The sequence below is a fragment of the Poecilia mexicana genome, unplaced genomic scaffold (genome assembly GCF_051168715.1).
Source record: "Poecilia mexicana isolate PSO_F unplaced genomic scaffold, ASM5116871v1 scaffold_2, whole genome shotgun sequence".
Classification (NCBI taxonomy): Eukaryota; Metazoa; Chordata; class Actinopteri; order Cyprinodontiformes; family Poeciliidae; genus Poecilia; species Poecilia mexicana.
Genome location: NW_028263371.1, coordinates 39199929 through 39322060, shown reverse-complemented (window position 1 = coordinate 39322060; position 122132 = coordinate 39199929). Strand labels below are relative to the sequence as shown.

The 122132-nt window shown below is 37.3% G+C and overlaps 9 protein-coding genes across 13 annotated transcripts; 6 read left to right on the top strand and 3 right to left on the bottom strand.

Moving 5' to 3' along the window:
- Positions 1 to 504: 504 nt before the first annotated feature.
- LOC148160867 (cell surface glycoprotein CD200 receptor 1-B-like) lies at positions 505 to 4090 on the top strand. Its single transcript, XM_088016226.1, has 6 exons — positions 505 to 709; positions 1598 to 1903; positions 2632 to 2904; positions 3019 to 3103; positions 3190 to 3232; positions 3401 to 4090. Exons 1-6 carry the CDS (start codon positions 631 to 633, stop codon positions 3452 to 3454), a joined length of 840 nt encoding a protein of 279 aa, XP_087872352.1. The 5' UTR covers positions 505 to 630; the 3' UTR covers positions 3455 to 4090.
- Positions 4091 to 6976: 2886 nt separating this feature from the next.
- On the top strand, positions 6977 to 11109 carry LOC106927580 (cell surface glycoprotein CD200 receptor 1-like). The gene is made up of 6 exons (XM_088016221.1): positions 6977 to 7086; positions 8088 to 8144; positions 8421 to 8723; positions 8920 to 9186; positions 9362 to 9446; positions 9528 to 11109. Exons 1-6 carry the CDS (start codon positions 7023 to 7025, stop codon positions 9541 to 9543), a joined length of 792 nt encoding a protein of 263 aa, XP_087872347.1. The 5' UTR covers positions 6977 to 7022; the 3' UTR covers positions 9544 to 11109.
- Positions 11110 to 20740: 9631 nt separating this feature from the next.
- On the top strand, positions 20741 to 25122 carry LOC106927579 (cell surface glycoprotein CD200 receptor 1-like). Of its 3 annotated transcripts, none has more exons than XM_015003238.2 (7): positions 20741 to 21089; positions 22002 to 22058; positions 22363 to 22665; positions 23045 to 23314; positions 24127 to 24223; positions 24301 to 24337; positions 24437 to 25122. In XM_015003238.2, the coding sequence occupies exons 1-7, from the start codon at positions 20999 to 21001 to the stop codon at positions 24503 to 24505; spliced, it is 924 nt and encodes a 307-aa protein (XP_014858724.2). In that variant the 5' UTR covers positions 20741 to 20998; the 3' UTR covers positions 24506 to 25122. The 3 variants fall into 3 exon arrangements, with proteins under 3 accessions (XP_014858724.2, XP_014858722.2, XP_014858725.2); XM_015003236.2 differs by having other exon boundaries at positions 24434 to 25122; XM_015003239.2 differs by lacking the exon at positions 22002 to 22058 and having other exon boundaries at positions 24434 to 25122.
- Positions 25123 to 27292: 2170 nt separating this feature from the next.
- On the bottom strand, positions 27293 to 31941 carry LOC148160866 (uncharacterized). The gene is made up of 4 exons (XM_088016214.1): positions 31129 to 31941; positions 29485 to 29504; positions 29361 to 29404; positions 27293 to 29078 (listed from the first exon to the last, which is right to left on the bottom strand). The coding sequence occupies exons 1-4, from the start codon at positions 31146 to 31148 to the stop codon at positions 28881 to 28883; spliced, it is 282 nt and encodes a 93-aa protein (XP_087872340.1). The 5' UTR covers positions 31149 to 31941; the 3' UTR covers positions 27293 to 28880.
- A 4319-nt stretch (positions 31942 to 36260) lies between these two features.
- LOC106927566 (uncharacterized) lies at positions 36261 to 40387 on the top strand. Of its 2 annotated transcripts, XM_088016199.1 has the most exons (6): positions 36261 to 36710; positions 37210 to 37533; positions 37617 to 37655; positions 37732 to 37845; positions 37916 to 37947; positions 39487 to 40387. In XM_088016199.1, the coding sequence occupies exons 1-6, from the start codon at positions 36644 to 36646 to the stop codon at positions 39670 to 39672; spliced, it is 762 nt and encodes a 253-aa protein (XP_087872325.1). In that variant the 5' UTR covers positions 36261 to 36643; the 3' UTR covers positions 39673 to 40387. The 2 variants fall into 2 exon arrangements, with proteins under 2 accessions (XP_087872325.1, XP_087872326.1); XM_088016200.1 differs by lacking the exon at positions 37916 to 37947 and having other exon boundaries at positions 39487 to 39609.
- A 1423-nt stretch (positions 40388 to 41810) lies between these two features.
- On the top strand, positions 41811 to 46991 carry LOC106927564 (uncharacterized). Of its 2 annotated transcripts, none has more exons than XM_015003223.2 (6): positions 41811 to 42224; positions 43299 to 43619; positions 43711 to 43773; positions 43841 to 43963; positions 44047 to 44078; positions 45604 to 46991. In XM_015003223.2, the coding sequence occupies exons 1-6, from the start codon at positions 42167 to 42169 to the stop codon at positions 45910 to 45912; spliced, it is 906 nt and encodes a 301-aa protein (XP_014858709.2). In that variant the 5' UTR covers positions 41811 to 42166; the 3' UTR covers positions 45913 to 46991. The 2 variants fall into 2 exon arrangements, with proteins under 2 accessions (XP_014858709.2, XP_014858708.2); XM_015003222.2 differs by having other exon boundaries at positions 41816 to 42224; positions 45601 to 46991.
- Positions 46992 to 49305: 2314 nt separating this feature from the next.
- On the bottom strand, positions 49306 to 60067 carry LOC106911161 (OX-2 membrane glycoprotein). Its single transcript, XM_014977914.2, has 7 exons — positions 59927 to 60067; positions 58893 to 58973; positions 58479 to 58799; positions 56956 to 57285; positions 53133 to 53417; positions 51750 to 51851; positions 49306 to 50819 (listed from the first exon to the last, which is right to left on the bottom strand). Exons 2-7 carry the CDS (start codon positions 58963 to 58965, stop codon positions 50812 to 50814), a joined length of 1119 nt encoding a protein of 372 aa, XP_014833400.1. The 5' UTR covers positions 58966 to 58973; positions 59927 to 60067; the 3' UTR covers positions 49306 to 50811.
- A 901-nt stretch (positions 60068 to 60968) lies between these two features.
- Positions 60969 to 66692, top strand: gphra (golgi pH regulator A). The gene is made up of 14 exons (XM_014977917.2): positions 60969 to 61219; positions 61605 to 61664; positions 61846 to 61949; positions 62034 to 62140; positions 62225 to 62326; positions 63313 to 63433; positions 63518 to 63598; positions 63690 to 63799; positions 63901 to 63989; positions 64713 to 64805; positions 65019 to 65114; positions 65506 to 65595; positions 65818 to 65883; positions 65977 to 66692. Exons 1-14 carry the CDS (start codon positions 61178 to 61180, stop codon positions 66181 to 66183), a joined length of 1368 nt encoding a protein of 455 aa, XP_014833403.1. The 5' UTR covers positions 60969 to 61177; the 3' UTR covers positions 66184 to 66692.
- On the bottom strand, positions 66616 to 72242 carry pdzk1 (PDZ domain containing 1). Its single transcript, XM_088016184.1, is given in 6 exon segments — positions 66616 to 67483; positions 67949 to 68290; positions 68366 to 68590; positions 68677 to 69287; positions 70719 to 70932; positions 71047 to 72242. Coding segments are annotated over 6 exon segments (1653 nt in total). The 5' UTR covers positions 71254 to 72242; the 3' UTR covers positions 66616 to 67429.
- Between the last annotated feature and the right edge of the window lie 49890 nt (positions 72243 to 122132).

The following is a 122132-nucleotide window of genomic DNA, read 5'->3' as shown; positions in this document are numbered from 1 at the left end:
TCCTGATGGGAACAAACATCCATAATTTTGAAGTAACATTCTTATAGGTGTCATCAAAAGAAACTATAATATATAAATATAGAGTATTTTAAATCTTTTTAACACTTGTGGACTTTGCAGTGTCTACCATCTGGTAAATTCAGAACAAGTTCACTTGATGGAAAGTAAAAAAAAAAAAAAAAAACCCACGTCTGACACTCTGCTTTACATGGTATAGAAAACCACTATAAAGATGTTGGGGTTGCAAACACTAACTCACTTTTTCCTCATCTACATTTATAGATTTTTTTCAACCTTTTCTATAAATGATTAATACACTGGGCCTTACTGACTCAAAAACTTCTTACAAAGGTTTTCAAATTTTGATGTAAAATAATTATTTAAAAAAATCTTTTATATTATTAATTTAAGAAATAAACTTTACAACACTGGCTAGACTAATGTGTTCTTGCATATTTCTGGAAAATGGAAGGTCACGTCTTCAGCCGTGACACGTCATCCTGTGTGGGAGTGCACCCGGTGGCTTCAACGCTCAGGAAATGCAAGCAGCTCGGTGTTATGTGGCCATTTAGAGACTACCTTTAAAGTTTTGAGGTTTGGCAGCCATACCTAAGACAAAGATACACAAAAATGCGAACAAAGAGGGTGTACAGGACATGGATTTATACTGTGGTCATCTCCATGTTTGAAGCATGGACTCAAGATGCAGGTTTGGATTGTTGACACCTTAAACTTGTGACTGTAATGTTTCATGTTCTTGAACGGGTACATTTCAGGAAATCAGAATTTGCGCTCCGGTGAAGCTCGAAGTATTTAATTCTGACATAGTTATAGAACTTCATTATTTCATAATTTTGTAAAATAAAAAATAATAAAAATTAAAAAAAAGTCTGCTATTATATTTCTTTTAAAAATTCAACGACACAGTCCACACAGTGTTCTTTGTATCTTATATTCCACATTACATTTCTGGGTTGAGAGAATGCATTGCACTTTTATTCAACATTAGGAATGTTATCAATTAATACATTTTTATTTAAATAGACATGGAGCTGTTGTGTCAAGAATCTTGTCGTACTGAGATCTTGTGACTGTGGAGGCCAGTGGAGAACCATAAACTCATGACAAAGTTCAAGAAGTCATGCTGGAAATAGCCCATAGAGGTTCACACTGTGGTCTTAAAGAAATAGACATGGTCAGACACCACACACACACACACATATATATAACGTTGAATTTTGAGGTTGTGAGGTGACTGCAAGAAGATAAGCTTAAAAAAATCTATTAACAATGGAAAATGTGTCAGCGAAAAACGGGGAATTGTGATTTTTATATGAACACAACATTCAGACATGAGACCCAGAAATGCTGGTAAAGACAAACTTATGTCTTTTATCCAGCAATGATGGGATTCTTCCTGTGGATAGCTTGATGGCTCTTGCCAGAGCATGCATGGCTTCTCTTTATGCTATTTTGCTTTCTCCCAGCACAATGGTTTGTGTGTTTGTTTATGCATGAGTAACTTATGTTTAATAAATTAATTTAAATTGCAATATTAAGCAATTAACCATTTAATCACCAATTTTTTTCCCCTCAGTCAACAGAGATGTTGCTTTCAATCTTGGGACCAACATTAACCTGACCTGCACTAACAAGACAAGGGCTGACATCGTATTTATAATCTGGGAGATTCACTTGAAAAACAAAAACTGTAAGATCTCCTTTGTAAATGACAACTCAGGTATTGACTCTTGCAAAGATGGAAAATCTATCCAAAAGACTTCCACCGGTCAGTTGTATCTGCACGTCCCAAACCTTTCAGCTGACGATGTTGGACTCTACAAGTGTGAGTCGGTTTACAATGGAGGAAATGAAAACTACAACATCAAAGTGGCTGTGACAGGTAGGTCATTTAGGGTGAGAAGTGACTTTTAACCCTTTCATGCATGAATTATGATCCTTTGTGTCAGGATTTTTTCAATTTTTTTTTATTTTCTTAAGGCATAAAAAAGTAGGAAAATTTTTTTAAAAATTGGGTGATCAATTGAAATTTTCTCCAAATACAAAGTTGTTATTTGAAAAAAATACATCAGTACTATTGTTCTTTAGGGGGTATCTGATGTCACAATATTCTTTTTACCTGCAAGAGTCGTCTACAGTAGAAGGAGGGACCGGGTCGGTTGGCATGCTTTTTTGTCTGTCGGCCATATTGGATTTAACAAAAATAATTTATTGCATTTGCAGCTGATGGCCAGTAGTTGATAGTTTATTTTATGATGCATTAGTGTCCACTTCAGTGGTCTGTGTGCATTTATAACATAAAAATCCACAAGAAGCACAAGAAAATGGCTTGTAGATAGCTGTCCACTGTAGTGACCACTATGCATGAAAGGGTTAATTACCTTTTTAGTTAAATCAGTTTTCAAGATAAAAACCTTGAAGAACGTTAACACAGACAAAAACATGTAGATACACAATGTTGACTTTTTACCTTCTGCAATAAAATAATGCTTGCATGATTTACTGACCTCAGAAAGAACAGTCCAAAAATTTGGCTTAGTCACCTTGAAAGTTTTCTTAAATCGATGCGTAAGGTTTTACTTAATTATGGTTTTGTCTTCCATGGTTCAGCTCCTCCTGTTTTATCTGCCTGGTTGGAGCGGAAGGGGAACAAAATGGTGGCGCTGTGCAGAGCTGAAAGAGGAACACCAGTTGCCAACATAAGCTGGAGTTATGGAGGCAACTCAGAGCCTGCAGTGAAAACTCAGCTGGACCCAGATGGATTTGTAACAGTAGAGAGTCATCTGGAGCTCCTGGAAGACGTCTGCCCAGAAGAACTGACCTGCATTGTCCAGCACCGTTTCTGGGATCAGGAAAAAATTCTGGTACCGGAACTCAGAGAAGGTCAGAGTATTGCAGACTGAAGTGAACTGTTTACTTACATTTCTGTATTTCTTAGTTAGAACTTTCATTGTCATTAACATAGTCAGTGTTAATTATTCTTTGTGTCTCCTACAGAAAATTCGACTCTATTGTGGATGCGTGTCACTTTGGTGATCATCTTAACTTTAGCAGGCGTCTTTCTTTTAGCACTAAAGAAATGGTGAGCGATTTATTAAATTATCTTTCCTTACCCAGTATCTAAAATAAAACATGCTCTCATTTATGGTCTCTTTCTTTCTCTACCAGCCGCTGTTCTCCTCATAACACTTCACAACCCAAAATACCAGCGGTAGGCTGTTTTCTGCTTTAACAAGCCATGAAAGTTATTTTGAGGGAATGAATTACCTTACAAAACAAGCAGAAATTTATGTTGTCCAACTTCAGCCAGGACCTTTGGAATAATATTTTCATTTTTCATTTTTGTCTTTGTGTTTCTTACTTACTTTTTTTTTGTCAGCTGGACCTGGACAACAACCAAAATGGGAGAAAGACTGATGATGCTAATCATTAGGGTTTTTATTAAAAATCTTGGAACAATCATCAGATGGCAAGTCAGCCTTTGTAGAAGAATATAATTATACTAAAAGGCATGTTGTTGGTTGATTCACATTAAGATATGTTTTGACTGAAAAGAAATGTACTGTGTCAAATGTACTGGGTCAATCTGACCTAGAAGTCAGAAAGGAACTCAGAATGGAGGAATATGGAATAAGCAATCACCAAAGAGGGAAAGGTTAAGTTGTGCAAGAAACTTCTGGCAAACGTCTTTTCCTGCTTGCGTGCGAGGAAGTCGGCCAGGACTGGGGAAGAATATTTGTTTGGACAGATAAGAAACCAACAACTTGACTAATAGTTCTTCTGATGGAGCACATTTAATTTCCAGGAGGTCAACCCCTAATTCTCTGAACTTCCAACACACAGACGGAGCCAGAAGTGCTACGCATGCGAGGTCCAGTAATGCCATTGGTCAAAGATTCCCAATACACAACAGTAGAGCTGGAACTGTATAAAAACTTGATGTCAGAAGTAAGAGACAAGACATTTTGGATTCTGAGACGATGAAATTGAGATGATGAAAATGTAATGTGTGAATCCGCAGATGTGCATTAAATGTCTTCCTGGTTGTCTGTGAGCCGGAGAGAATGGAGTTTGTGTACCGTTTCTTATTTCATGAGTTTGGCACCTTTTAATTCCTCAATACCTTCCCTGACCCCAAGCACTACATGTTTTTTGGAAAGTACTTTTTGTTCTCCTTCTATGTGTATCTTCTGCTTAATTTCCCACGCATAAAAAAATTGTCCCACCAAAGAACAGAGCAATGATTGCATAGTGAGATTCATAAAGTGAGAATGAAAATATAATATCGAACTACATGGACCTTACCAAGCCCCGCCCAGAAACGCCCCTCGACAGTCCCACGTGGCTCCACGTCTCACAAACAAAGCCTCGCGGAGCTTAGTTTCTATGTGTAAACATGGCGTCTTTCGTTTCAACTGACTTTCTACAAAGTATTTCTGAGTCGATTAGTGTAGCATTTCTGCCGGATTTTCAAAAAAAAAAAAAAAAATCAGCCACGACAATGTACAGGGGAACAAACAAGTTCATGTCATCTTTTTTTGGACGACATCAAGATGTTTGAACCACGCGATGCCTCCAACATTGTGCGCGTCACAACTAAAAGCTACCGACAGATGAGGAAAACAGCAGATCCTCACACCCTCAGCATAAATATGGCTGTGGACAAGATCACTGATGCCTATTGTTCTTGCAAGGCTGGGTAAGTCGGGCATTCATGGTTTTGAGGGTTACTTTTGGAATCAGTGATTTCTGTTGTTGGCAAATGTTTGAGTGTGCCGTGATACACGGTACTCGGTGCTAGCGTGGCTAACACGATTACAGTTTCGTAAAAAGCCTTTTCAGGTAAAATAAAATCTTTAATGTATGTCAGATACGGTACACATTGCATATTGATCTGTTCAGCTAACGCAAGACTGTAACAGACAGGCTTCAGGGTGTAGAAGTTGTATCGGTACTGCCATTATGCTGTACTTAGCTAAAAGGTTTTCATAATGAATGTGTTTATTATTGACTTTTTTTCAGACTTGGGGGTCATTGTTAACACATTATAGGCTTCCTTAAGACCTTACAATATTTAATATATTTACATTTTATATAGGTGCTGGTGCCTATCTAGCTAACGTTCCGGGCGAGAGGTGGGGTACACCCTGGACAGGTCGCCAGTGTGTCGCAGGGCCGCTCAAAATATCCCCATTCACTAAACACAAAGAAAGCAAAGTAATAATACTTACACCAGCACACACTCCTTTGTTTTTATTGATCTTAGACGGTTGAGCTGCAAATGCGGTCGTGCACAAGCTTTGATCCAAGCTAGGCATTCCGTTTCAGATTTGGGAAATCTGTGAATTTTATTTCCACAGGATACCTGACATCGCCTGTACAGATTCCCCCACTGACAGTGGAGAACCATTCTTATTTGAGTTCTGTCACAAAAAACTTTGATTGTGTAGATTGTGGTCTGCTAGTCCACAATCTACATTAGCATGTGTATACTACTTTAGCTTTTGTTTGTGAGACGGTCAAGCACGTGGTAGCTGCGCAGTGACGTCAAATGGGCATTAGCCAATGAAACGCGGACCCTGTGGTAAGGTCCATTAAAGTGAAGGTATGTTGCAAATCAGAGTCCAGGTTCGTAGAATTCACCTGCATCAGCTGAAACAAGGACTCTGTTAGCAATATGACCAACACTCTGAAAAATACATAGTTTTAGAACATTTTTCAAACACTCATAAACCAAAATCTACAAGGTCAGGGGTCAGCTGACACTAATCAGTTATGTGATAGAGGCTGGTGAGGAAATAATTTTTTTGCAGAACTTTTTACCTTTTTTATTTCTTCACTTGCCAACTGAAAGCATTCTGAGCTGTTTGATTTTTGTCTACATCTGTAAAACACATCTGTGGCTCTACTGAGCAGAAGGATTTGTTTTTTTGAGCGCTCTACTGCACGATTTTCTTTATTAAAGTCTTTTAAACTTTGATCTTGATTCTTGGGATTTTTGTTTTGTTTGCAAAGTTCCTCTTTATCATACCAAGTAAGAAAACCCAGACAGATTTGCTGACTTGGATTACAGAGAAATTGACTTTTCACAACAACTTTGTAGGGTTTTTAACATAATCACGTAAGTATTTGCCACCTGTCTTGAAAGCTGCTAAGAATTACTTGTGGTGATGTACTGTGTTGGGTTTTCCCCCAAACATAGCACTTTGCATTTTGGTCATTCATTTCTTGTTTTGTCAGAAAAAATGAGACATAACCGTTGTGGTTCATTTTTTGTTGTTCATATAAATTTGAGAAGTTGCACTTGATACTAAGCAGAAGCAGGCTATTCATCAACACACATTATGTAGAAAAAAATACAGAGTAGTGAACAGGAAATCTGAGTCAATTTACTGTACTTTCTCTTCTCTGGTGCAATGCACAGATGTCTCATTGCAACATGTACTCACCACAAAGTCTGGAAAAAAAGCTCAGATAATAACCACACTGCTCCTTTTATCAGTTAACTCTGTGATCGCTAAAGGTTTATTACAGCGAGTAATAATTACACTTATGGAAACTGCAAATCGCCCATTCACTTTGACAGCAAACAGTTGTTAAGCAGTGTCTTTTTACACTGGAACTTTTAATGGGGATGCAGGTAAGAACGTGACATCTCATAATGAGCCAAATAAACTTTCACTGCAAGGGACTTTTTGCTTGTCACCTTCAGACAGAAAGTCGATGATGTCTTCAAGGGTCTCAGGTGGAAGATGAGATTTAAAGAGAGGTAGCTTGCTTGTCTTATTTTATTGTCAGTTGTCACACTGCTGAAAAATAAGATAATGCAATAAGCTGGAAATGAAACTACTGTTTTCAGACATGAGATTCATCCTGTGTAGGTATACGATGAGTGACGTGACAACACAGGAAGTGTAGGCGGTAGTTTAAAGGCTGCACTTGACGTGTGGGAACCACTATCGCAACAGTCCCACAAAGGAACTTAATGACAATCGAAGAAGATGCACAAATTGTGGATTTATGCTGTGATATTTTTTTTGTCTGAGGAATGGTTTCTAACTCAAGGTTTGAAATCTCAAAATTTTTTACTTATCCGATTATTTAGTTTCTTGGGAAAATTCAGTGCATTGCAAATTGTACTTGTAGTCTACATCCCATATATTTTCTACCAACGCAGAGAGTCGAAAACATGCTTAGAGACATGTCACATTAAAAGAATGTAGCAAAGATAGCATCAGTGGAGGTAGAATAAAATGGGGAAAGCAGGGAGTGGGCAACTACGAAAATTGTTTTTATCATATTCTTATGCAATTTTAAAGAAACTGCATGAGCTGAACTTCTTAGGACTTTCTTCTGACAATGGTTTTCTTCTTGACATTCGTTTGTAATGCCAGATTTATGGAGTGCAGAACAAATAGTTGTCTGGCTGAAAAATTCTCCAACCTGAGTTGTGGATCTTTGCATCTCATCCAGAGTTACGGCATGATTCTTGGCTGTTTCTCTATTCAGTGTTCTCCTTGCCAACTCTGTCGGATTTGGCAGACAACCTTCCTATGGTAATTTGCAGTTGTGCTGCAGTTCAGATGAACAGTTCTGAACAATTCTCAGTGAGATTTTTGAAACTTGGGTGAAATGTTTTTTTGTTTGTTTGTTTTAACCTGAGTCTGATTTATTCCTTCATCTTCATGGTGCTATTTGTTAAAAAGTGTTCTATAACAAACCTATGAGACCATTACAGAACAGCTGGGTTTAAACTAAGATTAAATTACATGAAAGTGGGCTCTATTTAATATCAATGTCCATTCTGATATCAATTGCTAGCACTGGATTTTATTTTGAGGTATCAGAGTAAAACGTTCTGAATCCATACTAATACCCTATCTACATTTTAAATTTATGTTTTAAAATTGTTTTTAATCTTGTCTCACTATTCTTTCATACCACAGTTATTCAAAATTATTTTGTATTGACATTCTTGACTGCAAAGTCACACAAAGTGAAAGAAATTCAAGAAATATGAATTCAATTTATTTTATTTCAATAACATGCATCTCTGTCTCTCTCAGGAACTACTAACTCAAATGTCATTGTGAACACAACTACTTCACCTCTGAAAGTTTATGGTAAATTGATATTTTTATGATTTTCTCTGCTCATCTGCATTTGGTAAAACATTTTAGAAAAAAAAACAACAGACATATGTAAAAACATGTGTTTTGATCCTTTTTTCAATTTATTTTCAAATACAGTATTTATGATCTGTTAAGAATCTTTTTTCAGAGAAATCTAGCATTTTGTAGCATTTTCTGTAAAAGTTTTGTTTTCTATAGCAATAGTAAAAAAAAGGAGAACATTTAGTTGTTGCAATCACAAAAACTAATCTGAGTTATTTTTTGCAGTTAACAGAAAGGAAGCCTTCAATCTTGGGAGCGATGCTAGACTCATCTGCAGCAGTAAGACTTTGACTAAGGCAGTGTTTGTTATCTGGAACATTGAACTGAAACACAAAACCTGTAAGATCTCCTTTAACCATGAGGGTCAAAGCTCCAACTCCTGCAATGATGGAAAATCGTTACAAAACTCAACTGATCAGTCATTCCTACACATCCCAAACTTTTCAGTCAATGATGTTGGAGTTTATAAGTGTGACACAGCTTACAAAGGAGGAAATGAAAATTATAACATCACAGTGGGTGTCACAGGTAAGAACTTAATTAACTCCTTAAAAGTGTGTTTTGGATACTAATATTATCACTATATCAATGTCATTACTATCTCACCATATGCAGTTTTTGCTGGCATCTCAATGTCTCAAAAGTGCCAGATAGCATTTTCACATACAGTATTGCTATATGTTGTAGAGGTACAATATTAATTTGTTCTTGTTTCTTGGTTCAGTGCCTCCTATTGTATCTGCCTGGTTAGAGCGAAGGGGCAACAAGATGGTGGCTGTGTGCAGAGCTGAAAGAGGGATTCCTGCTGCCTACATCAGCTGGAGTGTCACAGGAAATCAATCTGTGACGCAGCAGAATAATCCTGATGGATTTATAACAGTAGAGAGTCAGCTGGAGGTCCCTGAAGACACTGATCACGCAAACTTGACCTGCATTGTCCGGCACCAGTTGTGGGAGCGGGAGAGGACTGAAACGCCAAAATTCAGAGAAGGTCAGGTTTGTTTTGATGCACTGAATGACAATACAGTGTAAAGTTTTCTTTTGATACAAGTGTTAAGTGATCAATAGACAATTATTATTTATTATAGTGATATTTATTCTTTGTAAGTTGTAAGAGGTGATGGGTATGAAAATATTGTTACAAAACTTTCATTCTTTGTCAACAGCCAACTCTTTAATGATGGGGATGCGTATTGCTGTGGTTTTCATCGTAATCATTTTAGGATTATTGATTTTTGCTCTAAGAAAATGGTGAGTGGTCTACTTAAATACTGTACTGTACTCGCATGCAATGAAATACTTTGTTGACATTTTCTTATAACATTTTGGCAGGAGATGTCAACAGTGATTCATAAACCAATTCATCACCAGGAACCATGTCATGGCAGCCATTTTTGTTCCAGAAGGTGTGTTTGTAAATAACTGGGGTCAGGTGTTGTTGGTCAGAAGGAGCCAACAGGGATCACTGCATTATTTTTGATTCATGTTGGATGATGCTGGATATGAAGAGGATCTGTGGAACAGAAAATGCAATGAGTGGAGAGCAATGAATGTTCATGGTGACAGAATTGGCCAAACTGGAGTTTTTGGACTTCATCAGTACCACAGGTTCTCATTCATAACAGCCTCGTCGCATCACACATGCCCATCAAGCTTTGGCTTTAAGTATAGGCTCAGCCTCTTCTTCACCTGGTTTCTACATTAATTTTAAAAGTGATTTATTTGATGAAGGACAAAGCTGTTTTATCCCCCTGCTCTTCTTTGTGTCAATTACAGCCATTGCAGTTCAGATGCATGTTAATAAAATCTTTATTGTCTCAATATCTATGATGATATTTTCATCTGTTTACATTCTTGTGCAACATATTTTGTTCAATTGGTATATAAACCAATGACTAAAATGTGTCACTCTAACTGTGACTAACTCTCATCAGTTTTGTAAATGTTACTCTGTATGTAGTTTATAATTTTTTATCCTTGAAACAAAATAGCAAGAGGAAGTAAGTAATCCAAGAAATTGTTTCTCTTCCTGTTCCAGCAAGGAAGATCTGTCAACCAAAAATGTATGAGATTTTTTTCTATTTTTTTGCTTAGTCCTTCTACTGAAAGTTAATTTTTAGCTTTTGTGTTATATTAAAGCATTAGATCATAGAGATTTTCAGAATCTTTTTTTCCAATTATTTTTAAGCTAATTTATCACTGGCAACTTCATTATTCAATGATATGGTCAATAATTCTAGCTTATTGTTTTAAAACAAATGATTCTAAGCTTTTTTCACTCAACTTTATTGTGCAGAAATGACAAATGTCAAGGGAAAAAATATGTTTAATCAGTTAACCAAAGGGATGTGTTAAATGAAAATTACCAGAAGGGGGCAGTATAGCTGCAGGGTTTATTTTATTTATTTATTTTTTTTATTTGAGTTCATCCGGTCTTGAATAGACTATAGCTTTAAGTTTTACACAGTTTTTGCTGGCAACAAATTATTATCCTATGGTTTGTAGATAAATGTGCTGCATTTTATTTGTTTTATCTGAAACAATTTGTCACATGACTGCGTTATTATTGGAATCAGCTGATTTAGAAACACTTCCTAAAGCTGAATGTAGGGGGTTTGCTGGATGATCTGTTTTTTTGTAAAATAGGAATAATAAAGATGATGTAAGAAGGCAAAGATGACTGACACAGAGGAAGAAGCAGCTCGAGAGACTTATGATTTCTACAAAATGTTTTTATTATTTGGAGCAGGATTTTCACAGAGGTGTCGGTATTCCTGTAGTTAGGCCTGCACTTTCTTAACCTAATGAAACCTAAATTGTATCTTGCAATGAGTTTGAAAGTCATTACCAATCTAATGACTTTCTAGCTCAAGTTTAAAAAAATAAATTAATAAAAATGAAGTGTTCTGAACCACATTGATTTTTTTCATTTATGTTTGGAAATCTGTTCATAAAGAGAACTGCTATCTATATAAGCATAATGAAGGAACATAAGTAAGAGTAATTTGAGTAATTTTTAACTAAAACCATCCAGGACAACCACTGACTCATATTACAAAGCATCATGAACAAACACAATCTGGGAATGCTTTTTAAAGGTCCAATCAAAGTACAACACTACAGCAATTTCTTGAAATCATCAGTTTTTTCTCCCATCTTTTCCAAAGCTTTATAATATTATGAACACTGACAGGAAATTATTCATCACTGGAAACAGAAATTAAATGGGTGGTAAAGAGTCAGGGAAAAAAAATCATCCTGAACAATTTACTAACTTTTAAAGGAAAAATGCATAAGTTTAATTTAGTTAAAGTAAGGGTGTCTTTCTGTGTGTTCATCCACAGCCTCTTCATTTCAGTGACAAATATAGTCAGTAACACCAATGAGTTTAAACCTTCAGAAGTAAGACCAAGAAAATCTGTCTAACCAGACAGCTGGATGTCAGCAGCCATCTTCCACACCTTAATTTATAAACATTATGAATATGTCCATCAATAACAGCATCACTTATTAGTGTTTAATGTTTCCTGTTTGTACAAATGTTGCAGTCTGGTTTTAGTTATAGGGCTATCTGTGTCTTTTAGATTTCTGCTCCTTTTTGCTGTTACTGTCCAGCAGAATATTCAGTTTTGGGTTTTGCTTGTAATCAAACTGCCTGCATCTATTTGCCTCCCACCTCATCTTGTAAAGAAATGTGCCTAACACTTCTGTTTCACTTTCGACAGAAAATGGTTGGGTGGACAGGATATTGTTTGAAAAACAAATTGAGTCCCCCACAACAGTATACTCCTTTTAACCTCATGGTAAACCTGTATGAAGATAACCTGTACAGTATCTGAATTGCCCACGGTAGTTACCGTAAAGTTATGGGCTGGAAAGTTTTAAAAGCCAGAAACCCTCAGATGTCTCATCTGTGGAGCCACAACAGTTTCTGTCTCCTCCGGTCTTTGGTACTCGCACCGATAAAAGTAGAAGTCTGTTGTGAAAAGTGAGTGACAGAGGTTTACTTAGGTTGTGTTTTGTCTCATTTAAGTAAAAGGCAGCTAGTAAATACAGTCTGCTGGTGTTTCTATGGAAACTTCTAACGGTGACATTTTGACTAACTGTCAACAGTTTGATTTGTTGGCTGCTGGCATATGTTTCACACCCAGGCTTTGTCATCTGTAGACTATAAAATCACCCCGCTGTCATATTTTGTCACTTGAACCGTTGATTGTGTTAAGGGTGTATGAAGAGTCAATATCTTAAATACAGTAGGTACCTCTCTGAGCTACTTCAGTAGACTTGCAAGCGGGAAAATTAATTTTAATACCAAACAGCCAAGTCAGGCCAAGTCAGTCTTGTCATGGCAACAACTCTCGAAGATCAGATTTCTGAAAGGAGGGAGTAATTAGAAAGAGAAAAATTCTCGAGTTATGGATTTAATTTACATTATATGCCACAAACAAACATTTGTAGGTCAACAAATTAGAATAGCAATCGAAGAATAATTGTTTTTAATAGCAGCATTGGTTGGACTGTCACTCCTGGGAAGGTTTAACATAGATAAATGTTTTCTGCACTTGTGGATAATGGCTCTGACCGATGTTTTCTGCATTACTGAAGCCTTGGAAACAGGGGGCAGAGGTTTGAGGTTGTCCACCCAGGGCTCCAAACAGACTAGGACCGCCTCTTCTTAGGACACTGATGAATGTCAATGGATTTGCTTATGTGTTGAATTTTGGTCATGGGATGGTATACTGCTTATTGAGAACTCTTAGACTTTTTCAAGAAGTTCTCCAGGTTCAGGTAAATTAATTTATTGACTCTACTGGTCAATTCGTTAATCTAACAAATGAGATCATCAATTGACAGCTGCTTTTGAATTTACTCAGGTTATCTTTTTTTCGAAATACAGTGACAAATTCAATGATATTAAACCAAACACAGAAGAAACCTGTAATGGTACCAACAGTATTCACCAGAACCCTCTGTTCTATTTCACATTTTGTTCTACTGTCAGGTAACTAAACTTTTACTCAATGCAAGTATTCATCAGATGTGGTCAGTTTTGAACTGTTAAACTCTTCATTTAAAATAATTATAATGGAGGATGTAATATTTCCTTGTAATGCACCTGTCAATACTACTTGCAGCCAAAGCCTTAGGCAGTTATTTATTCAGCAGAAAACCCCAGAGACAAAGTTTTCATCTTTATAGATTGTTTTCAGTAGCTAAAAAAAACAAAAAACTATTTTTTTTAAGAAGCAGAAACATAAACTAACAAGTTCTAAGCTGTAACACTGTTACAAAGACGCTTAGAGAAAGTACTTAACAACTCCACCCAAATCTCTAGTTGTTCCTTTGGTTATCTGCCAAAGGAAGTTAAAAATGTTTGATTAAAACCGATACTATCTAATAATGACGAGAGACTGATTGACATACAAGCAAGTCCTTGACTTCCTGCGAAGTCAATGACGTGAAGCATGCCGCTGAGTTTCCTGAGATTGAAAATCTTTGAACAGATTTGAATAATAACGTGAACTTGACTTCACTGTTTAATAATAAGTATCTGCTAGGAATAATTGACTTGGAGTCTGTCTGTGTGATTGGACCGAGTTGCAGTTTTTCTCTTTTGCAAAGTGCCTTGAGATGACGTACTGTGAATCGCCATTATACCATTAAACTTAGCTGAATTTTATCATTGTGTTGTTTAGTGAGGCAGAACCATTTTGAGAGATAATCAATGAACGTAAATTATCTCTGTAGCTTTTCCTGAGTTGCTCAGAATGTTGTTTGATTATGCTTGTCTAGAAATGACTTAAATATACCGATGCACCATAGTAACCAGATATGTATTTTCTTTTACTGCAGTTTTTATAAGGTATGTATATTTACGACTAGGAAAATATGTTACTTTTTGAAGTAATCTTACATTTAATAATAAATAGTAAACCTAAAGATTGTCATGTTGATCTGAATTACGACTGTTGATTTATCCTTTACACTCACTGTTGATATCAATTCCTAAAATGAGTCTTTTAAAAACCTATTTAACATTTAGTAACATGTTTCCATGGAATGAGCTAAAGGTTATATCAGGCACCTACATAGACTATCAAAAACTAAATTAAACCTTTCTCCTTACTTTCTAGCAACAAATAAGACTAAACCTGGCGTGTTTCAGACTCAGGTATTACCAAATTGTTTAACCTTTTAAACATTTTATACAAGAATAATTAATGAAGGAATTATTTAGAGAATTTAAAATTTTCTGTTCTAATGTTTACTTACACTAAGAGTATCTTGCCTTTAAACAGCTAGAAAAAGCCCACAATATGATGTCATGGGTTTGTAAGCTTCTGATTAAAAATTAAATATAAGATTTGAGATAGCAAAACCAATTAATTTTAAAGCAATAGTTCTGGTTTTTTTTGAAGCAAATGTTATGTGAAGTTATTAGTAATTTTTTCCTTACCTATAGTAAGAAGTCACATCACAGTGAGATGGTTGGAAATAAAATAGGTCATCGTAGTACTATAAGCTTACATATAATCAGACTTAATTGCATGTTTTAGCTGATTTTAGAGATTCAACTTAAACTGAAAGTGTTAATATCAGTGGGACTGACGGTTGTACTCAGACATATTAACTGTCTATAATTTTACGAGAAGCTTTAGTGTTTGTTTTCTTTTTTGTCTAGGAGAATAACATCCATGTTTTCATGTGAAACTAAGTTGGTACAGTCAGCTCATCAAGATAAGCTGAAACTCATTAATCTGGTCCACCTTCATCAAGAATAAATTAACTTCAGGGTTTTGTTGCAGTTGTGTAGGTGGTATGTTAATGAGTTCACAGTGATATGTCGTCCTACTACACCTACTGTAAATACTACAGATAATACTTTAACAAAACCTTAAACACAAACTCACTCTTTAGCAGAACAACACGGGGAAGTCGAATGATAATAGTCAAGATAATTGTTGAATTGAAATATAATTGAAAAATAATAATTGTTTACCTTCACAAGCCTGATAAATCCTTGCATACAACTTTCATGAGGTGGAACTTTTACTTATTCAAACAAGTGCGTATAAACACTAAAGGAATGTCAAGGCAGGCATTTCATCAAGGGGAAGAGTTTTGTGTCTCTGAGAGATTAGTGTTTTGGTGTAAAATGTGTGACTCAACCCCAAGAACTAAAGCTAAAGATCTTGTGGAGATGCAGACTGAAGCTCGTAAGACACTGCATTATTCACAGTGAAACCAGTCTTATTTGCTGGTTTAGTGATGTCATATCACTAAAGATGGGGTTAACTTGGAAGTCTGAGAACATCTTTCCAACTATGGTGTATGGCGATGGCAGCATCATGTTGCGGTGGGGGTTGCTGGAGAATAGAGTGATGCAATTCACAAAACAGTTGTTATAAAATAATCAGTTTTACTGAGAAATGGTTTGTAGGATGAGCTTAGTAAATGCAGAGTTCCAGCAGGTGTTTGCTAATTCCTGCTGCCACTAGTCTGGGGGAGCTGAGTTCGGCAGATGTGGGGAGGGGTGCTCTGTGAGGCGGAAGCTCAGCTGGAGACTGCAGCTCCAAGGAGGAGCCTTGTGGGAAAAATGCTTTGTACACTTTATGAGAGCAAGCTTTCATTGGCACCCTGAATGCCTGTCACAGGAGATTAAAGCACTTCTCAAACATGCATTAAAGAATCAAAACAGCACTCAAGGTATGTTTTTATAACATTATAAAATGATGTAAAGCTAAAACAAAAAGTTAATTTTAGAACTTACTGCCCCTTTAGAGCTTTATAACAAAACGACCAAGCTTTTAAAGGGAAAATGACTCTACCATCTTGTCCATTACAAATTGGCATAACTTGGGTGTTTACACACCTGATAATCTGGTAGACTCAGTTCTACCAGACTGGGGACTAGAGTTACAACATTTGTTACATTTTCAGCTGCGGTTCGCATTCACATTGCACTGTGTGAAACTAAACTAATGGAAAAACCTGTTCCCGCCCTCACCTGTGGTGGCGCTGCACCACATACTACTGAAGGAATCGACACAAATCCTCTGAAGAAGACCAGCGCAGCTTCCTTCTTCACAAAATGTAAACACAAATGGAGCGGTATCAGATTTTAGCGGTTGTAGGATTTCTCCATTGATATGCATTACTGGTTTGGACATCGCCTGTTAGCCGCTAAAGCTAGCGACGCTGCTGGAGGCGCCATTACTACGCAGGGAGTTATTTCCACAAACGTGTTCCAATGAGGGATGAGCAGGAAACTGCCACACAAATGGTTGTAGAGCCCTTATTTCGTATCCGATTTTTACAAAATATGGCTTAAGATAAACCTGAGAAAATTGCAGACGGTTTGATATGTAAAATATGTGTTTTTTTAAATGTTAAGATGCAAGTGAGAACTAGTCAAATTTTATATTGCTCAGTAATTTAATATTTCATAATTTCCGCTGTTAAAATTAGTTTGTTAAAATGTAAAAAAAAAACAAAAAAACAAAAACATGGCTCCTATATGAAATGTTTCGTCCTATTTGATGATTGTTACGAATGTTGCCACGTTCTACAAACAAACGCGACATTTATTTAAGATTTAAAAATTATAGCGGCTGTAGTGCACCACAGCAAAGGCAAAATAAACCGATGAACAGGTGTAAAATATCTTTAAACCATTTCTATTCTGCTTTTCCTCGCTTTACCGGCCTCAGTCGACACGCAGACACGCTGCCATGGCAACCTATGCAACACCTACGCTACACAGAGAGGAGAGAATAGTATGTTGACCAGAATGCCCTGCAATCTAGTTAATTTTCTGCTTTTGGAGCGGTCTCCGATTCACACTTCAAACCTCGTCAGAGTTCATGTGAACCGAACCGAGACCGAGGTTTTTAGGCGGATCAGGGTTGGCTTTTTTAGTATTAGAGTTCGATTCACATCTACCCAAACAAACCGGGTTTTCTATACAAACGAACTTAAAGTGGACTAACAGGGCTGATGTGAATGCACCATAAAAGTAAGAAGTAGTTTTGGAGTGGCAATCAAAAAGCTCGTTCTCTGTCATATAGAAAACTCGAGGGCAGAGTAGAAAACGGTTGTGAAAGGCAATCTATACAAACGTGACACACTTTCATCAGTTCTCTCTGAAGGAATGGGCCGAAACTACAGCAGAAGTTCTTGGAAGGATATGACCAAGCATTTCACCCAAGTCATATTTACAAAATATGTACAAACTTTTTAATTTGAAAAGTAAAAAAAAAAATTCTCTTATGTCTCTTATTATTTTGACATTCAGCAAACAACTGCAACTAACGTTTGAGTAATTTACTGGCAAGCAGAGACTGTAAAAAGTGTACACACTGTTTCATTTGGTGTAGCTTTTTGATATCCTCGCTCTTAAGAGCAGGCAGTTATTTTGGGTATATAAAAACGCTTGATTTGTGCTTCAACAGGAAGTTGCTCTTATCAAAGGGAAATGGTCCACGGAGCACATATTTAGGCACATACAATGTGAGCAAAGAGAACATTTATTTGTCATGTTTTTAGAGTTTATATATCAGCTTTTTAGATGGTTTTCTTCCGTTTTTATGTTTGGATGTTTGGATAGCACAGCTGACTAAAGCGATGTGACTCGCTTGGTTTTGCAATTCTGTGGAGGAGCTAGTTCCCTTTTTGTGAAGCATGATAACTCACAGTCAGCTGAATTTGAAATGCTCATGTGTAAAATAAACAGTCTAATATTAGACCTTCTATAAAGAGCGACTTCTCGTGGATCCTCATAGCCAAAATTTCCACAAATGCCACTTCACCACATTGCTGTTAAGGCTGTAAAGCGTAAAGCTCTAATAGGTTTGCTTAAGTGATTCACAGCAGTCCATTTTTTAGCACAGCAATCCACTTTTGCAAAAAAAAAAGTGCATCTAATTTCCATGCTGGCTTTCAGCTTTTGAAAATAAGCGCCTTCAAATGGAGACGAAAAGGGAAAGCCTAACTCATGTTCCATTTCCGTCTTAAATAGGACAGCTAATACCATAACATTACATTGCCGAATGCACTCATGAACCACAAAGTCCGCATGCTGCTTGCAGACCCTAACCGCTCACACACAAAATGACTACCGCGTCTGTTTTTGACAGTTATTAATCTGTGATCTGCGTCTGCACCCACATTAACATTGCATGCTTGCAGCTGAGTGTGACTCCTAAACAGCAAAATGTTCTGACACCAGCAGATATGAGACCACAACCAGCTCAGCATTGCATCGACTCAGCAAAAACGATTTCTCTGCTGAAATACTTTCTGATTGCTGAGTAAAATATTTTTTTTGTTTCTTGAGTACTTCATTATTTTATCAAATGAATCATAAAGTTTTTGAATCGCTGGATATAACACATTAGTTGGATGAACACTATAATTTAAAAAGTGGATGTGCTGGGGCCTTGTCAATTAAAAAACATAAAGTTACATTAATAAAATTATGTTTGGTAAGACTGGTAAAATGTGTTGAAAACATCTTTTTTTTGCCCTTATAGGAGTTATCAAAATTCAACCTACATAAGAAGATATGGGAAGTTATGATGTTTTAACCCAATATGATCAAACTCAACCACAGTTCATAAGCATCTGACTCTCGGTTTCGTATTGCTTATATCGATTGACATAATTTTTTCCTCATCTATCCAATAAGACAATATCCATCTGCAGCAATATAGAATGGGATTAAGTCCATATTAACCCAAACATAACACATTTCTGATGAATACGTTTGACATTCGGTAATTTGTTTATTGAGGAAAATGGTCTAATCCATAATGTTTGCGACATGGAAAAGAAAGCATTTGCTTTCAGTATTTTGTGTGTCCTATTATGACCTTATCTGAGCTAAGTTTCTGCTTCCTTCTTTGTCACTGTGGATCTTAGAAGAGCTTTCAGCCCTTCCCCCCACATGCAGATCGGACTGAAATTTGGGTTGTTTGTGGGTTTCCTCCCTCGGGTCTTTCCACAAGCTTTGTCTTGGAATAAGGTCAGGACTATCAATCAATCATTTGCAAAAAGGCAATAACTCGAGCGGCACCATTTTGGAATCGGCCAATCAGCTCTGATCCATCAAACACTGAAAAATGTTTGTCTTATTCATTCACAGCAACTTAAAACATCCGCTTCTAACACATTCACATCATGAGGTGATTGTGACTAATTGGGTAGACTCTTTCAATCTAATAGCTGTTGATTTGATTCTGGCTTTCTGCTGTTAAATAGCGTTGTACCTGGCAAAGCACTTACCCCAAAATGTGTAAGTGCGATTGATTGACTGTAGCTCCATTATAAAGCATTTTGAGTGATTAGTACGACTATAAAGGCACTATATAGAATCTCTCCTTTTACAACCACATGTATTTGAACCCAGCTTCTTTTAAGTTTAATCTAAGTCAGATAAAGTTCTAAGATTCCATTCATTTTCTGCCTTATCCTTGTCAGGTAATCTGAATACAGTTTATTCTAATTTCTAGTCATAGTACTTAGGAAAACATTCAAAGGTCAAAAATTCAGACTTCTAAGAAAACTGGAAACTGTTCTTGGCCAGAAAAAAAAAAATCATTTGTTTCTGTTGAGATTAAGTTCACAAGTAGGAGACATGATTACACACAATTTGCGAGTGAAATTGAATCATCCGTTCTGAGTGTAGGCCAATCAAGGCCAAAGCGTGACAGAACCACCACTATTTTAAAACTGGGGCATAGTTAAAATTGTGAAACTGAAGGTTTTAGTTCATTTTTGTTTATTATTTCTATCAATAAATTGACATTCACATCCATAAAAATCATCAAGGTCCAGCTGCTATATTGTATTTTGAGTGAATTGACTTTCTTCTTATAGAGAAAACGCCAGTTCTTAGTTCTCGCTTACATAAGTTGATAAGGTGAATCCTTTCAGCTCTTCTGTGACGTGTTTTTTTTTTTTTTTTAAGATAACTTCCCCCCCACCATTCTTGAGGGTTAGACAATCTTCAAGTCTCTAAATATTAAACCAGTTGCACTGGTCTAAATTAATTTCAAACCTCTGAATCATCTGTCATTAAACCCTTAGACATAAATCTATGTTTGACTTTTAAATGATTTACCTTTCTTTAATAAATATAATGTGTTCCTTTTACGTCAGATTACTGTCTAACTCAACAAGAACATCCTGTCTCGGGTATGATTCAGATTTATCTGACAATCTTCAACATTCTCATTTTTTCGCCACTCAGATGTATTTATTTTTGCAAATGATTATCTAATGCACTCTGTTAATCTATTTTATATTTAGTTCTTATCAAGAACTTTCTTACTTTAACAAATTAAAAAAAATATGTGAAAATTTAAAAAAGCATGTAAATGTTTTTGGAACCTTATTACAAAATAAAATAAAATAATAGCTTTAACTTGCTTTTGCCTTCCTCCATATGTTTCACAAACTCCTTTGAAAAAACACAATCATGTGACTAACAAGAAAGGAAACTGGTGTCTTAACTTCTCAGACGTCACTCTGTGTGGGAGAAAAAAGGCAGATGGTTGAGTGGAAAGCAGTTTTGGAGAGGGGGAAGAAAAAGAAGAGGGGAGGGATTAGCTTAGTCACACATCTTATATATATATACACGTCTCATTTTCTTGAGGCATGTGAAGGATTCTTGGTTTGTGTGGATGAAGTAGTGGAGCGTCTTCAGTCAAACCTCAGAGCAAAGGTCGAAGGAAAGTGAGATAGCGTGAGAGCTAGCTTGGCTTGATGCAATGGTTTGAAGAATTGGCACTTTTACTGCGACGATGTTTGCTGAAAAAAGAAATCGGAGATCAGACATGATGTGGATTTATATCTTGATCTTCTTCTTGACCGGATCAAGGGGCATGGCACAAGGTTTGATTTTAAATCATCTTATTTAGTTGTGATTATCTTTTTACACCATATTCTGCGTGCTTTAATTAACACAAAAATAGAGTTTAGTCCACAGGGCGCTTGTTTGTAAACTGACTTTATGACTAATTTCTTTGCTCCTAAATATGTTGTCACAAGACTGTTCTACTGCTGATGTACTAACTTGTTTCTTTTTTGGGAGAATAATGCTGAGATTTATTGTAAATGAGTCACAGTGTAGACAGAAAGCCCCTGGAAAGTAAACATGCATGGTGATGGGACAAAAATCTGACAAGAGAAAAAAACAAATGGTTCCATAACAGAAGTAGGAAAATGTTTGCCTGTGTTTTCTGAATGAGCAAGCGGCGTGCTGCCTGTTGCTTCTGCAGTGGAAACTGAGTCCTCAGATCAGGGTGACAGTGATGCAGCTTCTCTCCATTGAGAGGGTCTCTACGTTGTGGTTTTACCACCCCACCATGTACTCCACTGTTTAGCTGTCAGACGTAAACAAACATCAGAGCCTTTATGTCTACGCAGCAGATGTGTATGTAGTGAGCTCTGACTTTTCCATTACATTTTCTTTGGTTTGTAGTAATGCCACAGACTTTCTAAAGTGCAGATTCCAATCGTAACCACAACTGATTAAAATAATAACTCATGTCTGTTTTTACAGTCTTGTTGGTTAATTTGATTCTGGTTCTCTTAAGGAGTTGCATTTCCTAGACAACTTTTTCTCTCACCACTTCTAACATTTGTGCTGTGTTTTTACAAGCCGGAAATATGATCAAATGAATTAACCAGCATTTTTTTCTGTTCATTTTCTGCCTGAACATTTCAGAACTAATCATTAATACTGACCTAAAATCCCTCTGTGTCACCAATCGTTCCCCTAACATCTGTCTTCATCTCTCTCAGGAACTACTAACTCAAATATCATTGTGAACACAACTACTTCACCTCTGAAAGTTTATGGTAAATTTATTTTTTTATGATTTTCTTTGCTCGTCTGCATTCTGTAAAACATTTTAAGAAAAGAACAACTGACAAACGTGAAAACAACATGTGTTTTGATCTTTTTTTTTTCAACTTTATGCAGTATTAATGTTCTGCTAAGATAATAACCGTTTTTTCGGAGAAATCTAGCATTTCTCTGTAAAAGTAAATCTGTTTTCTAAAGGAATAGAAAACAAAACTAAACATTTAGTTTAAAAAAAATAAAAAAATAAAACATTTTAGTTGCTGCACACAAAAACTAATCTGGGTTATTTTTTTGCAGTTAACAGAAAGGAAGCCTTCAATCTTGGGAGCGATGCTAGACTCATCTGCAGCAGTAAGACTTTGACTAAGGCAGTGTTTGTTATCTGGAACATTGAACTGAAACACAAAACCTGTAAGATCTCCTTTAACCATGAGGGTCAAAGCTCCAACTCCTGCAATGATGGAAAATCGATACAAAACTCAACTGATCAGTCATTCCTACACATCCCAAACTTTTCAGTCAATGATGTTGGAGTTTATAAGTGTGAATCCGCTTACACAGGAGGAAATGAAAATTATAACATCACAGTGGGTGTCACAGGTAAGAACTTAATTAACTCCTTAAAAGTATGTTTTGATTAAACATATATGCTAATATTTTTATCACATAAGTCTCATGGGTAAAGTGTGCAAATACAGTTTCTTTCTATTTATATATTTTACCATATCACTCTGTAGCAAGCATATATCAGGACAGAACACAGTACAAGTTCACATTGTAGCACCTGAATGGCACAAATATGCTATATAGTATTTTCATTCGCAGTATTACTGTCAATGATACAACATAAATATTTAATTATTAACTTTTTAATATATTCTGAAGTAGTAAAGAGTAATACATTTGTATTTTTGTAATGAACTGAAGCAATATGTTGTAGAGGTACAATATTAATCTGTTCTTGTCTTTCTTGGTTCAGTGCCTCCTGTTGTATCTGCCTGGTTAGAGCGAAGGGGCAACAAGATGGTGGCTGTGTGCAGAGCCGAAAGAGGGATTCCTGCTGCCAACATCAGCTGGAGTGTCACAGGAAATCACTCGGTGACACAGCAGAATAATCCTGATGGAGTTGTAACAGTAGAGAGTCAGCTGGAGGTCCCTGAAGACATTGATCGAGAAAACTTGACCTGCATTGTCCGGCACCAGTTGTGGGAGCGGGAGAAGACTTTGGTACCAGATTTCCTACCAGAAGGTAGGCTTAATAAGGGAACAAAATAGGTTAAGATTTGATAGAAATTATTTTTGATAAAATGTGTTATTTATTCATGTTTTTTGTTTCTTTATTTTAGTGGTATCTAACTTTTGCTAAATCTGCTGTCGCACTTTTAATGTCATGCAATGCAACCGGGTAGAACACGCGATACATGGGTCCAAACAGAAGTGAAGCTCATTTTCTTCAAGTCGTCACTTTAATGCGAGTCGTTCATGATGCACTACCGTCTTGAATGGCATAGACTGTATTTAAATGAATAGTGTAGAACAGTCTGTTAATGTCTTAGAGCTATGTCACTTTTTCTGTTTCCTTTACTTTTCACTTGACCATCTTGTGATGAAACTTCCGTGCTCAAAACAAAATCTATGAAAATACCACGAGGTGAAATAGAATTTACTGTTGTTTTGCTGGTCTCTCTGATCAGTTGCATATAATCAGGCCTTTGTTGCAACATTTGAGTTGCACTTTTGAAAGCAGCCTTTTATGTGTATGGTACATGTTGATTTTAACCTGTGATGTTCATGACATGTCCAATCAATCCGTGGCAGCCTGTCTTAGCTGAAGATCATAGTACATTGCATAGAAAACGAATCCTGGATTGTTGCTATACACATTGACAAAATGCAGTGTCTGTTACTGGTTTTCACAATTGTTGGCTATATGATGTATTTTCATGATGTAAAGCACTTTGAACTGTCTTGTTACTGATATGTGGCACAGGGTGTAGGGGCCAAAATGTTATTGAGAATTTCTTCTGGCATTATTAACTCATGTTTGATCTCTCACTACAGGTATTTCAATTTTTTACTTCATCCCTGTTTTTGGGATAATCTTCATTCTTGTGGCAGGTTTTTCTATCTATGCACTAAAGAAAGTAATATTATTGAGGTAAGAAGTTTTACTTAATTTGAATTAAGTCAACATTCTTCTTATTTTTTTTCTCATGATGTGATTTCTTTTTTCAGACAGTGTCAACAGACAGACTCACCCAAATCACCTCCGGTAAGTACTCTATCTCCACTAATCAGTGTTACAGTTAATGTGTTTTTTCTGTACTTTGCTCAGCTTTTCATATGTATATACTGTTTCCTTTTGAAGCAGACAGAAGATGTGGAGGAAGTGGAGCCTTATGCTAGCTACGTTCAACGTGTGAACTCAATATACAACTGATTTGCAGATGTGTCTGCATAAAATTCCTGTAGATGCAACACGGTCGCACACTGAAATGCACATCTTGGGACTTTGTGAAAAAGCGAGGGCAGTGAAACTGAGAAATGGTAAAATAGTAAGAAGAAGAAGTGAGCAAAGTGAGATCAAAGGTTTCCGGTAAGAGAGGGAAGCCTCTTGGTTTAAAGCCGCCTCAATAAGCAGCGCCGACTGATGGAACAGGGGATGTACCTGGTCCCAAACACAGACTCCCATTCACCACTTCTGCTGCCCACTGCTCTCTGTGAGTAGGTATCATGGGGAACTTTAATAATTACTACAGATGCGATGAAGCGAGGAGCTGGAAAGAATGGCTGTGCAAGCCGGATGGAGGATACTTTGACTACTAACGACTTTGGATGTTGGATGTAATTATGTAAAATAAGATAATTATTTATCAACTGATAGGATATGTAATATTTTGGGAGATTTACTGGGGGCAACCCAGTGAACGCACTGAACTTGTGTATTTTTGAGACACATTTGGCTTGGTTTACATGTGTACAATACTATGTCAACTATTAATTATATGTATTCGTATGTAATCCTGTCTGTATATTAAAATATACTGAATGAACTAATTTGTGTGTAAAAATAATTATTTGTGGATGCAAACACAGACAAAAGAGTCAAAGGATGTAAAACACAAATCCCAAACAAACAGATGTTAGTTGTTCTTTATTCTGCACAGTAAGCTGTGGTTTGGTATTTAATCTGTCAAAATGACTTTTACATCCTGTAGAGAGAAGAACCAAAATGAGCTATTTTTGTTTTGTTTTTTTCATTTTGTCAGTCATTTTGTAATTGGCATCAAAAATAACTTTTAAATAAGGGCACAGGTGTGACTTTGGTATAAAACTGTAGCCTTACCAAGGTCAAGACTCTGCTTTCCTGCCACTTCATACAAAATGTTTAGCCATTAGAACAATTATACTAATTTGACACAGTAATGATCTATTTCAGACTTTCTAAATTGTTTTTGTAGCCTTTGTTTGCATAAAGCCGCCTGCATTTACCATGGGACTTTGCTATAAGAGACGCATTAGAGGGTCATTAAAGTTGAACCCCTTTTCTTCCTTTATTTAGAATAATCCATAATCATTCATCTTCTGATTAAGTACTACAAATGGCTTTAAAGAGCAAGCTATGTTTCAGCTATACAGAGCTGCCCCAAGATTATTTGGGGCCCTCAGTGGAATATGATTATACATGATTTGAGGGCCCTTTTCCTGTTGAGACCACCCTCGCCAGTCATCAACCCTAACCTTGATATTGCTAACACATAAACTAACCCACCCACCTTTCCAAACATTTTCAAATTTGCTACCAATAACTTTTAAAGTGAGCTCAAAACGAGGATTAATCTTTGATTAAACCAATGACATATTTGAGTTTCTGAAATTTGTAGTTTGAGAGAAAAAACAACTCTTGGAGCCTCTTGCTTATGAAGGGAAGTGAGACAGCAGTTGATGCTTATGCCTATAATAGGACATGACACCTAATGAAAAGTTATTGTCAGCTTTTCATTAGTTGATCAGGCCTCTCTGACAAAGTGTGAGCAGAAGTGCAAGCCTCAAAGAGATCAGAGAAGAGGAGCCTTGTGTCTGTGCAGAGAAAGCTGTGGACCCACACATTAGAGGAGGCAGCAGGGTCCGTATCTGCTTTGCTCTGAACAGAAGCTCAAATGAATGTAATGTAATGTAAGGTCAAACATTGCCCTCCATTTCCACCTTCCCAAGTCATCAGTTCTAATCCTCCGAATCAGGGTGTCAGAGCTTATCTTCACCACATTTTTTTCTTTAATAATAAGTGGACACTGTATTCTATTCACTGCAATATTTTTTTCCTTCTAATTTTTGGAAAACTTAGTTTAGATTTTCTGTTTACTTGGTGTATATGAAAGAAATGTCCTTTTTAAAAGTGCAATTGTTAAAAAAGAAAAAAAAATGGAGAATTATTAATTCTTAATTAATTCTTAATTCTAATTAATGGAGAGTTATTAATTCATGAGATTTTAGACTTATTTGACTGATAACCAGGGAAATTGGTTGAGTTGTTTACAATAAAAGTCATGTGATAGTGACTGAGTTTGAATCCTATGAAGATTTCTGGTGAAAAGGAGGCTGCTCTGCCCTCTGCTGGTGGATTGCAGAACAACACTCTTAATGCAGTGAAGCAGAAAGAGCTGCAGAATCACGGGGGAGACCACTGACTTCACAGCTACCCCACAGTGACTGACATCAAAGCCACAAATGATCATTACTGAAATACTAACTGTTCACAGAGTTCTATAAGCAAGATATTAATAGAAGGTTAAGTGGAAGGAAAGGCATAGTGAGAAAAGACCGAGGAGCAACAGACATATTTGCAGCCTTGAGAAGATTATAAAGTAATTCACTCAAAATCTTGGGCAGAATCTCATGGACTGTAGCTCATCACTCCAAGTGGCACAACACACAAACCTGTCCTTTTTGTATACAGGTTTGTATACAAAAAGGACAAACCTGTATACATCTAGATTCAGTGTATTATCCATAAAATTAAAAGGTCAACAAATGTGACAAAACCTAGTTCAATGACCACAGGATCACTAAGCCTTGGCCACCAAACATTCCAGGATATCAGATATAATACATGTACGATTTTCAGGGTTTTTTTTTTTCATCTGAATTACCTAAATAAATGTACTTCTTGGAGACAATTTTAAATGTTACTACTAATTTGTATATAAAAAAAAATTGACCGAGCCTCTTACTCTGAAAACTTTTAATTAATAGAAAATATAAGGAATAAACCAAAAAAATGTAAAACCACAAGAAAGTCAGCCAAATTCATTTCATACACTCCCAGTCAAACATAAATAAAGATGCATGCACCACACAGGATGCATACAGATAAAAAAAAAAATCTAATATGTATGTACAAATACATATGTATCTGTTAGTAGAACATTAAGGAGATGAATAGAAGTTCTCAGGGGCATGCAGCTGTAAAAAGATGATAAATTAAGATACGTCCATGTGTTAATTTTATTCACTTCTATTTGTCATTACGTTAACCTGGCAGCTAACTTGAAGAGTAAAATTGGGCCATATTGATATCAGTGAGTGAAGGTTGGTCGTTGCAGCTCAGCATGGAGGTATACAGGTGATGAAACTTTGGTTAGAAGTGGAGCAAAGCATGAGCGTTCTGTTTCATAAGCATGAACAGAGAAAGAGATAAGATCAAGCCTCCATCTGCAGCAGAATAATTATAGATTGACAGCAGATGTACACCCGGAAAACACAACAAATATGCACTTGCTATGCTTTAAAAACGTATATGTTGTTTACACGTTTTGTTTGTGTGTGGTAGGGAAACCATAAACCATTTCCTATCTTTTTTGGGGGTTTTTTACAGTAGCAAAAGCTAAAAGCGATTCGACCATTTTAGCATATCAGGCACACTCCAATGAAACACGCAAACAGTGATAGACTTTTGCATCTCCACATGTAGTGGTAGTGAGATTCTCAGTCTGCTTTAGTTGCATTTGATTTCCTTAGAGACACACTTTAAGGAACGCTTGGATTCATTTCCGGAAGAATCGTGCTGATCTAGTTTTCCTAGAACAAAACCTAATATTAAACTCACAATAACATTCATCGTGTCGAGGCTTTCAAAAGTCATTCATTCAGAATGAAATGGCTAAGAGAAGACAGCAAAAGAACTAGCCATTGGCCGTTTACATGATTGTTAAAACCACTCAAATTTTCCGTCATACTGTTAAATTTTAAAGTCACTTATTGTGAGTTTTAGCCAAGTTGTTGGGCTGACTGGGCGGAGCAAGTGGTAAGGCAGTGTGGTCTACCCTCACTCTTGTAATTGGGTCACACCTTTGACAACTGCTGTTGAGAAGCTGCAAGCTGGCTGGAAATGCTGTTTTAGCTATTTCCATAATAAGGCAACTGAACTGTAAATGTATGCATGAAATTGTAATATTTTTTAGTCAAGAATATCAAGCCGTAAATATTTTAGTCAAAGCTTCTTGTAGCTTCTCAATCCCAAATACCAAGTCCAGATTTATTTGTTGGACTAACTCCTGAAATATCTTCAGATGTAATCTGTATAACAAATCACATGCCCTTTGTCTTCTTGTTCTGGTCCACCATAGAGGGAAAGTGCCATCTAGCAGTTCAACATCCCAACAACTGCTAGCTGTTTGCATTTTTTCCACAGTTTGTCTTTGCTAATCAAGATACGATCATGATTCATCTGCAAACTCTCATAGTTCATGAGCTCCTGAACTCCTCCATGCCGCAAACAAACTTTTGTCCAAATGAGCTCATCTTCGTATTCCTCTTCAGCCCATGAGCACATAATCATCTGTGCATTCCTCTTTGGATGACTCGGAATGAGTATCTACTTGAACTTCTTCTGGGATCTTAACCGTAGCGTAGTCACAGTCATTGTCACCTTCGTATTCATTGGCAGACTTTTCGAGTCTTGATGCCTGGACAGTGGGGTGGTTGATGGAGGCGTAGGTTACATCCTCATTGGGCTGTGAGAAAACAGCACACAGAGAAAGAAAAATAAAATGACCTTGTTTGATACAGCTCAACGGTCCAAGCGCGTTGAATGAATGTGGTTTGTGTTGAAGACTTCCTAAAATGCTGCAGGGTTGCTAACACAACAGAGGCCTCACTAATGCTCAGGTGGTATGCAAATCTATTCCGTTGACTGATCTGTCATAAAACCACAGAGACACATCTATCTACCCTGAGGCAGGGCTGGAAACTTTGCATATTAATGGTCAAATGAAAATAGAGATGAGCATGTGTACCCTATTCTCGTTGCTTCCATCAGTGTTCCCATCAGTAGAATTTCCTGAAAGGAAAAAAAAATATATCAGCATGTTGAATGTAGCTTGTTGTTCAGTGCTAGAAGGAAGTCTTCTCCACATTTACCTTTTTTCTTCTTCTTTAGCCTGGGAATAAAAGCGAAATGACATCATCAGACTCTGTTAACTGAAAATTACAGTACCCTGAAAAACATTTGCCTTTTTTACAGATTTATTCTTGCTTTCGAGTTTTTTGTCACACTTAAGTGTTTCAGATGAAGGGATTTCCTTATGAGACACAAATAAATAAATACTGTAAGTCAGTGTTTCAGGTGGTAATTTCATTTATGAAGTTTCAAAACGCCTTACAAACCAACCTGGCGCTATGTAACAATGCAATGGTCTATCAAATATCTTTTTGTGCCATCGCAGGCGGCAACAACTGCAATGAAGTGTTTTTGCCATAATTAACAGGTGACAAGGAGGAGTTTTTAAATTTTTTTATTTTTAAAATCTGTCTTAGCTTTTTGCCAGATGTAGCAGGTTTCTACAACACTTCTGTTGATCAATCTAAAAGAATATTTTCGCCAAATCTTGAGGTGATCTTTGGACTCATCAGTGTGTCCTTGGAGTAATTTTGGCAGATCCATTATTTTCTCCGAAGTGCTCAGGTTGGTTTGCTGGAGTTCTAAAGCCTTTCCTCAGAGATGGATGTCATTGACTATTTCTCGTCTGTTCTTTAATTTCTTTTCTTCTTCATGTTGTGAAACGAGCTCAAGTATTTTCTTGAGTTGACAAGTTTCTGTGCGGAGAGTGGTCACTCATAGTTACCTTAACGAGGGAGGAATTTACCTGGGTAGCTTTATTTCCTCAATGAAAATACTGCATTTTGTATTCACTTGGGTTATTATTGACCAGTGTTAAAATACATTAACGTGAGAAATCTGTGTTTTAATGGCACAGTTAAGTAATGTGAAAAGTGAATTGAAGGGGCTATATTTGTCTGATAGAAAACTGGGGTTCATAAAGGGCTGTCACTTACATGCTTTATAAAAATGTCATAGAGTAATATCTGCACTAGTCAGAGGTGACACTATATTGCCGGCTTCCTTGACAGCTCAACACAGAGAACGTGTGCTGCAACAGGAAGCCTTTTTTCACCAGAAAACAGTTGTTTCTGTCTAAAAGCAACTCTACATGCCACTAACGGCTCAAACGTAAAATTTTAAACCTGCCGCGATTCTGGGTACAGCATCCCAGATAGTGCTGCAACAATAAGCACAAATACATTTAGCAAAATTCTTATTGACATACTGACTGAAACCAGATCTATTTTTAAACATGACCGCTATTTCCTTGATAATGCTTTGGCACAACCGTCAGAGAGCGGAAAACTCTACATTTCACTGAAAAGATGCCTCCTTAGCCTTAATATGTGACTTTATAAAACAAAAGAGGACTGTCTTTTTTTATTTATTAGTTTGCTGGAAATCGACATTGTTCAGTAAGCAAGTATTTTGAGCGACACAAATGTAAATGCACCCAAATTACGGCTTAAGCTGATTTTCCTTGTTTGTCTCACTGCCAGATTGTACAGTGACTGAATGACCTACAGTGAAAATCATTTAACATATGCCCAAATACCCATGTTTAAATATGTTTTCCAGAGATACAGCAGTGCGGGTGAAAATACTGAAGTTTTAGAGTGCAATTACTACTTTCTGGCTTGTTATCTTTCAGAATATGAGTGTGTATAAAGGAGAGGACATACCCTGAAGTGCAGTTTCCCATGATGATTAATCAGAGAGTCCCTGGTTGTTGGAGAACAACCTGATACTGCAGTAGCTTCTGGTCCAACTAAACTTTCGGTGGCTGCATCAGCGAGTGCTCAGGCCACAGCAGCGAGGGGGAGCACAGAGAGAGAGGAAGAGAAAGAGAGAGAGAGAGAGAGGGAGGGACAGATGACAACACAAAACTCTATTTGTGGGAATTTTTCTTGGCTATTTTGTTATTTTGATGGCTCAATACCCACTTCATGCATGCATCTGTTGCTAAAGATTGTCACATAAATAAAAACTTGAGCCTTTTACATAAAGTGTCCTGTGCACATGCTCATATTGTGCACATGTTGATGTGTCTTCACGCAGACCCAGTGTCCGAAACCTTATTCTTCTGTATTTTGGTAAGCTTCAGAGCTCAACCCATGTGAAGCTGCTAAATATCACAAAGTCTTACGAGCTGTAGAACCAAGTCTTTACCTCTGAACCCTCCACTTCCAGTGGTCACCGCCATTACATCTGAAACCATCTGCAAAGATATCGCAAACAGTCAAAAAAAAGAAAAAAAAAAAGGGAGGGGGGGCATGCTTGTGCATTGAAGTGACCTTTGCTGCAAATTTTGAGGTTGCAACTGAATAATCTTATTTGCATGATTGTGCAAAAAGTAAATAAAATGAGGAGCATGAGGAAGTTAGCAGCGTTTTACATGTGCAGTGGAAAGTCTAAGTTTATATCATAAATTCTATCTTTGTCCAAATGAAAACTAGACCTTTAAGGGCAACAGGAACAATCTACTTGATATACACCACACAGTAAAATTTGCTATGGAAAATCTCACACTGATAGGAAAATTAGGTCTCATCTTTGTCGTTAAATGTCAATTTTTTTTATATATGTGTGCATCTGAGACAAACAGCAATATCTGATGCAATTTTTTTTAATGCTGCCAGATCTACTTGTAAGCCAATTTAACTTTGTTTTGAATAAACTGGACAATTCCATAGAAACCGGGAATCATACCCACTCTTATTAATGTAAAGTTTGGGGGTTAACATTTTGACAAATTGAGAAAAATATTATTAAATATAAAAGTATTGACTGGGCTGGCTTTATGTTTCTAACAATAGTCTTTTAGTAAATTAGAGCTAATCATGAACCACTTTGAGCTACGGCACACCAAAGCTAACAATCCGGATGGAACAGTGCATAATAATGTCCTCCATATATCTGTAATTAGCGTCAGAAGTGAGCTTTATCAATTCCGAAGAATGTTTCCTTTCTCTGTAAGCTGACTTTACTGGCACTATTGCTTAAGGTTGTAACTCCACTCTCTCTGTGTCATGTCTTAGTTACTGTTTGAACACTTTTGCCTTCGCAATTACACTTCTCAAAATTTCAAAATTGCTCCATAAAACATTCCCGCATTTGTAAACAACATCTTCATAATACAAATACACCATTTATCATTTAATAAAAGAGTTTGCAATTAAGATATGGTAAAGGCTAGTTGACAAAAAGGAAGTTCTTACTGTGTCTAAGGAACTACCTTGACGTGACACAAGCTGTCTGACAGGGGAAGCCATTTATACCAACTGAGACCTTTGACATAGTGCATTTCTGATGCTGGTTTCTACTTTAAATCCTAAGATATTGTTCTTGAATATGTCGTGCCGTGTCACTTAACAAATGAACTTATAATATTGTTTGTGCACTGAGACAAAAAGAATGGCCAATTTATTAAAATCTTCAACAGTTCTATGTTGCTCTGGTCTAAATATTTGAGATAACAGAGAGAGACCCATCAGTTTTGTTTGTTAAAACTTGAAAGGTCAGTATTAGTGTCCTGTCGATATGGTGTACATGATTTTATATCTGCTATACTCCCAGTGAGTCAAGCAACTTTTTTCATAGATATTTTTCTTTTACATGAAGACATATTTTATGTACCATGTCTGTCAGGGTCTTCCCTTTTTTTTTCTCCATTTACAACAACGCTCGAAGTGACAGGCAGCCTGTTGTCACCACAGCGCTCTGTCTGTCATGTGACCTGCACTAAAAGCTGTGCAGACATCCCCAGGCAGCTGTCAGTGTGTGAGAGTTATGCTAATTATTGTTATTTTTAACATTCAAAGTGAAGTGACTAGTTTATAGAGAGGCAGAACAACTTTTTTTGCTCATTTCTTTAACCAGAAATTTCAGAAAAAAAATTGTATTGATATTAAAAAAATCAACATGTCCAGAGGGGAAAAAAAATAATCAAGAGCTTTTGTGTGGGTATTTTTTCCACGTTATTATACAATTGCTTCCCTGCAGAAACTCTGACTGGAATAAAACATCGAGAAAAACTCAAATTGCAGCATGCGGCACATCATTGCTGGGTTTAACTTCAATGCGGTATTGGACTAGTACTAATTGTTCCTGGCATAATCTTAAGAGACTTGAAGTCACAGCATATCATGAACTGAGTTTTGACTGAAATGTAAGAATTTGTCCTGTAAATATTTGTAATCTGCACAGAAACTGAATGCATTATTTGGTAAATTATGGCAATGTGATTTGTGTCTTGAGAGAAGAACAGTAATCCAAATGCAGAACATTAAGAAACTTTTGCAGATACTGCACATCCGTCTACATAGTATACAGACCATTCAATAAAGCAGAATATTGTTGAACAGTTATTTTATTTCAGGAATTTTATCACTAACTGAAACACATAATAATCTGTCATGTAGATTAGTTGCACACAGATGTAATTAATCTATGTTATTTCTCTTAATTATGAAGATTTTCCACTTATACCTACTAAACCGTTTTATTTTCCTAAAGTACTTTTGATCTGAAAAAAAGACGAGCATCATCCGAGCGCATATGACTGTGCAGTATAAATTTTCAACAGCAGATGGTGCTGTTCAGAAAGTCAGTCGAGTGCCTCGTACACAGATTGAGTTTAAGCTTTCACTTCTTACAGGTTTGAATGGAAAAACAGAGAAAAAATAGCAACAAACGACAAAGAAAGAACTAAATGTAAGTGACTAAAATGTAAGTGGTCTGGTTTTCTTCATGTATCACATGGCACATTTGCTTGAAATGTCTTTTCCGGGGGGCATTGTGGCATAAAGTGTGCACCTTCACATTAGGGACAAAGTTTGAATAAGTCATATCTTGATTTAATATGCATGCACTTTTTAATGGATATGCAGGTAACATTCTGTATCTTTGATGTACTGAAACACACTTGTACAGGATGCTGTGGGAGGTCAGGATGTGGTACAGAAGTGGTGAAATGAAGCCCCTGCACTTAGCTCAGTAGATTATTATCAGTTCTGGGTAAGAGCATGCTCAACCTAATGGAAAAACGGAACTACTGTTTAAAAAGTATGACTTGACTAGTAAATGTGTACTTCTCCAGTTTCTCTGAAAAAAGGGTTGATTTCACATTTCAAAGTAAAAATAGTGAGGATAGCCAGTATAGATGCAAGTTATGAAGACGCAGTTATAGGCTTGACAGTCAAGCTAATCATCTTTGATCAGTTACAATTTACCCTGTTGCTGAATCAGAAAGTGACGCTGGTGGTTGAGATTCCCTTCTGGCTGTGATACATCTCCATTTGTGTTGGTGTTGATTTTGTTTGTTACAATTTTACAGTCGCTTTTCTGTAATTTCTTTAAAGCTTAACACATATATTTGTTTTGTAGCTTCACAGACAGAAGTCAGAGACAGTAAACAACGTTTCTGTCAACATCTTTCTGTATCTCAAAAGGGAAGTCAAACATTTTCTGTCATTAGTATTGAAATACACGTTTGAATTAATCCTCAAACTTTTTGTTTCACATTCCTTCCATATTTCCAATTTTAACAAACCTATGAAATTATAAATTATTGGTAAGTGGAGGTTTTCTATTGTGATCTGATGTCTTCCCTTTGTCATCAGGGTCTGGGTCACTGACAGTCTTTATTTGACTTGATTAGTGCTCTGATCATCAAATCTTAACTTCTTCTGTCTTTTGGACCTACAATTATTGTTGACGTTTTCGCCAGGTTACCCAGAAGTACGTGCACAGACAGACACTAGGTGGTGCTGGAGCACCCTTTCCTTTGGAGGAAAAGTGAAAAAGAGAAATATTTTACATTAAAAAACTAGAAGTGTTAGGGATATGTAAAATAATTAGATGTTAGTCATATCCTATACCTAGGATTTCAACAATAAAGAACAACAGCAAAAAAGTGTGTTTTACTTGAATATTTGTCTTATTGAAACAGTAGTAGGCGTCAGCACACAATCCGCATCATCTGATCTTCTACACAAGATGGCGCTGTTGAGAAAAAATACAGAGTTTGTCTACCATAACACTGAAGGTGGAGTGCACGGAGTCTGACAAAGAGTGGAGAGTCTGTTTACACCAGGTGCTGCTTTTACGAGAGGGAAATAGTAGAAAGAAGAAAAATCCCTTCTGCTTTGAATCTTGGATCTGAACTCCCACTTGCATTGGCTTCTGGAAAAAATGTGTGAGCTGGACAAGAATGGCAAACAGAGAGGAAAGAGAAGTTTCCCATGGACTAGGTGCTTCCACTTGTGTTTTTTGCTCATGGGCACTACCGATGCTCACTGGGCTGCCTGCTTTTATATAATAGTGTGAATATGCAGTTCATATTTCAGTTCTTCAGCTACTTAATGTCTCTTAAGGTGATGAGTTTGAGCATATTGGTGGGCCTGTGTTGTTCGTGTGAATCGATAACCAAAGTGCACAGAGGAACAGAATGAGCTTCCCCTGGACAAAGAACCCATCCACCCTCCAAGTGTAATGGTCAAGTGTCATGTTGAAAGTCATTCAATATGCCCTGATATAAATTCTGTGGCATAATCAACTGAAGATGTTCCTGAAACAGAGAATAAAGAAATCAGACGGAAGAATGACAGGAAGGAGCTGATGTCAAATCTGAGTTTTAAACAGATCTCCATTAGTGAGTGCCGATCTATATCAGCCAGGAACCCAGACCCTTTTGGACGAAGCAAATAGCCTCGGACAAGAGCCTGGTTGTTACCAAGTCACTGAACACTGTCTTCTCAGAGTTGAACAGTAGACATCCAAAGAAGATATTTAGCTAACAGAGTTTTTGGGGGTCTTCAGATCAATGTATAACTTTGAGGTATCTGTGCGCCAACTTGCATTGCTGAGCTTCTGGTAAAGGCATGACAGCGTTGCTTGTTGCAGTGACGACTTTGTGCATGTTTCTGAAAAAGCGATGTCTGAAGTTCATCTTAATGAAAAGTAACCACCAAATGTGGGTATGCATCTGCGCTGGGAATGCTGAAATAACTTTTGCATGTGTGAAAATATGTCTACTCTTTCTATCTTTGCACACGGTGAATTTTGTCACCTCACGGTATGCTGAAAAACACGTACTGGATGGCCGAAGAAAAAACGTAGGTCAGGAAGTGGCTACACAACTAAAATGAACCTGCAGCTGCTTATTTGAAAGTTTTTGTATTGAGCATCTGATGGACGATGGACAAACTGCAGCTCCTGATAATCTGCTGTACTGCCTTTATTTGCATTTGTGGAGAAAATGAAGGTAAAGCTTTTGTTTGTTTTTTCCTCAGCTTCTCTCTTTGGTTTTAATTTTAAAAGATGTCTGTTAAGAAAGCAACAAAAGAGATTTCATTTGAGCATGATTGTGACTGCGTACTTATGTGACAGAAATGGCAGATTTGTTTCCTTCAATTGATTTATTATTTATTTGTTTCCCTGATGAGGTTTAAGTCAGGAGTTAATTAAAACGATAAAAAGACAAGTTTTTAAGAAAAATATTTAAATAGCTACTGGATATTTATGTTATAAGCTCTAAAGGTTTTTAAAACTATATTGTCTAGTGTAATCTTATAAACAAGCAATAGTCATATAAATAAAAGACCCTGTAATAATTCTGTATTGTTTTGCCCAGTTTTATTGGAAATGTCTGGTAATGTTTGGCAATAAGCACTTTTTTAAAAATCAAATTAAGCATGATATTGTACTTGACAGTACTTTGAAAATTGTGTCATTAAAATCAAATTAATCTTTTGAAATTACAGTTTCTTCGTGTGAAGTGATGGCCGAAGTGCTAAGAGGAGAAGCAAAACGTGTTTCCCCTGGAGAAAATCTGACAGTCAAGTGTCCCGTCAAACACTGTGGGGAGTCATTCGGCATCATATGGTATAAATTCTCTAACACATTAGAGACCTGGGAAAACATTTCAGACTCAGAGAACATAAGAATCACACAGAAAGACGACAAAGAGAATCTGACCTCATATTTAAGTTTTGAGCAGGTTTCCATTAATGATAGCGGCCTGTACAGATGTGCTTCAGGACACAGTAACGAATTTACCAGCCATCACATCAACATCTCAGTTTCAGGTATTTATTTTTTTTCCAAGATTTACCTGTGAAATGCATGTACCTGGTTCATCGTGTGAATCTGTTTTCTTTTGTCGCTCAAGAACTAAACAAAGGAGTAGAAAACCCCGATGATGATGCAGGTAAGAAGCTTCATGTAGTTTTGCACATTTAATATTACATCTATTTTAACATTATTCTTTCATGCATTTGGTTCAGACAGTATTGGTGACGATCGCTCCACGCTACACTTCTTCCTGATTGGTGTTACCATTATATTTCCGATCGCCATAGCGATAGTGTTGATCCTCGTGTGCGTTCAGGGCTGGAAACGTAAGACAATTAATTTAGCTCTGTTGCTTCTATGCAATATTTGCATCTTCATTCCCCTTGTTTTTTACAGAAATGTGGACTTGCAACAATAAAAATCAAGAGGTAATGTAAATCTATTTCACATAGTGGAGTTTTGTTTGGGTTTTACTCTTTAGGGTTTTGCAAATAACAAGAACTCTTGAGATGGTTTAGTTACTTTCAGAAAATGTGGATTGGAAACTTTGTAGTGCTGGGATACCATTAAATAAGATACAATTATAGGCCCCCTTCACACCTGGAAAAGACTAAACCACAAGATTTTAAGTCAGCCAGAATGTGAACGGTCTTTGGAGAAGCTTAACAGTGAATGTCTTGAGTAAAACTTTCATAGGAAAACTGTGGGTGTTCGTTATTTTGTAGCATTTAGTTAAGTCCAGAATTATTCATACCTATGCCAGATTTAGATTTAAAATTATTTTAAAATTTGTTTTGTTTGTTGGTTTTTGTCATTTATATCCTTCTCAATAACCCACAAAAAACACGACATTACAGCAACTAAACCCTTCATATAATTGATGTAATTTTTATTTTCAGTTTTTTGCATGTTTTTATTTTTTTATTTTTTATTTTTTTACATTCTAAACTATAATTCAAGCAATTACCTGCTAGGGGTGTAAATAATTTGGAGCTTGCTGGAAGCCGTGAAAGTTTATCTATATTGTGAGTTGCCCATCCTTCTTGCTGTGGACTTTGAGCAACAATTTGCTATAATTTATTTATTTATTATAACTCTCCTTTCAGCCCAGTTGTATGCAATGCATCCTGGAACTTTCCTGACTGCAACTCAATAGATGCGTTCCTGAATCTAAAAAAAAATCTTCCCTTAGGGAAAGTGCCGTGCTCAGGCCCCCTGGACATATAAAGACCTATCCATTAAATTTGACTTATTGAAAAATCATTTTGTTTTCAATAAGTCAATTCACTAAATAAAACCCATTTAATACAATAATTACACACAGTTATGTTTTTAAATATTGATTTTGATTAATTATGGTGATGTACAGAACTGTGGACTTAATGAATAGTGTGTTTAATACTCGCTTAAATGTTATTTTCAAAAGGTTTCTGAGAAATGAGCCTCAAATGTTCAAATTTACTAAATTTACTGAATCTGAATTGATAAATTCAGAATTTATCAACATGCAGTTGAAACAGCAAATGATTTTGTTAAGATGAAATACTGGCATCGTATTTAGAGATGAGGAATCAAGAAGAATCAGAAAATGTTTGAGTTGGAACTCAAAGGTTTTAATATAGGAAGTTTGCAACACTTGCAGCATGACTCATTAAAAAACCAACTTCACGCTTTAGAGTCTCAGTGTAATCAGTGGTCAGTTCAAATGCAGAAGTGTTTCCTTTTTTACATAATGGCTTCAAGTCGTGGTAAAGACGCATCACCACTCTATCTCTACAGAAGGTTTTGGTAGATTTTAGATGAAACATCCAAATGTGTCCCTGTTGGTTACATTGTGATATGAGGGACAAGAAAGAAGAATGAGAGTTTAAGATCATCTTGACTTTCATCACCTTCTAATAATTGTACAGTTTATCATATTCAGATACAGTAAATTTTTCTTTATTTAATTTGTTTGCTTCTTGCAGGAAAAGCCTACACGTATGCTATCAGAACTCCCCGAGACGAGCGCCTCTTCTTCTCCCAGCCTGCGAACTCAATTCTCAGATCTGAGCAACACCTGTTCTTCAAGTAAATCAGAGAGAACATCAACATCCCTCGCTCTCGCTCTCACTGCGAATGTTGCAGATACAGCAGCTAATAGTCAAGCTTAAACTATGCAGTGTTTACCATAATCAACTACCAACAATGTGGGGCACCAGCCAGGAAGTACACATGTAAGCAGGATGAAACAACAAATTGCTGTTATCAACGCCTTAAACGTTGAGTATTTTTCACTCACTGAGAATAAGTTAGAAACATCCAGACTTACGTGAAAGTATCGATGATCCACACAAGTATGAATGTGCAGAACATCAACTTATATTGGGTGTTGGTTAAGTGACCGTGCAAAAAGAGGGCAGTTACATTTAAAGTAGACATGAGAGGCATCAAAAGATGATTTTTTTTTATGTGCATTTATCATTTCATGTTGTAATCTCAGCAATTCAGGGATTTGAAACACTGAAAGTATTTTAAACAAATATATGTTTTGCGTTACTTTTACTTAAGATTATTAAATGTCTGAAATGCTGTGTAAATTCAAAGAGCAATGTCAAGAAAAAACACACAAGACCATTCTGTCACACATTTCCTGTACAACATATTCATCAATGGCGAATGTTGTTTCTGGTGTTTTTGGCTGGTCATGCATGTAATAGAGCTCTTCATGATAAAGAGACTTGGGAGAAAAGGGTTAAGAAGAACTGAAAACGTGATTTGTTTAAGACAAAAATAACATCAGACATGGGTTAACGATTTGCTGAAGGCTTTGTCCTCAAATTGAAATGAAAGAAAAAGTGGCACATTTTGAATTAAATGAAAGAGAAATTTTTCAAATTGAAAACTGAAAACTAGTTTAATATGAAGTGTGGAAAATATGTAAAATAATAAGATTTTTGTCCTGTTATTTACCACAGATGTCAACAATAAAGAACTGAAAAAAAGTCTTCCACTTGAATATTTTTCTCATCAAAACATAAATAAGCATCAGCACACAATCAGCATCACCTAATCGTCTACACAAGATGGCACTGTTGGAAAAAAAAAATAAAAACAGAGTTTGTCTTGTTTCACAGAGACATGAAGTCTATAAAAAGAGATGGGAGTGTATTCACACCAGGTGATGCTTTTATGGTGTGGGAAATAATAGGAAAAAGAAAAATTGCTTCTACTCTGTTTTACTTTTCTGGTCAGAAACACTGACATGTCATAACGGACTTCAGTCAAACCCACAGAAAGTCCCTGTTTCTTCTTAAATAAGCATTAATCCTAACAGGCTTTCAAAAGGTTTGGCTTTCGTCTTGAACCAACTCTATAACATCCAGCATTTTAGGGATCGATGCCCCCAGTTTTGGAATATAAAACAGCTTGTATGTTATGATGGTCCTCATTTGAAACATGAACTTTCTGGGACAAAAACAAGTCCCTCTGTTTCTGTGCGGTCATTTTCTCTTAAGGTGGTGAGTTTATGCTTGTTGGTGTGCCTGGGTTATTTGAAGTGTGTCATGAAAGAAAAATACTGATTCTGTTAAGGTGTAAGAAATGAAAAACTTTGCTGTGATTACAAGCATTGATCTCCAGAAATTGGTGTGAGATGTTTTTCCATCTGTGAAAATGATGCATTTCTTGCCTCATGTTGCTGAAATACAACTTGTCCAGACTGAAGAAAGCACCTTGGAGGTCAGGAGGTGCTGAGCTTTTCCATATTGATTACACAAATTACACAAATTAAATGAAGTTGCAGACGTTTATTTGTGAGGTTGGTGATGCACCTTGTTAGCCTCATGGACAGAAAATATTTCCTGATAGTTTGTATGCTACAGTTATGTGCATCGCTGTATGTTCGTAAAATAATATTGTATCTTACCAAAGACAAGTGTGTCAAATAAGCGACTAGGGAATGTATAGATTAAATATTAATGTAAAAACAGAAAAGATGATCAAGTGTGGTCGAGCGTCCATGTTATAATCTGGGGGTCTCTTTTAGTATAAATTGTATTTTTATCCATGGAAATACAAATAAAATTTTGGTTGTTTAAAAATGACATTACATTTCCAAAAATAGATATTTATCAAAAGTTAAATGTTGTCTTTTTTTCAAAGAGTTATATAACTCTACATAAGTCTTATTTTACAGGATTCAAGGGGAAAAATGGCTCCGGATTGTAAACGGTTTAGACCCCGGGTCTATACTCAAGTGATTTCGGCATCTTCTCAGTTTGGAACGGTAACCATGAGATGAAGGTGTTTTTTTGTGGTCTTCAGATCAATGTATAACCTTGAAGTTGCACTGCAGAGCTTCTGGTAAAAGCATTGCTTGTTGCAGTGCTGACTTTGTGCATGTTTCTGGGGAAAGGTGATCTGAGGTTCATCGTAAGAAATGCAGGTATCTATCCGTGCTGATCTTGGGAATGCTGAAATAACTTTTGCATGTGTGATTTATTTTTCTCATCTTTCTATTTTTGTACACGGGAAATTTTGTCAGCTCATGCTGTGCTGAAAAACACGTGCTGGGTGGTCGAAGACAGGAAGTGGTTAACTTGTCATAAGTAAAATGAACCTGCAGCACCTTATTTGAAGGTTTTTGTGATGAGCATATGATGCACAATGCAGCTCCTGATAATTTGGTGTGCTGTGTTTATTTGCCTTTGCAGAGAAAATAAAGGTAAGGCTTTTTGTTGTTTTTTTTCTTCAACTTCTTTAGTTTTAATTTGGTAAAGAAATGGAAGAGATTTTATTTGAGTGTGGTTGAGACTCAGTATTTATGTGACAGCAAAGCTGCCAGATGGCAGGTTTTCTTCCATTAAAATCAATTAAAATAGAAACAAACACAAAACTTTAAATCGATTTATCATTTGTTTTACTGATGAGGCTTAAATCAGGAGTCAATTAAAAAGTTAAAAATACAAAAGTATTTCAGAAAAATACTCAAATAATTACGGGATATTTACTATTTTCATATACAAACATCTCTACATGTTTTATTAAACTATATTATCTGTTGTAATCTAATAAACAAAAACTAGTTAAATAAATAAAAAACACTATAATAATTCTGTGGTGGACCAAAAGTTTTCCTGGTTTTAGAAAAACATATCTCCAGAACCTTAACATTGTTCTTTTTTATTTCATACTATTTATTATTAAATAAGATATTGTATTGGTTGTGTTTTGGTAAACATGTTATGTTGTAGATGTACGTAGTACACAGCGAGAGCTTCACCCAATTTAACTATTGGCTTTGGCTGTTTGTGAGTTTAAATGAATTATCAGTATTTATTACACTTTCATAGTCCTTAATTCTTTGATTTTTGTCTTGCATGTCTTGGTTCTACCTATAACCCTTCAGTGGTCATATAGAGGACAATATGAAATAAAATAAAATAATATATGACGTGTTAGTGGATAGTTTTGTGTTTCATAATCTCTAGATCATTGTAGAGAATTAGATGACTTTTTTAAAAGTGGTTCACTTAAAGTTTGTTTATGTGAAATCAAAATATTTTTATAAATAGAAGCTGTCTTTGTTGCTTACATTTTCAAACAAACAAACAAAAAAACAATTTTGTCAACAAATGTTTGGTCCTTGTTTAGGTTAACAGAATTGGGGATTAATGTCATATCTTGAAGTAATAAAAATGTTTTTCTTAATCAAAAATAAGTATGATGATGTATATTGTACTTGATAGTAATTTTGAAATTGTGTCATTAAAATTACATTCATCTTTTGAAATTACAGTTTCTTCATGTGAAGTGATGGCCAAAGTGCGAAGAGGAGCAACGAAACGTGTTTCCCCTGGACAAAGTCTGACAGTCGAGTGTCCCGTCAAACACTGTGGGGAGTCATTCAATGTCATTTGGTTTAAATTCTCTAACACAGAGACCTGGGAAAACATTTTAGACAGAGAGAACATAAGAATCACACAGAAAGACGGCAAAGAGAATCTGATCTCATATTTAAGTTTTGAGCAGGTTTCCATTAATGATAGCGGCCTGTACAGATGTGCTTCAGTACACAGTAGCAAATTTACCAGCCATGCCATCAACATCTCAGTTTCAGGTATTTATTTTTTATTTACTACCAAGATTTACCAGTGAAATGCATGTGTTTGATTCATGTGTGAAATGTATCTGTTATTTTATTGCTCAAGAACTAAACAAAGGAGTAGAAAACCCCAATGATGATGATGATGATGATGATGTTGATGATGAAGGTAAGAAACATATTGTAAATATACACATTTAATACTACAGCTATTTTAACATTATTGTTTCATACAGTTGGCTCAGACAGTATTGGTGACGATCGCTCCTGGCTATCCGTCTTCCTGATCTGTATTGCCGTTATATTTCTGATCGCCGCAGCGATTGTGTTTGTCCTCCTGTGCTTTCAGGGCTGGAAACGTAAGACTATTAATTTAGCTGTGGTTCTTCTGTAACTGTTGCAATATTTGCATCTTTAATCCCCTTAAATTTGTTTTTTATAGGAACGTGGACTCGCAACAATACAAATCAAGAGGTAACCAGTTTTACATAGTGGAGTTTTGTTTAGTGTTTTGAAACTTCACATTTTATTTAGAACAATAACAGGAACTGTGAGGTAGTGTAGTCAGTTTCCAAAAATGTATCATGCATAGTTTGTAATCTTGGGTCATAATCAAACAAGATGCAGTCTCTTAAACACCCTTCACACCAGACGAAGGCTACGCCACAACACTGAAATGCTCTGCAGCGTCTTGGAGATGTTTCATAGTCCATGTCTACTGAATTCAATTCAGTTTATTTATGTTATCTAAAAAGCACCAACTCAATCCAATTATACATGCGTACATTTCCTCAGTATCAAACACTGCAGTCATGTTCAGTTTATTGCTAAAGCTGGTTAAAAAGTTCCCAGTTATAGAAACACAGCAGGTTGGATGAGACTTAAATGAAAGACACTGCATCTTGTACAAACAACTACTCTACATGGACAAGCATGTATCAGCAGCAGAAAATCACTTGCTTTGTGCCGTTGACTTACCAGCAATCCCTCATACTGGAAATGCATCTAGTGACAGTGGAGTGGAAACTCCCCCCACCTCCTTTTGACAGACAGAAACCTCCAGCAGAACCTGGACTGCCATCTGCAACGACCAACCAGGGTTCAAGAAGACCAGACAGAGACACAAGAAGCTCTAAACTAGGAATATTTTCTGCTTTAAAGAAAAGTTAAAAGTTAATGGCAGGAGTAGGAGAACATTAATTTGTTTTGGTGCAGTTTCTCAACCGACACAAGCCTCCAGGAAGGCGCCAGAGCTAAGCTACCAGATGTAGCTTTGAGGAAAATTTAGAAACTGAGAGAAAACTTAAAATATCAGTAAATAATGCAGTAGATGTAGATGAGAGGACAGAGAAGTGATCAGCTTTTCCTCCAGCAACTTTCGCTTAGGTCGACTTTAAAGATTGCTCAGGACAACCTACTCTGACTATAAGGTTCATTAAAAAGTTTATCACATAGAGCATGAGACGTATGTAATATACATAAAACTTCAATGGGAAGATAGTGCTTACTTGGTTGAATACAGCTGAGTCCACATTTATTCATACCCCTGCCAGACATAGATTCAAATTAAGTTTTGACAATATTTGTTTCTGATAGGAGATGAGAAAGGCTTGTCTAAAAAAAACACTAAATAGTTCAATAAGATCAGTTGCAGCATGACTTATAAAAAACACCTTCAGGCTTCAGAGTCTCAGTGTAATTAGTGGTCAGTTGAAATATAGCAGTCAGTTGAAATGCAGCTGATAAAAATACTGACGGTGTTTCCGTCCCTACATCGAGGCTTCAAATAAAGGTAGACGAAAACACATGTCTATGTCTGAAAAAAGTTTTGGTTGATTTTAGATGAAACATCCAAATGCAGGTAGAAAGAAGCAGAGAAAAACCTTTTCTATTGAGAGTTTAAGATCATCTTGACTTTCTTCACATTGAAGTGGTTGTACAGTTTATTATATTCATATAAAGTAAAGTATTTTTTAAAATTTTATTTCCCTCCAAGCAGGAAATATCTACGCATATGATACCAGAACTCCCCAAAGCGAGCGCCCCTTCTCCTCCCGGCCTGCGAACTCAATTCTCAGTCCTGAACGACATCTATTCCACAAGACAACCAGAAAGAACAGCATCAGCATCACCTGCTCTCGCTCTCACTGGGAGCCAGCTGGCTGTTACATACACAACAGTGAAAACAGAAGCGCCCAACAGTGAAGTGTACGCCGTCATCAACCCCCTGCAGCGTGGGACAACAGTCAGAAACTACACATGTAAACAAGACACAAAGACAAATTACGCTGTTATCAATGTGACTTAAAAGTGGAGTATTTTTCACTGGCTAAGAATAACTTAGAGACATTCAAAATAGTGTGGAAGCGTCATGGAACGGTGTGCAGAAAGAGGGTTGTGGTCATGAAGCTGTTACATTGAAAGTAGACACGAGAGGCATCAAAGGATAGTGTTTTCTTGTGTATTCATCATTTTATGTAATTATAGGATTTGAAATGTTGAAAGCATTACTTTTTAACAAATATATGTTGTACGTTACCATTACTTAATATTATTAAATGCCAGAAATGTTACATCACTTCAGCGACTTTAAGAAAAACACACATAAAGCCATTCTGTCACACATTTCCTGTATAACATTCAGTGTGTCATCATGGCTGCATTGACACAAATTTCCCTAACTTGTAAACCACAGTTGAGTGCTTTGGCTCAAGATTACAGGAAGTTGAAGGTCGAATGTTTTTTTTTTTCCTTTTTGTGTGTGTGTGGTGAAACGAGCGTCTTAACCAGGTGACAGCTAAGTACCTGATTGTGTAGGTGCTAAAAAATAAATCACAAAAGAGTTGGTCAAATTTATATTGAAAGATACAAAATATTTAAGACCACTCAAATAATTTATTGCAGAAACAATCAGCATACACAGGCATCCTGTAATACTTACAAAACAATAGAAATGTACACAAAAGGCTAACAAGAAAGGTTTGGTAGATTTTAGTTATTTAATATGATACTATTGTTACAGATAAAGTCAAAATTATTCATACCCCCGTTTGACCAACATTTGACTGGAAGTATCATTAACTTCTTGAGGTGGTCTAACAATCCACATTCGGTTGATGATCTGTGGTGGGAGCTGGAGACTGGGAAGGATGACCTCCAACATGAAAGAGTCAGAGCTCACCACCAATAATGCCGATGATCATTTTTCCTTTGATTATTGAGAAATATATAAATACATTTTCTCCCAACCCTTTTTATGAAGCTGTAAATAAGAAGAGTTGTTGATACTCATTTGAGTTCTGTCTTTTCTTAGATGTCTGTGTCCTTTTTTTAAATTTTTTATCAAAAACAAACCTTTAGCTTGAGTAAAAATAATTCTAAGCCTAACTCTGCCTGGGATATTTGTCATTTTTCTGGATTCATGATGCCAAAGGCATTTAGTTAGTTGCTTAGCTAACTTTTGTTGCAGTTTGACAAACTGAGACACAGGAAACTCTGTCAAGATTAGACTGTAAGTTATAAGAAAAACATTTCTATTGGATAAATTTGTTTGTTTTGCTTCATAAGACGTAAATAATGAGAATAGGTTGAGAATAGGTTTCTATGATATTTTAGAAGAATAAAGAACAACAGCAACAGAAACACTGGTAGAATCTTGATAATGTTTTTGTATTTTGTAAAATATTTGTGGTTTCTATTGTAAAAAAACAAACAAACAAAAAATACAGAGCAGCAGAGACACATATCTGCGTCTTCATGGTAGATTTGAAGCTGTGTCCCCAGTCCTCACTGGGAGCCCTGATTTTCTTCTTTTCACGCCACATCTTTGAAAAAAAAAACATTTGCTCACACTTTCCTTGTGCAGTCGATACGTAGATGATACTGATCTGGTCTCAGTTTGCCACCAGGTTCTAGTTTAGGCTGATTATTCTTGTTTTGAGTACTGCAATGTGGCAGATATTCCATTATACAAAGTGAAACTGACCCACAAAATGCCAACATGTCTGATGTTTGACATCACTCCATTTGTTATAGAACTACTCTGCTCCCCCGATCAATTGTAAATCAACGATGACCAACAATGAAATCAATTATAACTTTTATTTAAAAGGTTTGAACTGTCTTCAAGTGTGCTAGAACCAGATTCAGATGATTAGGTCGTTAATGTGGCAAAGCTGCTGTCCTGTAATCTTAATGCACCACATAAGATGCAGTGTCATTCATTTCTGTCTCATTCACCTAATAAGAAACTTTATTCTAAAGATATACGTGAACGAGAAGGGAAAAGGTGCAACAAAGAAGCTGCGTCGAGTGAAGATTATAAAGGTAGATAAGATTGCGCTTCAGGGGTCCGAGAAACAGGAAATGCACAGGAGGTGGAAAAAAAAGTGACAGACGGAGGGCAGAGGAATGAAAGAGAAGGTTTGCAGTAGTCAGACTTGCTATGATTATGTCTGGTTTTGATGCAGAGGCGCTTGAGTAAGATCGGAAGAGTCGAGGTGGTAAAAGTGCACTTTTATCAAGGTTCCTATCCGGAAAAAAAGTGAATAATTGTAGTGACGGCTCTGTGTAAAATAAAAACGAAGCGATGCTGAGCTGGTTTGGACCGGCGCAAAGAGGAGATGTGAAGTTAGAAACAAAAAATAGAGGAAGATAAAAAAATTCAAGCTGGGATTCTTTTCTAATTTAACTCATTTTTTGTTACATCACTGTAAAAATAATAAGCTGCTGCTACAAATCAAAAGGGACAATGGTGTAAGAAAATGGATGGACGGATGCTACAAATCCAATAAATTTTGCAAGTAATGCCGTGACCTGACTGGCCGAGATATAATTTTACTTTGATGATGTCTAACACAACGTTCTTTAATAAATCTTTTCCAAGCATTCTTCTGGATGTGTTGCTACTCAACAAAATGTCATGATGAAAATACCAAAAAATGCCAGTGATTAATAGGACCTTTTATATTTTCCCCAGCGGAATGATGTGAAAGGTGAAAAGCTGAGATTACAGCTTCCCCATTGGTGGAAAAAACTTCGGTCTTGCAGTGTGGACATTTTTTCTTTCAGCAATAGTGTCTGGCAGTTGCGGCCCACACAAAACCTCTGAGATTAAAACTATTAAACTCTTCCTCTGGCACACAAGTAGTCATCCTAGTGACTGCTATGGATTGAGCGAGAGCAGCTTTTTACAGTGGCAGAACCAAACGCCACCACCAGGAGCGTGATCTGCCCTGCTGCATTCCTCAAGCAAAATGTAGTTGATCCAACATATACACATGATATAAGACACACATACCTCTCTGTAATGTCGCACATTTGTGTTTATTTTACACAAATTCCTAACTTGAGTAGCCTGGCTAACGTAATCAAGAATTATTTCTACAGCTGCCTGGTTCCATAAGCGCTAAATTAAATACCACACGTGCTTTTCGTGCAGGAAATCAAACGTTACCATCAATTACTTGCATTACTTGAGAAAGGCATGGTGTAAGTTTCTGAAAGCATATGGGTGCATCTTTTTTTCACCATTTCCGAAGATCCACCCTCAGTGCTCTGGCTTAGATGAAAACAAAAAAAGAAAAAATCAGCATCTGGTAGGCAGATTTGGTACAACAGGGAGGAATTTGATCTTTGGTCTGAATCCAGTTAGAGACATACAGCATAAAGCTCCAAAAACGGTGACAGAGAGAATCCATGGTTACTTTTTCAGTCATTTATTTATTCTTTTACAGTTATTTTAGATATGGTGGTTTTCATGTGTCTTCGCTGAAATACAGTATTTTTGTGTGATTGAAAGCCTTCAGCGGGCAGGAATGTTATTCCTAACGTAATTCTGACGACTTCCATGTCTTACATCCGTCAATAAACAAGAAAAAATGCAAATCATTCGCTTCAGTAACTCTACTGCTTCAAGTCATAGCTTTGAAAATAAAAAGCCAGTTAAAAATGCAAAAACAAACAAAACAAAAAAAAGATCAACTAGAAGCATCAATGCGTTTTCTTTTATGCTTTGATGTTTCTGTGTGTTTGGTCCAGAGTGAGAGAGAGTTTTAAAGAACAGAGAGATCCTTTGAGCTGTTTAACCTGAAGTGCTCAAGTCATTTTTTTTACGGCGTTGAGACAGAAAGTGCCCGACTGCACAGTGAGCAGCAGGACACACATTCTTTCAGGGGCAACTAAAAGGCTTTTGAAATTGATTCCAGCCATCTGACCGGAGAATTTAACATTTAACAAAAAACATACGCACCTTATAAAAAAAAAAAAAAAATGCTGTGGAACACATTTGGTATGCAGTGCCTTACGAAAGTATTCATGACCTTTGAACTTTTTATTATTTTGTCATGTTGCAAACACTGAAGCGTTTGCCCATTTTTTCCATGAAAAAACAGCACAAGCTCAGTAAATCGTTGCCCCATTTAATCTCTAACAAACCTTCCAAAACATGATGTTTCTACCTCCAGGTTTCATTGTGGGGAATAAGCAGCGTTACTCTTCTGTCACATGTAGTTTACTGCAAGTAGGCTTGGTTTCCCTCTGACCAAAGCCTAAATCCGTTGTTCAAGATGGCATGAACACTTTTGGAAGACAGATTACAATTCACCATAAGAATTTTAATTTCTTAAATTTTTTTATAAACCCTTCCAAGCTCTCAAAATAATGAGTTGTCAATCTTATACTTCAAAAACAACATTTGCAGTATTTGTAATGTTAAAACTTCATTCAAGTTCAAATGTTTTTTTTTTTTCCTTTGGAGTTTGTATTACATTTTAGTGAGTAAGAAAAATAGAAAATATTAAGACACATCTCTGAGGTTCATGGGAAAAAAAAACAAAAAACAGAGACAACCACAGAAAGGTTTTCTGAGGGCATGAAATGTTCTGCAGAATAACTCAACTCAGCCGCACAGAGACTCCGCTGTTCGGGAATGTGTAGCCATCGACTCAATCAGTTACAGAGCTGAGATGAACAAAAATAGAAAAAAAAAGACGACTATGGAAGAGTCAGAGTAAAGCTGAGTGTCGCCCAGATGGTGATGATGAATAGGATTGTGCTGGACAGCCCTTAAGGAATTCGAGAGCATCTTCCCTTTCCAACCATATAGTAACAGATATGGCGACGATGAAGAGAGACGAGGACACGGCAGGGAAACGTTCTCATCAGGACGGTCCTGAGAAGATCCTCTTTTCAGCTCTTGTGGCTAAGATCACTCATCTGAAAAGAAATGTGTACAAAGAGTTCACAGAAAACAGAAATACATTTTGAAATGTTGCAACTTTAGAGGAAACTGTCACTCTGCTAGTTTTATTACTCCAGACTTTTAGTTTAACTCTGAAACTGTAACTTTGGGAAATGATTTCCTAACAAAGTGTCACTGTAAATAATTTTACAGGAGAACTGCGTCACTGGTTTTAGTCAAACTGGGTAAGCCATTTTCACACATGAATTCCTGGAAAAAAAAAAAAAAAAAAAAAAAAAAAAAAATATATATATATATATATATATATATATATATATATATACATACATATATATATATATGTATATACATATATATATATATATATATATATATATATATATATATATATATATATATATATATATATATATATATATATATGTGTGTGTATATATATATATGTGTGTGTGTGCGTGTGTGTGTGTATTACAGCATATTAGCTCATCATAATGAAAAGTCACCCAATGTCATCACATTAGGTTATTATTTTAAAGTGAACATGACTGGACACACCTACTGGTCACTGAAACTTGCTTTTCTGGCCAGTAACAACATATGTACAGTTACCAAAGTGAATCTGAACAGGAATCTGCTGTTTCTGGGGTTGTTTGCCAAACAACACACTAGAATAAGCCCAGATATTATATTCTGTTTATTTTAAAATAAAACCTCATGCTAGAAAGAATATTTGCAGAGCAAGTCTGTTGGAAGCATTAGGGGAATTTATTACCTTTCTGTTCCTCCCCTGAAAATTCCTAAAATATTACTGATCTTTAACTTATAAAATCAGATTTAAGGCAGCTTGCTCCACAATGTAAGCACATCAATTAGCTTCGAAGGGTATTTCTTTTATTAGGAGACGCCCTTCATGCATTAGAAAACCAGCAAACACATGCGCTCACCTTCTTTACGCAAAAAACACTTCCAAAGGCAGAAGCACAAGGACATCACCAGCAGAGCTGCGACCGTGGTGACCGAGATCAGGATGGTGAGAGCCGTGCCAACTGAAGAGGGGAAAAGACAGGCCTGATCAGGAGATTCATTACTTGCCATGAACTGTAAAACATGTAATTCTTTAATGTAATTGACGTGCTGAAATGTGCGCAGTCTGTTTTGCACTAATCTGAACCCTGCTGCTCCGTTTCAGGTCATCAGTAATTCAATTGCAGGTTAAATTTATAGTGTTAACCGTCCAACTGCTCTCCTTTTGCACTCTTGACCCTGTGAATTGAGGTAAATTTAAGGCTGGCAAAAGCCAAAGCAGTGATGCATGAGCTAAATATGAATACCGGTTTAGAGTCTTATATCACACTCAACTTGAAGCTGTAAATAATTTGAAGTTTAGATTGGCAAAGCACCTGCAGAAATAGCATGGCTGATAGATCTAAATCTCCACGTGTCCGCTACACAATCTTCCTTTTTTGAAAGTATATTTCTCTGTTTGGTTCATTTAAGGCTATTTCACGGCAAAGGACAGCAGTCGAATAAATTCAACTAAAACGTTTTTCCTACCCCTCCAGGATACTAGGAAACCACATCGTTCCAGAGAAGCATTTCTAAGTGCTGTTCAAGAGACAAGTTGTTTATTTCTACTGGGAATAAAGTCTCAATTCTAAGTGTTTTGTTAAGTTTTCTTATTTATGTGTCAGTGTTGCTTTTTTATCACAGCTATTCTCCTATTTATTGTTGCTTTCAGTTCACTTGGTATAAAATAGTTAGGATCTGTTCAAACTAGAAAATAAAAAAAGAGTAGGTGAAATATAAAATGATTTAACTTTTTGGGTTATTTTATGCTTGATAGATAATTTAACATATCACAACAGTGATGCAAATTTGATCTGCTAAAAAAAACATTCAAAGTTTGATTTATGTTTATGAGTAAATATGTCATAAACAATGCTTCTCTTTTGATAAATGACAAAAAAAAATGAAATGAATCTTTCTATGTCATTATCGGATATTAATTTGTTTGGATACTGTCAAATTTAAAAGTACTTCTACTGACATGTTTTTTTTTAGAGAAACAACCAGTTCATCAGTTCTTAGTGGGAAGATCTAAACTAAAACATTTCAAATTTAATGGATTATTATTTCAGATCGTTTTTGCGGCCGATAAAGCAGAAAGAAAGGCAGCCAAGTCATGTCACAGCAGTTTTCTGCTGCAATCATATGTATTCATTTATTTAAATCAACAAAACTGCATTAAAAAGGTGATACTTGTTAACATATTACCTGCAGAAAGGACATAACACCAACAAAGGTGCAGATGTTTGCTGATAACTTACTCTTAGTGTTCATGGATACAGCGATGGGTGACTCGAGCCCTTTGTGATGCACCAAGCATTTGACAGACACGTCTTTCAGCAGCCCTGATTGGACGGTCAGCGTGCTGATGACTAGTGTGGTCCCGTCATCCTGACGCAGATGCACGGTCGCAGGGGGGCCAATGGTGCGGTTGTCCGTCTCCACATTCCACACAATCTCTGCAGGAGGCCGAGATACAGACGTGCAGTTGGCTTCGATCACGCCTGGAGACGTGGTCTTGTAGCTCACCTGAGGTTTTGGAAGAACTGAAAACAAAAAAAGACAATGAAAACCAAGAGAGAAATGAGAGAAAATGCTACGAAGCCTTTCCTCAAATTTAAGAAATGTTCTATTATACTAGGACAAAATAACAACAGACAGCAAGTTGTTTGAAGTCCCTAAATATATTGTTTTGCCAAATTAACTGCCTAGACTCATGTCTTCGAATAGTTTGTGATTATATATCATGAGCATGACACCTGGGATAAAAGTTTCTGTTCTTGTTTTCTTAAAATCCATCATTAAATCTTAGACTGTTTTCAATTCCTTGTTCTCGAGGCTGGGTGAGGAATGCGAGGCACTGGAATGGGGAGCATTTTTCTTGGCAAGAACGCGTTCAGCCACAGTTATTTGGCTCTCATGGTTATAGATTCCTTTCAGTATTCTGACTGAGGAACTTCTCCCACCTTTGGTCTGGATAACATCGGATTGTGAGGGTGGTTTGGAACAACAGGAACGAAAATTCAGATCAAAAACCAAGCCATGAAAACGTCATGTGGATTATTACGATTATTATTATGTTCATAGCGGCTTGTTACCAGAAAATCTTTAAATAATGTTACACCATATATACATTTTTCAGCATGCAATTTAAAGAGTATTCTTTCAACTTGAAAGAAATACATAACCTAATGCTAACATACAATAACGGATGTCATATTATGGTATATTGTTGAAACGTGATAGTTTATTTAAACATGCTCACATATAGTGTGTCTGATAAAAACTCACGGCACTTTTTGAACATTTTACGTTTTAGCCAAAATTGATTACTTTTCTTTCCACGCAAAATTCAACACCGGCTACCCTACAATAAGAATTAATAAAAAGTTTCTAAAAATATATATAATCAACAAGTAAAATTTCATATGTATGACTATTAAAAAAGCTTTCCCTTGTTACTCAGAATTAAGCTCAGGTTCATTTTGTTCTTGTAAAATATGTTTCTATGACTGAACAAGGGCTGGAATGAATCACGCATTATATAAGGACTCACTGATGCCAGTGCATTTTTGAGTAGAGAGGAGACCAAAAACCCAACAATCTCTTAGCCACAGGTTCGGCTCTCAACCACTGCTCATGTACTCCAAAGACCTTTATGGTAGAGTGGACAAATGGCTGTGGTAGCTCGCTTGAACATCACAGAAACACATTTCAGAGATTGTCAGACCAGAAGAAGAACAGAACTGTGTCCTTCTTCTGTTCAGGCCTAAAGATATTTGGGCCTGAACTTCAAACATTCTGTCTAGAGAAACTCAAGCCCTGCCTATTACTTGGCTTACACCATGCATACTGTGAAACTTGGACATCAGGCTCGGGTGGCGATTCATCTTCCAACCAGAGAATTTTCCAAAGCTCAGCGCCCAGAAATCAAAGAAGTAATTTCAGCAGCAGTAGGTGGAAGGATGAAAAGGTCTGTATTTTGTATTTTCCACACACGTAATGCAATTAAATTATTTTCAGTTGTTGTAAAAATGCTGTATATATCAAACATGACTTAAAAGACATTTGGATTTGCAATTTGACGACTTCAAATTGGGCCCATGTCTCTTTAAAAATCTCCATCTCTTTTCAACGGCGAGCCTTCGGCACATCATCACAACAATTTATTATTTTTTGCTGTTTAGTACCATTTTTTATGAATGTTGGACTGAGAAGTAGTTCAGCAGATGCACATACATTGTGAATGGAAGATTTAAAATTATATCTCCCACTAACTCTAGTGTTCAAAGTTAAAACTAAAACTTTTGACTGTTTTTTACAGGCTGATATATTTGTACTCTGTGTCCAAATATTCACCATAAAACCCAATGCGTTTGTGTTAGTATTTCTGGATCTGGTTGTAATTTCCAGGTTTCAGGTTCATGCTGTCACCGCAGGATGATTAATGTTAGGTTTGTGTTTGTGTTGGTCATCGCTGTTCACAGATTGTTTGAAAGTCGGGGGGGAAAAAAACAGCAGAGGTCATTATGTCACCCAATGTGGAGAGAATCCAAGAAGAATATTGGCACAAATAGGCGGCAGGAATGAAAAAAAATAAAAATGTTAATCATGCATAGTCATAAGTAAAAAAAAATAAAATAAAATACTGTACTATACATTTCAGTTTCAAACAAAAGCACATCTGTTCCTTGAAACTAATGGAAGAGAAAGGGAACGGGAGAAAAGTTGAAATCCAAAAGAGCACAAAGGAGAGGCAGACAAAGCACAGAGGGAATCACTGTGCGGCGAACACTGACACAGTCATGCATCAGGACGTCACTCCCTGCCTCCATCATTCTTTCGAATGCTCCATTCTGCACGTTGACATTATTGTTCAGTGTTTGTGTGGAAGCAGGTCTAGAGAACTGTCGCTGCTGCATCATTAAAGCATCTTGCATTGAGAAGGAAGAGAATGTTAACATTAATATCCGAAACCCCAACAGTGCTTTTCCTTTGCTGCCACCAAAATCTAAAACTGGCAGTCGGTCCTTGCTTCTCGGGTTCAGTGAAAACCTCTCCACTTGAAAATTTTGTTTTAAATAACAATAAAATAAAGCAGCAAATGATGAAAAAAAAAAAAAAAAAAAAACTATGTTGGGATAAGTGGATTTAGCACCAGCCACTGAAAATATAAATTATCCAAGTTAGCTGGGTAATTTTATGAAAAAAAAAAAAGACGTTCCTAGTGCCAAAAAGGTACTTTGTAACACCACCAAACTAAAGTTTCTCTTAAAATTTCGCCTTAGTTACAAAACGTGATCGATGTAATGTTACCCACTGAATGTGCCTGAATTTGGAGCCAAATTCAGTTTAGGACTTTATCTTTCTAAAGCCTTACACTGTGATAAATAGAAAGAGAAAGAAACCCTCTTCCTTTTGTGCTTTTCAGTATTGAGGAGGAATTCAACAGGTTGAGAGATTCATCACAGAGAGCATCATCTCCACTGGAGCAACTCAGGGAAATCTTAAGATTATGTGTTTCAGTTATTGTGTGAAAGGGAAATGTGACTGAGACTGAAGGAGATTGCACTAGATGAATGAAGAAATATGCATGTTTTGCAAATTGTTGTATCAGAAACTGTGCCAAAGTAAAGAAGCCCTGCCTTACTAAGTATCAGTAATGTAACTAATTTGACTAAAATGACTCAATTTAGAAAGTAATAGGTCATGTATTGAATTCCCTTTTGTCACATTTCCTAAGTTTCACGTTTTTTTTACTTAACTTAAAACAATGTCTATTCAAATGTAAGTGACTTTGGCATAAAAAGAAACCAAAAAAAAAAAAACCAAAAAAAAAACACACACACACACACAGTCTATCTTAGCAACCAACGTAACTCAGTTTTTAATTTTTAGGACAAATCCCAAATGTGCTCAAGAAGACATTTTGATGGAAATATTTGCTACATCTTTATTGTAAAAATTATTTTTCAATTCCTGGAACTTGATAAAAGACGGGGAAACAAACGTTTTGACCTAATGTTGCATGGTTGAAGCGGTTATGTCGACGGGTAAAAGCGAACTTGAAAAGCAGACATTTACCGTAGGTAGAGAGACAGACCACAGAGCTCTTTGTCCCCTCGCTGTGCGTCTCATAGAAGCAGGTGTAGCAGCCCTCATCCTGGATGGCGACAGGCTGGATCGTAAGCTGACTGTCTGACAGAGAAGCAGAGAGCCAGACTCTCCCCTGATAAGCTGGCTCGATCATGGGGTCGCTCCGCTTCGCAAAAGAGGCCACCTCTGTCGATTCGCCTTGAGCAGGCGTGTGTTTCCACAGTATCTGCTGCACCTTTTCGGGCAAACCAAAGGAGCATGACAGGGACGCCTTCTTGCCGCTCACTGCTGTTTTGTTTCTCTCTGATGTGACTTCGGCTGCGAATGAAACACAAAGGATCAGTCGAGGGCAGAAAAGACAATAAACATAGCTTGGAGACGAGGGGCGCGTAAAGGAGAATGTTAATATTGGGAATATGAGGTACCCAAACAGAAACCACTCAGTGGAATCTGGCCCAGCTGTTTCTGCTTAGGAGCTTAAGCTCCCCTTCTCCCACTGCTGCACAGCTCTTTATTAACATGACTGGCCCGGACTCAGCACGCTCATCAGTTTCTGGTCAGAGGTTAACAGCGGTTGGGAACACGTGTGTTCGCATGTTTTCAGTTTTAAGCTTTGAGGGCAAAAGGGAAAGCATCCAAAATCAATCAAGCGATGGAATATTAACAGGGACAGCGACTATGAAGACTGAATGCAGACCACCGTCTTTTTTGACACTCTTGTGAGAGCTCTGTCTTCAGCCAACTTATCCCTCGTTCATATTGGCTACCCTTTCGTAAAAGACTTTCCTAACAAATCTATCGCTCTAACAGATGTGAATGTTGTCTGTGCCAAACAGAGGACAACTTGCTTCACAACGCGAGAGCTTACAATTTTAAAAAAAATGTCCGTTTGTCAGCTTATCTCTTCTTACTATCACTGGGACTGTAACTCATTCAGGTTTCGAGTGGAGGTTTTACACACCCAGTTCATGACTCTTCCTTCTGCACAATGTCATCTATGTAACATAAATATCACGATTGCTTAGTAGCAGTAAATAATAAATGAGATGGAAGGGATCATTTATTATGGAGTTACACAGGGTTCAGTCATTGGATCTTTCTGATGCATTTTTATCTGCTTTCAGCTGTATTCACAGTACTGATGCAAAATCATGCCATACTTCTCCTTCATGCTAAAAATATATTCAGATTGTGGTAACTATTAGTAAATTGATGGACCCTCTTCAATATAAGCTACTCGTATGTGAAATATCTTAATGAATCTTTCCCTTATGCATCCACAAATCAGGTTCTATGATTATTAAAGCTGCATTAATTATTGCTCCTCCATTGAGTCAAACAACTTATTCTGTCCATTCTCTTCTACCTTTCCCCTAGATTATAATCTCCTCCTAGCTTCTGAGCTATACTAGTGTCTATCTCATCTTTAATAAATATATTTTATCCTAAATGCAAAGTACTTGTGTTCTCAACCTTATCAGACTCAAAATAATCATAAATATTTCCTTTACCGTCAACAGTGAGACACGTCTGTCCTTGCTTTGAACCTGAAGGACTGAGCTCAAAGATGCAGGTGTAGCAGCCTTCATCACGGAAGCCCACCCTGCGAATGGTGATCGCTGAGGAGTCCTTTGGTGAGGTGGCGAGCTCCACATGCTGCTGTCCACTCACGCTGTCTCTGTTACCTGGCTGGTAGCTCAGCAGGGTCTGATTCTTGTCATCCAGCCAACGGACCTCCCTCAAAGTTTCACCACGGTCCTTTGACAGCGTGCAGGTAAGTGTAAAGGGTTTGTCCACTGGTGCCTTCAAACGTGCCGGCGCCGTCACTCTACCTGAAATCAATATTTTGCAAATGGAGAGCGGGAGTAGTTTTTTTTAATGTTTTTTAGTATTTTATTGGTTTGACTTTGCATGCCCCTACTCACCATGTGTTTGTCCAATTAAGAGGAGGAGAAAAGACACCTGCAGACCTATTCTACATGTGACAGGGATCATCATCGTTCTCACTGAGGAAAAATAGAAAGACCTCTCATCATGACCTGAATAGATTTTTTTTTATAATCATAAATCAATTTTTGACTGTGTTTCTTGACAATGCTAGAACACATTTGAACTAGCTGGTCTCTGGATCCAGATTGAATGTTTCACAGGATTACTGTCAGGACTTTTAAGTGGAAAATACAGATCATAATCCTTTCCAAAACCAGTTTTTTATGTGTATTTGGAATCACTGTTGAATCCATCTTGCTGTTGATTTTATTTGAAGTGAAGTTACATATTTTCTAGGCAGTAGTTTCCATCAACCTCATACCATGCACCAGCAAAAACGCCCTACAGTATGAAGCTATGAAGACCATGTTTTACAGTTAATACGGCGTTATTAAAGTCTCACCTTCCCATTTCATGACAAAACATTATTCTTTATTGTTCTGAGCAAAGAGTTCAATCGTTGTCCTCTTTGCCAATAAACCCCACCTTTCCAGAAGGCATTTGGTTTGTCCACACAGTTTTTAGTCAAGCTTCTGGATGCTTTAATTTGCCAGCAAACAATATTCAGCTCAGTGAGTCAAAATGATCAAAATCCAGCTATCTGTTATTATTTTATATATTCTTTTGTATCTTCAACTATGAAGCTGTTCTGTTTCTACTCCACATTCTTTATGATTACATCTGTTTTTACTCCGTATGCCAGTGTTTCATGTAAAATATTGTACACTGAGCCAGCATATAACAATTATTTGCACTTTAGTTCATTATAGAACCTTGAAGCATGAAGTGCATTTATAAGTTCAGCATATTTTTCTCAACTGCCAACATTTTAATCCCGTTTTGAAATATAAGATACACTAAACTAAAAACTGTTAAACTAAAAACTTTTAGTTCTTTATTAATCAAGAGAACAAATCAGAGTTCACAATAACATTTCTTCTACAAGTTGTATCAGTTAACAGAGACTCACCTTATGCCTCTTGTTACAAATGTGAAAAGCCAACAGCTTAAGACGGTCTACCTCTGCATCATCTCCTGCATCCTTATAATCCAGCATCGGCATGCGATAGTTTCTGCTCCTCCAAGTGTTTCGCTGCTGCGCTCCCCTCGGACTGATACTCTAACCGCAGGCAGCACTGGACACTAAAGGCGCTCTACCCAAATTAAATGTAGTCCACGATGAGGGCTGAAAGTTTTGGTTCCACGGCGCCCTCTGCTGTCACGGTACATACATTGCGCGCAAATATAGGATCTCGAAAAATAATATATTATTTATTTGTTCATTTATTTATCTACTTATTTTTTTATTTTAAAATATACATATATGCATAGCTGATAAGACAATAGAAAATAGAGATATATAAAATGATCAAAATAGTCAATCCTAAGCAGCTTATTTTATTTTTGAGATTTGTATTATAATTTAAAAATACACAATAAACAAAGGAAATTTATTTATTTATTTATTTTACTTTGGAGAGAAAAGGTTAAAACAATAAATGAATAAAAACATTTGCTGTTGCTGACGGCGCTTCTGCCATATTTGTGAGTGGCAACGTTTTGAAAGTCAACTACTATAAACTACGTTTTTACGACTGAAGAAACACTGTTTGTATTAATTTTAATGATAGTTTCATATATATACATGCCAGTACTGAATATGTTGATATTTAAGGCAAAAACATTATCTGAAAATCAAAATAAGAGAACAATCAATATTAAACGGATGTGCGTACAATAGTTCTAAACTAAGCATAAAAATAACATTTATAAAATAAATGATTAATTTAAAGCCTATGCATAGTTAAATATATCCGGGAAACAATTACACTCACAATATGGCGGCGATATCAACGAACGGTCTATGTCTATGACCGTGCTGTTTTAAAATTACAAATGATAATAAGTGATTATAAAAGTCTGTTTTATTATTTTCTGTTTTGTTATCTTGACTTAAGATTTTAACCTTTTTATTTGTTTTCCTTACTTTGAATGGCGAATGACGTAGTATCCCTGCGACGGAAGTATGTTGGTGACGACTTGCTGTTGTAGCTTGACAGCTAAACAAGTGTCAAAATGTTAGACACATAACACACGGTTCACTTTTAAGAAAGACGGTGTTTTTGTCCTTGGGGTTAAAATGAACTAATCTTGGCCTGCACTTTGCAGCACTGGGGTTTTTCGAAGTGTTTGAGGTTGTTTAACTCGCATCATAATCATCATGTCGTTTCTGGTGGACTCAGTCATCATGTTCACCTCTCAGGTAATCGGTTGGAAGAAGTATACTTTTCCGTAGTTAACTTAGATTTTTAGGACATGGATCCAGTTCTTCTAAGATATTTCAAGATGAAATATGATCGGTATTATCCACATTAATTATATGGTTTCTCATAAGTAAAGTTTGATAATGCACGTATTAAAAGTGTTTTTACCAGCTCAATTAGCATTTTATGATGTTGTTTATCAACTTGTTATATGATAATCATTAAGAAATTAGTTGGTATTGAATTAATGTGAAGTAGAAGAATTAATATAGATTGGGTTTGAACCTGATTTCCATAAGGTTTTTCAAACTACTTCATATATGAAGTTACTGAGTGTCTTTGTACTTACCATCGATTTTTTTTTTTTTTTTTTTTTGCATCCAGGTGCTGTTTTTTGGGTTTGGTTGGTTGTTCTTTATGCGGCAGCTGTTCAAAGATTATGAGGTAAGGTGTTATTCCATTTGCAGCATTAGTAGTTTATGTCTCTAAAATCCAACTGGTTTTTGTTTAAGACATAACATATTGATTCTAATAAAAAGAAACACAACAGATACAGATATTAGAGGTTTCTCTTCTTTAGCAGACTTGTAAATGTTTTACAGTCAAACTGTGTTTTTGTTTTCAGGTGCGACAGTATGTTGTCCAGGTGGTTTTTTCTGTCACCTTTGCGTTTTCCTGTACAATGTTCGAGCTTATCATTTTTGAGATTCTTGGGGCCTTAAGCAGCACGTAAGTGATATTTACTTTTGGGGAAAAGGCCTGATCCCTTGGTTAAAACAGATACAATTTGTTCATCATCATGTTTTGTCCCAGTTCCAGGTATTTCCACTGGAAGTTGAATCTGTATGTGATTCTGCTGGTTCTAATCTTTGTGGTGCCTTTTTATATCGGTTACTTTGTTGTCAGCAACATACGATTGTGTAAGTTCAAGAAAAAAAAAAAAAAACTTTTAACATTTGAAGGTGCTGTTCTAATAGTGAACTGTTTTCTTGTTGTCTTATCAGTGCAGAGGCAAAAACTCCTTTTTGCCTGTATGGTTTGGTTTACCTTCATGTATTTCTTCTGGAAGTTAGGAGACCCATTCCCAATCTTGAGTCCAAAACATGGTGAGTAAACGAGGCTTCATCAAAATGTTGCATTTCATGCCGTGTTAGCGTCATGCCAACGTATTCACATCCTTTAAGGATTTTTCACATTTTCTAAGGAAATTCAGTGGAGCTTATGTCATAAACAAACATAAAGAAGTGCATACATGAGATATGGAAGGGAAAGGAAACTGCTTTTATTTTTTTCTAAAATAATAATAATTGAAATCTGGTGTTATATTTAACTCAATCGCATTTAGAGCCCAGCTAAATAGTAAATATGAAGGCATTGGAGGTTTGGTAGAGAACATTTCTGAACAAACAGCATCTTTATAACAGAGAGTCCAGAAGAAAGCCGACAAATGGCCTGGAGTTTGCCTCAAGTAATGTAGGGAACAGAAAGTATACTGCTCTTATTTGACCTACATTTAAATGTTTTGCCTAGATTCATTATGCAGGTTCATCTTGCAACAGGACAGCTACTCTATACATACAGCCAAAGAAACAGAATAGTTTAAATTAAAACATTTGAACACCTGAAAAATTATGTTCATAAACACTTCATCCAATCCGACTCCCAGGAGAGGATTTTCAAAAATGAATTTGGGAAAAATTTCAGTCACAACTGTCAGTAGTACCACAAAAGACTTGTATCTGTCATTCAGGGAGAGATCTTTCTACAATCCACAGATTGCACTTCACACATTTCAAATATCTGTTTTGGGAAAAAAAAAAACAACAACTAAAAAAAAAATACCATTTTAAAACCGAGGATTGTTTTCCTCCCATTTCACAGCTATGTGATACTTGTGTTGGTCTATCACATAAAATCTCATTATAATACATTGAGGTTTGCAATTGTAATGTGGCAAAATGTGAAAGAGGCCATTTGCAAGGTTCTGCACCGTCATTCATCTGTGAAGTTTATGAGCTGTTTGTTGTTTAGTGTCTCTTTCTGTCTCTTTCTTTAGTGTCTTTAGTGTCTCTTTCTGATTGATTTTGTGCAGGGATTCTGTCCATTGAGCAGCTCATCAGTCGTGTCGGTGTGATCGGAGTCACCCTTATGGCTCTCCTCTCAGGGTTTGGTGCCGTCAACTGTCCATACACATACATGTCCTATTTCCTCAGGTTCGGCCCGTCGGCTGTTTCTTTGCAGTGTTCAAGCAGAAGGTGGCAGTGTGTCTTCACAGTTAGCTTTTGTTGTTTTCGCAGAAATGTAACAGATAGTGACATTCTTGCTCTGGAGAGGCGGTTACTCCAAACCATGGATATGATTGTCAGCAAAAAGAAACGGTGGGAATAATGATTTTACACCCCCTCTTGATCTTCAAACCATTTTTTCTTTCTGCAAAAAGTAAAATAACGCTTTCTTTTGTCTCTCAAGAATCGCCATGACGAGGAGGCAGATGTACCAACGAGGGGAGGACCAAAACAAACAGACTGGTTTCTGGGGCATGATCAAGAGTGTCACCTCTACACAAACAGGCAGTGAAAGTATCCTTCATGCTTGGATGCAAGCATCTCTATATTTTAGATTCCTGCTAATTATCCTGAAAAAATCTTAGCTGCTGTGATCCCTGACTTCCTCGCTGTAGATTTGTCTTTGATCCAGCAGGAAGTTGATGCTCTGGAGGAGCTGAGTCGACAACTCTTCCTGGAGACGGTGGATCTGCAAGCCACCAAGGTAAACAAGTGTGTGCCCGAGAATTTGGACCTAGTATGTTGATTGGGTAGGAGACTGGCATTTGCTGAACATGCAGATTATCCTGCCTAAGTAATTCATGATGTCCTGCTTTTACATAATTTTACCCTGCTTGAAATCAGGAAAGGGCGAATGCACTACTGTATTTTCTATATTTAGCTCAATCATCAGTACAGCTGCCCTTATTCTCCAACGGAAAATGAATTAGGTATATTAATGGAAAAAGTGCCTGCAATGACTGTGCTTTTAACTGAGGCCAACCAACTTTTAAAGCACTTAAGGGCTGGTTTACCTCTTTAGTATCATATTTGTTTACACATGTTCAAATAAACAGTTAACTGTGGCTACACACACAGCAGTCACCAGGCCCTCACCAAATGTAGCACCGTTTTATGCTCAGCTCAAGTTTGTCATGTCGTCAACGTTTTGAATGTTTTCACGCACAACGCTGCTGTAATTAACACGTTTTGAAGGTGGTGTGATTAATTTTACAGCTGTTGCCACAAAAAATGTATAAATTTTAATGTTAATTACCACATAAACCTGTGATTATCTTTGATGGAAACCAGCAGAATTTTCTCACCTGGAGTAAACATTTAACATGCATGAACATCAGCTTATTTTCTAGTATGTTTATTTATAACTAGTTTACCTTTTGTAATTATGCGATGGATGATTTGTCTTGTTTGTTTTTTTTTTCTTTAGGAGCGAATTGAGTACTCAAAGACCTTCCAAGGGAAATACTTCAACTTTCTTGGTTACTTCTTTTCCATCTATTGTGTTTGGAAAATCTTCATGGTAGGAACACCGCATTCGTGTTTTACATCTCACATAAACATTCACGTCACTTCCTGCTGGCTATATGTTTACTTTAAAAGGTAAACATATAGCCTTTTAAAGGCTATATGTTTACCTTTAACATATAGCCTTTAAACCACTGATTTAAACCACTTTTAAATCAGTGGTTTAAAAGTCACTGATTTCACTTTTAAACCTTTCTTCCATTTACAGGCAACGATAAACATAGTGTTTGATCGAGTTGGAAAGACGGATCCGGTGACCAGGGGTATTGAAATCACAGTGAACTACTTGGGCATCCAGTTTGATGTAAGAAACACACTTGTGTATGAATTCATTACTTCTGAGAGCTTTTCTATTACTTTCAATGATCACTGCATGAATTTATCCTATTCCTCTCTGCAACCTCTGCTTCTTTAATGTTGACATCAACTCCGAATTTAAGCTTACAAATACATTTAATGATTTACTTTTCAGAAATGTGTTTATGTCTCCAACTAATCCCCCAGGATCACCTGGAATGACCTCTTGTAAAGATAATTTTCTGCCTTGTTGTCTCTGCAGTTAACCAGGTGTTGTTCATGTGTGTTCACATAACAGCAGTTGTTGAGTCCAAGAGGTTCAGGTTCAGAGGGAGGAATCTAAAACGCCAAAGGTTTTGGCTTTCTTTTTATGTTTTCTCCTCTTTTCTGTGTTCCAGGTGAAATTTTGGTCCCAGCATATTTCCTTCATCCTGGTTGGAATAATAATTGTCACTTCCATACGAGGTTTGCTTATCACACTCACAAAGGTAACGATGGCCCATTAGTTAAAGTGTGCACGCTTAAATTCAGATTAAAACCTCTAACCTGCAGTCTGTCAAGTTTTAACATGTGGCAAAGATTATACAGTTATACCTAAGGCCAAATATTTTTCAACTCAAGTATTTAACACACATGCACATTTTCTTTCTTGAAAAGTTATCGTTTTCAGTTTCCATCTTCTGAATATTGTCACCTTCATTTTATTTTAGTTCTTCTACGCAATATCAAGCAGCAAATCTTCCAATGTCATCGTGCTTGTCCTCGCTCAGATCATGGTGAGTGTGTTTTTCTTCAGTCGAGTACTTCCTGCAGCCTTGAGTTAAGTTTGAATCCATTTCTTAATTTTTATTTTTATCTGAATCTATAAGGGGATGTATTTTGTTTCATCTGTGCTGCTGATGCGCATGAGCATGCCGCTGGAGTACCGCTCCATCGTGACAGAGGTTCTGGGAGAGCTCCAGTTCAACTTCTACCACCGCTGGTTTGACGTCATCTTCTTGGTCAGCGCTCTGTCCAGCATCCTCTTCCTTTACCTCGCCCACAAGCAGGCACCAGAAAAACACATGGCCCTCTGAACACCTGTGGCGTGTTTAGCCTTCACTGATGCGTGGGCTGAATTTTATTCTGCAGTTCTGAGAGATACAGAAATCATTTTTGAGGCATTTACTCCTGAATCAGGAAAAAAAAAACAACAACAAAAGAAACAAACATTTCTTAGGTTGACTATTGGAGCACATGCTGAAGGAACTTTGCAAACTGAAAACAGAGTGTTTACAGAAAATCATTCAAATGAAACAAATAGGGTTCTTTCCTTGCTGTTAATTTTGTACACTTTTGGTTAATTCTTTATATCTTTATGTTTTAACACACTGGTTGAAACGACACACATTTCTTGTTTCACTGCAGGTTTTCCCAACTGTGATTTTTTTTTTTTTTTTTAATGTTCAGATATGTCATTCAATTTGGGAAGAAAGCAGGCACTCAAAAAGTCAGCCTTTACTCAGATGGAATGTGTTGATTTTTTTATTTTATGTAAGAAATGTGAACTTTCATGTCAAATATTAAATAAAGGAAAGAAAATACATGTTTACTGCATACGGAGATGATTTTAAACTATGTTGACAACGATTATCTCAGCTTTTGCAAAAGGGGCTATATATCAATACAAGTTTTGATCAAAACAATACAGCGCCCTCAACATTTATTGGCACCTTTTTACCATTTTACATTGATAAAAATGTGTAAAATTTGTTAAAGTGTTATTTTATTTCAGTAGATGATCACAAATCTAAAGCTTTGCTTTGATTCTCTTACCCTGATCTTTATGGAGCTAGTTTTTTTTTTTTTTTTTTTTTACTTTCCTTATGGTCCTTCTTTCTGGGTGTAATGGTAAAAGAGCATTTGGTTTCTTCAAGTTTTGTTTGTCACAGCTCCATCTATTTTAAGCTTTGACTGTAGATGTGGACTTGTTTAGGTTAGTAGCCATCTTCTTTCAGCCATTGTCTGTGTTATGAGAATGAATATAGTACATGTATGCAAGTTAAAGTTGCATTTATCCTTTTGGTTAATGTGGTTTCAGTGAATGAGGAGAGCACTGAAGTTTTTCTTAAAGGCACAAAATGTTTTTTCTCCTGCAAGTTCCAGGAACAGCTATTCTGCTATGAATCAGCTTTTGTGGGCAATTTCTCAGTCCCAGTGCTGTAATTATTATTATTTTTTTAGTTGTTGTTGTCATCTCTCTTACTACCATATGTTTCACCGGAATGTGTGAAGCTCAGAGAGCTTTAAAAACAAACTCTTCAGATTCCTTTGGGCGTCGTTTCAGAGTCTCTCGTCGACGCCGTCTTCAGACGAAGATGATGACACAGAGGGAGTCTAAAAGTAGGAACAGAAAGTACGATAACATTTTTGTTTGTCATATTTCAGCTGAACCAAAATGAAAGCCACATGTAGGTAATTGATGAAGTACATTGGAATATGTGGTTGCAACATGACAAAATGTGAAAAGTTCAAATGACACCAATGACTTTCCGGAGCACTTTAACAAAAAGCAACAAAATGTTATGTGGTGAAATAATCAGCAGTATAACTCTAATCTCGACACTCTTGTTAAAATCGTATATATTTACAGTGGCATGATTTAGATTCTAAAATATTCTTTAAGAATGTCAAGGGACATAGTTGAAATTATACTCTAATTGTTCACAATTAGTAGTTAATCATTCATTGATTTGATACTGTGATAATTTGCACAAAATATCCTAGAGTGGATCAGAACAGTCACATTTAACACCATGCTGGTTAGAAATATGACCGGTGATGGTAAATAGCACCACTCACCCTCTGTCTTTCCTGTTGAGGTGGAGTTTCTGGCCTGGCTTCATCCTCCTCCTCCTGCTGCTGCTGCTTTTCCTCTTTCCTGTTTGGTTTTGGAGACTCTGCAGTGCGAGTTTTCCCCTTGAAGGTCTCCCCAAGGAGAAGCGGTGTGGTCTTCACACCTGTGGCTTTGAGCTGTTTGTAGACATCCTGTCTGGCCACCAGCATCTCCAGAGTGTTGCCACTTCTGCGGATTATGTTCACCACCTCAGCATGGGTGCTCTGCTCCACATTCTCACCGTTCACCTCTATCACAACGTCGTCGTTCTCCATTCCAGCCTTGTCTGCTGCACCGCCTTTCACCACCTGAAAAGAGGTGATTTTTACCAGGTTCTTGTGGAGTAGTCTTCCTCAGAGAGTGCTTGTTCTTGTTGATCTTACCTCTGTGATGTACTGGCCAAGCACCCCTTCAATGCCGTTTAGGTGAAAGCCATAGCCGGCAGAGGTTTTCTCCATTCTGCACAGTTTGGGTCTCAGTTCCTCCGTTTTATCTCTTCCAGCCATGGATTTTTGGGCAGGAGCAGGTAAGCTCAAAGCTTCGGTGTAACTGGGTGGGGAGTTAGAACCTTTCATCTCCTCCCAGAAAAGCATCGGAGACACCTTACCCTGTGAGACATGAAACATGATTACCTTAGCATGTTGTCAACGTTGTAAGCAGAACTAGAAAGACTACAGGTGAGTAGGTGGCTCACCTGCTTGTACATTTGGTCCGTGTCTTTGTCCACCACAAGGAAGGAGCATGTGTTGTTACATAGCCTGATCCAGTCCACCACCTGTTTGTGGCTGCATTTGTCCACATCCGTCCCGTTGACAGCAACAACTCTGTCCATTTTCCGCAGGCCAGCTTTTTCTGCAGGGCTGCCTTTGTCTACTTCCCCTATGAAGTGTCCTGCAAGAAATCATGGAGCGTGTCGTTAAACCACGACCCCTTCTCTGCAGTGAAACACACAGGGTTATTTTTTGGCCTTGCCTCCTTGGCCTGGATCCTCTTTGAGCAGGAATCCATATCCATCAGACCCTTTGGTCAAATTGATGAAGCGCGGTTGCAGTGGGAGAAACTTTACTGTTGCCAACCATGATCCTATCTTGTTTTTTTTGTTGCGATAGAAACTGTCCGTTTCCTTGTCAACAAGCAGGAGCATGACGCTTTTTCCTCCCAGTTTGATCTTTTCCACCACTTCGTCATGCGTGTAGCTTTCTATGTTCTCCCCGTTGACCTCGAGCAGACGATCTTCGTTTCTGACTCCAGCGTTGTAGGCTACTCTGCCCGAGTCCACCTGAGTCATGAACAATCCTGGTTCGCCTGGTAAAACAGACAAAATAGATTGATGCATGGATGAAATCGCATGAAAAAACATTTCTTATTCGCTTGAAGAAACAGCAGAGCCTCTGTTCCAGATGCAAAAAGCCATTTGGTGACATTGTAAAAGCACATCAGAAAAGACAGAAGTATTTTGAATGCCTGCAATCATACATATATTTTTATGGGTTTTTTAAATTATTGTGTTCAAAATCGATAGAACTATACAAATTAGAAAAAAAAAACTACTCAGTAGATGTAGGTTGTCTTCTCTAGAACATGTTTTACTCATCTCTCTAAGGGTGGCTAATAAAATTTTAATTTTTATAATTAGATGTAATAATAATAATAATAATAATAATAAGGTGAAGGTACTTAGTTTTAACCTAAAAGACTCCATCTAGCTCTGTTGCTAGGTAACATAAAGCTCCATCAGCACTGCAGTGAAACCTCTGCAAAATCTAAAAGGACCTTGAAATACTAATTCAACGATATTTCTGTCACACATGATGGTAATATTAACTAGTCTAGTTCTTACATTCGATGGCTTTGTACTCATAAAGTTTATAACACGTTCCACTCCTTTAAGAGACCTTAAAGACTTTCCAGTCCGGGGATAAATGCTGTTCTCACAGAAACCAAGAGACTATTGGATATCATGTCACCACCCAGAGTGAATTATGATGTTATAGTTGATCAGATCTAAAAAATAACTGTCAGAGAAAGTAGATTTTGAGAGACATTTATGCATTTTATACAGTTAATTACTTATTAGGAACCCTTATCAAGATGTGAAATAACCTTAAACTAAATTTATCTGCTATTGCAGACATAAGCAGAACATTTTAGAACATACAAGCTTAATTAGACAACGTTAACTCAGTATAAAACATTAAACTATTTCATTTAAAGTCTCCTGGTGTTTCTGAGAGTTACCTTGAATACTTTTTAACTTCCTAGGGGTTTTGGATAAGAAACCGGTTGTTATGGAAACCTGGTCATCTTTTTGCTGCAGTTTCCTACCTTCTTAGCTGTGAAATGTATGTGATGCCAATATAAACTTGGACTTTCTCCCTGCCTCATGGCCAATAATGGTTTTATTGTCACATTATATCTAATTATGAATTACTAATTTATAGTTTACAGAAACACCGCTCAACTTAGAAAGAATAGATAAAGACAAAAACAAAATGCTTCAGTGAGATTTAATTTCTAGGAATTGGGCATAGATGTGTGTGGCACAGGTGATTTTGAAAGAAACACAAAAACACTCGCATGAATAAATATATGTATTCAAATTAAATGCTGGATTTTTCTCTTCTAAATGTTAAATCTATAAAACTGTGCTGCAGCAGGGAATAATAATATGATCCTATCATGAGGATTTTCACACCTTATACCCTTTGGTGCTATAAATGCAGTTCCATATCTTACCTCTTACTGAGCGAAGAGAAAACCCATATCCCGAGGAAGTCTTGACCAAGTAGCACAGTTTGAGTTTTGGAGGCTCTTTGGTCGCTCCGTTGGCCACTGGTGTGAGTTGGGGATCAGACAGTTTCACCCCCAAAGCCTTTGCTTTCTTGTAAGACGATTCATCCAGGATGTGGAATGAGACGGATGCCCCGCCGTCCCTCACCAGCTCCACCACCTGTAAAAAGGGAAAACGAAGAAAAAAACAACAACAAAAAAAAAAAACTGAAAATGAGTCGGAGTCATTATCGATTTGATTAATGCACTGCAGTGCCTCTGAAGGCCTGCTCACCTCGGAGTGGGACAGCTCATCAACAAATGTTCCATTGACCCGAAGGATGCGGTCTCCGTCTTTCATGCCGGCCAGTTCAGCTGGGCCTCCCATTTCCAGGCAGCGGATCAGATGACCTTCCTCATTTTGCTCCACTCTCAGATAGAAGCCAAACGTTTGACCCGGAGTCTTGGTCAGAGAAATCACCCTCGGCTTATAGGTGGTCATGTCTCATAATGGAGTGAAAGAATCACAATCTAATTATTATTCATATCTCGTGCAGTGATGCTGAGATAATCTAAATCTTGCATTGTATTAGATTAGATTGTGATGACACTTGACATGTATAATTAGCTGGATAATTAGAAAGTGAAATCAAAGGAGAAATATATATTTTGCTAGAGCAGAAGAAAAATATGCTTAGAAATGTTTGTCAGGATTATGGAAAATTTCAAATTTTCCTTTTGAGCATTGTAGGCAGTTTTTTTTGCAAAGGTTTTGTATTTTTCTTTTTCTTTTTTATTTTTTTGCAAAAATATAATAAATTGTTGATTTGCGGAAAAATGAATTGAGCAACACAAAATATTGCAAAACACAATATGCTGAGGAGACAGTAGAAGTGATTTGTCCAAATTATAATTTATAGTTTTCCTTTTGTGCATCTACCAAGATTATGTAAGTGTTTCTGTTAAGATTTTTGTGGTTGTTTATGTTTTTTCCCTCTTTCTTTTGGCAGAAATATACTAAACTGCTGCATTTGATGAAACATTGGAAACAAGGAAAAAGTCACACAAACTATTGCAAAAACACAATATGCTCTGGAGATGATGCAAGTGATTTATCCAAATGAAACAGGTGCATATAGTGAGATTGTGACTTTAAAAATTATGACAAAAGATGCCAAAAACATGACTCCTGAAATAGCATTACATTTAAGGAGTACCTGCAGTTTTTAAGTAAAAAGAACACAATTTAAAATCCTTCCCTCCCCTCTTCTCATAACCCGTGTTACACATTGTGCATAAACCTTTTAATACACCACATGGAAATAAAAAAAACAAAACAGAAGTGCTGATGTCTTCAGATGAGAAGTTAATCTTCCATTATCGTTCAGCAGAGCTGGGTAATTATTAACAGACGACACAGCTGACTGTAAGTCATAAAAACCTGTGTGGACTTTGAATGCAAAATAAGGATTGTCCCTTTAATTCCTTCGATCGCTTGTTATTAAAGCTGGGCCATAAAGGGATATGTACTGTAGGTGATTCATCTGACATGTGAAACACACTGACTTCAGAGGAAAAATACAAAATGGTGTGAGGTTCTTTATTAAGAGAACAGTTCATGACTTGCACACCTTCGTCAGGAAAGCTGAAAGGATGAATCTCAGTTGTTTTTCCTGCATCGAGGCTGCGTCCTTCAGATTCACCAAGATAACAGAATGAATTTAGATTATGCTGATGATACATGGATTTTCTTGAACACCTAGTCTCTGCCAGTTTACCGCGTAACGAGAAAATCAGTCACCTTATAGTATAGATTATGTAAGTATTTGAATCTCTTTCAAATATGTTTTTTTTTTTAAACGTTTACAACCAAAATTATTTCCTTTAATTTCTTGGAAGCTTGTCCTCACTGTAAGAGACTAAAGGGGTTGTTAAACCACTTCATGGTTTTTAAAAATGCAGACATGTAATTAGGAGGTTTGAAGTAAGCAGTAACACATTTAAACATCTCAGATTTACTGATCTACTGATTTACGTTTTACTCACATTTCTGTCAATCTAAAGAGGTCCTTAAATACATTTTATGCCATAATTCTTTAAAACAAACTCTAAAATTAGAGAATATTCAAAAATTACTCACCAGCTCGTCTCTGCTTGACGTCCAATTCCAAAGGGGGAGCTCACCTGTCAGTGATTAGCTGTTACTGAGTCTTAAAGCTGCTTCCCTCCCACCTCTCCATCTCTCCACGCGGACTTTGACAGGTCGAAGGTGAGACTAAAGGCTGAGTTATTTAACAGCTTTTAAATAAGGCTGTTATGGCTGTGTGTCGAGGCGATGGCAATGTGCGGCCTTTCATCTGAGGGTGAGCGGTCATCCGTTCAGCGGTCAAAGGTACACAGGACTGGTGTCAATTCAACAATTAAAGTAGAGACATTACAGTCAAAATGAAGCGGGAAGCGTCCTTATGGTGTTTGCTTATGAATGACGAATGATTTAACTTTGTTACGTAACGTATTAGACCGGGAAGCCACGTTTGTTGTGGATCTTGATGTTTTAAATAAACATCAGTTTTGCATTTAGGAGGACCGATCGAGCCAGTTTTGATGACACATCAGCAAAAGTTTAGGTTAATCAGGAAGACAACAGCAGAGTCATATTAAGTTTTGGGAACATCTTTATAGAAATATTTTTTTTTCTAAAAATATATATTTGTCTTTTTCAAACAGTTTAAAAAAAAGCCTCCCTTCAAATAAAAATATTAATCCAAAATGTTACAGTAACTTCGGAAAATCCTGTGTGTGTGATACAAAGCAGCAGTGATATAACGCTGTTCGATTTGTGACCCAGAGATCATAATTTTCAAAAAAATTGTACGCCCCTTAAAAAAATGCACTGGTAAATATTTCAAATATTTAGGTCAGAACTGTATTTTTTTAACACATGGGTAAGTATAATTTTTCATTTATTAATGTGGTATGTTCAGCTGTTTTCACAAACGCATGTATTTGGAAAGGAAAGAGGTGAGCTGAAGAAAAGCAGTCATTTTTTATCATTATGGTTATGTTACTGCAGTAAGACCCTTCCTTTATTTTAAGGTTGTTTGTTATGTTTTTCTAAATGATTGACACAAAGCCATTTTAGTCATTTGAACTTAAATAAGTTGCACAGAATTTTTGGGGGCTCATTTGTTTTTGTTTTTTGTTTTTTTTTCAGTCTAATACCACAGGGAGCATTAATGCCTGCTGAGATATTCCTAACTGTAGGTGGAAAGATGTATAAAATCCATTACCTACTGGACATCAATTTCCATTCAGCAGCCTGCAAGAACACATATCGCATTACCCCCACAGTCTTTGTACACACTGCAGAAATAATGATGCAAACAAAACCATCTCACTACACATCTCTTAACTGTACTTACTCCAAGTCACTACATTTCAGCTCTTGTGCAAAAACAATAGAAGATACTCCAAATGTTTGTGCTTCATTGTTAAAAGAAGGATCTTGTATGTTCAGGAAAAAGTGCAATATTTTCCGACATATTGCGCACAAAATGCAGTTAATCATTCTATTATCCATTTCCAAAAGAAAGTAGCATGATCATGATGCATTTAGGGACAAGTGCTGCTAATTAACTATGGCTGTACACGCACATCAGATTGCTTTGATCTGTTTTTTCGTCTCTGTTCCCATCAAGTAAACAATGAATAAAATTCGAAAGTTCTTTCCTGCATGTTTTTGGAACTTTGTTGAATTTCTAAATTCAGAATTAACCATTTTTGACCCAGATGGTTAGAAAACATACAAACATAAATCCACCACTGACAGTTCCATAGACTTCCCACAGCTGATTGCAAGTTGTAGAGAAATCAAACACTTTTCGCAGCCATGAGCCAGATCTTGGCATTGTTCTGTCTGGATTAAAATGGGAGAGCTAAATTTTCTGTAGTGTTGAGATGAGGATTATTCCAAAACTTTAATTTTAGCTCACTTTCTTTTATTCTAAAACCAAAGTATATGTGTAATAGGATCATTAGCTCAGCTTTAACAACTAACTGATTGCGTCAAAGTGTATCTCATTTGACACAAACTTTCACCTCATATGACATGAGATTGATACGGATGTTCAGGAACATCCTATGAACCATCAGTGGAAACTGCATGAAGACCAGTGAGACTTTCCACAGGATACAGGTTTACCATCAAGGTGAACAACGAAGACCATAAAAGACATGGCTGCTCCTAAATCAAGACTTTTGAAGTCACTTGCAAACCAAGCAAACTACATGGCCAAGGCAGAGAAGTTTTATCAAAGATTCAGCTTTTTCACCTCAATGAAAAATGCATGTTTGGAATGCATTTTTGCACCTTTGAAAGCTGTACAAAATTTTAAAAATTGCCATTATGAAGACCGAAGACTATCTTAAAATCATTCATTTTCACCTCAGTGCCAACTGATGTATGACTGAAACTTTTTAATGCTCAAAACAGCACAAAAATCCCAAACATATCAATATCGGTTTCAGAAGGAATAAAACATTATGCTTCTGGAATGGCCTCAACCTAAGTCCTATTAAAGATTTATGGACTAAGCTTAAAAGCTTGAATGATAGCAGGGAATCAGCTAATCTAAATGTTTGTTGCTACATCACCGTGTTTACCTCCATAACAAGCACTTCAGCCTGGGCTGGGTCGGTGATCTGAGCATACCCCATTACAAGACAACACATGACTCCCACCCGGCAGCCTTCCCCCCCTCCTTTACCGACTTGGTACAGTGTTTTAGCAATCGATATCAGGAGTCCACGAGCCAAACAGGCAGAGGAGGAGAGGACAGATAGGAGACAGGAAGCTGTTTTAGCTCGGTTTAGTGCTGATGTATTCACCATCCATCACCTGCCGTCATCAGCTTGTGTTTAATGTCTTCCCCAGACGATGAACGCGCGGTATTGATGAGCCTTCCAGGGCCGCAGTTGTTCATTTGATCTGTAACAAAATGGGAGGGTGTTTACAGAAACGCGAAGAAAGTATGGACATATTGATGCGTTGGAGCATGCAGAAATGGGCTGCGAAGTACCGCCCCAGCGGTGATTATATTCAACTAGTCCTCATCAGTACTGGAGCATCCATAATCAATGCTCCACGCTATGCAGCGATTACCTCTCTCAGAAGGAAGCACTAGTCTCTCTTCTCGTCTTGATTGGAATCCTCACAGGCTTGTTTATCTGGGGTAAGAGGCTCTGCACATGACCTGCTGCAGCCACTCAAAACTGGAAAGAGATTACAGAGGCCATGCTTGAAATAATGGTCCTATTTTTTTTTTTTTTAATCTTCTCTTCTGGGAGTCCCTTGAGTGTTTAAAGGCCAAGTAGATGAGGTCTGCTTCCTGCAGCAACATCGAGACTTCGGGTGCAGCGGCAGTTTAATCTCCCAAATGTACAAACAGAACAGTTAAAAAAAACAAAAAACAAGCTTGTGTGTGCCTTAAGTTGTGATTATTATTGTGCATCGGGAAGATATTCATATACTCCAACTTTTTAACAGAAAAAAATCAGATAAATCTGACATACATTTGTATTCATCCTCCCTTTAGTCCAGGGTTTGTAGCTCCAATCCTTGAGGGCCGGTGTCCTGCAACTTTCACATGTGTCTGTGGTTCCACACCCCTGAATCAAGTAGCTGAAGCACCTTCCCTCTATGCAGTCAAGTTCTTCACATTCATTTGAGACGATTTGATGTGATAAGACAGAGACATCTAAAAGTTCCTGGACACTGGCCCTCGAGGACGGGAATGCTTTAGTCTAGCAATACCCTTCCGTAAATCCTTGTGCCAGAAACAAACATAAAATAATACACATCCATAAACTAACCGCTTAAAATCTCTGGTTTGTGATTTTAGAAAATTAAATGTCCTTATCCTTATTCCATCTCAAAATAAAATTTAAAAACTTTGGAATAAAGAACAAAATAATAGGCATCTAAAAGCAATCTCTTTTTTGAAAAAAAAAAAAAAAAAATTCTGAAGTTGAAAGACAGAAAAATCTGTTCAACAGAACTAAAGAACATGCCTGAAAGAAATGGCCTTGACTGTGTTTTGTTTGAAAGAAGAGATCCGAATAGTCCTGATGAAAATCACACAATTTTATCATGCTGTAAATAAGCGTAATTACAAAATAAATTCAGCAAATTTTGAGTAAATACTTTTCTGGTAGTTATTATTCTTCTCGTGCCTCTTTTGGTTGATTACAAGCGCAATAAAACTCAGTTCTCAGTGTTTTTGACGTTTCTGGATGATTGGACGTTAGAAAGGACTGGATCATCAACTGTAATAACAGGACTGAATCATCATTTTGTTTCTCTAAAAAAGCCACCTCTCTTTAATGCTTAAAATTGATGAACCACATCAACCCCTTTTTAAAAAATAGATGTTTTATTGCTCGCATGAACTGGGATTTGTGACAATCTGTTAAAAAAAAAAAGAAACAGGTTAAAAATATTGTTCATGGGAAACATGACATTTGGAAAAAATAATAGGAAAAACAACCTTCAATGGTGGGAAGAAAATAGTAACACACTTCAAACTGAATTTATTAAAATGTACTGATGAGCATTTAATAGACAGAAATTATAAGTGAGTTGGCAAGCGGTCAGCATGTTGGCAATCCAAACTAAGGGAAGAGAATATACAGTGATTAACATTTTACCATCAGACATTGTCATCAGTTTCTTGTTAAGGATGAACAATTAGAAACCCTGTGAACATCAGGACCTACCACAGGCATAATAGAATAATTGCAGCTTTCTCAGGTCATCTGTTGGTTCACAGATATGCAAAGTAAAAAAATCACAGCTTGAAAGTAATAACAGTCATAATTTATAGGTAATTTAACAACTGCAGCCTGTCTGTGAGCTAAATCATCCAGCAAGTCTTGTTTTTTTCTTAGTTAATTAAACTTAGGTCTTTAACTTCTGGTTAACAAGTGAAGTCCACAATGATCATAAAATGTTGCAGTATTTCGTGTTGTTGCCCTTACTAGTATTATTTTTGTCCCTTTTGTTTTTATATATATATATATTTTTTTTATTTTAATATATCCATGAGTCTATTAACTTGTTATGCTTCCCACTGTGGAAACAGTTTGAGTCAACTATCAGATGTTATTAATTTCCACCTGTCTGCACATTACCACTCCACTGATAATTCATTCATTCACTTTAATGCATTCCTAGCTCACTGGTAAACAAGTTGATTAATATACAGTGGTACAAAGATTATCATCAAGTAATGGGCAATAAAAAAAGGTCAATAGTGACGTTGGTGACTGATGGCATGGAGATTCGTTCAACCAAAATAAGTTCTGATTAGGACCTGATTTCTCCTCAGTTCGGCTCTGGATAACCTAAAGGCAACAGTCCATCCAAAGCGCAGACTTGTACAGACCAGATTTTTTCTAACTTTTCGGAAAAGCCAATGGAATCTTCTCACAAGAAGTATACTTGCTCGCCACATGGGGGCACCGGTGAGCTGGTACAACCGCTTCCTTCGCTTTTGCAAAGTAGCACATGACATCAATCTGTTTTAAATCAAGTGACAACATTTCTGTTTCGAATAAAATCTGACAGCAATCCCGTCTGGATGAAAAGTGGACGGATATCAAGCTGTATGAACGCACCCTGTCTTCAAATGCTAAAATTGTCCATAAATACTTTTAATATGTAGAAAATTTCAGAAATGCCACGACCATGTTATGATTGATTATTTAGGCTGAGATGCTGTTCTTTTTAATAAGTAAGGGACTTAGTTTACAAGTCCCTCATTAGACTGATTAAATCATTTTCATTAAGTAAACTATTCAATATTTGTAATTGGATAAAACAAAAAACTTAAATGTCTCAGGATCATCTTTAATTAAATAATTTTATTTAAATCTGCACTCACAAATAGCACATTTATCCTTTAAACAGTGTTATTTTTTTATTAGGCTAATCATAAATCAACGTCATAAATCAACAGAATCATGAATTCTGATCTCATTCTCTCTTCCTCCCCCTTTCTCAAACACACACACACACACACACCCCTCCCCCCCCCCCCCCCCACACACACACACACATTCAAACACTTTATGACATTAGAAATCCACTCTCCTTTGCGCTGCCCGCTTGCTCTCTCCGTGCAGGTCTGTTGGAAAAAGCGCAGCATAGCGCTGCGCTCCTTCCCATCGGTGCGCACAGATCTTACATTTACAAATGCCACCAAACAGGATGAATCTTTAGTTGCACATTGGCATGAAGGGACTATGAGAAAAAATGTTTTTTTTTTCCCTTTTCTTTTTTTTTTTGTAATCACTCGTAACTTAGGTAAGTGCGCTGGAGCATGGCACTTATTTTACCACTTCGGACTCACACAGAATACAGATAGAAGGTACTGAATGTGAACAGTTTTATTTGGCAGCTTTAATATATTTCAGGCTATATTAGTGCTGATAATTGTGAGGCATGGATCTTGATTTGCGGAATGAGACATTTATGGAGTGTGTCCGAGTGCTTCAGGACTTGATCCAGAGCGGAGCGGTGAATGGGAGCTTGGAGGCATCAAACATCTCTTGTGGCAACCCTTCCACGCTGCTCATACCACAGCGTGTCAGGCAAGGTAAGATGCACCAAGATAACAACATGCAATGCGATTAAAAGCAATTTGTTCCACAAAAAGTTCATAATATTAAGCCCAACTAAGAATCTGCGTCGCCGTTTATGTTAAAGAAGAGATGCGTTTGCTTGCTGTTTGCGTTATCCCCCAGCTTTATGTTTAAGGAGGGGAATTGATGGGTCGAAATGGCAGATAGATGAAAATCAGCAATGGCTGCAGAATTTACCCCTTTAAAATACGTGTAAAATCTGTTGCGTTCTAGTTGAAGAGGGATCAACAGAGTACAGTAAAAAATTATACTAATGCTCACAGAGGATATTAATTTATTAAAAAAAAAACAACAGTCACATCTGGACTGTGCCTCATGATCCACCAATCTGTTTTAGATTTTCACCATCTTTCAGTTTTTCAGAGTAACAATTAAATAAAATGTCAACTTTCCATTATTGTTGGTGTTCAGTATAAAGGGGATCTGACAGAATACAATGAGTCACAAGCAGGAGAGTTGCTAGACATGAAGCTGTAGGGGGGCAAGTTAATCCAGTCCACACCCAGATTTTAATATATAAAAAACCTTTTGCACATGATGCTTATGAATTTGCATGTCAGTGTATTTGATGTCATTCAGTTGCACATGTCTGAGATAAAACATTTATGAGTTCAATCAAAACTAGCAAAGCAGACATTTAATTTAAACTAATTTATGGCTTCTGTGTTATAGACAAGTTCATGTAACAGTTCATGTAGTTATAGTGCATGTTTTAAGCATAACGTGCTTCACAATTAAATTTTATCTGAACAAACTGCATAAATTTATAGTGTTTTGTGTTTTCCTTATGTTCTATATTTGAGCAGTTTGGAAATATTATTGGGTCCCACTGAAATTTCAATGTAAACCTGTAATCATTACACAACAGAGTTAGTGTCCTAGTAGTGTTAACTGGTGTTGGATGCGGCCCTTGATGAACTGGTGACCTGTCCAGGGTGTTCCCAGAGTCTGCAGGTATAAGAGTGTTTAGATAATAGATGAATGGATGTTTCGGATGTACGCTCAATGAAAAGTAATCATCACACGGTGCTGATTTTGACAGTAAAATCAGCTTTTATTTTTAAGAAGTACAGTCCAGGAGCTGAAAGGGCAACTGCTTTCTACAGGCAGAAATAAAAAAAATGGAACTAACCTTTTCAAAATACTTGTTATAAAAGTCAGTACTTTACATTTGGACTTAAATCTCTTTAAAGTCAGGTGCCGGTAAAACAGGGTTTTGTCATCGCTAATCTTGGCTGCAGAGAGAATAAGAGTGAAATCTGGGTTGTGCCTTCCGGTTCCTCTTGCTGTTTCTGGTTTTCCATAGATTAAAATATATATTTCTAAAATTGAGAGAGCACATCAGATACTGCAAAAATTTACAGGAGCTAATTAATGATTTAATCATCTCCTTAAACATTCATGCAATTTCTTCTTATTCCTAATTTTACTTCCTAAACTTAGAGTGAGAACACTGATTATAATCAAGTCTGATACCATATGTGCAAAATAGTCTCTATTACTGCATGAGTTTTTTTCTTTTTCAAATGCAAAGGGTCAAGGTTCTCTTCTTTGAAACAGCACTTGAATTCACAATAATATGTTGGGTCCATATGAATGACAGAGATTCTTACTCATGAGGTCCATTGATTAATTCCTGGAGGAGGAGAGGTCAGGGGCCAAAATATGGAGCATAAATCCACAGAAAACCTAAGAAATCCTTACAGTTACCTTGCAATTAAAGCATTTAATTAAACTTTCACATTTCTAATTTTGTAGCATGTAATGTTTGAACAATAAACTTAAAATCTTTAATCACTGGTTCACCTTCCACTATCACCTCTGTATTGTCTTGCGGTCTGAATGGATATATACCCCTTTTCACACACAGACACTGTTGGATTGAATCTTTTTCGCAGTTGTTACCACATGTACCTTTTAGTGGGAGATTTTCTGTTGAAGATGCTCTCACAGCATGAAAGACAAAGACGGGCTTGCAGTGACCCGGGAGGATCGAAGAAGTGCACTAAGTACAATGTGACGGGTATTGCTTTCTAGAATAAAACACATTCAGAAAGGTATATAAGACCTCGATATTGATAGCAAAAGCTTAATCATTGTTATGTGCTCGAACACAACACTGATGTTCCAGTTGCTATAATTGGAGTCCAGATAGAAGATCTCTGGAATAATGCCGTAAACATTTCTGCACCCTCTTCTGCGCTCTGCATCATCTCTAAAGAATGTCAGGAGTGTGGGGGATATTTAAAAACACAACTAAAGTTCATACTAATGCAAAATACGACTGTAGGAAATGATATATTGCAATTTTTAAGAATACAGCTTATCAAAGCAATTTTATATTACACAAATCAGCAGGAAGTGTTATTAAATAAATCTTACCTGATCTAGTATTTTTATATTACATACGACCAACATGCTATTATCTGATGGAATGCACACAGACATTAATTATCTTAATACAAAAACAATTGTTGTGCTTCATTCTCCTCGGGCAAGTATCTTTCTTTTAAGTAACATTTGGTGAAAATTAAAAAAAAAAGAAAGAAAGTAATTTGGATATGTTTATTCAATTTTAAGCATTTGATTTTATAAACATTTGCAAATACCACTCTGGGCTTTTGTCTGACAACATGTTTTGAGGCCAAGGCCTTAATGAATTCATCCAAATTTAGTGTTATGAACCAATTACTGCGCGTCTCCAGCATCCATCAGCAAAATTAAAGACATTAAGCATTCTGTGTTTAGCCCACTGAGCCCCCACCCCAAACCGATCCATCTTCTGCAAGTCAACTTAATTCACCATCTGATTAAAACAAACACCATAGTCTGCCAATATTTAGTCAATGTCATTATAATTAGTCATGGCACTACTCTCAAAGATGGATCACTCATTTTCTTCTGTCTCTGTCCATCACTTTTTCTCCAGTGCTCTGATTGAGTTGTGTCACAGCCAAGCCAGTAGGGCTGCTCATTTTTCTGCATGTTTAAGGGCATGGAAATGTCTGCAAAGAGACCTGACTGATGCAGTCAGCTTTAAAATCAAATTATATGTGAAAATACGGAGCAAAACAACTGCACCTGCACAGAACCTGCGCATACCTGTGCAGACAACTTTCAATTTTTACACAGAAAGGCCTCTCCCATGTGATAACATTACACAACTTGTTTGCAGCCAGTGTGTGGTGACAACTTGTAGCATTCCCCTGGTCAGTATGTGTAAGTTATATGTGCAGGATTTCTCCTTTATTCGACAGAGCTCTGTGCTGCTCAAACGAAATCAGTGCTTTAAATACACGGAAATATTTTGTGCACCATCCTCAGTATGTTATTATGTGCTCCACATTCTCTCTCGATCAATATGTGGCTCAGATCAAATGAACATTTGAGGCTTATTCAGTATCTTTGACCGCCTGGCACCCATAAACTGTGCTTATTAAAACACTCCTTTTTTTCTTTTTCTTTGCTCTGAAAACTCCACCTCTTTTATTGTCACATGTGATTCTCTTCCTCCACACCTCACACCTTTCCATGTCACTCTGCCTGTTGAGGGTTGATGTGTTAACCACATTCCTCCTCTGAAGACAAAAGCCACCAACATGTTGTTTTGTACGCTGACCACTGTGACCACAGTCCCGGTGGACTGTGTGTTACGATCTGTCTGTCAATAGAAAGTGGTTTTGTTCTTTACATCAATCAACTGCTCTGGGCTCCCAATGGCCAAGTGACAAGGCGTAGATGGCATTTACCATGCTGGATTAGCTCCCGACTGTGACATTTACCGACACCTACAGGAGCACTGCCAGGTTTTCTTGAAGTCTTGCATAGCAGATGAAAAGGAGAAAAATAGACTAAAGTTTATACGATTGTGACTGGATTATGAGTCTCATTATTTATTAATTCAAAGTTTAACTGCACATATTATGAAAACCTTTTATTGTGTTGGTTGGCTTTTCAAGTGAATCATTAATACCGCTGTCACATTTTTACATCGCTGAATGTCATTTATTTTGCATGAAGGTACGTGACTTTGAGTTAACAGTTTTCCAGCTTTGGCTTTAAATACATTGATACTGCAGTGAACAGGGCAGGGCAAAAGTTTTAAAGTCAGATAAAGTTTGTCTCTTTAAAATAGTCTTTTTTTTGTTGCTCTTATATAACAATCTAATTATTTCTAGTTATTTATCGGTGTACTTTGAAATAAATACACATAATTATCTGCAGAGTAAGTTAGCAGGATACGTTTTTACTAGTTTGGGTTTGTCTTGCTTAGAGTTTTGGTTTCTTTAGGGTAACCTCTAACCCAAATAACAACAGATGGCTTAAATACAATATACTGATTGTGATCTATTTTTTACTGTGTAACTAAAAATGTTACCCAACTCTTCTCAACATTTAAACAAAGACTTAATTTCATTAACATTTTCCCTTCAGTATTGAAGCAGTAACAGGCAAAGAAGGTGTAAAGTTGGGAAGCAGAAGTCATGCAGGACAAACATTTGCGATGAATGTCACTTTCAATGACATTCATGCGTTTCCTTCACATCTAGGTGTACTTTGATGTTACCAGATCATTGTTGAATAAGTGGTGACAAAAGAATATAGTTTTGGGAAGGAGAACATTTTCAGGAGTTGCAACCCCCCTCTAAAAAAAAAAAAAAACACAAAAAAACCCAGTTTGAATTTAATGTATGTGCTGTGCTGTTGGTGAACGTAGGATAAGTGAATTAATAGAAACCAAAATTCACAAAAGAAAAGAAGAAATGGAATATTTATAGTAAAATGTATATTTCAGTGGTGACTATTTATTTTGCAACACACAGGATAAGTTTACTTGTTCAGTTTTGATTTTGATTCCAAACTTTTACAATATAATTTATGTAAAGGAATCACTAACCAGGGAGGTTTATACACAGTTTGAAAAATATTTGGCATGAGCACCTCAGAGACACAAAAAAATGTCATGGCATAGAATAATCTGTTGTAGAACATGCATTTTGCACTTTACATCCTCCTGCATATTCAATAACAACAACAAAAACATAACATGAAATTGACCTAGATCACCTACACATCTGGACTGGATGTTTTTTCCCACATTTGCACCCACATAAAAACCAGATGCATTGCTGAGGATTTAACCAACACCCATCTGAGTCAAGAGGTGCAGGTACTGAAACCCAATAAAACATAATTACAGTAAATTAACTATGTACTATTCATAATGCAACTTTGTTTTACTTTCAATGATTAGCACAATTTTTCAGATCAAAAACAGATTAGGCTAGAAGGTACAGAAAATATTGAAAATTGCTAAAACATTCACCTGAGTCTGTGTTACGTCTCTAATTTAATTGTGCTTCTCGCTGTCAGAAGAAGCACTGCAAAGTGAAAGAGCCTAAAAAAAGAATGTGAGATTATAAATATAGTCGTGTGTGAAGCCCCTGCTGATATCAAAGTCATCATAGTGTGAAGGAAGACTTTGACAAAAATTTGAAGAGTGATGATTCCATCAATATCATCATCACATTTTATTTTCCATTAGGATCATTTCAAAAGTCAAAAAGTTAAAGTGATTTTTTTTTCATATAATTTAACTGGATTAACTGAAATGTTTTCAAGAAATCATGAATCATTTTTTAAATTACTAGCACTTCAATTTATCTGATGCACTTTCTGCTATCAGATAAAGTTATGTGTCATATTAGTATTACTTTTAATATACCTATTTACAAAGTTATATTTAGTCTCCTCACCAAATTCAATTGGAATACTTTTTTAAATGGTTTAATTATATAATGGAGAACCATTTCCCATGTTTTAGCAGAACATTCAGTTTCAATATTTTTTCACATATTTTGTCTTTTTTGTAATATTAACAAATCTGTCAGCCTATAAATGTCTTCCCCATTGGCTCTCCAGATAAAGGATGTGATTGCCATGTTGCCACAGGTAATGATAAACAACTCAGATCTACTGTTATGGGTTTATAAACTAGTCATTTTTTAATACTTCACAATATTTTGTCTCTGTGCTTTTTTCAAACACGTCAGAGCTCATGGCTGTTTCTAGAATTGTATTGTCCCTCAGTCATTTTTCTGCTACAAACCATGTCTTTGTTTGCTGTATTGTTTGTGTTACACACTCCATTGTGCTTGTCAAAAGGAGTTCAAGTTTGTAAGATTTTTTTTTTGAAAGCTGTATTCTGCCACATCTCAAAAAGAACTACGAGAATAAAAAAAATATTCCACAGAAACACACAAAACCGAAAGAAACTGAATGAAGGCTAAGTCTTGGTACATTTAGCAACAAACAATAATATTTTTCAAAGTATAATGAAAAGTGCTGCTGCTTATGCCTGTCATTCATGACTTACAACAAAATGCAGTAATTGTTTGTGTTGGTATTTTCCAGGCAAAGTGTGCCATTTTATAGCACAATCAGATAATTATGCTGCCTTCAGTTGTTATAAAAAAATTATGTATATGAAACATAACCTAAGAGAAATTTGACTTTGTAAATTGATACCTTGAAATTGGGGTCTGTGTCTCTTTAGGAATCTCCTGCTCATTCTGACACTCCGCCTTCAGTACCTTAAACTGTTTACATCCCTTCTCAGGAGTGTTGGACTGAGATTTAGTTCATATAAAAATTGGTTACTGTATAAAGTTCACATTCCCACTATCTTAAGAGACGAGGCCATTTGGACCCAACGAGTTTTTTACCCTGTGGGCAGTCCGACAGGGTGGCACTGACCCCATCTGCGCTTGTGTGTGAGATTCTGGGAACTGACGGTCTGATGGGACCACACTCCCGCTTCCCCGTCCGTGATATCTGCCATGCACCTCCTCAGCCACAAAGTGGACTTGTTGTGTGCCCTTTGCATCACTTTAAGTTAATCGCTTACTGGACCTCTTTGAGTCCGATGGGAGTTTTCCTCTGTCTCATCCTTGTTGGTTCAACTTATTCCCAGTGGGGTTAGATTGTGCAAGCCGCATTCTGCTTCCTTGTTAGGATTTGTGGCTAAACATTTGGCAAGCTCTGTCTTAATTCCCTGCACTGTTACATTTGTCAGTGATGTCTGCTGAACCAGAACACCAGATGTTTCCAGAAGTATTTGCACTCAAAAGTATTTCCACAGTTATTTACTTTATTGACTGGATCCCTGCATTACATACAGTTCGTACTCTATCCAACAATCTGATCATACAGTGTAGTAAATATCTTTACATAGTCCACTCCTGATCAAAATCATAATGCCTTTACTACAGTTATCTTTCTGGTGTCATTACAAGTAACCAGTTTATTGGGGCATGCCATTAGCAATGCATAAGGAGAGCAGTGACTGACCTGCGAAGCAGGTCAGTCACTGCTCTCCTTATGCATTGCATGGCAGGCACCTATTGTTCTACACCCAATAGAAGGTCTCTTTATTGGGGCATGCCATTAGCAATGCATAAGGAGAGCAGTGACTGACCTGCGAAGCAGGTCAGTCACTGCCTCCATGCATTGCATGGCAGGCACCTATTGTTCTACACCCAATAGAAGGTCTCTTTATTGGGGCATGCCATTAGCAATGCATAAGGAGAGCAGTGACTGACCTGCGAAGCAGGTCAGTCACTGCCTCCATGCATTGCATGGCAGGCACCTATTGTTCTACACCCAATAGAAGGTCTCTTTATTGGGGCATGCCATTAGCAATGCATAAGGAGAGCAGTGACTGACCTGCGAAGCAGGTCAGTCACTGCCTCCATGCATTGCATGGCAGGCACCTATTGTTCTACACCCAATAGAAGGTCTCTTTATTATTCCATATTTTTCTTCCGTTCACCTTAATGCGGCTCGTACCGCTGCGTGCCCACCCACAAAAGTGGTATCAAAACGTGTGTCTCGATCCCGGCATTGGAGCTATTATTTTTATTGGGGATCGGAGTTACGACGGCGACGTAAAAAGTGAAAAACGAGCGAAATTTCCAACTGCCGAAACCTTAGAGTGTAACTGAAACCAACTGCCGCTTTTTAGAGTGAGAAAAAGAGTGGAATTTTGACCCAAAAATAATTTTGAAATTGCTCTCATGGGTGCAAAAATTGCTCTATCGGTATGAAAGTCGGTCATGACATTGATACGTATGCCTGCTCCGGTAAAATGTTTTCAAAATTTTCCTAGGGCTTACGGTTTTCGGTCAAGGTGCTTCAGAGCAAAGTTTTGGGACAGGATAACTGACGCTCCTCCCCAGTGTTTTATATACATTTCTGAAAAAGCTCTGAGCTCAGCCCACACCATTTTTCTCTCATCACTGCAATTACTGTGAATGAGCTACAGATATGAATCGCGGTACTAAATGAGACGACAAATAGCCCTCTCATATGCTTCAAACGGTTTTCGAATACGTATCACGGTTCCCGAATGGAAAGGAGTTGTTCGGACAGCTTTTTGGAGTGAAACTGGCTGGCTCAAACAGATAGAATTGTTTCTCCCCCTGTCTGGAGAAACACAGGGGGAGGCTTGGTCACTATAGCAACAGAACACAGACAAAAGCCAGACTGCTCCTTAGGACTACAAAAACGCCATCTTTGTAGTTCTAAACACGATGGAACACTTTACTACAGAGGCCTGAGCAGAAGGTCGGAAGGTCAACATGGTGGAACCCTCAATCATTACAAAGGAGGGCTGAGCTGGCAGTTAAGAAGTACATAATGGTGGAACTCTGACTTATTACAGAAAGAAGGTGAGCAGAATGTTATAACTACAGACAGGGCAGAATGTTCTGGGCTTTATATATAAACTGGTTTAACCCAACCACTGTTAGACATGGGATTAGTGTGGCCATTTAAAATGAAGCTTACTGAAAATTTCAAAATAAAAGCCTGAATATTCCTCTCAGGCCTTTATTATGTTTTTCTCTCAGGTTAGTGCAGAGAGAACTACAGATTTAAAATCGTGGTTCCATCGGAGACAAGAAATTGCCCTCTTATATGCTTCAAAAAGTTTTCGGATTGCTCTTATGGATGCTGAACAGTAAGCCGCTTTGATCAGAAAAACTAACTGCTTCAAAGAGTTGCTGCACTCCTCTCATGCTAGTGCAACGCCGTAGGCGTTGCAATAATATTAAGCTTTTTTCGCATTTTTTTTCCTCAGGATAGTGAACTGCCTTGCGCAGCAAGGCAGTTCATTAACATTAGCACAAGATTGTGCACAACATTAGCACAAACTTTAGCATTTTACTGCCCCCACTAGTGCACTGCCTTGCGCAGCAAGGCAGTGCACATCCTAACATCCTAACATCCTACATGAATATTAGTCTTCACGCTAATATTAGCATTTTGGCTTATGCATTAATTTCAACATACTGAATGGTACAGGTGCAGTTTAGTCAACATGTTTCTGACTCACCACAGGTTATTGACTACATTGAAGCTTTCTTTAGCATTAATGCTAATTTTTTGCATTAGAACGCTTGATTAAAAACCGACGGGCACACTTTGGCATGCCCCTTAAAATTTCTGCGGAATTTTCTAGTTGGGGCATGCCATTAGCAATGCATAAGGAGAGCAGTGACTGACCTGCGAAGCAGGTCAGTCACTGCCTCCATGCATTGCATGGCAGGCACCTATTGTTCTACACCCAATAGAAGGATCTCTTTATTATTTTTGGGGCATGCCATTAGCAATGCATAAGGAGAGCAGTGACTGACCTGCGAAGCAGGTCAGTCACTGCCTCCATGCATTGCATGGCAGGCACCTATTGTTCTACACCCAATAGAATGTCTGTTTATTATTGGGGCATGCCATAGCAATGCATAGGGAGAGCAGTGACTGACCTGCGAAGCAGGTCAGTCACTGCCTCCATGCATTGCATGGCAGGCACCTATTGTTCTACACCCAATAGAATGTCTGTTTATTATTGGGGCATGCCATTAGCAATGCATAAGGAGAGCAGTGACTGACCTGCGAAGCAGGTCAGTCACTGCCTCCATGCATTGCATGGCAGGCACCTATTGTTCTTCACCTAATAGAATGTCTCTTTAATCAGTGAGAATGCATTCAATGCATTCTCACTTATAGCATTTCTGTTTTTCTTTATTATTATTATCAGTGAGAATGCATTCAATGCATTCTCACTTATAGCATTTCTGTTTTTCTTTATTATTATTATTATTATTATTATTCTGTCTTCCGTACCTTTTTCAAAGTTTAACTACTTCCACTATCTTTTACTAATTTCACTAATTTATATATCAAAACGTTCAGCTTCTTCAGGAGAATTGAGCTATGACTTTTGGTAAACTTCACTATTGCACTTTTTGAAATAATTGCCCTTTTGTGCAAATTTATTGCCCCATTCATTCCTATGGTGGAATTCACTAACTGACGTCAGTTGCTAGAGTGTACACTCTAGTAACTGCCGTTTTTGAACTTTTTCTGCTTTTTGACAACAAAATGATGCTGTTCATACATATTTCACTGTAGAGAAATAATTTATGCATTAAAATGTAGCTACGTGTGTCTACTTTATGGAATTATTACTATTATTGCTACAGGTCTTACTGTTTTCTGTCAAATTTCTCTGGAGTACAACCATGTCACACTTTCTCCTATTCTTTCAATGTATTTTTCTCTTGTGCTCTGTTTTTACATGTTTCAGTGCATTCTGCTTGTCTACTTTTATGTAAGCTTTCAACTTCCACTGGTTTTTAATATCTTTTAACTATTCAACTTCAACTTCCACTGGTTTTTAATATCTTTTAGCTTTTCAACTTTTCTGTATGCCTTCAACTTCCACTGGTTTTTAATATCTTTTAACTATTCAACTTTTGTTTATGCCTTCAACTTCCACTGGTTTTTAATATCTTTTAGCTTTTCAACTTTTCTGTATGCCTTCAACTTCCACTGGTTTTTAATATCTTTTAGCTATTCAACTTTTCTGTATGCCTTCAACTTCCACTGGTTTTTAATATCTTTTAGCTTTTCAACTTTTGTGTATGCTTTCAACTTCCACTGGTTTTTACTATCTTTTAACTATTCAACTTTTGTGTATGCCTTCAACTTCCACTGGTTTTTAATTTCTTTTAGCTTTTCAACTTTTCTGTATGCCTTCAACTTCCACTGGTTTTTAATATCTTTTAGCTATTCAACTTTTTTGTATGCTTTCAACTTCCACTGGTTTTTAATATCTTTTAGCTATTCAACTTTTCTGTATGCCTTCAACTTCCACTGGTTTTTAATATCTTTTAGCTATTCAACTTTTTTGTATGCTTTCAACTTCCACTGGTTTTTACTATCTTTTAACTATTCAACTTTTGTGTATGCCTTCAACTTCCACTGGTTTTTAATATCTTTTAGCTATTCAACTTTTGTGTATGCTTTCAACTTCCACTGGTTTTTACTATCTTTTAACTATTCAACTTTTGTGTATGCCTTCAACTTCCACTGGTTTTTAATTTCTTTTAGCTTTTCAACTTTTCTGTATGCCTTCAACTTCCACTGGTTTTTAATATCTTTTAGCTATTCAACTTTTTTGTATGCTTTCAACTTCCACTGGTTTTTAATTTCTTTTAGCTTTTCAACTTTTCTGTATGCCTTCAACTTCCACTGGTTTTTAATATCTTTTAGCTATTCAACTTTTTTGTATGCTTTCAACTTCCACTGGTTTTTAATATCTTTTAGCTATTCAACTTTTCTGTATGCCTTCAACTTCCACTGGTTTTTAATATCTTTTAGCTATTCAACTTTTGTGTATGCTTTCAACTTCCACTGGTTTTTACTATCTTTTAACTATTCAACTTTTGTGTATGCCTTCAACTTCCACTGGTTTTTAATTTCTTTTAGCTTTTCAACTTTTCTGTATGCCTTCAACTTCCACTGGTTTTTACTATCTTTTAACTATTCAACTTTTGTGTATGCCTTCAACTTCCACTCGTTTTCCACTGGTTGCATTTCTGCTGCAGTCATTCTGCAAATATGCATTCTCACGGCTGTTTCGCTAGGAACAGCTATTTTTCTAGTCAGTGAGAATGCATTCAATGCATTCTCACTTATAGCATTTCTGTTTTTCTTTATTATTATTATTATTATTATTATTCTGTCTTCCGTACCTTTTTCAAAGTTTAACTACTTCCACTATCTTTTACTAATTTCACTAATTTATATATCAAAACGTTCAGCTTCTTCAGGAGAATTGAGCTATGACTTTTGGTAAACTTCACTATTGCACTTTTTGAAATAATTGCCCTTTTGTGCAAATTTATTGCCCCATTCATTCCTATGGTGGAATTCACTAACTGACGTCAGTTGCTAGAGTGTACACTCTAGTAACTGCCGTTTTTGAACTTTTTCAGCTTTTTAACAAACAAAATGATGCTGTTCATACATATTTCACTGTAGAGAAATAATTTATGCATTAAAATGTAGCTATGTGTGTCTACTTTATGGAATAATTACTATTATTGCTACAGGTCTTACTGTTTTCTGTCAAATTTCTCTGGAGTACAACCATGTCACACTTTCTCCTATTCTTTCAATGTATTTTTCTCTTGTGCTCTGTTTTTATATGTTTCAGTGCATTCTGCTTGTCTACTTTTATGTAAGCTTTCAACTTCCACTGGTTTTTACTATCTTTTAACTATTCAACTTTTGTGTATGCCTTCAACTTCCACTGGTTTTTAATATCTATTAGCTATTCAACTTTTGTGTATGCTTTCAACTTCCTCTGGTTTTTACTATCTTTTAACTGTTCAACTTTTGTGTATGCTTTCAACTTCCTCTGGTTTTTACTATCTTTTAACTGTTCAACTTTTGTGTATGCCTTCAACTTCCACTGGTTTTTAATTTCTATTAGCTTTTCAACTTTTCTGTATGCCTTCAACTTCCACTGGTTTTTAATATCTTTTAGCTATTCAACTTTTGTGTATGCCTTCAACTTCCACTGGTTCTTACTATCTTTTAGCTTTTCAACTCTTGTGTATGCCTTCAACTTCCACTGGTTTTTAATTTCTTTTAGCTTTTCAACTTTTCTGTATGCCTTCAACTTCCACTGGTTTTTAATATCTTCTTGCCTTTAAACTTTTCTGTATGCCTTCAACTTCCACTGGTTTTCCACTGGTTGCATTTCTGCTGCAGTCATTCTGCAAATATGCATTCTCACGGCTGTTTCGCTAGGAACAGCTATTTTTCTAGTTATTATTATTATTCTGTCTTCCGTACCTTTTTCAAAGTTTAACTACTTCCACTATCTTTTACTAATTTCACTAATTTATATATCAAAACGTTCAGCTTCTTCAGGAGAATTGAGCTATGACTTTTGGTAAACTTCACTATTGCACTTTTTGAAATAATTGCCCTTTTGTGCAAATTTATTGCCCCATTCATTCCTATGGTGGAATTCACTAACTGACGTCAGTTGCTAGAGTGTACACTCTAGTAACTGCCGTTTTTGAACTTTTTCAGCTTTTTAACAAACAAAATGATGCTGTTCATACATATTTCACTGTAGAGAAATAATTTATGCATTAAAATGTAGCTATGTGTGTCTACTTTATGGAATAATTACTATTATTGCTACAGGTCTTACTGTTTTCTGTCAAATTTCTCTGGAGTACAACCATGTCACACTTTCTCCTATTCTTTCAATGTATTTTTCTCTTGTGCTCTGTTTTTATATGTTTCAGTGCATTCTGCTTGTCTACTTTTATGTAAGCTTTCAACTTCCACTGGTTTTTACTATCTTTTAACTATTCAACTTTTGTGTATGCCTTCAACTTCCACTGGTTTTTAATATCTATTAGCTATTCAACTTTTGTGTATGCTTTCAACTTCCTCTGGTTTTTACTATCTTTTAACTGTTCAACTTTTGTGTATGCTTTCAACTTCCTCTGGTTTTTACTATCTTTTAACTGTTCAACTTTTGTGTATGCCTTCAACTTCCACTGGTTTTTAATTTCTATTAGCTTTTCAACTTTTCTGTATGCCTTCAACTTCCACTGGTTTTTAATATCTTTTAGCTATTCAACTTTTGTGTATGCCTTCAACTTCCACTGGTTCTTACTATCTTTTAGCTTTTCAACTCTTGTGTATGCCTTCAACTTCCACTGGTTTTTAATTTCTTTTAGCTTTTCAACTTTTCTGTATGCCTTCAACTTCCACTGGTTTTTAATATCTTCTTGCCTTTAAACTTTTCTGTATGCCTTCAACTTCCACTGGTTTTCCACTGGTTGCATTTCTGCTGCAGTCATTCTGCAAATATGCATTCTCACGGCTGTTTCGCTAGGAACAGCTATTTTTCTAGTATTATTTATTATTCTTCCGTCACCGTTAATGCGGCTCGTACCGCTGCGTGCCCACCCACAAAAGTGGTATCAAAACGTGCGGCTCGGTGCCGAGATGTGAGCTATTATTTTTATTGGGGATCGGAGTTACGATGGCGACATAAAAAGCGAAAAACGAGCAAAATTTCCAACTGCCAATCTTCGATGAATCTTAGAGTGTAACTGACACCAACTGCCGCTTTTTTAGAGTGAGAAAAAGAGTGGATTTTTGACCCCAAAATAATTTTGAAATCGCTCTCATGAGTGCAAAAATTGGTCTATCGGTATGAAAGTCGGTCATGACATTGATACGAATGCCTGCTCCGGTAAAATGTCTTCAAAATTTTTCTAGGGCTGACGGTTTTCTGTCAAGGTGCTTCAGAGCAAAATCAAGTGACAGGGTACCTTCAGGCACTCCACCATTCATTTTCAGACTTTTCTCAAAAATTTCTGAGCTCAACGCACACCATTTTTCTCTCATCACTGCAATTACTGTGATTGAGCTACAGATATGAATCGCGGTAATAGATGAGATGAGAAATAGCCCTCTCATATGCTTCAAACGGTTTTTGGATCGGACTTACGGAACCCGAACGGGAAGCAGTCGTTCGGACTGCTTTTTCCATTAAAACTGACTGGGTGTCTCATAAAGATAGATAAGTCTGACACACACAGGGCACTTTCATCACTATAGCAACAGAATGCAGAGAGGGAGAACTGCTGGGGTTTGGACTACAAAGACTCTGTAGTTCTAAATATGGCGGAACACTTTAATACAGAGGGCAGAGCAGAAGGTCAGAACTACAACATGGCGGAACACTCAATTATTACAGAGGAGGGCTGAGCTGGCAGTTAGAACTACTTCCTGTTTTGGGCATTATACAGGTGGATTAACCAAACCACTGTTACACATTGGATTAGTGTGGTTATGGAAATTAAGTTTACTGAAAGTTTCAAAATAAAACTCTGCAATGTCCACTCACGACGAATATTAAGCTTTTTTATGTTTTTTTGTCTCAGGATAGTGAACTGCCTTGCGCAGCAAGGCAGTTCATTAACATTAGCATTAATGTTAATTGAAATCCTTCCCCAGCTTTCTGTCTCACACACACAGCAGTTGGCTGAGGGCCAATCGCTATAGCAACATAATCCAGAGAAAGGCTGCTGGTTTGGACTACAAACCAGCAGCCATAACTGCCATAACTGTAGTTCTATCTATGGCCAAGACTCAGTTAAAACAGAGGCCTGAGCAGCATGTCAGAACTACAACATGGCGGAACACTCAATTATTACAGAGGAGGAGTTGGCTGGTATTATAAAGTACTTGTGCTTTGAGCATTATATAACTGATTTAACCTGATCACTATTACACATGAAATTAGTGTGGCAATTTCAAATGAAGCTTTATTGAAGCTTATTGAAAATTTTCAAAATATAAGTCTTGACAATTTTTACATCATGTAATTGCTCTTTTTACATACATTTCTGCAAAAAGTTCTGAGCTCAGCGCACACCATTTTTCTCTCATCACTGCGATTACTGTGAATGAGCTACAGATATGAATCGCGGTACTAAATGAGACGACAAATAGCCCTCTCATATGCTTCAAACGATTTTCGAATACGTATCACGGTTCCCGAATGGAAAGGAGTTGTTCGGACAGCTTTTTGGAGTGAAACTGGCTGGCTCAAACAGATAGAATTGTTTCTCCCCCTGTGTGTCTCTCTCCCAGCTGACAAAGAGGCTTGGTCACTATAGCAACAGAACACAGAAAAGCAGAGCTGCTGCTTAGGACTACAAAAACGCCATCTTTGTAGTTCTAAACACGATGGAACACTTTACTTTGGGCATTATATAGTTGGATTAACCCAACCACTGTTACACATTTTATTGCTGTGGTCAATTAAAATGAAGCTTAATGAAAATTTCAAAATAAAAGCCTTGATATTTTTCACATCAGGTTTGGGCTTTATGTGAATGGTTTAAACAAACTACTTTTACACATTGAATTGGTGTGGTGGTTAAAATGAAGCCTACTGGAAGTTTCAAAATAAAAGTCTGCATATTCCTCTCATGCTAGTGCAACGCCGTAGGCGTTGCAATAATATTAAGCTTTTTTCGCATTTTTTTCCTCAGGATAGTGAACTGCCTTGCGCAGCAAGGCAGTTCATTAACATTAGCACAAGTTTAGCATTTTACTGCCCCCACTAGTGCACTGCCTTGCGCAGCAAGGCAGTGCATTAGCATTAGCATTAGCCTTTTCCCTAAAGGTAGCTATTAGATAATTTTCTTACTTATTAGCGATGTTCAGTATACTGAATGGAGTAAATCAATGACAGAAAACATGCTAATGATGCCACACATCCTACATGAATATTAGTCTTCACGCTAATATTAGCATTTTGGCTTATGCATTAATTTCAACATACTGAATGGTACAGGTACAGTTTAGTCAACATGTTTCTGACTCACCACAGGTTATTGACTACATTGCAGCTTTCTTTAGCATTAATGCTAATTTTTTGCATCAGAACGCTTGATTAAAAACTGACGGGCACACTTTGGCATGCCCCTTAAAATTTCTGCGGAATTTTCTAGTTATTATAACAACTTCTTCCATTACCGTTAATGCGGCTCGTACCGCTGCGTGCCCACCCACAAAAATGGTATCAAAACGTGCGGCTTGATCCCGGCATTGGAGCTATTATTTTTATTGGGGATCGGACTTATGACGGCGACGTAAAAAGCGAAAAACGAGCAAAATTTCCAACTGCCGAACCTTCGACGAATCTTAGAGTGTAACTGAAACCAACTGCCGCTTTTTAGAGTGAGAAAAAGAGTGGATTTTTGACCCCAAAATAATTTTGAAATCGCTCTCATGGGTGCAAAAATTGGTCTATCGGTCTGAAACTCGGTCATGACATTGATACGCATGCCTGCTCCGGTAACATGTCTTCGAAATTTCTCTAGGGCTGACGGTTTTCTGTCAAGGTGCTTCAGAGCAAAATCAAGTGACAGGGTACCTTCAGGCACTCCACCATTCATTTTCAGACTTTTCTGAAAAATTTCTGAGCTCAGCGCACACCATTTTTCTCTCATCACTGCAATTACTGTGATTGAGCTACAGATATGAATCGCGGTAATAGATGAGATGAGAAATAGCCCTCTCATATGCTTCAAACGGTTTTTGGATCGGACTTACGGAACCCGAACGGGAAGCAGTCGTTCGGACTGCTTTTTCCATTCAAACTGACTGGGTGTCTCATAAAGATAGATAAGTCTGACACACACAGGGCACTTTCATCACTATAGCAACAGAATGCAGAGGAAGGCTGGCAGCTGGTTTGGACTACAAAGACTCTGTAGTTCTAAATATGGCGGAACACTTTAATACAGAGGGCAGAGCAGGAGGTCAGAACTACAACATGGCGGAACACTCAATTATTACAGAGGAGGAGTTGGCTGGTATTATAAACAACTTGTGCTTTGAGCATTATATAACTGATTTAACCTGATCACTATTACACATGAAATTAGTGTGGCAATTTCAAATGAAGCTTATTGAAAATTTTCAAAATAAAAGCCTTGACAATTTTTACATCATGTAATTGCTCTTTTTACATACATTTCTGCAAAAAGTTCTGAGCTCAGCGCACACCATTTTTCTCTCATCACTGCAATTACTGTGAATGAGCTACAGATATGAATCGCGGTACTAAATGAGACGACAAATAGCCCTCTCATTTGCTTCAAACGGTTTTCGAATACGTATCACGGTTCCCGAATGGAAAGGAGTTGTTCGGACAGCTTTTTGGAGTGAAACTGGCTGGCTCAAACACATAGAATTGTTTCTCCCCCTGTCTGGAGAAACACAGGGGGAGGCTTGATCACTATAGCAACAGAACACAGACAAAAGCCAAACTGCTCCTTAGGACTACAAAAACACCATCTTTGTAGTTCTAAACACGATGGAACACTTTACTACAGAGGCCTGAGCAGAAGGTCGGAAGGTCAACATGGTGGAACCCTCAATCATTACAAAGGAGGGCTGAGCTGGCAGTTAAGAAGTACATAATGGTGGAACTCTGACTTATTACAGAAAGAAGGTGAGCAGAATGTTATAACTACAGACAGGGCAGAATGTTCTGGGCTTTATATATAAACTGGTTTAACCCAACCACTGTTAGACATGGGATTAGTGTGGCCATTTAAAATGAAGCTTACTGAAAATTTCAAAATAAAAGCCTGAATATTCCTCTCAGGCCTTTATTATGTTTTTCTCTCAGGTTAGTGCAGAGACAACTACAGATTTAAATCGTGGTTCCATCGGAGACAAGAAATTGCCCTCTTATATGCTTCAAAAAGTTTTCGGATTGCTCTTATGGATGCTGAACAGTAAGCCGCTTTGATCAGAAAAACTAACTGCTTCAAAGAGTTGCTGCACTCCTCTCATGCTAGTGCAACGCCGTAGGCGTTGCAATAATATTAAGCTTTTTTCGCATTTTTTTTCCTCAGGATAGTTAGGATAGTTAATGTTGTGCACAAGATTGTGCACAACATTAGCACAAACTTTAGCATTTTACTACCCCCACTAGTGCACTGCCTTGCGCAGCAAGGCAGTGCACATCCTAACATCCTAACATCCTACATGAATATTAGTCTTCACGCTAATATTAGCATTTTGGCTTATGCATTAATTTCAACATACTGAATGGTACAGGTGCAGTTTAGTCAACATGTTTCTGACTCACCATAGGTTATTGACTACATTGAAGCTTTCTTTAGCATTAATGCTAATTTTTTGCATTAGAACGCTTGATTAAAAAGCGACGGGCACACTTTGGCATGCCCCTTAAAATTTCTGCGGAATTTTCTAGTTATTATAACAACTTCTTCCATTACCGTTAATGCGGCTCGTACCGCTGCGTGCCCACCCACAAAAATGGTATCAAAACGTGCGGCTTGATCCCGGCATTGGAGCTATTATTTTTATTGGGGATCGGACTTATGACGGCGACGTAAAAAGCGAAAAACGAGCAAAATTTCCAACTGCCGAACCTTCGACGAATCTTAGAGTGTAACTGAAACCAACTGCCGCTTTTTAGAGTGAGAAAAAGAGTGGATTTTTGACCCCAAAATAATTTTGAAATCGCTCTCATGGGTGCAAAAATTGGTCTATTGGTCTGAAACTCGGTCATGACATTGATACGCATGCCTGCTCCGGTAAAATGTCTTCAAAATTTCTCTAGGGCTGACGGTTTTCTGTCAAGGTGCTTCAGAGCAAAATCAAGTGACAGGGTACCTTCAGGCACTCCACCATTCATTTTCAGACTTTTCTGAAAAATTTCTGAGCTCAGCGCACACCATTTTTCTCTCATCACTGCAATTACTGTGATTGAGCTACAGATATGAATCGCGGTAATAGATGAGATGAGAAATAGCCCTCTCATATGCTTCAAACGGTTTTTGGATCGGACTTACGGAACCCGAACGGGAAGCAGTCGTTCGGACTGCTTTTTCCATTCAAACTGACTGGGTGTCTCATAAAGATAGATAAGTCTGACACACACAGGGCACTTTCATCACTATAGGAACAGAATGCAGAGAGGGAGAACTGCTGGGGTTTGGACTACAAAGACTCTGTAGTTCTAAATATGGCGGAACACTTTAATACAGAGGGCAGAGCAGAAGGTCAGAACTACAACATGGCGGAACACTCAATTATTACAGAGGAGGGCTGAGCTGGCAGTTAGAACTACTTCCTGTTTTGGGCATTATACAGGTAGATTAACCAAACCACTGTTACACATTGGATTAGTGTGGTTATGAAAATTAAGTTTACTGAAAGTTTCAAAATAAAACTCTGAAAATTGCACTGACAAAAGTGCATCGCCGTAGGCGATGCAAAAATGAAAATCTTTTTTTTATGTTTTTTTTCTCAGGATAGTGAACTGCCTTGCGCAGCAAGGCAGTTCATTAACATTAGCATTTCATGGTTGTCTCAAAGATTGAAATCCTTCCCCAGCTTTCTGTCTCACACACACAGCAGTTGGCTGAGGGCCAATCGCTATAGCAACAGAATCCAGAGAAAGGAACTGCCATAACTGTAATTCTATCTATGGCCAAGACTCAGTTAAAACAGAGGCCTGAGCAGCATGTCAGAACTACAACATGGCGGAACACTCAATTATTACAGAGGAGGAGTTGGCTGGTATTCTGAACTACTTGTGCTTTGAGCATTATATAACTGATTTAACCTGATCACTATTACACATGAAATTAGTGTGGCAATTTCAAATGAAGCTTATTGAAAATTTTCAAAATAAAAGCCTTGACAATTTTTACATCATGTAATTGCACTTTTTACATACATTTCTGCAAAAAGTTCTGAGCTCAGCGCACACCATTTTTCTCTCATCAATGCAATTACTGTGAATGAGCTACAGATATGAATCGCGGTACTAAATGAGACGACAAATAGCCCTCTCATACGCTTCAAACGGTTTTCGAATACGTATCACGGTTCCCGAATGGAAAGGAGTTGTTTGAACAGCTTTTTGGAGTGAAACTGGCTGGCTCAAACAGATAGAATTGTTTCTCCCCCTGTCTGGAGAAACACAGGGGGAGGCTTGGTCACTATAGCAACAGAACACAGACAAAAGCCAAACTGCTCCTTAGGACTACAAAAACGCCATCTTTGTAGTTCTAAACACGATGGAACACTTTACTACAGAGGCCTGAGCAGAAGGTCGGAAGGTCAACATGGTGGAACCCTCAATCATTACAAAAGAGGGCTGAGCTGGCAGTTAAGAAGTACATAATGGTGGAACTCTGACTTATTACAGAAAGAAGGTGAGCAGAATGTTATAACTACAGACAGGGCAGAATGTTCTGGGCTTTATATATAAACTGGTTTAACCCAACCACTGTTAGATATTGGATTAGTGTGGCCATTTAAAATGAAGCTTACTGAAAATTTCAAAATAAAAGCCTGAATATTCCTCTCAGGCCTTTATTATGTTTTTCTCTCAGGTTAGTGCAGAGACAACTACAGATTTAAATCGTGGTTCCATCGGAGACAAGAAATTGCCCTCTTATATGCTTCAAAAAGTTTTCGGATTGCTCTTATGGATGCTGAACAGTAAGCCGCTTTGATCAGAAAAACTAACTGCTTCAAAGAGTTGCTGCACTCCTCTCATGCTAGTGCAACGCCGTAGGCGTTGCAATAATATTAAGCTTTTTTCGCATTTTTTTTCCTCAGGATAGTGAACTGCCTTGCGCAGCAAGGCAGTTCATTAACATTAGCACAAGATTGTGCACAACATTAGCACAAAATTTAGCATTTTACTGCCCCCACTAGTGCACTGCCTTGCTGCGCAAGGCAGTGCACATCCTAACATCCTACATGAATATTAGTCTTCACGCTAATATTAGCATTTTGGCTTATGCATTAATTTCAACATACTGAATGGTACAGGTGCAGTTTAGTCAACATGTTTCTGACTCACCACAGGTTATTGACTACATTGAAGCTTTCTTTAGCATTAATGCTAATTTTTTGCATTAGAACGCTTGATTAAAAACCGACGGGCACACTTTGGCATGCCCCTTAAAATTTCTGCGGAATTTTCTAGTTGGGGCATGCCATTAGCAATGCATAAGGAGAGCAGTGACTGACCTGCGAAGCAGGTCAGTCACTGCCTCCATGCATTGCATGGCAGGCACCTATTGTTCTACACCCAATAGAAGGATCTCTTTATTATTTTTATTCCATATTTTTCTTCCGTTACCGTTAATGCGGCTCGTACCGCTGCGTGCCCACCCACAAAAGTGGTATCAAAACGTGTGTCTCGATCCCGGCATTGGAGCTATTATTTTTATTGGGGATCGGAGTTACGACGGCGACGTAAAAAGCGAAAAACGAGCGAAATTTCCAACTGCCGAAACCTTAGAGTGTAACTGAAACCAACTGCCGCTTTTTAGAGTGAGAAAAAGGGTGGAATTTTGACCCCAAAATAATTTTGAAATCGCTCTCATGGGTGCAAAAATTGCTCTATTGGTATGAAAGTTGGTCATGACATTGATACGTATGCCTGCTCCGGTAAAATGTTTTCAAAATTTCCCTAGGGCTTACGGTTTTCGGTCCAGGTGCTTCAGAGCAAAGTTTTGGGACAGGATAACTGACGCTCCTCCCCAGTGTTTTACATAGATTTCTGAAAAATCTCTGAGCTCAGCGCACACCATTTTTCTCTCATCACTGCAATTACTGTGATTGAGCTACAGATATGAATCGCGGTACTAAATGAGACGACAAATAGCCCTCTCATATGCTTCAAACGGTTTTTGGATCGGCCTTACGGATCCTGAACGGGAAGCAGTCGTTCGGACTGCTTTTTCCATTCAAACTGACTGGGTGTCTCATAAAGTCAGATAAAGTCTCTGACACACACTGCAGTCTCATCACTATAGCAACAGAATGCAGAGGAAGGCTGGCAGCTGGTTTGGACTACAAAGACTCTGTAGTTCTAAACATGGCGGAACACTTTAATACAGAGGGCAGAGCAGCATGTCAGAACTACAACATGGCGGAACACTCAATTATTACAGAGGAGGGCTGAGCTGGCAGTTAGAACAACTTGCTGTTTTTGGCATTATACAGGTGGATTAACCAAACCACTGTTACACATTGGATTAGTGTGGTTATGGAAATTAAGTTTACTGAAAGTTTCAGAATAAAACTCTGCAATGTCCACTCACGACGAATATTAAGCTTTTTTATGTTTTTTTGTCTCAGGATAGTGAACTGCCTTGCGCAGCAAGGCAGTTCATTAACATTAGCATTAATGTTAATTGAAATCCTTCCCCAGCTTTCTGTCTCACACACACAGCAGTTGGCTGAGGGCCAATCGCTATAGCAACAGAATCCAGAGAAAGGCAAATCTGCTGGTTTGGACTACAAACCAGCAGCCATAACTGTAGTTCTAACTATGGCCAAGACTCAGTTAAAACAGAGGCCTGAGCAGCATGTCAGAACTACAACATGGCGGAACACTCAATTATTACAGAGGAGGAGTTGGCTGGTATTATAAACTACTTGTGCTTTGAGCATCATATAACTGATTTAACCTGATCACTATTACACATGAAATTAGTGTGGCAATTTCAAATGAAGCTTTATTGAAGCTTATTGAAAATTTTCAAAATATAAGTCTTGATGCCATCTTTGTAGTTCTAAACACGATGGAACACTTTACTTTGGGCATTATATATTTGGATTAACCCAACCACTGTTACACATTTTATTGCTGTGGTCAATTAAAATGAAGCTTAATGAAAATTTCAAAATAAAAGCCTTGATATTTTTCACATCAGCTTTGGGCTTTATGTGAATGGTTTAAACAAACTACTGTTACACATTGAATTGGTGTGGTGGTTAAAATGAAGCCTACTGGAAGTTTCAAAATAAAAGTCTGCATATTCCTCTCATGCTAGTGCAACGCCGTAGGCGTTGCAATAATATTAAGCTTTTTTCGCATTTTTTTCCTCAGGATAGTGAACTGCCTTGCGCAGCAAGGCAGTTCATTAACATTAGCACAAGTTTAGCATTTTACTGCCCCCACTAGTGCACTGCCTTGCGCAGCAAGGCAGTGCATTAGCATTAGCATTAGCCTTTTCCCTAAAGGTAGCTATTAGCTAATTTTCTTACTTATTAGCGATGTTCAGTATACTGAATGGAGTAAATCAATGACAGAAAACATGCTAATGATGCCACACATCCTACATGAATATTAGTCTTCACGCTAATATTAGCATTTTGGCTTATGCATTAATTTCAACATACTGAATGGTACAGGTACAGTTTAGTCAACATGTTTCTGACTCACCACAGGTTATTGACTACATTGCAGCTTTCTTTAGCATTAATGCTAATTTTTTGCATCAGAACGCTTGATTAAAAACCGACGGGCACACTTTGGCATGCCCCTCAAAATTTCTGTGGAATTTTCTAGTTATTCCATATTTTTCTTCCGTTACCGTTAATGCGGCTCGTACCGCTGCGTGCCCACCCACAAAAGTGGTATCAAAACGTGTGTCTCGATCCCGGCATTGGAGCTATTATTTTTATTGGGGATCGGAGTTACGACGGCGACGTAAAAAGCGAAAAACGAGCGAAATTTCCAACTGCCGAAACCTTAGAGTGTAACTGAAACCAACTGCCGCTTTTTAGAGTGAGAAAAAGGGTGGAATTTTGACCCCAAAATAATTTTGAAATCGCTCTCATGGGTGCAAAAATTGCTCTATTGGTATGAAAGTTGGTCATGACATTGATACGTATGCCTGCTCCGGTAAAATGTTTTCAAAATTTCCCTAGGGCTTACGGTTTTCGGTCCAGGTGCTTCAGAGCAAAGTTTTGGGACAGGATAACTGACGCTCCTCCCCAGTGTTTTACATAGATTTCTGAAAAATCTCTGAGCTCAGCGCACACCATTTTTCTCTCATCACTGCAATTACTGTGATTGAGCTACAGATATGAATCGCGGTACTAAATGAGACGACAAATAGCCCTCTCATATGCTTCAAACGGTTTTTGGATCGGCCTTACGGATCCTGAACGGGAAGCAGTCGTTCGGACTGCTTTTTCCATTCAAACTGACTGGGTGTCTCATAAAGTCAGATAAAGTCTCTGACACACACTGCAGTCTCATCACTATAGCAACAGAATGCAGAGGAAGGCTGGCAGCTGGTTTGGACTACAAAGACTCTGTAGTTCTAAACATGGCGGAACACTTTAATACAGAGGGCAGAGCAGCATGTCAGAACTACAACATGGCGGAACACTCAATTATTACAGAGGAGGGCTGAGCTGGCAGTTAGAACAACTTGCTGTTTTTGGCATTATACAGGTGGATTAACCAAACCACTGTTACACATTGGATTAGTGTGGTTATGGAAATTAAGTTTACTGAAAGTTTCAGAATAAAACTCTGCAATGTCCACTCACGACGAATATTAAGCTTTTTTATGTTTTTTTGTCTCAGGATAGTGAACTGCCTTGCGCAGCAAGGCAGTTCATTAACATTAGCATTAATGTTAATTGAAATCCTTCCCCAGCTTTCTGTCTCACACACACAGCAGTTGGCTGAGGGCCAATCGCTATAGCAACAGAATCCAGAGAAAGGCAAATCTGCTGGTTTGGACTACAAACCAGCAGCCATAACTGTAGTTCTAACTATGGCCAAGACTCAGTTAAAACAGAGGCCTGAGCAGCATGTCAGAACTACAACATGGCGGAACACTCAATTATTACAGAGGAGGAGTTGGCTGGTATTATAAACTACTTGTGCTTTGAGCATCATATAACTGATTTAACCTGATCACTATTACACATGAAATTAGTGTGGCAATTTCAAATGAAGCTTTATTGAAGCTTATTGAAAATTTTCAAAATATAAGTCTTGATGCCATCTTTGTAGTTCTAAACACGATGGAACACTTTACTTTGGGCATTATATATTTGGATTAACCCAACCACTGTTACACATTTTATTGCTGTGGTCAATTAAAATGAAGCTTAATGAAAATTTCAAAATAAAAGCCTTGATATTTTTCACATCAGCTTTGGGCTTTATGTGAATGGTTTAAACAAACTACTGTTACACATTGAATTGGTGTGGTGGTTAAAATGAAGCCTACTGGAAGTTTCAAAATAAAAGTCTGCATATTCCTCTCATGCTAGTGCAACGCCGTAGGCGTTGCAATAATATTAAGCTTTTTTCGCATTTTTTTCCTCAGGATAGTGAACTGCCTTGCGCAGCAAGGCAGTTCATTAACATTAGCACAAGTTTAGCATTTTACTGCCCCCACTAGTGCACTGCCTTGCGCAGCAAGGCAGTGCATTAGCATTAGCATTAGCCTTTTCCCTAAAGGTAGCTATTAGCTAATTTTCTTACTTATTAGCGATGTTCAGTATACTGAATGGAGTAAATCAATGACAGAAAACATGCTAATGATGCCACACATCCTACATGAATATTAGTCTTCACGCTAATATTAGCATTTTGGCTTATGCATTAATTTCAACATACTGAATGGTACAGGTACAGTTTAGTCAACATGTTTCTGACTCACCACAGGTTATTGACTACATTGCAGCTTTCTTTAGCATTAATGCTAATTTTTTGCATCAGAACGCTTGATTAAAAACCGACGGGCACACTTTGGCATGCCCCTCAAAATTTCTGTGGAATTTTCTAGTAGTTATTTATTTTTCTTCCGTCACCGTTAATGCGGCTCGTACCGCTGCGAGAAACCCCACAAAAGTGGTATCAAAACGTGCGGCTCAATCCCGGGAAGGGAGCTATTATTTTTATTGGGGATCGGAGTTACGACGGCGACGTAAAAAGCGAAAAACGAGCGAAATTTCCAACTGCCGAAACCTTAGAGTGTAACTGAAACCAACTGCCGCTTTTTAGAGTGAGAAAAAGGGTGGAATTTTGACCCCAAAATAATTTTGAAATCGCTCTCATGGGTGCAAAAATTGCTCTATTGGTATGAAAGTCGGTCATGACATTGATACGAATGCCTGCTCCGGTAAAATGTTTTCAAAATTTCCCTAGGGCTTACGGTTTTTGGTCTAGGTGCTTCAGAGCAAAGTTTTGGGACAGGATAACTGACGCTCCTCTCCAGTGTTTTACATACATTTCTGAAAAAGCTCTGAGCTCAGCGCACACCATTTTTCTCTCATCACTGCAATTACTGTGAATGAGCTACAGATATGAATCGCGGTACTAAATGAGACGACAAATAGCCCTCTCATATGCTTCAAACGGGTTTTGGATCGGCCTTACGGATCCTGAACGGGAAGCAGTCGTTCGGACTGCTTTTTTCATTAAAACTGACTGGGTGTCTCATAACGTTAGATAAAGTCTCTGACACACACTGCAGTCTCATCACTATAGCAACAGAATACTGAGGAAGGCTGGCAGCTGGTTTGGACTACAAAGACTCTGTAGTTCTAAACATGGCGGAACACTTTAATACAGAGGGCAGAGCAGGAGGTCAGAACTACAACATGGCGGAACACTCAATTATTACAAAGGAGGCCTCAGCTGGCAGTTAGAACAACTTGCTGTTTTTGGCATTATACAGGTGGATTAACCAAACCACTGTTACACATTGGATTAGTGTGGTTATGGAAATTAAGTTTATTGAAAGTTTCAAAATAAAACTCTGCAATGTCCACTCACGACGAATATTAAGCTTTTTTATGTTTTTTGGTCTCAGGATAGTGAACTGCCTTGCGCAGCAAGGCAGTTCATTAACATTAGCATTAATGTTAATTGAAATCCTTCCCCAGCTTTCTGTCTCACACACACAGCAGTTGGCTGAGGGCCAATCGCTATAGCAACAGAATCCAGAGAAAGGCAAATCTGCTGGTTTGGACTACAAACCAGCAGCCATAACTGTAGTTCTAACTATGGCCAAGACTCAGTTAAAACAGAGGCCTGAGCAGCATGTCAGAACTACAACATGGCGGAACACTCAATTATTACAGAGGAGGAGTTGGCTGGTATTATAAACTACTTGTGCTTTGAGCATCATATAACTGATTTAACCTGATCACTATTACACATGAAATTAGTGTGGCAATTTCAAATGAAGCTTTATTGAAGCTTATTGAAAATTTTCAAAATATAAGTCTTGATGCCATCTTTGTAGTTCTAAACACGATGGAACACTTTACTTTGGGCATTATATATTTGGATTAACCCAACCACTGTTACACATTTTATTGCTGTGGTCAATTAAAATGAAGCTTAATGAAAATTTCAAAATAAAAGCCTTGATATTTTTCACATCAGCTTTGGGCTTTATGTGAATGGTTTAAACAAACTACTGTTACACATTGAATTGGTGTGGTGGTTAAAATGAAGCCTACTGGAAGTTTCAAAATAAAAGTCTGCATATTCCTCTCATGCTAGTGCAACGCCGTAGGCGTTGCAATAATATTAAGCTTTTTTCGCATTTTTTTCCTCAGGATAGTGAACTGCCTTGCGCAGCAAGGCAGTTCATTAACATTAGCACAAGTTTAGCATTTTACTGCCCCCACTAGTGCACTGCCTTGCGCAGCAAGGCAGTGCATTAGCATTAGCATTAGCCTTTTCCCTAAAGGTAGCTATTAGCTAATTTTCTTACTTATTAGCGATGTTCAGTATACTGAATGGAGTAAATCAATGACAGAAAACATGCTAATGATGCCACACATCCTACATGAATATTAGTCTTCACGCTAATATTAGCATTTTGGCTTATGCATTAATTTCAACATACTGAATGGTACAGGTACAGTTTAGTCAACATGTTTCTGACTCACCACAGGTTATTGACTACATTGCAGCTTTCTTTAGCATTAATGCTAATTTTTTGCATCAGAACGCTTGATTAAAAACCGACGGGCACACTTTGGCATGCCCCTCAAAATTTCTGTGGAATTTTCTAGTAGTTATTTATTTTTCTTCCGTCACCGTTAATGCGGCTCGTACCGCTGCGAGAAACCCCACAAAAGTGGTATCAAAACGTGCGGCTCAATCCCGGGAAGGGAGCTATTATTTTTATTGGGGATCGGAGTTACGACGGCGACGTAAAAAGCGAAAAACGAGCGAAATTTCCAACTGCCGAAACCTTAGAGTGTAACTGAAACCAACTGCCGCTTTTTAGAGTGAGAAAAAGGGTGGAATTTTGACCCCAAAATAATTTTGAAATCGCTCTCATGGGTGCAAAAATTGCTCTATTGGTATGAAAGTCGGTCATGACATTGATACGAATGCCTGCTCCGGTAAAATGTTTTCAAAATTTCCCTAGGGCTTACGGTTTTTGGTCTAGGTGCTTCAGAGCAAAGTTTTGGGACAGGATAACTGACGCTCCTCTCCAGTGTTTTACATACATTTCTGAAAAAGCTCTGAGCTCAGCGCACACCATTTTTCTCTCATCACTGCAATTACTGTGAATGAGCTACAGATATGAATCGCGGTACTAAATGAGACGACAAATAGCCCTCTCATATGCTTCAAACGGGTTTTGGATCGGCCTTACGGATCCTGAACGGGAAGCAGTCGTTCGGACTGCTTTTTTCATTAAAACTGACTGGGTGTCTCATAACGTTAGATAAAGTCTCTGACACACACTGCAGTCTCATCACTATAGCAACAGAATACTGAGGAAGGCTGGCAGCTGGTTTGGACTACAAAGACTCTGTAGTTCTAAACATGGCGGAACACTTTAATACAGAGGGCAGAGCAGGAGGTCAGAACTACAACATGGCGGAACACTCAATTATTACAAAGGAGGCCTCAGCTGGCAGTTAGAACAACTTGCTGTTTTTGGCATTATACAGGTGGATTAACCAAACCACTGTTACACATTGGATTAGTGTGGTTATGGAAATTAAGTTTATTGAAAGTTTCAAAATAAAACTCTGCAATGTCCACTCACGACGAATATTAAGCTTTTTTATGTTTTTTGGTCTCAGGATAGTGAACTGCCTTGCGCAGCAAGGCAGTTCATTAACATTAGCATTAATGTTAATTGAAATCCTTCCCCAGCTTTCTGTCTCACACACACAGCAGTTGGCTGAGGGCCAATCGCTATAGCAACAGAATCCAGAGAAAGGCTGCTGGTTTGGACTACAAACCAGCAGCCATAACTGCCATAACTGTAGTTCTATCTATGGCCAAGACTCAGTTAAAACAGAGGCCTGAGCAGCAGGTCAGAACTACAACATGGCGGAACACTCAATTATTACAGAGGAGGAGTTGGCTGGTATTATAAACAACTTGTGCTTTGAGCATTATATTACTGATTTAACCTGATCACTATTACACATGAAATTAGTGTGGCAATTTCAAATGAAGCTCATTGAAAATTTTCAAAATAAAAGCCTTGACAATTTTTACATCATGTAATTGCTCTTTTTACATACATTTCTGCAAAAAGTTCTGAGCTCAGCGCACACCATTTTTCTCTCATCACTGCAATTACTGTGAATGAGCTACAGATATGAATCGCGGTACTAAATGAGACGACAAATAGCCCTCTCATACGCTTCAAACGGTTTTCGAATACGTATCACGGTTCCCGAATGGAAAGGAGTTGTTCGAACAGCTTTTTGGAGTGAAACTGGCTGGCTCAAACAGATAGAATTGTTTCTCCCCCTGTGTGTCTCTCTCACAGCTGACAAAGAGGCTTGATCACTATAGCAACAGAACACAGAAAAGCAGAGCTGCTCCTTAGGACTACAAAAACGCCATCTTTGTAGTTCTAAACACGATGGAACACTTTACTACAGAGGCCTGAGCAGAAGGTCAGAAGGTCAACATGGTGGAACCCTCAATCATTACAAAGGAGGGCTGAGCTGGCAGTTAAGAAGTACATAATGGTGGAACTCTGAGTTATTACAGAAAGAAGGTGAGCAGAATGTTATAACTACAGACAGGGCAGAATGTTCTAGGCATTATATATAAACTGGTTTAACCCAACCACTGTTAGACATGGGATTAGTGTGGCCATTTAAAATGAAGCTTACTGAAAATTTCAAAATAAAAGCCTGAATATTCCTCTCAGGCCTTTATTATGTTTTTCTCTCAGGTTAGTGCAGAGAGAACTACAGATTTAAATCGCGGTTCCATCGGAGACAAGAAATTGCCCTCTTATATGCTTCAAAAAGTTTTCGGATTGCTCTTATGGATGCTGAACAGTAAGCCGCTTTGATCAGAAAAACTAACTGCTTCAAACAGTTAGAATTCTGTCTCTCCCTGTGTGTCTCACTAACATGATAGTTGAGCTGCTCTTTAGAACTACAATGACTGAAGGTCAGAACTACAACATGGCGGAACTCTCAGATACCACAGATTAGGGCTGAACTGGCATTTAGAACTACTTGCTGTTTTGGGCATTATATAGTTGGATTAACCCAACCACTGTTACACATTTTATTGCTGTGGTCAATTAAAATGAAGCTTAATGAAAATTTCAAAATAAAAGCCTTGATATTTTTCACATCAGCTTTGGGGTTTATGTGAATGGTTTAAACAAACTACTGTTACACATTGAATTGGTGTGGTGGTTACAATGAAGCCTACTGAAAGTTTCAAAATAAAAGTCTGCATATTCCTCTCATGCTAGTGCAACGCCGTAGGCGTTGCAATAATATTAAGCTTTTTTCGTATTTTTTTTCCTCAGGATAGTGAACTGCCTTGCGCAGCAAGGCAGTTCATTAACATTAGCACAAGTTTGTGCACAACATGAGCACAAACTTTAGCATTTTACTGCCCCCACTAGTGCACTGCCTTGCGTAGCAAGGCAGTGCATTAGCATTAGCATTAGCCTTTTCCCTAAAGCACATATGTCAGAGTCAAGGCCCGCGGGCCACATCCGGCCCGCGAGAAGGTTTTTTACGGCCCCTGGGATGATCTTGATTTATTATTAGAACAGGCCCGCAGACCGCAGCAAGCCGGCACCCCGTCTGAAAAAAAATATCTTCCTTATTTGAACTGTAAGTAGTTCTTTAAATGTTCTGTGAGATGATGTACTTACCCATGTATCCATAACAACCGGAACCTTCAATATCCACCATGTTATTGCCGAAATATACCGTCTATTAAACGAGTGCCCCCCGGATTAATTACACTCTGCAGCTGCAGCTGCGAAGTTACCGTATTAACCCGATACTTGCTGGAAAGTGCAACGTCTCCCCTTTCAGAAACCGTTAGAATTTTTCCACTTAGCGCTACGTGTGGCGGAATTACGGTACTGCAAATTTAGATGTGTCGCCGGCGACACATCTAAATGCCTTGACTCTGACATATGTGGATTAATAGATTTTTGCACTTTATTTTATTGTATTTCAATCCAATTATATTTTAAAAATATTTCAGTTGTGTCTGTTGAAAATTAAAGATTACTGACAGAGCCATAAGAAAATATTGCTTTATTTATCTGATCATATTGGAATATATTTGTTAGGTTTTCAGTAGGTTCAATTAGGTTCACTAGACTATATGCGTCATTTAAAAAAATTTCAATGAACATTCGATCAGTCCGGCCCTCGGCTTGTAGCTAAATTTTTAATTTGGCCCTCCATCCATTTGACTTTGACACCCCTGCCCTAAAGGTAGCTATTAGCTAATTTTCTTACTTATTAGCAATGTTCAGTATATTGAATGGAGTAAATCAATGACAGAAAACATGGTAGTGATGCCACGCATCCTACATGAATATTAGTCTTCACGCTAATATTAGCATTTTGGCTTATGCATTAATTTCAACATACTGAATGGTACAGGTACAGTTTAGTCAACATGTTTCTGACTCACCACAGGTTATTGACTACATTGCAGCTTTCTTTAGCATTAATGCTAATTTTTTGCATCAGAAGGCTTGATTAAAAAGCGACGGGCACACTTTGGCATGCCCCTTAAAATTTCTGTGGAATTTTCTAGTTGGGGCATGCCATTAGCAATGCATAAGGAGAGCAGTGACTGACCTGCGAAGCAGGTCAGTCACTGCCTCCATGCATTGCATGGCAGGCACCTATTGTTCTTCACCTAATAGAATGTCTCTTTAATCAGTGAGAATGCATTCAATGCATTCTCACTACTAGTCTTTCTGTTTTTCTTTATCAGTGAGAATGCATTCAATGCATTCTCACTACTAGTGTTTCTGTTTCTCTTTATTATTATTATTATTATTCTGTCTTCCGTACGTTTTACAAAGTCCTACTACTTCTACTATCTTTCACTAATTGTACTAATTCATATATCAAAACGTTCAGCTCCTTCTGGAGATTTATGCTATGACTTTTGGTAAACTTCACTATTGCACTTTTTGAAATAATTGCCCTTTTGTGCAAATTTTTGCCCCATTCATTCCTATGGTGGAATTCACTAACTGACGTCAGTTACTAGAGGGGACACTCTACTAACTGCCGTTTTTGAACTTTTTTCTGCTTTTTGACAAACAAAATGATGCTGTTCATACATATTTCACTGTAGAGAAATAATTTATGCATTAAAATGTAGCTACGTGTGTCTACTTTATGGAATTATTAGTATTATTGCTCTGGGTCTTACTGTTTTCTGCCAAACTCCTCTGGAGTACAGCCATGACACACTTTCTCCTATTCTTTCAATGTATTTTTGTCTTGTGCCCTGTTTTGATCTGTTTCTATGCATTCTGCAAGTGTACTTTTCTGTTTTGCCTTCTGGTTTTACTGGTTTCTACTGCCTTCCACTGGTTTTACTACCTTTCAGCTTTTCAACTTTTCTCTATGCCTTCAACTTCCACTGTTTTTATCTCTTTCTACGCATTCTGCAAGTCTGCTTTTCTGTTTTGCCTTCTGGTTCTACTGGTTTTTACTATCTTCTAATTTCTTCTGCAATTTTTATTCAATTTTAGCAATTAATATATGAAAATGTTCTGCTTCTTCTGATCCTTTTTGCTTTTGGTTTTGCTGTTTTACTAATTCAAATATTTCTGGTTTTTCTGCTTCCCTTAATGTAAGCTTATTGCTGTTTCACTGTTCAACTGTTTAAACTATTTATGGTTTTGCACTAATTTCCTCTTGTGCTAATTATGATATTATTACGCTGTTTCACTTTTTGACTTTTCAAATAATTCATGTTGCACAAAAACTTCTGCTTCTTCAGCTGAAATCTGCAAAACCTTTACTAAGTTTCACTCCTTCAAATATTTCTGGATCTGTACTAATTTGATAGATAGATTGTAGATAGATTCTCACGGGGAAACCGTGAGAGTACAACTCAAACCACGTCTTTCTCGCTCTCTGTATAAGAGCAGCTACTGTATTGCCAACTCGCTGTTACCGTCTCTTACTCTGCAGTTGTGCAGTCACACTGTCTGGGTTCATGAGCGCCCCCGGCGATGAGACTCGAGAACTGCCTGCCTCACTCCGCATCTGTTCTCCGTCGTTTATGATCGCTCCTCATCACACAAATCACGTTACACACTCAGTTGGTGACAATAAAAACACAGTACATTAAATACATAAGCTAAATTATGGAAAATCAGTTCATGAATTAAATGTTTTAACCATTTTATTGGCAACGTACAGACAGAAGGAGCATGGCAACCGGTGCAGTTAGCGAGAGGTTGTGCAATCACAGGTGAGGCTCAGCTCGCTGCTGCCTCACAGCACATCACTGATTATCTATCTATCTATCTATCTATCTATCTATCTATCTATCTATCTATCTATCTATCTATCTATCTATCTATCTATCTATCTATCTATCTATAGCCATAAAAAAATCGCTGTTCTTGACATTACAAATAAAAAAACTAAGTTATACAAAAAATTTGATGTTCTCTCATCAAATTTGTAATGTCAAGAACAGCGATATCTATCTAGATAGATAGATAGATAGATAGATAGATAGATAGATAGATAGATAGATGGATAGATAGATATTAGTGACTTGCGGTGAGGTTCATACCTGGTGAGGCACCGACTTATTTATAATCGGATTTACAAATCTAGACCCCCTGCATGTTATTGTTTACATAAGGAAATTTCTCGCATGCTACAATGCTGGAGGGCAAAAAGGCTATTCCTTTACATTCCATTCATGATTCCGTGATCTCAATCAAACTTAGACATGTAGATATTATTAATTTCGTGCTGTGCTTAAAAGAAAAGGGAGAAACCGTAAAGTACCACTGAAAACCACGTCTTTCTCACTCTCTGTATCAGCACAACTACTGTGTGGCTAGCTCGCTGTTCGGCTCGCTGTTACCATCTCTTACTCTGCAGTTGTGCAGTCACAATGTCTGGGTTCATGAGCGCCCCCAGCGATGAGGCATGAGAACTGCCTGCCTCACTCATCTGTTCTCTGCCGTTTATGATCGCTCCTCATCACACAAATCACGTTACACACTTAGTTGGTGACAATAAAAACACATTACATTAAATACATAAGCTAAATTATGGAAAATAAGTTCATACATGTTTTTAACCATTTTATTGGCGACGTACAGACAGGAGGAGCTGCTCTCATAGAATGGCAACCGGTGCTCTTAGCGAGAGGTTGCGCAATCACAAGTGAGGCTCAGCTCGGTGCTGCCTCACCGGCTTCGCTTCCAAGCATTTTAATGGGAAAATTCAGCGATTATGAAGAAAAAACATCATCATATTTTAGTCAAATGATAAATAGGGACTTTATAGGACAAACCACAGGGTGAAAAAATCTTTATAAATGATGTTATTGTTATATATTATTTTTCCATGATGACAGGTGTGGCTCTGGCTCTCCTGCCTCATCTGACAGCACATCACTGATTTTATATCTATCTATCTTCCTATCTATCTATATATATATATACAGACCATAATTTAGCTAACTATGGTCTTTTTTATGCTCTGTTTCACTTTTTGACTTTTTCAAATAATTCAGGTTGCACACAAACTTCTGCGTCTTCAGCTGAATTCTGCAACACCTTTGCTAAGTTCCACTACTGGGCAAAGGATTTTTACAATATATGACTGTAGCTTTCTTATGCTTTTTTCCTACTTCTTATTCTTTGTTCTCAAATTTTTCTTGCATTTCTGCTGCAGTCATTCTGCAAATATGCATTCTCACGGCTGTTTCGCTAGGAACAGCTATTTTTCTAGTCAGTGAGAATGCATTCAATGCATTCTCACTACTAGTGTTTCTGTTTCTCTTTATTATTATTATTATTATTCTGTCTTCCGTACGTTTTACAAAGTCCTACTACTTCTACTATCTTTCACTAATTGTACTAATTCATATATCAAAACGTTCAGCTCCTTCTGGAGATTTATGCTATGACTTTTGGTAAACTTCACTATTGCACTTTTTGAAATAATTGCCCTTTTGTGCAAATTTTTGCCCCATTCATTCCTATGGTGGAATTCACTAACTGACGTCAGTTACTAGAGGGGACACTCTACTAACTGCCGTTTTTGAACTTTTTTCTGCTTTTTGACAAACAAAATGATGCTGTTCATACATATTTCACTGTAGAGAAATAATTTATGCATTAAAATGTAGCTACGTGTGTCTACTTTATGGAATTATTAGTATTATTGCTCTGGGTCTTACTGTTTTCTGCCAAACTCCTCTGGAGTACAGCCATGACACACTTTCTCCTATTCTTTCAATGTATTTTTGTCTTGTGCCCTGTTTTGATCTGTTTCTATGCATTCTGCAAGTGTACTTTTCTGTTTTGCCTTCTGGTTTTACTGGTTTCTACTGCCTTCCACTGGTTTTACTACCTTTCAGCTTTTCAACTTTTCTCTATGCCTTCAACTTCCACTGTTTTTATCTCTTTCTACGCATTCTGCAAGTCTGCTTTTCTGTTTTGCCTTCTGGTTCTACTGGTTTTTACTATCTTCTAATTTCTTCTGCAATTTTTATTCAATTTTAGCAATTAATATATGAAAATGTTCTGCTTCTTCTGATCCTTTTTGCTTTTGGTTTTGCTGTTTTACTAATTCAAATATTTCTGGTTTTTCTGCTTCCCTTAATGTAAGCTTATTGCTGTTTCACTGTTCAACTGTTTAAACTATTTATGGTTTTGCACGAATTTCCTCTTGTGCTAATTATGATATTATTACGCTGTTTCACTTTTTGACTTTTCAAATAATTCATGTTGCACAAAAACTTCTGCTTCTTCAGCTGAAATCTGCAAAACCTTTACTAAGTTTCACTCCTTCAAATATTTCTGGATCTGTACTAATTTGATAGATAGATTGTAGATAGATTCTCACGGGGAAACCGTGAGAGTACAACTCAAACCACGTCTTTCTCGCTCTCTGTATAAGAGCAGCTACTGTATTGCCAACTCGCTGTTACCGTCTCTTACTCTGCAGTTGTGCAGTCACACTGTCTGGGTTCATGAGCGCCCCCGGCGATGAGACTCGAGAACTGCCTGCCTCACTCCGCATCTGTTCTCCGTCGTTTATGATCGCTCCTCATCACACAAATCACGTTACACACTCAGTTGGTGACAATAAAAACACAGTACATTAAATACATAAGCTAAATTATGGAAAATCAGTTCATGAATTAAATGTTTTAACCATTTTATTGGCAACGTACAGACAGAAGGAGCATGGCAACCGGTGCAGTTAGCGAGAGGTTGTGCAATCACAGGTGAGGCTCAGCTCGCTGCTGCCTCACAGCACATCACTGATTATCTATCTATCTATCTATCTATCTATCTATCTATCTATCTATCTATCTATCTATCTATCTATCTATCTATCTATCTATCTATCTATCTATCTATCTATCTATCTATCTATAGCCATAAAAAAATCGCTGTTCTTGACATTACAAATAAAAAAACTAAGTTATACAAAAAATTTGATGTTCTCTCATCAAATTTGTAATGTCAAGAACAGCGATATCTATCTAGATAGATAGATAGATAGATAGATAGATAGATAGATAGATAGATAGATGGATAGATAGATATTAGTGACTTGCGGTGAGGTTCATACCTGGTGAGGCACCGACTTATTTATAATCGGATTTACAAATCTAGACCCCCTGCATGTTATTGTTTACATAAGGAAATTTCTCGCATGCTACAATGCTGGAGGGCAAAAAGGCTATTCCTTTACATTCCATTCATGATTCCGTGATCTCAATCAAACTTAGACATGTAGATATTATTAATTTCGTGCTGTGCTTAAAAGAAAAGGGAGAAACCGTAAAGTACCACTGAAAACCACGTCTTTCTCACTCTCTGTATCAGCACAACTACTGTGTGGCTAGCTCGCTGTTCGGCTCGCTGTTACCATCTCTTACTCTGCAGTTGTGCAGTCACAATGTCTGGGTTCATGAGCGCCCCCAGCGATGAGGCATGAGAACTGCCTGCCTCACTCATCTGTTCTCTGCCGTTTATGATCGCTCCTCATCACACAAATCACGTTACACACTTAGTTGGTGACAATAAAAACACATTACATTAAATACATAAGCTAAATTATGGAAAATAAGTTCATACATGTTTTTAACCATTTTATTGGCGACGTACAGACAGGAGGAGCTGCTCTCATAGAATGGCAACCGGTGCTCTTAGCGAGAGGTTGCGCAATCACAAGTGAGGCTCAGCTCGGTGCTGCCTCACCGGCTTCGCTTCCAAGCATTTTAATGGGAAAATTCAGCGATTATGAAGAAAAAACATCATCATATTTTAGTCAAATGATAAATAGGGACTTTATAGGACAAACCACAGGGTGAAAAAATCTTTATAAATGATGTTATTGTTATATATTATTTTTCCATGATGACAGGTGTGGCTCTGGCTCTCCTGCCTCATCTGACAGCACATCACTGATTTTATATCTATCTATCTTCCTATCTATCTATATATATATATACAGACCATAATTTAGCTAACTATGGTCTTTTTTATGCTCTGTTTCACTTTTTGACTTTTTCAAATAATTCAGGTTGCACACAAACTTCTGCGTCTTCAGCTGAATTCTGCAACACCTTTGCTAAGTTCCACTACTGGGCAAAGGATTTTTACAATATATGACTGTAGCTTTCTTATGCTTTTTTCCTACTTCTTATTCTTTGTTCTCAAATTTTTCTTGCATTTCTGCTGCAGTCATTCTGCAAATATGCATTCTCACGGCTGTTTCGCTAGGAACAGCTATTTTTCTAGTCAGTGAGAATGCATTCAATGCATTCTCACTACTAGTGTTTCTGTTTCTCTTTATTATTATTATTATTATTCTGTCTTCCGTACGTTTTACAAAGTCCTACTACTTCTACTATCTTTCACTAATTGTACTAATTCATATATCAAAACGTTCAGCTCCTTCTGGAGATTTATGCTATGACTTTTGGTAAACTTCACTATTGCACTTTTTGAAATAATTGCCCTTTTGTGCAAATTTTTGCCCCATTCATTCCTATGGTGGAATTCACTAACTGACGTCAGTTACTAGAGGGGACACTCTACTAACTGCCGTTTTTGAACTTTTTTCTGCTTTTTGACAAACAAAATGATGCTGTTCATACATATTTCACTGTAGAGAAATAATTTATGCATTAAAATGTAGCTACGTGTGTCTACTTTATGGAATTATTAGTATTATTGCTCTGGGTCTTACTGTTTTCTGCCAAACTCCTCTGGAGTACAGCCATGACACACTTTCTCCTATTCTTTCAATGTATTTTTGTCTTGTGCCCTGTTTTGATCTGTTTCTATGCATTCTGCAAGTGTACTTTTCTGTTTTGCCTTCTGGTTTTACTGGTTTCTACTGCCTTCCACTGGTTTTACTACCTTTCAGCTTTTCAACTTTTCTCTATGCCTTCAACTTCCACTGTTTTTATCTCTTTCTACGCATTCTGCAAGTCTGCTTTTCTGTTTTGCCTTCTGGTTCTACTGGTTTTTACTATCTTCTAATTTCTTCTGCAATTTTTATTCAATTTTAGCAATTAATATATGAAAATGTTCTGCTTCTTCTGATCCTTTTTGCTTTTGGTTTTGCTGTTTTACTAATTCAAATATTTCTGGTTTTTCTGCTTCCCTTAATGTAAGCTTATTGCTGTTTCACTGTTCAACTGTTTAAACTATTTATGGTTTTGCACGAATTTCCTCTTGTGCTAATTATGATATTATTACGCTGTTTCACTTTTTGACTTTTCAAATAATTCATGTTGCACAAAAACTTCTGCTTCTTCAGCTGAAATCTGCAAAACCTTTACTAAGTTTCACTCCTTCAAATATTTCTGGATCTGTACTAATTTGATAGATAGATTGTAGATAGATTCTCACGGGGAAACCGTGAGAGTACAACTCAAACCACGTCTTTCTCGCTCTCTGTATAAGAGCAGCTACTGTATTGCCAACTCGCTGTTACCGTCTCTTACTCTGCAGTTGTGCAGTCACACTGTCTGGGTTCATGAGCGCCCCCGGCGATGAGACTCGAGAACTGCCTGCCTCACTCCGCATCTGTTCTCCGTCGTTTATGATCGCTCCTCATCACACAAATCACGTTACACACTCAGTTGGTGACAATAAAAACACAGTACATTAAATACATAAGCTAAATTATGGAAAATCAGTTCATGAATTAAATGTTTTAACCATTTTATTGGCAACGTACAGACAGAAGGAGCATGGCAACCGGTGCAGTTAGCGAGAGGTTGTGCAATCACAGGTGAGGCTCAGCTCGCTGCTGCCTCACAGCACATCACTGATTATCTATCTATCTATCTATCTATCTATCTATCTATCTATCTATCTATCTATCTATCTATCTATCTATCTATCTATCTATCTATCTATCTATCTATCTATAGCCATAAAAAAATCGCTGTTCTTGACATTACAAATAAAAAAACTAAGTTATACAAAAAATTTGATGTTCTCTCATCAAATTTGTAATGTCAAGAACAGCGATATCTATCTAGATAGATAGATAGATAGATAGATAGATAGATAGATAGATAGATAGATAGATAGATAGATGGATAGATAGATATTAGTGACTTGCGGTGAGGTTCATACCTGGTGAGGCACCGACTTATTTATAATCGGATTTACAAATCTAGACCCCCTGCATGTTATTGTTTACATAAGGAAATTTCTCGCATGCTACAATGCTGGAGGGCAAAAAGGCTATTCCTTTACATTCCATTCATGATTCCGTGATCTCAATCAAACTTAGACATGTAGATATTATTAATTTCGTGCTGTGCTTAAAAGAAAAGGGAGAAACCGTAAAGTACCACTGAAAACCACGTCTTTCTCACTCTCTGTATCAGCACAACTACTGTGTGGCTAGCTCGCTGTTCGGCTCGCTGTTACCATCTCTTACTCTGCAGTTGTGCAGTCACAATGTCTGGGTTCATGAGCGCCCCCAGCGATGAGGCATGAGAACTGCCTGCCTCACTCATCTGTTCTCTGCCGTTTATGATCGCTCCTCATCACACAAATCACGTTACACACTTAGTTGGTGACAATAAAAACACATTACATTAAATACATAAGCTAAATTATGGAAAATAAGTTCATACATGTTTTTAACCATTTTATTGGCGACGTACAGACAGGAGGAGCTGCTCTCATAGAATGGCAACCGGTGCTCTTAGCGAGAGGTTGCGCAATCACAAGTGAGGCTCAGCTCGGTGCTGCCTCACCGGCTTCGCTTCCAAGCATTTTAATGGGAAAATTCAGCGATTATGAAGAAAAAACATCATCATATTTTAGTCAAATGATAAATAGGGACTTTATAGGACAAACCACAGGGTGAAAAAATCTTTATAAATGATGTTATTGTTATATATTATTTTTCCATGATGACAGGTGTGGCTCTGGCTCTCCTGCCTCATCTGACAGCACATCACTGATTTTATATCTATCTATCTTCCTATCTATCTATATATATATATACAGACCATAATTTAGCTAACTATGGTCTTTTTTATGCTCTGTTTCACTTTTTGACTTTTTCAAATAATTCAGGTTGCACACAAACTTCTGCGTCTTCAGCTGAATTCTGCAACACCTTTGCTAAGTTCCACTACTGGGCAAAGGATTTTTACAATATATGACTGTAGCTTTCTTATGCTTTTTTCCTACTTCTTATTCTTTGTTCTCAAATTTTTCTTGCATTTCTGCTGCAGTCATTCTGCAAATATGCATTCTCACGGCTGTTTCGCTAGGAACAGCTATTTTTCTAGTCAGTGAGAATGCATTCAATGCATTCTCACTACTAGTGTTTCTGTTTCTCTTTATTATTATTATTATTATTATTATTATTATTCTGTCTTCCGTACGTTTTACAAAGTCCTACTACTTCTACTATCTTTCACTAATTGTACTAATTCATATATCAAAACGTTCAGCTCCTTCTGGAGATTTATGCTATGACTTTTGGTAAACTTCACTATTGCACTTTTTGAAATAATTGCCCTTTTGTGCAAATTTTTGCCCCATTCATTCCTATGGTGGAATTCACTAACTGACGTCAGTTACTAGAGGGGACACTCTACTAACTGCCGTTTTTGAACTTTTTTCTGCTTTTTGACAAACAAAATGATGCTGTTCATACATATTTCACTGTAGAGAAATAATTTATGCATTAAAATGTAGCTACGTGTGTCTACTATATGGAATTATTAGTATTATTGCTCTGGGTCTTACTGTTTTCTGCCAAACTCCTCTGGAGTACAGCCATGACACACTTTCTCCTATTCTTTCAATGTATTTTTGTCTTGTGCCCTGTTTTTATCTGTTTCTATGCATTCTGCAAGTGTACTTTTCTGTTTTGCCTTCTGGTTTTACTGGTTTCTACTGCCTTCCACTGGTTTTACTA

What these genes read in the sequence shown, in the direction of transcription:
- LOC106911161 (XM_014977914.2), bottom strand. Translation starts at nt 58,965, where the DNA reads ATGATGATCCCTGTCACATGTAGAATAGGTCTGCAGGTGTCTTTTCTC. An exon ending in GGTCTGTCTCTCTACCTACG is followed by an intron (nt 53,418 to 56,955) that starts GTAAATGTCTGC and finishes TTTTGTTTTCAG; the next exon opens with TTCTTCCAAAACCTCAGGTG. An exon ending in TGTATCCATGAACACTAAGA is followed by an intron (nt 51,852 to 53,132) that starts GTAAGTTATCAG and finishes TCCCCTCTTCAG; the next exon opens with TTGGCACGGCTCTCACCATC.
- LOC106927579 (XM_015003236.2), top strand. Translation starts at nt 20,999, where the DNA reads ATGTTTGCTGAAAAAAGAAATCGGAGATCAGACATGATGTGGATTTAT. An exon ending in TTCACCTCTGAAAGTTTATG is followed by an intron (nt 22,059 to 22,362) that starts GTAAATTTATTT and finishes ATTTTTTTGCAG; the next exon opens with TTAACAGAAAGGAAGCCTTC. An exon ending in CATCACAGTGGGTGTCACAG is followed by an intron (nt 22,666 to 23,044) that starts GTAAGAACTTAA and finishes TTCTTGGTTCAG; the next exon opens with TGCCTCCTGTTGTATCTGCC.
- LOC148160866 (XM_088016214.1), bottom strand. Translation starts at nt 31,148, where the DNA reads ATGGGAAACTGCACTTCAGG. An exon ending in ATGGGAAACTGCACTTCAGG is followed by an intron (nt 29,505 to 31,128) that starts GTATGTCCTCTC and finishes TTTTATTCCCAG; the next exon opens with GCTAAAGAAGAAGAAAAAAG. An exon ending in GCTAAAGAAGAAGAAAAAAG is followed by an intron (nt 29,405 to 29,484) that starts GTAAATGTGGAG and finishes TTTTCCTTTCAG; the next exon opens with GAAATTCTACTGATGGGAAC.
- LOC106927580 (XM_088016221.1), top strand. Translation starts at nt 7,023, where the DNA reads ATGCACAAATTGTGGATTTATGCTGTGATATTTTTTTTGTCTGAGGAA. An exon ending in TTCACCTCTGAAAGTTTATG is followed by an intron (nt 8,145 to 8,420) that starts GTAAATTGATAT and finishes TATTTTTTGCAG; the next exon opens with TTAACAGAAAGGAAGCCTTC. An exon ending in AACGCCAAAATTCAGAGAAG is followed by an intron (nt 9,187 to 9,361) that starts GTCAGGTTTGTT and finishes CTTTGTCAACAG; the next exon opens with CCAACTCTTTAATGATGGGG.
- LOC148160867 (XM_088016226.1), top strand. Translation starts at nt 631, where the DNA reads ATGCGAACAAAGAGGGTGTACAGGACATGGATTTATACTGTGGTCATC. An exon ending in CATCAAAGTGGCTGTGACAG is followed by an intron (nt 1,904 to 2,631) that starts GTAGGTCATTTA and finishes TCCATGGTTCAG; the next exon opens with CTCCTCCTGTTTTATCTGCC. An exon ending in CACAACCCAAAATACCAGCG is followed by an intron (nt 3,233 to 3,400) that starts GTAGGCTGTTTT and finishes TTTTTTTGTCAG; the next exon opens with CTGGACCTGGACAACAACCA.
- LOC106927564 (XM_015003222.2), top strand. Translation starts at nt 42,167, where the DNA reads ATGCAGCTCCTGATAATTTGGTGTGCTGTGTTTATTTGCCTTTGCAGA. An exon ending in CCTTTGCAGAGAAAATAAAG is followed by an intron (nt 42,225 to 43,298) that starts GTAAGGCTTTTT and finishes TTGAAATTACAG; the next exon opens with TTTCTTCATGTGAAGTGATG. An exon ending in CATCAACATCTCAGTTTCAG is followed by an intron (nt 43,620 to 43,710) that starts GTATTTATTTTT and finishes TTATTGCTCAAG; the next exon opens with AACTAAACAAAGGAGTAGAA.
- gphra (XM_014977917.2), top strand. Translation starts at nt 61,178, where the DNA reads ATGTCGTTTCTGGTGGACTCAGTCATCATGTTCACCTCTCAG. An exon ending in CTTGGGGCCTTAAGCAGCAC is followed by an intron (nt 61,950 to 62,033) that starts GTAAGTGATATT and finishes GTTTTGTCCCAG; the next exon opens with TTCCAGGTATTTCCACTGGA. An exon ending in AATCTTGAGTCCAAAACATG is followed by an intron (nt 62,327 to 63,312) that starts GTGAGTAAACGA and finishes GATTTTGTGCAG; the next exon opens with GGATTCTGTCCATTGAGCAG.
- LOC106927566 (XM_088016199.1), top strand. Translation starts at nt 36,644, where the DNA reads ATGGACAAACTGCAGCTCCTGATAATCTGCTGTACTGCCTTTATTTGC. An exon ending in CATTTGTGGAGAAAATGAAG is followed by an intron (nt 36,711 to 37,209) that starts GTAAAGCTTTTG and finishes TTGAAATTACAG; the next exon opens with TTTCTTCGTGTGAAGTGATG. An exon ending in GTGCGTTCAGGGCTGGAAAC is followed by an intron (nt 37,846 to 37,915) that starts GTAAGACAATTA and finishes TGTTTTTTACAG; the next exon opens with AAATGTGGACTTGCAACAAT.